Here is a 140,540-nt window from a genome sequence, read left to right as displayed (position 1 = left end):
GGAGCAGAGATTTCTTAACACTCCATCGTTACCGTTATATGCAGGGTTCTTAGGTAGTACATGGAGCAGTGTGTTTGGGGAATTTTAGAACTATTTTTTGCCTTTCTGTTATGTCTGCTTAAGGATGAAAGACAAATCTGTCAGCTATTAAGAAAGTAGAGCCAAAGTTCAGATATGGTGGTGGTGGTACCGCGTGGGGATTGAGTGCATGGCTGCACTCATGCGGCATAAGCGCTCTACCACTGACCTACATCCTCAGCTGTGATGGTTGTTGTTGTTGTTTTGTTTTTATTTATATGTTTGAGGTTAGTATATTTTGTCAAGAGACACTCACTGAATTATTAAGTTTTATTTCTACAGCCTGTCACCACTTTTTTTAAGGAGGTGCTCCATCATTGTACAGTTTAAGTATCCCTATTATCCAAAGGCAAATGCACTAGCACTGCAAAATCTGAGGCGGTTTTAATGCTGCTATGATGTGACAAGTAGAAATGTCCATGCCTGACATCACATAATAAGTCACACATACCACATAGGTGCATTAAAAATAGTGCATACAATAATCATGAGGCGATCTATATTAGGTGTATGTGAGATACAAATGAATTTCATATTCAAATTTGGCTTCCAACTAGAAGATTTCTCATCCTTCATATGCAGATTTGCCAAACTGAAAAAATAAAAATAAAAAGCACTGCAGAAAAGCTGCACTAAACATGTGGTATGGGATTAGCATCTAAGCAGGGATAGTGTGATGCCAGTACTCGGAACAGCCTCTCAAGTTTAGGTCCTCACTACATGCACAGACTCTTCAGACGTGTGTCCTCTATGCTGCTCTGGCTTTCAGAGTGTTGACAGCCCAGGGCTGAGCCTAAGCATGAGAAGTGAGGAAGGCCCCACTCTAAGAGGGGAAAATGGCACAGCATCTTCTCCATGCACATAGCAGTCTCACAGGGGACAAAGGCCCAGGTGGTGAGTGTCAGCAGCTGAGGAGATCCTCTAGCCAGGGTCAGGGGAAGGCCAGTGTCCCTTGTCAGGTAGAGGAATAAGGTGCATAGAACACAGCACAGAAAGTTGTTCTGTGCACCTCCAGGAAACCCAGCCCACAAGGTGGTGTCTACTCTGCACCCATTGCACGGGATTAGAACCAGCTGTTCTCCAGGCCCTGAGGTGCCTCCTATGGAGTCTGCCTTGGGCAGCCTGAGTCGCGGGCTTTGTGCAGACCCCTCACTTAAGTGAATGGACGGCTGCTGAGAAGGGGGTGAGAGAACACTGGCACGGCGTTGCTGGGCAGAGGAAAACTGGGGAGAGCTGGGGAACGTGGGGTCCACAGGCATTCTTCTCTCACAGACAAATCCTGCTTCAACACGTTCTTCAACTTCGAGGATATGCAGGAGATCACCCAGCACTTTGCTGTCTGTCACGTGGATGCCCCAGGCCAACAGGAAGGGGCACCCTCCTTCCCAACAGGGTAAGTAAGGCCCCAGGGGAGATCTCTGGGAGACATGAGGCCTGCGAACGGATGGGTGGGCTGTAGGGGGCTATCTGGTGTGTCTCCCTCCCACTTGATGGTGTCACCGCTACAGGTGGTGTTGCTTGCCTGTCTTTCTGCCCTGGGTCTCAGAAGCTTGTGTGGAAATCTGTTCAGGCTCCTGTGTTGTCACATACCCAGGAAAGCCTCCTCATGGCCAGGGTCTGTGTGCCTCTACTCACAAGGCAGAACGTGTCTGGAACACCCACTTCTGTCCCCTGTTTTACATTTGTCACTTCTGTGTCTCTTCCTGAATTGCCAGATACATAGCTCATCCCAGCCTCCCTTGAACTTGCCCTGGGAGTGCCTTCCCATCTGAGCTCCCTCCTAGGGATGGGTTTGGACCCCTGGAGAGCCATTTATTCTGAAGGTCACCTTGACAGGCAAGGGCACCACCTGACTGGCCTTGGCACTCATCATCCTAAACCTGCTGTGCATGTCAGAGTCGCAGGCTATCAAGTGTCCCCTGGACAGGGTGCCATGAGAGCTTTGGGGGAGAAAAGAGCCCTTCACCTTCCTGCTGCGTTTGCCAGCAACTTCTGTAGAAGAAGCATTCCAGACAAGGGAGAGTCTGCACCTGCACAGGACCCAGGCTCTGGCCGACTCTGCTTAAATGCTCTGCATTTGTCAGTGCATGTGATCCACACAGCCCTATGGGATTCTGAGTCTGTGCAAATTCGTAGCAGAGCCGGACTCAGCCCTAGAAGTCTTGTTACAGAATCTTAGTTGACTTTATCCAAGCTGTTGGTGTCTCAAATACAAGTTGTCATTTGTCCAGGTGACAGCCATCAAGATTGCTTTCTAATTTGTCCACAAATGGTGTGAGAACACTCTATTCCTTATGATGCCCAGCAGAAACAGACTGACTCCCTGCTGGTTGTGACAAAACATGGAAGGTTATTACATATATACACACACACACACACACACACACACACACACACACACACACACACACACACACACACACACACACACACACACACACACACACACACACACACACACACACACACACACACACACACACCATCAATCTCATTTTAAAATATCCTGTCCCAAGCCGGGCGGTGGTGGCCCATGCCTATAATCCCAGCACTCGAGAGGCAGAGGCAGGTGGATCGCTGTGAGTTTGAGGCCAGCCTGGTCTACAAAGTGAATCCAGAACAGTCAAGGTTACACAGAGAAACCGTGTCTCGAAAAACCAAACCAAACAAACAAACAAACAAACAAACGTGTCCCTCTCTGATTCTGTCATCTCCGTGACTCTCCCCTTGCCCTTTCTCCTTTGGGTCAGCTCTGGGCTTGCCTGGCCATTTTATAGCATATGATAAGCCAGTTCATATCATAAGTAAGCAGTTCATAAAATAAATGTATTCTCTTCAGCCTCAGTGAAATCAGCGAGCATTTACTCTGAGGTACCCAAGTTCTGTAATGGAGCATAGGCCCAGGAAGGCGGTGTTTCCTGTTAGTTAACTCTCTAAGTATGATTGGCACACTGCAAGCTGCTTCCTGAGTTGACTCTTGCTGCTGGGCGTCCCTGAGCTCAGAAGTGGAAGGGAAGGGCTGGGAAGTAACACACAGAGACCATGTAAGCAGTTCATTTCCTGTAGCTTCCTCTGGTACCAGGAGTGTGGCCCCTTGGGTTTCTTCCTCACATGGCAGCCATGGAGGACTGTGGAGGATGCCACAGTTGTCTTTAGGCACCATATCACATCCTTTGAGCCTTCCGGACTGGTCAAGGTCTCCTAGGGCCCGGGAACTGTGGGTGCTTCTAACTCAGGATGTGTCCTTCTGGGTTTCAGGTATCAGTACCCCACCATGGATGAGCTAGCTGAAATGCTGCCTCCTGTTCTTACACACTTAAGGTGAGTAGATTGTATAGTCTTACAATTTGTTCCCCCTGATTGCTGCAAAGAAACCCAGGCTTTCACTCCAGATAAATGGATTTTCTTCCATTGAGATCTGTGTTCATCTCTATCACTTTATTGGTTTGGTTTTTTTGTTTTTTTTTGGTTTTTTTTAACTCTATTTTCTTTATATCCCCTAAACATAGTGATGCACAAAGCAGAAGAGTCACTGTGTTCATGTGCTTAGTGGGGAGATGGTTGTAATTGACAATTACAACAAAATGCTTAAAACAAGGTGGGCTGGGGGTGTATCTCAACATTAGAACAAGTGTTTAACAAGCATTGTGCAAGATTGATTCTTAGCATTAAGAAACATTAGCACAGCCAGGCAGTGATGGCGCACGCCTTTAATCCCAGCACTTGAGAGGCAGAGGCAGGCAGATCACTATGAGTTCGAGGCCAGCCTGGTCTACAAAGCGGGTCCAAGACAGCCAAGGCTACACAGAGAAACCCTGTCTCGAAAAATCAAAAAAGAAAAGAAAAGAAACTTTAGTACAAAGAAGTCTGCAGATATTAAGATAAATAAAAGAGCATTTACCTATCAAAAGGAAAGAAAAGAAACATTAGTACAAAGAAGTCTGCGGATATTGAGATAAATAAAAAGAGCATTTGCCTATCTATTATGATAGATAGATGAGCCTAGCAGGGAATGTCAAGTAGGTGCTGCTTGGTAGGGCAGAGAGCCAGGGCAGAAGGAAAGACTGATTATAAGGTCAAGTGGAAGAAAGGCATGTTGTAAAATCTGAGAAACAGACAAGATTCCATAGGTCAGATAAAAAGGTAGCAGTGTCTTTATTGGCATAAAGGAAAGACATTGAAATATTTTAATCCTGAACTGATGCATAGACTTTTAAAATGATTACTCTAAGTATATAAATTATAAGTTAATAAAACTATTTAACTTAAAAAAAAAAAAAGGGATTGCTCTTGTCATCTATAGAGGAGTAACAGTGAAGCACAGGGACACAAGTCAAACAGCCATGGTCGGTCAGGGAAAAATGGGCATAGCTTGGTACCTGATTCTCGTAAGAGGTGGATTAAAATGCATTGTAAGGGCTAAAGACAGGGCTCAGCAGCTGAGCTTCTGCTCCTGCAGAGAACCTGAGTTTGCCTCCCAGCACCTGCTAAGGCATGCCTATAGCTCCAGCCCCAGGGGGTCCAGTGCACTCTTTTGGAGTCCACCAGTTTGCACTCACCCTGTATATACCCAAATAAAGTCATCTTTAAAAATAAGGGTTTGTTTTAAAAAGTTAAAAAATATTTTTAAAAAAGTAAAGTGGGTAGTAATGAAAATATATATGGATAGATTTGACAAGATTAGCTGATGAATTTTGAGGTAGTAGTAAAAATTAATTCCATGTATATGTATATGTGTGTATTGTGTGTGCATGTATGTGTATATGTGTTTGCATATATGTACACACACCCTTTTATTTTCCTTGTGAGAGTCTCTCTTGTAGCCCTGGCTGTCCTGGAACTCAATATGTAGACCCGGCTGGGGTCACAGAGATTTGCCTGCCTCTGCCTCCCAAGTGCTGAGTTTAAAGGTGTGCATCACCACACCCGTGGCATATTTCACTGAACTATAAAAGCAAATTTGAAAGTAGGTGATGCTATTCTTGTTAACATATATAAGACAGTGAAGTTTGAGAAGTGAAAGAAGTTTCGTCAAGCAGCTCTGTTTGACCCTGGATATGTACCCAGCTTATAGTTTTCCCAGCCGCAGTTGTCTCTATCAAATGTCTGTCTATCCTGTTCACAGTGTGAAGAGCATCATTGGTATTGGAGTCGGAGCAGGAGCCTACATCCTCAGCCGATTTGCAGTAAGTACAGGAAGGATTAGTCTCAGGTCCCCCAGGCATTGTGTAGGTCCCAGCTGGGGGCTGTGTTGAGTGACCAGTGCTGCTCTGGGCTTGTGTTAGTTCTCAAGTGCCAGCGGCTCCAGGCGCATGCGTGTGGAGGTTGCACTGTGTGTGTAGAGGACCTGAAAATTCTCAAGCAGGACAGAACACCCTAATGAGACCCAGATGCGGCTTCTGGGGAGATGGTTAAAGCCATAGAGAGAGCTTGAATAGAACTTGAAATGACATCTTAAAGTAACAACGCAGTGGACTGCAGTTTCCTGCCAAGCCCTCCGGAAGGACTCCTGTTAAGAAATTCCTCCTGGGTGACAGGAAAGTGTTTTCTGGGGTGGCATTGCCTACTATTCAGATGGCTTCAGGAAAAGACTTTGAAGAGCCCATGTCATGCCAAAGCAGCCCATGTGACCCGAGTAGCCCTCATGCCAAGTGATTTAGCACACTTGCCCCAAAGCAAGTCTCTATGAGTTGAACAAGTGCAGCATGCTCCCCTCTGCTGCAGCAAACAAAATCCTGTCTTGCTCAAGCCCCCGGCCAAGGGAAGACGCCTTGATCTCATTTTGAGAGACTGGTTTCCAGGTGCCGGGTCAGGTCCAAGAGATATTGTCTGTACGTGCCCCTCTGATAGCACCTCTCTGCCGTCTTCCTTTCAGACATGAGGCATTGAGGCCTAGAGAGACCTGTGGCCATGCCCACTGCTTTAGGGTGGGGAATGGGAGTCTCACACAGCTCTCTGTGTCTCTCTCAGCTCAATCATCCAGAGATGGTAGAAGGTCTTGTGCTCATTAATGTCGACCCGTGTGCTAAAGGCTGGATTGACTGGGCAGCATCAAAAGTAAGTAATGGTGGTGTCCATCTGTTCATTTCCTGGTCCCTTAGAAACTTACCTTTTTATACAGTTTAAGGGCAAAATGAGATGTTTTGTTGTGTTGTGAACTGAATGTGCTATGCAAATATTCCTAACATTCCTTCATCTGCAGCCCCTCACAGAGGGTTTTAAGTGTGCAACTTATAAGTATTCACACATGTCCTCACCACTGAGCCAGTACATGGAATATTTACAGATCTTTCCCTGACTCACGCTCCTTGCCAGATAATACCTTACTCTGAACTTCTGTTGCCAACAGACAGGTCTCATCTGCTCTGAAGCTTCATATAATTGGTATTGTTTACTGTATTCTTCTGTGTCTAGCTTCTTCCCTTGTCATTGCAGCAACAACAAACAATTTGCTGCCATCCTGTTTGTTTCTTCCTTACAGTGTAGAAACTGAGCCAGACCTTTTCACAGGCTAGGCGAGTGACGTCACTCCCTTTTTTGGAATATTCTTGTAAAGTTCCTTTTAAAATCTTCTGCCCCTCAGGTAGAGGTTTTCCGTTCAACATAAAAAATTTTTGCATGTCAGTCCCTTGCTAGCTTCTTGTATGTGAAATGTCTTGTCTTAGCTCGGCATGCATTTTTAGTCTCTTACTAGGTAAAATGAATGAATGAACTGTTACCTCTAGTAAACTCAGAAATAGCTCTTCCCTACTGTTCCAATAGTCACATGGATTATTCATGTTTACCATATGAGAAATGAAGGAATTGGTCTTTAAAATATGTGTCAGGAGATAGAAAGCAAATAAATATGCCAATAACTAAGAAATATAAAAATCTCCATGCTAAACGAGAGTAAAAGAGACCATGGAAAACACGTCACGCTCCGTCAGCATGAGGCTCCCCCATGCCAAAACACGTCACACCCCGTCAACATGAGACTCCCCATGCTAAAACACGGCTCACACCCCGTCAGCATGAGGCTCCCCATGCTAAAACACGGCTCACACCCCGTCAGCATGAGGCTCCCCATGCTAAAACACAGCTCACACCCCGCCAGCATGAGACTCCCCCATGCTAAAACACGGATCCCTGTTTCCAGGCTGCAATGACGGCAGTCCCTTTTCTTATTGAAGTGCAACTGCTTTTTTTATGGCTTGATATGGATCTATGGGAGTTGATAAATGTCTTCCCTAAAAGAAAAAGAAGTTAAGCTTTCATTTCCTGCTCAACGATGACTAATGTAATAATTCCGTTTTAAATACTTTTCTAATTGCCATAAATGCCTTTGTAATTTGCAACCGAAAGGAATTTCTCCAGAGTATTATGACCTCATTTATCACACGTATCAGGAATTTTTATTGATACTCTCAAACCCATGATATCTGGTAATTCAGTATCCATAGTATAGTGATGTAGATTTAAGTGGAGGGTTAGTAATGATATTTAATTATTTTCTAATATTTTTAACAACCAGTTTTTTGGTTTTTTGAGACAGGGTTTCTCTGTCCTGGCTGTCCTGGACTCGCTTTGTAGACCAGGCTGGCCTCGAACTCACAGATAGCCACTTGCCTCTGCCTCCCGGGTGCTGGGATTACAGGCATGCACCACCACACCCAGCCCCACAGCCACTGTTCTTTTGTTTGTTTGTTTTGGTTTTTTGAGAGAGGGTTTATCTATGTAGCCTTGGCTGTCTTGGACTCACTTTGTAGACCAGGCTGGCCTCGAACTCACAGAGAGCCACCTGCCTCTGCCTTCCAAGTGCTGGGATTAAAGGCGTGCGCCACCACCACCCAGCTCAGCCACTGTTCTTAAATGGTTTGTTTTTATGTCTAAGCTGCTCTTCTCAGGAAAACCAAGCCAATTAATACACTATTTAAAGTCACATAGCTAGAAACTCACCAAGCCAGGGTGTTTGTGAAAACGTGAGACAAAAAGATAGACACCGCCTGCATACCAATTACAGAGGGTAACGAAAACTTGACGCTAAGAATAGAATAGTATATGATCAAAAAGTTAACTTATTTAGGCCAGATGTGAGATATGGGGATAAGAGTTTGAGGCCAGACTGACAATGAAAAACCTATCCAGGCCAGGCGTGTGGTATTTGCCTTTAATCCCAGCACTCAAGAGGCAGAAGTGGCTAGATTGCTAAGAGTTCAAGGTGAGCCTGGTCTACAAAGTATCAAGCCAAGGCTACACAGAGGAACTCTGTCTCAAAAAAACAAGAAAATAGGCGGGGGTGGGGGGGAACCTATCCAGGTTTAATCTCAGAGTGCCAAGATTAAGCCTTTAATCTGGAAGCAGACAGGCTAGCCTGGTCTACTTATGAAAGTCCAGGTAAATGAGATCCTGTGTTTATTTTCTACCTACTGGCAGGCCAGGTTCTGAACAGTCAGTCCCTCCCTGCGTTTATTTACATTTTGGGGAATATTGCCTTCCCTAGCTTTGGGTGGAGTGTCCTAACGATGCTGTTGCCAGGCTCTGTGGAATTCTCCCACAGGCTGACTTATGTAACATGTCTGTCTAGTGTGTGGCTATAGTGACCCCCCCCCCCACTGGGATGTGTGACAAGCCGATGGCATTCATAGAGCACTCTGGGTCTCCGAGCGTTGTGACTGGTGTTTGCACTGCGTTCTGAACTCATGAAGTGAGCTGGGTAATAACCTCCCTCTTCCGTTTGTAGCCTGTGCTCACTGACAGCCACGGGGTGGTTTCAGGCCGTCTTTCTCCCTTAACATTTCACCCATGTCCGTGTCCCTCCCTTACCTCCTCCTCTGCACCCCACCCCCATCTCTGGAGCTCATCCCTGATCCAAGTCCTCAGCAGGACTTCCACCCAGAGCCCAGGAAGAAAGCTGACAGGGGATGGCGAGATCGTTTGAGCTGGGAGTTTTTCTGAAAATAGACCGTCTCCAGATTTACAGACTGCTGCATGTATTAGACTGTGAGGTGCATTATGTTGAAATGGGAAGGATTGGGAGGAAAATGTTCAGTGTGAGAACATTCCGTAAATAGAGCTAGTCCTCCCACTCCCTGATATAAAGATGGCTACAACGAGAAGGAGTTTTATTTTTTGTCTCTTGGACGTCTTGGGCAGGGTTGTAAATGGATCTGTACCTGCCATCAACCCAGTGTAAATGTGGACAAAGGAGCAGGAAGGAAGCTGCGGCCTGCCGCGAGACCCAGGTTGTACAATTCAAATGACTACCTGGTGTATTTCTTTCCTGGCACTTTCCTTCTCCCTCTTCATCCCTTTTCTCCCCCCCCCCCCTTTTTTTCCCTTGAGATAGGGTATCTGGAGGTGACTCAGGTTAATTTCCAAGTCCTGGGCTGGTTTCTGAATGTGTGAGACTGTAGGCTTAAGCACAAAATACCCTGCTACTATACCCCTCTTTCAAAACATGCTGTGTTACCATAGAATAGAAATTTAGCCTTTTTCAGACTTATGTTTCTTTGAAACTACTGTGTTATACAAATAAATGACACTAAGTTTAGGGTCTTGTTTGCTTGTTTTGAAAAAATGGTCTCGCAGGAGTCTGAGAGATGGCTCAGCGGCTAAGATCATCCCTTCCAGAGGGCCTGAGTACAGTTTCCAGCAACCACATGGTGGCCCACAACCATCTATTATAGGGTTTGATGCCTTCTCCTGGCATGCAATTGTACATGCACACAGAATACTCATACATAAAACACATAAATATAATGTTTTAAATAGTCTTTATGCTGACTGATAGGTAACTTGCTGTGTATCTCAGGGGCTTTCCTCGAACTCATGGTCCTCCTACTTCAGCCTCCCTAATCTAGTAACTGGAATTACAGTTGCTTGCCGCCCTGCCTTGTGGTTTCTTTGTTTGTTTATTGAGAGATAATGTATGTACAGTAATGTACACCTTCCTTTAGTGGACAGCCTTGTGACAGTCTGGAAATGCTCACATATGCTCACTCTTAACACAGTTTTTATCTTTTAGCTCTCAGGCTTGACGACCAACATTGTGGACATAATTTTGGCTCATCACTTTGGCCAGGTAAGCACCTGTGCAACCAGAAGAGCTGGGTTCATTGCCTTGTATACAAAGCCTTACTGTGCTTAAGGAAAGAAAAGGGTGCCTTGCAATGTCCTGGATCCTGGCAGATAACGTGTCCTGTGCAGTCCGAAGGACATGTGGCCCTGTAAAGGCCAGGCCTGCGGGAGAGCCTTCTCTCGGCTTCATGGCTCTTGGCTCTTGGAGAGCGAGAGAAAACAGCATCTCCCCCACCTGTCCCCTGTGAGCAGAATGCCATCTGTGAATGTTTGACAACACCAGTGCCTCACCAGACATCTTTAGAGCCACTGGGAGGCTCAGGAAAGGCTTACAAAAATAGAAACTCAGAAAGAGAAAGCAAAGAACGCTGGCATGTTATTGTGAAAGGAGCTTAGAGATGGTCTTATTCAACCCCCTGGAGCTGATGGACACTGAGATCTCCAGCAGGAGTGACTGGTGTCCTGTGGATAATTGTGAGTGATGGAGACACTGAGCAATGAGGTCCAGAGCTGGGAGGTGGCTGGAGTGTGGAGGGGCAAAGGCCGGTCCGTCAGCGTACTTTTTTTTTATGTTTGTTTGTTTGTTTTTCGAGGCAGGGTTTCTCTGTGTAGTCTTGGCTGTCCTGGACTCACTTTGTAGACCAGACTGGCCTCGATCTCAGAGATCCACCTGCCTCTGCCTCCCGAGTGCTGGGATTAAGAGTGTGGCGTTAAAGACGTGCACCACCACGCCTGGCTCTTATTTCCTGTTTCTTACAGGCGATCACTTTAGGTCTTCTGATTCCTCTGCCTCTTGCCTTTGAGACAGTATCCATGCCCAGGCTTGGCCTCAAGCTTGGGTCCTCTTCCTTCAGCTTTCCAAGTGCTGGCCTTTTAATCCAGCTCTTTGTGGGTGGGTGGCCTTCACAGAGGAGACATAGCTCACATACACTGTCATACCTACACTGTAAGTGCACATCTCTGATCTTTGTCCTGTGGATTCTCATGTAGCTACCATATATATTTTTGTATAGAATATCTCTATACAGAAAGAACAAAAAGGACCTGGCTTTTTGCTTTATACAACTGTCTATGGGATATGCCGTTCCATTTACCAGTTGGAGCCCTCGATTGACAGTATGGAACTGAATGATGATGAGGCCGCCAGTGCTGTGGATGTTAAAAAGATGCTCACCGTTGAGGACACTGGTGTCTTAGTAACTCGTGCACTCCATCCCAAGTTCCCTCATGAGCAGAAAGGCCTTTGTCACTAAAAACACAAACCAAATAAATGGACTTATTCTGCAGCTCAGCTTACTGGTGTTTTCTTTCACATGTTCTAGGAGGAGCTGCAGGCTAATTTGGACCTCATTCAAACCTACAGACTGCACATCGCTCAAGATATCAACCAAGAAAACCTCCAGCTCTTCCTGGGTTCCTATAATGGGTACAGTTGATTCGCATCCGTCCAGTTAACTGTGCAGTCCAGCTCTAAAACCTGCTTGACTTCTAAGGAAGCAGAGGGGAGAAATAATATACCGCCATTGTTGTATAATGGGATTGCCTCTAATGTCTAACTGTCCTAGGATAGAAGGGCTATAGAAAGATTTGAAAGACGTAGACTGTAAGGTCTAAAAACAGTTGTACTTTCTAGGTTGTCTTAAGGAAAAAAAAAAAGAAACCCAAGTTACATAAATTTTTTAAAAAAGCAAGTAATGTTGGGGTCCAGAGAGAAGCAAGCACATGTAGAAAGACACAGGAGAGAGTACTGGGGCTTGGCTTTCATACTGTTTGCTGATGGCCTATCAGAGAACAGGCAGAGTAATATGTGGGTGTAAGTCAACTCTTTTCTCCTTGATTAATTAAAAAAAATTTCAAATTCAAAAATTTACAGTGGGAGCTCTCCCTGTCAGAGGGTGTGCTGAGGAGGGCACTGGTTCTTACCCTAGGAATAGTTTCCCGAAGAAGGAATGTGGTGGGAAAGGCTGCATGAGTCAGCTCTAAGTTTGCAGAGTTATATAGCCAGGAGGTGCAGAGCCAAGTTTGGAATCTGGTCTGGAGAGCTTTCCTAATTTTAATTGAAACAAAAAAGATGAAAGTCCTGTGCACACCAGGTGGTGGTGGCGCACACCTTTAATCCTGGCACTCAGGAGGCAAAGGCAGGTTGATCCCTGTGAGTTTGAGGCCAGCCTGGTCTACAATGTGAGCCCAAGACAGCCAAGGGTACACAGAGAAACCCTATCTTGAAAAAAGAAATTAAAAAAAAAAAAGTCCTATACACAGTTATTATAAGTAAAACTCTCTTCCCATGTAAAAGGATGCCATTCCCTCCTCCTCAGGGCTCACCCCTGCAGACCACCTTCTCCTCAGGGCTCACCCCTGTAGACCACTCTGAAAGCTCAAGTCAGCCTTGAGGCTCTCACCAGTGCTGCTGGTTGAGTTGTAAAGCTCTCCCCATTTAGGATCCCACAAAATCCCTGTAGCATGCAGGGCACCATGGGCACGTCTGCTCAGGACGACAGCTCAGGACCCTCCCATCCTCAGCTGTGAAGAAAGGACAGTGTTCCTAGACCCTCGTGCTCTGGATTACATGTCCAGGAGACACATGAAGGGCCATGAGTTTGCTGCAAATGATGCTGATTCTGCTTTGCTTGTCTAGACGCAGAGACCTGGAGATTGAAAGACCTATCCTGGGCCAAAATGATAACAGATTGAAAACGTTAAAGTAAGTGCCTCAGTCTCCCCACTGATTGCTGATTACAGCCTGTCACGGCTGATCCTGTGCAGCGGTGTTTGTGCCTCCTTGCTGACTGACACCTCTTCTACCTGCTCCCAGGTGCTCTACTTTACTGGTGGTGGGCGACAATTCACCTGCTGTGGAGGCTGTGGTAAGTGCGCCCTGGTGTGAGGAGGCTGGGATGGCAGTGTAGTCGACTGTGTAAAGCAGGCATCCTGCTGACGGGATGGAAACACGGCCACACCAGGCCATGCTGTGCCTAATTGCACCTATCAGGTTTTCCTGTTATGCATTTAGAAAATCAGTTCCTCAGCAGTCACCAGGCCTCATGGGATTGATGAATGTGGTCCTTGATGGCTCTGTACCACTGTCCACTCTGTGGCAATTACTGTCAGATTTTTTTGCTCTCAGTTTTCCACCTAGGGGAAATTACCACTACAGATCCAGCAGGTAGGAAGACTGCCGAGGGCCTGTAATTCTTCCCTTGTATTGATTTAAATAGCATGTTCACTTTTTTTTTTTTTTTTTTTTTTTTAAGGTATAGCTTAGCATCGCTTCTTGGCCTTTTGGCTAAGACAAGTGTAAAGGTATAGTTTAGCTAAATAAATAAGGTCTTTTCATCTTATTTCCACATGCCTGTTTAGAGAGGTGGGGCTACAGCTGAAACACAGACTAGACACTCTTCAAATCAGTTAGACCCGACTCTTGCGGGAGCCCCTATGCCTCTGGTGTAGGCACTTGAGAGAGAGCCCACACGAGCTTTTCAGGACTGACACCTGGTTTGGTCACCAATTCAGCATCGTTTTGAGCGCCTCCCACTCAGTGCTGAGCAGTAACAGCTGGTATCTCTATTCGGGGACTTAGACAATGCAAAGACTGGTCAGAGAGCAGTGACTGAGGCTGGGATGTAGCTCAGCGCAGAACATCAGCATGTGCAAGGCCCTGAAAAGCACACACACTTAAACATGGAGACATCAAACACTATGTGAAAGAAATACAAAGTTGTGAAGAAAAGAAAGCATGGCTTATTATGCTAAATCCAGATATAGAAACTGGTTTCTTAGAAAATATTTACAGCTTTCTACTATATTCTGAGCACTGTGACTAACCATTAGATATCCATTTTAAAATTCTACCCATTAAAAAAGTAATAGTAATAATAATTCTACCCATGGAACCCCAGATGCTCTGGAAATCCTACTCGGCTTTAAAGCTTTTGAAGTTACTCCATTTTCCCTTGTGTTATGTATAGTAAGCACACACGCTCCTGGCTTCCAAGCTCTTGCCACAGGCTTATGTGTATATTCTTAGAAAACGTGATAAGGGAAAGCTATTTGATTAAGTGAACCAGAAAATATCGTCCTTCTAGAGCTCAGAGATAACCTTCCCAGACCATTTTCTTTGAGGACACACTCATGGATAGAATGGAGACGTGCCATCCATCCTTCCTAGTTTTGATGACCATCACAGTGGAACAGTCACAGAATTCAGCTTCGTACAGGAGAGCCAGAGATCTTGAGGCAGAGGAGTGAGGGGTTGGAGAGCAGCAGCCCTCCACTCCAGGCAGGAGGGGCTGAGCAGGGAGGTGGAGACAGTGCTCAGGCCCAGCAGATGAAGGAAATCCCACCAGGCCAGGACCACAGTCCTGTTCATCCCTCAGAGAAGGGAGGTCCCTGCCCGTTTGTCATGTGGTCTTTTGACTCAGGATGCTATTCATTAAAGACTGAAAACATCAGAAAAGGAAATGGCAGAGTTTTAGATAAACGCTGAGCCATCAGACAAAGCGTGCATCACACATGACAGTTAATTTCTCTGGCTTAGAAGATCACTAGCACGGTCATTCTAGCAATTTATAAAATTGTTTTCTTTTTCAGGTTGAATGTAATTCTCGCCTTGACCCTATAAATACGACTTTGCTAAAGGTGACGTGCTTTCTCTCAGAGCCTACCATTTGTGATAAGTGAGATGCGTTTCAGCTCTGTGTTTTAAGTTTCACTGTGATTCTCTTCTCTCCACTCATGGTGCTTGTGTTCCTGCTGTCTCTGTCTCTCTCTGTCTGCCTCACCCCCCACCCCCCCCACCCCCGTCTCTGCCCTCATGAATAAGAAAAATATATATATATTAGTTACGTTTATATACTTATTGATGGGGAATAACAGATGCCAAGGCAAACGTGGAGGTTAGGACAAGTTACAGAAGTCAGTTCTCTCCTGTCGTGTGGGTCTCAGGGACCGTACACAGGTCATCAGGCTTGGCTGCAAGCACGTTATCCTCTGAGCCATCTCACCAGCCCCAAGAATATTGTTTTCTGAATAAGTCATGTTTTGCCCACTGAAAAAGAAATACGTAGTGAAATATTAGTGTCTTTTTTCTATATGTTTTTAGATCATAATATCAGAAGACCTGGAGGCTTGGCCATGGTGGTGCATGCCTTTAATCCTAGCACTCAGGAGGCACAAATGGATCTCTAGTTAGTTTGAGGCTAGCCTGGGCTATATAGAGAGACCGTGTTTTTAAAAAAAAAAAAAGGTTAGGATGGTGGCCAACTCATAGAAGGCAAGGCAAGAGGATGGCTATAAGTTTGAAGCCAGCCTGTGCTACAGAGTGAGTTCCAGGCCATCTTGCACTACAAAACAAACAGGCAAATAAAGATTAGAATATATTGATAGGCCTATATCTGTTTTCCTCCATTTATGTCAATATTTTCCTGTTCCATTAAAAATTAAATGAACATAAAAAAATTACAAGAAATAAAGTAATACTGATAATGCTTTGTATCTTGAATCTTTGTTTTGTTTTGTTTTGTTTCTCGAGACAGGGTTCCTCAGTGTAACAGCTCTGGCTGTCCTGGAATTCACTTTGTAGACCAGGCTGTCCTTAAACTCACAGAGATCTGCCAGCCTCTGCCTCTCAAGTGCTGGCATTAAAGGTGTACATCACCATGTCTAGCCCCTATTGTATTTTGAAGGAAGCCTGCAAGAGTATCTTAGCGATAAGGATGAACTTTTTCTCTTACACTTGTTATAAGTTTAAGTTATAAGATTATCAAGATTCACCTTCTTGAAGTGTCCCCCAGACAGAAACTCCCACTGAGCTTGTCCAAACAGGACCTTGTTTGGGGACCTGGCCCACTGCTCTGTCTCCATCCTCATGACTCCTGCCCTTTTCTCACTCAAGTGTTTGTAAAAGAAAAGCCCTCTTACAGCAGCATGTAGCTCTCAGCACACACACAGGCTTAGTGCTCTGAGGCTGCCAAACTCCCCATGCTCTCAACTGCGGACGGCCCATGGGCTTCTCTAGAATGTGGATTAAAAATCATGGTTTCAGGCCAGGCGTGGTGGCGCACGCCTTTAATCCTGGCACTTCAGAGGCAGAGGCAGGTGGTTCACTGTGAGTTCGAGGCCAGCCTGGTCTACAAAGCGAGTCCAAGACAGCCAAGGCTACACAGAGAAACCCTGTCTGAAAAAAAAAAATCATTGTTTCAATTTTGACTTTTACAAAATATGGTGTTGCATGCCTCAAGAAACCAGACTTTGGAATGTGTGTGTGTGTGCATGCGCGCGCACATGATGGATGTGAGCCTCCTGAGAGGATGCTGGGAGTCAAACTCAGATCCTCTGGAAGAGTAGCAAGTGCTCTTAACCAGTGAGCCATCTCTCCAGATCCCATATGCATAACCCCCTATATAGTCAAGGGTTGCAACTCACTATGTAACCTGGACTGGCCTTGCCCCAGATGTCCAAGGATTCCATTAAAGGTGTGTACAGCAATACTTCTAACCAGTTTTAACATCTAAACTTTGCAAAAATCCCACCCATACTGTAGTTTGGTCTATTTTATATTTGTCAGATTAAATGGTTGTTTCTCATGTTTTCCTCTTTCTTCTTCCTCCTCTTTTTTTTTTTTTTTTTTTTTTTTTTTAAGACAGGGTCTGTCTGTTAGCCTTGGTGGTCCTGGACTCGCTTTGCAGACCAGGCTGGCCTCAAACTCACAGCAATCCGCCTGCCTCTGTCTCCAGAAATTGTTCCTTCTTAACCTCAAATTCTTATGCCGTCTATGGCATTTCCCTGTCTTAAATAATGGCTCCTATTTAAATAAGGTTTAATTCTAGTGATGAAACAAGGAATTCATATACCTTTAAATAATATTTTATGACTTTATGTGTATGAGTGTTTTACCTGTATATATGGATGTGTGTATGTATATATATGTATGTATGTATTGTGTACATATATGTGAGTGTGTATGTATACCTGTTACAAACCTAACAGGGGACTCCAGTGCACACTAGCAGAGCTCTAAGACTGCCCAATGAAAACCCTTCAAAGGGGAAGAGCGGCACCACCAGACCCCGCTCGGGCAGGTGAGGAGGGCTGGACAGGTCTGCCCTCCTGGCAGCATCACACCCCCTTGTCACAGAGTAAGGACAATAAAGAGATGGAGGGGATTAGAGTGCAGACATGGTGCCCAGCACTCAGGGGCTGAAGTGGAGGACTGTGCAACATAGGAGAGCCTGTTTCTGACCACTAAGTAGGGAAAAGGGGCTCACCAAAGCATGGAGCACTGAGGCACAGGACTGTGAAAAGAAGCTTGTTCGGCTTGCAGGCAGAGCAGGGTGAAAGGTGTAGCTGGCAACACTGTCAGCCCAGCGAGAGGCCTGAAAGCTGGCCTAGCTTCCTGTGGATGAGCAGCTCTGAATGTCACTCTCAGGCTTTTGTCTAAGGGAATTGCCAGCAGCAAGACTGCACAGAGTGTGCTGAAGCAGCACAGAGGTGGATGCAGTTAAGCACTAAGGAGCCACAATCATCCCTGACCTCTTTGAAAGAACTTGGGATGCTGAGAGCACTCCCCTCCGTGGACGTCCTGCTGACTTAGTGTTCTTCCTCTTCCAGATGGCAGACTGTGGAGGACTGCCCCAAGTAGTTCAGGTAAGAAAGTGTTCATAGTAGTAATCACACATGCGCGCACGTGCACACACACACACACAAACTCTCATTACTTTAACCTCTCTACCTATGCAAAACTTAATGCCTTCTTTGTTTGTCCCCCCAGCCTGGGAAGCTCACCGAGGCCTTCAAGTACTTTTTGCAGGGAATGGGCTACAGTGAGTAGTATATATTTTCTATTTAGCAGAAGTTTATGGGTTAGAAGATAAGTTTAACATCTGGGAGACCACAATTCTCAGGACACAGCCCATCTGTAGTCAGCCTGTAAGTAGAAAACAATAGAGAGTATGGAGCGGGCATTCGTCTGTGCATGTGTTAAGTTAGGCTGACAGCTAGCATATGTCCTCAGACTAAGAGGTGGATTGTTTGTTTGTTTGTTTGTTTGTTTGTTTGTTTGTTTGTTAAGACAGGGTTTCTCTGTGTAGCCTTGGCTGTCCTGAAATTTACTCTGTAGACAAGGCTGGCCTCAAACTCAGAGATCTACCTCCCTCTGCCTCTCAAGTGCTGGGATTAAAGGTGTGTGTCACCACACTTGTCTCTAGGAAATGATTTCATAGCTCAGGCTCAAGAGTGTTCAGTGTGCTTCCTAGGGCAACCACGACTGAACTGTCAGAGTCTGACTTCAGGCCCACATCATGTTCTTTTTGGTTTTTTGAGACAGTTTCTCTGTGTTGCCTTGGCTGTCCTGGACTCCCTCTATAGACCAGGCTGACCTCGAACTCACAGAGATCCACTTGCCTCTGCCTCCCTGAGTATGGGGATTACAGGCATGCGCCACCTCGCCAGTTCCAGGCCCACATCTTAGGCACCAAAGCTTTGGCTGCCTTAGTCAGGAATGAGAGTATATGGTATACCTGAGCCCAGCAGGTTATAGCTCAAGGCCCACAGAAGCAAAGTAGAAACCCCAGGAGAAAGGGACAGTGTCCTTAGTGAAATCTGTTCTGCCACAAGATGAGCTGGCAGTGTTTAGGGCACATGTTATGCACTGCTGCTGGGCTCTTATCTCTCAGACCCCTGAGCTTTCTCATTTGTCATGGAAACTCACACTTGCTTCTCTCAGGGGCAGATATAAATAGATAAACACCTTTAACCCCAGTACAGAACTCTTCACCTAGCAGGCAGTTTTTCCATCTTTGGTGTCCATTGGAGAACGACCATTGGTGAGCTGCCTGGGAGGTTGGGCCCTGGGTTCAGAACTGCGCCTGCCAGGAAGACCATGTGTGTCTTGTCTAGAGTGGCTGTGTTGTCCGTCTGTAGCTGCTACCAACCGAGCCCACACACACCGCCCTGTGGCTCAGCAGGGGCAGAAGTCCTCTCCCTGCCCATTCTCATCCTCTCCCAAGAAAATGTCTGCTCGTGCAGCAGCTTCTAAACCAGGCTAGGGTGGCTCTATAGAATGAGGGTGGAATAGCTTCTTTTGTCTGTTTAGACACATGTCATTAAAGCATCTCATGCTCCTCTCTGGGACCTTGAAAGAAACTTCATCCCTGGCTGAATATCCTGCCAGCATCTTCTAGGCAGCCAAGTTGTCACTTAGCCCTTGTGGGTCACTAACCTGCCTTTTCCTGTGTCCATCCTGCTTCCAGTCCCGTATGTGCAGCTCAGTCACCTCACCAGCGAGTCAGGTACCTTCCTGTGCTGGCCCTGCCCGCCTCCCAACCATGCTCTTCCTGCTGCATTGGCTGCCTGCAGCATGTCCGCGGTTTCCTGTACAGTGAGAGCCCGATAGAACAGGGCTCGGTGTGTTCTAAGAGTTCACCCTACAGGTCAGACCTGGTCCCTACACAAAAAGAGGGTTCCACTGAGCTACCCAGGCCTCCTCTCACCCCAGCCAGGCTGGTAGCAGCTAAAGCTCGGCAGGGAGGGCCCCTCTTCCACCACCACCTGGTTGCTAATCCTTGCAGTGAGCCCTAGACAGGAATAAAAAAGGGCCTGCAGACTTGACTCTGGGTGTCCAGAGACCACCACAGATAGCATATGTTTTGACCCCAGTGAGGAAAGGACATTAGGGACAGTGAATGATGACCCAGAATAATAGGCAGTGAGTTATCTCAGGAAAGGCCCTATGCAGGCCATGCTGAAGCTAAAAGGATCTTAGAGCCAAAGTAGGAACAGCAGCAAAAAGGAGTCTACATTAAATAGCCCCAGAGTCTGTGCTCTCTCAACCCCTGACCCCAACAACCTGTGTAGAGATCAGCTCCAAAACATCTTCCCTCCCCTCTCCCCATCCGTGTCTCCTCCCCAGAGGGCAACGGTAGCCTGTGGACATGGATGGTAGTCTTGTTGTATCGGGCTTGCACTGTGTTTGTGAAATACCTTCCTACTTGTGTGGTTTGTCGTTCTTTCTTGGTTTAGTCTTGCATGCGCGGCAGGTTTTGGTGACCAGTATGTGTTCCCAAAGCCACCTTCCTAACCCTGTGTGAATGGCGTGGGCACAGCTAAGAGGCTTCATTCCGCCCTCAGGGTTTCCCGTTGTACTCTGAAATAGAATCGGGGAGACTCAGATGCAGAGGAGCAAGGCAGCCTTGCATACAGTCCCTCACCTAGAGCAAGTAGTGCCACATGGGGGTACCTCTTATGTCATCCTGGGCTGGGAGAGGGGAAGTCTTTGCTGCAACTTGCAGATTATTTGAGGTTCACCAAGCTCCTCCTCTCACTTCTTGTTCTCTGTTACAGTACCGTCTGCCAGCATGACCCGCCTCGCCCGGTCACGAACCCACTCCACCTCAAGTAGCATTGGCTCTGGAGAAAGTCCTTTTAGCAGGTCTGTGACCAGCAATCAGTCAGATGGAACTCAAGAATCCTGTGAGTCCCCTGATGTCCTGGACAGACACCAGACCATGGAGGTGTCTTGCTAAGCAGATTCTCCTCCCTTGGACCATGCAAGTCCCTCCTCCTTGAAATGACCACTCCATAATAGAACATTTCATCCTGTCAGCTGGCCTCCACTTTCACTCATGCATGGCCATAGTACCTTTCTCTAAGTAGCCTGGATTTACCATTCTCTCTACACACCCTTTTTGTATGTACCAAGAACCACACCCATGCCATTACTGTAACATTCCAACTTCTTGATCCGATCTGATCTCCATATCTTCTCTTGCCAGCCTTCCCCTGTGCTCCCTCAAATATGTATCTGAGGAGATTCTTTGATTCCCAACTCCATGTGTGTGCGAGCACGCGTGTCTGTGTCTGTGTGCATAGTTCTGTGATTTTAGACATGCTTTCTTGTAGCGCTTCTGCAAAAGGGACTTGTTTGCATCCTCGGTGGCATTTTTAAGGGAAATACGCAGAGCAGATATCTGGGTGGCCACAAGATTGGGTTTTGGTTCCACTTGGACAACAGTATTTGCAGAGTGATTTCAGGAGAGGGCACATCTGAGGAATGTGGGAGACTCTGCGGGCCACTGATCGGCTGAGACCAGTAGAAGGGCTACCTGTTACACAGATAGGCAGGCAGGGTGGCAGTCACCTCCCCCATCCAAGTGGATTCACTTATGTTGCCCTGTGAGTCAGAGGGAGGGGTCTGAAGCGCATGGATGGTGTCTGCTGCACTGTGGAGTTTTCTTGAAATTGTCCTAAGCTCTAGAGTAGCCAAGGAAGATGGAAACAAAGCACTGGGCTCACTCTGCAGAGCGAAAATGCTGCCCCTGTAGCATCTGATAGCTTAGCAGACACCCACGCATCTGCAGGAAGTGCCTCCCAGGTCTGGGTGGAGAGTGCTTCTCCACCCCTCAGTCCCAGAAAAGGGGACAGTGTTATTTTAAAATGCCATCAGTGGCTAGGGTCTTAGTGAGGAGAAGGATGAACCATTAACAAGCCGTCATGATAGATAAGTGTAGCCTAGGTGTCAGCAGACATAAGGAAGCCAAGTCGCATGGAAGTGGAACCCATTTCTGGAAACCTCTTAAGAGTGCAAGATCTATTTATAGGAGGGAAGGGGACAATCTCAGGGCAGCCCTGTCCAGGCAGAAATACTTTTGCCCCTCTGTCTGTTGTCCATAAGGGGGTCATACCAGCCAGGGAGACCCTCTGGGAGGAAGCTGCCGCACAGCAAGGACTCCTCTCTCAGAAGTATCCAGATGTGAGCCTAGCCAGGGTCATGAGGTTCCAAGTCTGAGGAAGAGGATTTCACACACTCCTTGCTTTCTGCTAAGATAAGAAAGTGTCACTCTGCCAGAGTGTGACTTTTTACAGATTAAATAAAGCTGTATATGTCTCATTGTTACCTGGCTGCTGGTCTTATTTCTCAAAAGCAACTCTCCAAGGCTTGGTGTGGGAATGGGTTTATTTTACTGGTCTGGACTGTGCATTTTCTTATATGTGATTACTTACCCCATTCGGTAAGAGGGAGGAATGGACATTTCAGAATAAATAATGTGAGCCAGGTGTGGCGGCGCACACCTGTAAATCCCAGCACTCGGGAGGCAGAGGCAGGTGGATCACCGTGAGTTCAAGGGCAGCCTGGTCTACAAAGTGAGTCCAGGACAGCCAAGGCCACACAGAGAAACCCTGTCTCAAAAAAACAAAAACAAAGAACAAAAACAGAGAAACTGTGTCTTGAAAGATTAAAAGAATAAATACTGTTTGAGGTCTCACAAGCCAGTAAGAGCAAACCATGCTGAACTCCCATCTACCTGACGTGTCCTGTTCCCCTCTAGACTCACAAGAGGCCTGACAGTGCTGTTAGACTGCTGTAATTATGCCCTTGAAGAATAGTTTTAGGAAGCCGCTGTCTTGTATAAGGTAGAAAGACTCTGAGACTGGGAGCAGGCTTTGCTTATACCAGGAATGACGGATTCAGGAGGAGAGCTGGTGGCTCTAACATGGTCTGCTATCCCCATCTGACTGCCTCCAAGAGACTGGCGCTCTTCTATCCACGTGCCCTTATAGACCCACTGCTCCCTTCTGGACTCCCTACTTGCCATATAGACTATTGGCCTTGGACCAGTCTTCCAACATGATTGAAGAAGAAAACTGGATTATCCTCCAAAGACACTGTCAGCCGCTGCACCTGCAGTTGCACCTGCAGGGTGGGATTCTCAGTTTGAAGAGGGGTGGAGCTAGGAACAGATGTGAGTGGGCCCTTTGGGTTCATTCCAAGCTCTAAAAGAAAAACCCTACCCAGATCTAGCCAGTGGACAGAACATTCTCCACAGTTGAGTGGAGAGTGGGGTCTGACTTTCACACGAACTCTGGTGCCTCATATTTGACCATGTCCCCTGGAGGGGGAGACCTGGTGGCTCTCAGAGGAAGGATAGCAGGCTACCAAGAAGCCTGTGAGCATATACAGGGGGAGGAAATCCCCCTCAGGAACAGTCATAGGGGAGGGGAGTAAGGGGAAAATGGGAGGGAGGGAAGAATGGGAGGATACAAGGGATGAAATAACCATTGAGATGTAACAAGAATAAATTAATTAAAAAATTTTAAAAATAGAAAGAAAAATAGAAAAAAGAGTCTCAAAGGATAAGATGGCCATCCTGGCCCTGCAGTGTCTAACCGCTGCCCAAGCAGCAGGAAGTCATCCTCTGCATGAGATCCTTGCATCCTCTAGACAAGGTCATTGCAATGAAAATGGGATTAGAGAGAAGCACAGCCCCCTGGGCACTGTGCAGTTTCTCTGCCTTTCACCAACACTCTGCCCACCTGCTCGCCGGGACACCAGGCAGTGCCTAAGCACATAGTATGTGGCTCAGACATATGCCATATCATCTGCTCTCTTCTGCGAATGTGGCCAGCACCTGCTTGTCATCGGCCTCACTGCCACTGCCTGGGCCTCATCTTCCCCTGTAGGTACCAGACCAGGAAGAGGAAGTTGCAGAGCCCCGGAGAGGTGCCCAGCAAAGAGCAGGTCCACTCTGGCCCAGGCGTCCTGAAAGTCTTCCTGAAGTAAAGCAAGGGAGTTCCTGACCTCCAGTCCTCCCTTCAGCCCTGTGGAGTGAGCCCTAGGATCCTTCATCACAGGACACAATCCAAGCTGCATGCTTTGCCTTGCACAGCTGGTCTGAGTGAGTCCCCCATGCGACCCGTGCAGGCATAAAGCCGAGCATTTAGCCTGAACTTCACACTCATGGTAGCTGACGTGGAAGAACTGCCCTGGCAATGAGCAGATCCCAGCCCTCAGGAGGCAGCAGAACCGCTGCCCTCACCCCAGCTTCCCAACCCCCAAAGTCTCAGCGCCGATCCTGGAGCACCAGCCTGCTTGGTGTTCCTGAACTGTGTGCTGTGGACACTGAGCTCCTGCACAGAGGCAGCGGGACAGCCGCTGTGTCTCCAGATGATGGCAGGAGGCTGGCATAGAGGAGTGGGCATCCCTGCAGGGCTGGGGCTCTACTCAGTGCGGACTATTCCAGAAAATGATGTCATCCCTTGGCAGTGATGGACGACACCCTCATTCAGGCAGGGTGTGGCCCTACCCTAGGGCAAAGAACATGCTGTGTCCTCATGGTGTTCTGTGAGCTGCCCCTTCCAACTGCAAACTGTTGGCAGTGCCTTGGCAGCTGAATGGAACCGAATGGGTGAAAGCATCTGAAAAGAATGAGAGAACCCACCTCCCACCCCACTGAAACACTTAACATTGCGTTGGGAAATGATTAGCCAAGACACTGCCGATAAATGCCTAGGGCCTTTCTTGAGCCTCACTGAACAGGAACATGCGATTGTGGGTACTAACTGATCAAACACTCAAAGTAGAAATCATGGTAGTCACATGTTTCACTCAAAATCAGAAGTTTGGAGACAGCCTAGGGAACATAATCCCGGTTAGTATTACTTTTAAAAAGAAAATCCCAGCACTCAGGGAGGCAGAGGCGAGCAGATCTTTCTGAGCTCGAGGCCAGCCTGGTCTACCAAGTGAGTCCAGGCCAGCCAAGGCTACACAGAGAAACCCTGTCTTCAAAACAAACAAAAGAATATTTGAAAATTTCTAAGAAATGAGTATGTGCCAGGTGGTGGTGGTGCACGCCTTTAATCCCAGCACTTGGGAGTCAGAGGCAGGTGGATCGCTGTGAGTTCAATCAAGGTCAGCCTGGTTTACAAAGCGAGTTCGTGACAGCTAGGACTACACAGAGAAACCCTGTCTTGAAAAACGAAAACAAACAGAAATTAGTATGTAATTAAAACTTGAAGGAACCCAGCAAAACAAGTGAAAAAAGGACATTCAAGACCAGGAAGGAAGTCTGGCCCCAGGCCTGGCTTTCCAGGGCATTATCTACCAGACCCAAATGTCAGGTGTGGTTCTCCTCACTTCTCAGATGAGAAAAAGAGGCACCAAGAAGGGAAGTGACCAGTCAGTCACTCAGAGCCCTGCAAGCCACACAGACTGACGCGGACTCCCAGCAATCTTACCCTGTGCCCTGGCACTGCTGTGTTCCGCATCCTTCTGTTTTGGGCCCCCATCCCAAGCCCTCCTGTTTCCTCTGGCCCATCCCTAACCCTAGCCATGGGCCTTGGCATCCAGCAAAGAGCTCAGTGTCTTCCAACTATCCCTGCCACCAACGAGCAGACTGTGAGCCCAGGGCTGAGGAATGGTTCTTCAGGCCACAGGAATTCAAAGGAGGATCAGCAAAGGCTGAAGATTCCTAGGGAGTTTCCTGAGGCAGGGTGGGGCCCAGACAGACCCAAAGGGAATGGGAAAAGCAGGCCAAGCCAGGGGAAGGGGTACTAATAAAGGCTCCAATGCTCCTACATACAGGTAGCAGAGACCAATGGTCTTTAGAATGGAGCAAGGCCGCAGCCTAGGAAAGTTGCTGCAGAACAAACCACGTACAGCTTTCTGGCAGTCTCAGCCTGTGAAGAAAGAGCTAGGGCCTGAACCTGACAGGAGGGGCTCACTCCCAGTATGGGTCAAGTGTCTGGATCCTAGCTGGGATCCATGGGCTGCGTCCCCACAGCAGCAGCCTTTTCCGGTTCCTTGCTTCTGAGGGACTTACTACAGAATGATGGGATGAATGCCCAGTGGAGGAAAAGAACCCTGCCGAGCCTCAGCTCCAGTTCGTCTGGTCCAGGTCAGCGATCTGTCTCCACACAAGCAGGTAGGTCATGTCTGTGGGGTCATGGGGCCGTTCCCAGGCATCCTGAGATCTTACCATCTCTGAGACTTAGGCCAGCAATCCTAACACAGCATCAAGTTTCAGTAAGAGGCTACAAATGCCCTTTCCAGTAAGGCAGGCAAAGGCTCCTGGTTTCCGTTGGCCTTGCAGTAGTGGTAAGAACATCTAAGAAGCAGACACAAGGGAAATGTGAGGGGCTAAGGAAGGCACTCAGTGGTGGAGCGCCTGGTTAGCACAAAGGAAGCCATGGGTTCCATCTCCAGCCCACACACAAAAAACACTTCTTTCCTCTAAGCGGGACAGGACATGTACATTGTTGCAGGAAGTTCTTCACCACAGTTTGCTGCTGTGAACCACCTGACGTGGATGCTGAGAACCAAACGACCCTCTGCAGGAGCACTGAGGGCTCTTGGCCTCTTCAGGCGCTTGTTTCAGGCTGGCCTGGAACTTGCTATTACAAACTTGCTTTGCACACTCACAGTCCCACTGCATCAGACCCCCTAATGTTGGGACCATGGGTGTGTACTAGCACTTGTGTGAGTTTAGGTTCTCTTGGTTAAAAAATATATACAAAACACATATTACTATTTATTTTCATTAATTTTATTAATATGCAATTATTGTCCAAAACAATGGAGTTCATATTTGTGATAAGTACTTGGATCATATTCATTTTCCACTACACTTTCTTATCCCTCTTCACCTCTCCCAACCTTCTTCCTCCTGAAGAATTTTTTTCTACTTTCATGTCAGAGAGAGAGAGAGAAGCACACACAGGCGCGCGCACACACACACACACACACACACACACACACACACACACACACACGCACGCGCGCGCGGCTTTGTGTAACCTGTGTTTCACAAATGAGAGGAAACATAGAACATCTCGGTCTGGCTTATTTTACTAAAGACAATGATCTATAACTGAGTACAGTTTCCTGAAACTGATGGCATTCATTATGAACAAACAAAACTCCATTACATGAACACGATACTTTGTCTTTCTCCATCCATTTGTTCACGGACACCGAGGCTGATTCTAAAGCTGGAGTTTCATGAAAGTGCTAAAATAAATACAGATGTGCAGGCTTGCTGTGGTTTGTTGACTTGAGCATCTTCAGCTATAAATGAAGGGGCAGAAGAATGATTTTCTAAGATATCCCAGAGGAAAAGCCACAGCACTTAAGATAATTGCATAAACAAATTATCCTAGAAATTTTAAAATATTTTATGTCAAAACTGACTCTGGGCTTAGGTCTAGCTCTTCTTCTCTTAAATGGCCCATACGTGCTTGCTTTTTTTTTTTTTTTTAAATCACTTTGTTGTAAAGAATTTGTAAATAAAAATAACACACAGATTAATTAGCCACTCAAACAAGCACTTGCCTAGACTCAAAGCCTGTATATTTCAGTGAATTTCTATATCATTAGAACAGCCACTCAGAACCCATAGAGCTTCACTTTGGATTTTATGCTTTCAATATCTATCAATTATATTTTATGCATGTACACACACACACACACACACACACACACACACACACACACACGGGAAAAATCCATGAAAGCATTAAAACTTAAAAAAAAAAAGAGCTTTCTTTCATAACTTGTACCCATTACCTGACTCCGCACCTATATATAACACCTTTTCCTGCTGTTCTGTCTACATGGTATCTTATCCCACACACCTGTATGCAATAGCCTAGGATCTGCATAGAACAAGCAATTTTTTTTCTACAATTAGGGACCTCAATATTGTATAAATATCTTCCGAAATCATATCTTGATTTAGAGTTTAAATAAGATATTAGGGTTCTCCAGAGAAACAGGGACAGTCATGTGTGCGTGTGGCTTTGTGTGGGTGTGGATGTGTAAAGGCTGACTATAAGGTGGTGACGCTGCAAAGTGGGACTGGGGAGAAGGATGAAGAGCTGGGGAGAGTTGGCACCCCAGTCCTGGGCCCCAGGGCACTATGGAGCTTAATGATGTGTGGGTTTGAATAAGTAACGGTCCCCATAGGCTCACATACTTGAACTCTCGGTTCCCAGCTGGGGAGGCTGTGGGACCTCTAGGAGGTGGAAGGTAGCTAGAAGAAGCACATCACTGGGAGCAGACTTTGGAGGCTTGTTAGCCTCAATTCACTCCCTCAGCTTCATGTGTGGGGTTGAAGATGTGATCTCTCAGCCTCTTATACCTGCTACGATGCCTCCCCTGCCACTGTGGACTCACCCTTTGGAATGACGAACAATAATAATTTTTTCCCTAAGTTGCTTTTTGCTCAGGATGTTTTATCACAGCAGCAAAATTAACTTATGCAGGGTAGTTGGGTCACGTGCACACCCAGGAAGCACTTTGTCCAGAGACAGTGCAGAGCACTTTGTGGGGTTAGTTATTCACTCCTTCTCTCCTCATTGTCAACTAAGTCTATGTGAAGACTGAAAAAAGAAAAAAGACATTGTAGGTTGACATTGCAAAGAAGTCTTCAGATCGAGGGTGGCTTATGAGAAGACTGGGAGCTGTGGCTTGCTGAGAAGCAGAAACAGGAATCCAAATGTGTTGACAGAACCAGGCTGGAAAGAGTGAGAGGAGAAAGTGGGGAGTTAATGCCAACTGCGAGAAAACACGTGATCTACTAATAGCTCATTAGTGGATTGTTTACTGTGAGATGGAACACAGCTGCGAAAGTGAAAACTATACTTCTACAAAGGGTGCGGCAGTGGGGTATTGTACCAAAGTCCTCGGAGTGGGGCTGGTGAAGGCCCACCCATCCCTGAGGAATTATAGAAAGTTAATGGTCACTGATGAAGAAACATCCTCCCCACCCCACCCCCACCCCAGTGTGGCACAGGCAGGTGTACTGATAAGGTGCTCATGGTCCTGTAAATAACTCATGTTCCTAAAAGCAACAACATGAGGCCGGGAGTGGTGGCGCACGCCTTTAATCCCAGCACTTGGGAGGCAGAGGCAGGCGGGTCGCTGTGAGTCCAAGGCCAGCCTGGTCTACAAAGCGAGTACAGGACAGCCAGGGCTAACACAGAGAGACGTTGTCTCGAAAAACAAAAAAAACAAAAAACAAAAAAAGCAACAACATGAAACGTATCAGGACACACACACAATTCCTACGTAACAACAGAAGACTCTAGCCTGGTAATTAGAAACAATAACATTTCATATTAGCAATAATGTTGCTAGAATGGAGCAGAAACAGTGACAGCATGAAGTGATCATATTTTAACTGGTAGCAGAAGTAAAGGACCAGTGACACTGTGACAACTCATCTAGCTAGAAGCAGAGGACATGAGGAGACCAAAGTTGGTGATTATCTAGCCGGTTGCACCCTAGCTCAGATTGTTAACAGGCTCTCTGACCAAGGTGCCATCTTTGGCTGATAGGACGGTGGTCAGGATAGATAGAGATGCCAGTGACTTCTGTGAGCGTAGGCTGCTTCATAACCCCAGGGTAGCGGGATGTGTTCATAAAGTATACAGCCTCAGAGATAGACCCCAGAGCCTGTGAGAAGCCACCTGGGGCCCCGCCTTCTGAGCACAGGCTGCCATTGTGGGTCACATTCTAGAATGCTGGTGTGGCAGTCCCTAGGGAAAGAGCCAGTAAGACAGATGAGGGTTGGTGATGGCGGCTCACTCCCTGTAATGATCTGACCGTAAAATCAGCTCCGCAGCCGGGGTCTCTCTGCACCTCTTCCACACATGGAGTCTCGTTCAAGCTGCCTGTGTACTAGTTTACAGCAGATATGTGTACAAGTCCCCGTGGAGGTGAGTGCCTCCCTGCCCTTCATGGTGTTGCTCTTAGGCAGTTCACAGTCACACAAACCCTGAGGTGCTGACAACACAAAGCAGTGGGCCAAAACAGGGCAGCACTCATTTGCCTCGAAATGCCATGACGTAATTCTGTGGCTGGATGAAACTCCATTTTGCGTACTTATCACATCTCCTTCATCGTGGTAACAGCAGCATGGCGGGGGGGGGGGGGGGATGAAATCTTAAGGTAATTTTGTTTACATTTCCCTGATATCTTAGAAGGTGTTTCCTTATTTTATTTTTATGTGTTAGCATAGTGTGTATGATGTGGAGAGGAGGATGGGGTGCATGTGGAGGTAAGAAGACGGTTTTGTGGGCGCTTTCTCCCTTTTCCTGGGGACGACCATACGTTGAGCAGCAAGTACTTTACCTGCTGAGCTGCCTCACCAGCCACGGGTTTCTTTTCACATCTGTGCAATTCGCATGCTCCTTTATTGGCTTTTTTTTTTTTTTAAGATTTATTTATTTATTTATTTATTTATTTATTTATTTATTTATTTTGTATGGATACAGTGTTCTACCTACATGTACACCTGCACACCAGAAGAGGGCACCAAATCTCATTATAGATGGTTGTGAGCCACCATGTGGTTGCTGGGAATTGAACTCAGGACCTTTGGAAGAGCAGTCAGTGCTCTTAACCGCTGAGCCATCTCTCCAGCCCCCTTTATTGGCTTTTTGACGTTTATACAAAACACTAACTTTGATTTTGTTTGTTTGCTTGCTTGCTTGCTTGTTTTTCGAGACAGGGATTCTCTGTGTAGCCTTGGCTGTCCTGGACTTGCTTTGTAGACCAGGCTGGCCTCCAAGTCACCCAGAGCCACCTGCCTCTGCCTCCCGAGTGCTGGGATTAAAGATGTGCGCCACCACCTTTGACGTTGATGTTTTAAACGTTATTATTTGTACATTTATCTACTTCCTTGTGAGGGCTAGCCTATAGGCTATGGTGCGCTGGGGAGACACAACCTGGTCAGTCTTCTCCTTCCATTCTGTGGGTTCTGGGAACGAACTCAGGTCATCAGGCTTGGTAGCAAGTGCCTCTACCCACTGACCCACCTTGATCTCCTCCCCAGTTTAGTTTTTGGGGTTCAGTGTGTGTGTGTGTGTGTGTGTGTGTCTGTGTCTCTGTCTCTCTCTCTCTTCTCTCTCTCTCTCTCTCTCTCTCTCTCTCTCTCTCTCTCTCTCTCTCTGTGTGTGTGTGTGTGTGTGTGTGTGTGTGTTTAAGATGGTATTTCTCTATAGCCCTGGCCATCCTGGAATTCACTCTGTAGGCCAGGCTGGCCTCCAATGCAGAGATTTATTCACATGCCTCTGCCTCCTGAGTGGTGAGATGAAAGGCATGCACCACCACCGCCACCCCTGGCGGTTTTCTTGGGGGTCTTTATGTTTTTACTCCCAAGTGTATAGTGATCAAAGGTTTCCTCAAGCCCTGCACACTGTCTGTTGGCCTTCTTGTTGTTTTCTTTGCTGTCTAGAGCTTTTCCCATGACGCAGTCTAGTTAATCAGTTTTTTTATTACTCCTTGGGCTGTGAGAGCCCTTTTTAGAAAGTTTTTGCCTAGAACCTTATCTTGAAGTGTTTTCCCTATCATTTTCAAACTTTCTAATCTCACGTTAAGGCCTTTGATCCATTTTGAACTGATTTTTGCAAAGAATGAGAGATTTTTCTACCTGTGGATATCCAGTTTCCCCAGCAGTTTGTTCAAAGATACTCTTTTCTCCAATATTTGAGGTATCTTTGTCAAAGTCAGGTGGCTGAAGTTGCTTGTGTCTATTTTTTTTTTTATGTATTTATTTTTTTGTTGTTCTTTTGAGACAGTGTTCCTTTGTGTGGCCCTGGCTGTCCTAGAACTCACTCTGTAGACCAGGCTGCCTTCGAACTCAGATATCTGCCAGCCTCTGCCTCCCAAGTGCTTTGATTAAAAGTCCGCACCACCATTGCCCAGCTGTGTGTGTTTATTTCTGGGTTCTGTTTTAGTGCATTGATCTACATGTCTGTTTTTGTGCCAATACCATGCTGTTTTCTATGGTTCTATAGTATAATTTTATCTGGAACACTTTATCAGACATGAAAATAGCTACACTGACTTGCTCGGCTTCCTTGCGCTTGGGACATCAACATGGAGCCTTTCCCTCTGTTTCTGTCTTTAGTGAGGTGTGTTTGTCACAGATATTTGAATACAATTAGCTTTTTTTATTTTTTATTTTTTGCATTAGGGTGATTTACCCTTAGGGTTGTAATTGATGGGTTTGTTTGCTGGTTGCTAGTTTGCTTGTTGTTTTGTCCGATGGTTTAATACAATAATACAATGTTTTGTTTTGTTTTGATACCATGTGTTCTTTATTCCTCATCTATACTAGGAGTCATACCTGAGGGGTTCTTCCTCAGTTCTCGTTGGTTCAAGTATTTCTCCTATGAGATGAATCCTTTCTGTGCGCTGTGATTGAAACCTTTCTTCTGGGTCCTGTTCCTTTAAGTGACTCTGAAGTCTATCTCAGCTCCTTCTCACCCATGAACGTCCACATCTTGTCTCTTGGTCATGCACAATTTTCTGAATGTTGTGGTCATATCTTTTTTTTTTTAAAGATTTATTTATTATGTATACAGTGCATATCAGATCACATTATAGATGGTTGTGAGCCACCATGTGGTTGCTGGGAATTGAACTCAGGGCCTCTGGAGGAGCAGTCAGTGCTCCTAACCACTGAGCCACCTCTCCAGCCCCCTGGTCATATCTTTTTATAATTAAAATATTACACATGGGTATGTGTGTGCACATGTGCCATAGTGCTTATGTGTTGGTCAGAAAACCGCTTGTGGTGTTTACCTGTTTAGGGTGACCTTTACTTGTTTAAGGTGACCTTTACTTGTTCAGGGTGACCTTTATGAAGGAGAGATTAAACCTGGTTTTGTTATGATCCTAAGTGTGGGATGGGGAACGGTCTTGTGAGAGAACAGGTGATGTTAATCCACTAGAAGACAGACCACCTTGTGTGGGAGCTTGATTGTTGCCAGCTGACAAGATCCCGTGAACAGACTCTGGGAGGAGCTATATAAATGAGCCCAGAACTGGAGGCGGGGCTTTTTGGAGACTTGGGATAGTTTTTGACTGTTCATCGCTCCATTTCGAAACGCTCCTAAAGAGAACCGCTCAAGGGAAAGCTTCAGGGCTCCGGCTCCTGCTGAGGTTCCGGGTTCTGCTTGCTCCAGTTTCCAGCAGAAGAAATCCTGCTGACTATACCAGGAGAATCATTCCTCAGAACTGATATCCTTACGGTTTCATTATTGTAGTCTTTAATCTTCTTTTCCTATTGTTTAGGTTAGTCGGGTTATAAGTGAGGTGCTCGCAGTTGATAAGTTCATAATTAAATATATTAAGAAAATTAAGCCTACACCTTTACTTGTTTAGGGTGACCTTCACTTGACTCATGGAACTTTTTATTTTATTTTTTGCATATGTATGTATGTGATGTGTGTGAGTGACAATGCAAATTCATATCTGTGTGTGTGTGCACATGAACAAAATAAGGAAATCATTGCAAAGTCAACCTTTGCACTTCTCTTTGTATTTCATCTTTATGCTTATTTGTGTACTCTTTGGGGTGAATTTTTTGTTGTTTTTGGTTTTTTTCGAGACAAGCGTTTCTCTGTGTAGCCTTGGCTGTCCTAGACTCACTTTGTAGACCAGGCGGGCCTCGAACTCACAATGATCCACCTGCCTCTGCCTCCCGAGTACTGGGATTAAAGGCATTTGCCGCCACTACGGGCCCCTGCTTGAAATCTTTTTTGTTTGTTTGTTTGTTTTTGATTTTCAAGACAGGGTTTCTCTGTATTAGCCATGGCTGTCCTGAACTCACTTTGTAGACCAGGACTGGAACTCACAGCAATCCGCCTGCCTAAGCCTCCTGAGTGCTGGGAGTAAAGGTGTGTGCCACCACGCCCTGCTGGAACTGACCTCTTTCATGTTGCCTTCTCACGCATGTCTGTTCAAGCTGCACGCCTTTTGGATGTCTACTTCTTTTACTTTGGGATCTTCTCTTAGTAGGCAACCTTCTCTTGAGGGCTCAATCTTCAGTGCTATTCAGAGACAATAATAATAATAATAATAATAATAATAATAATAATAATAATAATAATAATAATAATAATAATAATAATAATAATAAATAATAAATAATAATAATAACAACAACAACAACAATAATAGCAACAGCACCAAACAAAACTGGATATGGAAATGCACTTTTAAATGGTTGAAGCCAATTGCTACCCCACCAATAACCATTGAGCAGAAAAGAGCAAACCATGGAATTCTACCGTAGTATGGAATGAGCCATGAAGTTAAAAACCAGTTGGGATAAAGGTAAAAACGAGTCCATAAGTGAAATAAAGGAAACCGGCAAGGAAGGGCCAATGAGGAAGAAGCTGGACCAAACAGAAGAGGAGAAGAAATGAGCCGAGCATGACCGCTCAGGAGGCCTTATACTCCCAGCATCCCGGGGACCAAGGCGGGAGGATCTTCCTACTTTAGATGGTTGCAGGGCCTGTCAGAAACAGAGAAAGGGAGGAAAGAGGAAAGAAAGAGAGTGGGGAGAGACAGAGACAGTGGGAGGAGAGGTGAAGGGGTGAGAGAGATGGATGCTAGAGGCATAAACAGAGAATAAGAGATTTTAAAACTCTGATTGTACAATACAGAAAAATGTGGACCAGCAACGTTGCTCAACCTGAGCCAGGACAGCCAGGGCTACACATTGGACCCTGTGTTGAAAAACCAAAATAATAATAGTAATAACAATAACAATCATAAAAGTTATACTAAAAGTGAAGACCAAGAAAAAGAGACATGAGAGACAGAAAGAGTCTGGAGTACCACCAGGTGGTGGGGGCGCACACCTTTAATCCTAACACTTGAGAGGCAGAGGCAGGCAGATCGCAGTGGGTTCCAGGCCACCCTGGTCTACAAAACGAGTCCAGAATAAGCAAGGCTACACAGAGAAACCCTGTCTTGAAAAAAAACAGAAAAAAAAAAAAAAAAAAAGAGTCTGGAGTACCTTCTGTGTCCATGAATGTCACAGCCTGTGGTGGGGTGACCTTTTGACTTGCCTACCATCCCCAGTAGTGCTAAGCCAGACCAATCAAGGGCCTGATGTCTGGCAGATGCCCCATCCCAGGGGGCTTCCTTTCTGTGCATACCAGGAGCCCCGATGGTCACACGTCAACCTGCGGGCTGGGCCAGGTAGATTCTCACCACAGATGTGCCCCCTCTCCCTCCTCCCTCAGCCTGCGGGCCATGGGCTGGCCAGTGTCTAAGCAAAGGGGCCTCTTCTGAGTATATATTGGAGAATAGGTTCCAAGCAGATCTGTGCTGGAAGGCCTGTCACAGTGCCCCCATATCTCTCCCACCAGGGAGACAGCTGTGCAGAGCAAATGCTGTCTTGAACTTGAGCTTTGAAATTCCCAGCATGCAGCCAAGTGTGGTGGCACACGCCTTTAATCCCAGCACTCGGGAGGCAGAGGCAGGCGGATCACTGTGAGTTCGAGGCCAGCCTGGTCTACAAAGGAAGTCCAGGACAGCCAAGGCTACAGAGAGAAACCCTATCTCGAAAAACCAAAAAATTAAAAAAAAATTTTAAAAAAAAAGAAGAAGAAGAAGAAATTCTCAGCATGTACACATTGAGCCATAGGCAAGTGGTTTCGGACAGTGTGTCACCTGCTGGCCCCAGGCAAGGGCCTCTGAGTTTCACTGGTTATCTGTTATCATAATGATGGGATCTGGTCCTCTCCACAGAGGCGGAGCCACTGCTACTGTGCCCTGAACTGCCCAAGCTTCATGCCCACCTCAACTTATCATATGCACCAGTGTAGCCTGAGTCTGGTCACATGGCTGTCTCATATCCAGAAACGATGGCAGGGTGCCCCCAGATTTGTGATTGCTCCCTGTTTTTAGGTTCCCAGAATGGTTCTGTCTTAAGCAACAACCCATTTCTCAAGATAGTGCTTTGGTGTAGTTCTCTGAGGAGTGTGTGTGTGTGTGTGTGTGTGTGTGTGTGTGTGTGTGTGTGTGTGTGTGTGTGTGTGTGTGTGTGTGTGTGTGTGTGTGTGTGTGTGTGTGTGTGTGTGTGTGTGTGTGTGTGTGTGTGTATGACAAAATGAATTTCTTAGTGTTGGCCTATCCCAAAGGAGTAGTAGTCACTATAGCATCAAACTCCCCACTTTTTTTTTTTGAAAAAGAATTTTTTAAATTTCATGTGTATAAGGGCTTTTTTTGTTGTTGTTTGGTTTTGGTTTTGGTTTTTTGAGACAGGGTTTTCTCTGTGTAACCTTGGCTGTCCTGGACTCACTTTGTAGACCAGGCTGGCCTCGAACTCACAGCGATCTGCCTGCCTCTGCCTCCCGAGTGCTGGGATTAGAGTTGTGCACCACCGCGCCCGGCCCTGCGTATAAGGGCTTTTCCTGTATGTGTGTATACTACGTGTATGCCTGATGCCCAGGGAGCACAGAATAGCGTGTCAGATCTTCTGGTACTGGAACACAAATAGCTGTGAGCCTCCAGATGGGTGCTGGGAACCGAACCAGGGTCCTCGTCAAGAACCACAAGTGCTCTTAACCACTGAGCCATCTCTCTAGCTCCCAGCCCTACTGGATTTAAGCCATGTGAAAACTGCAGGCTTGTCCTATAGTTAAACTGCCGGTCTCTCTTCACCAGGGACGGTTAGCTTACTGTTTGGTCTCTATTTTCTCCCCACACCGTACACTACTCACACAAGGAGATAGAGCCCTTGCTGTATTCTGTGTCCTTTCTGCCTGTCTGTGCCTCTCAACTGTTCCATCAGCTGGGCATGGTGGCACACGCCTTTAATCCCGGCACTCAGGAGGCAGAGGCAGGAGGATCACTGTGAGTTTGAGGCCATCGCTCTCCATGCTGCAGGCATCCCCCAGCACTACCAATTGCAAGCCTCGCTGCCTTTACTCAGTTCCCTGAGAGGAGCTCTACTCTGACTGCTTCTCAGTTTAATTTTGCTTTGGTTCGTGTCCTATGGGACATAGAGGACAAACTGCCCAGCACACTTTAACCCGTGAGTCACCCAGGATGCCTCAGGGCCTAAGAGCACCCATGCCGAGGACCAGGAGTTACAGTGGTGGCCTGCTCGGTGCAAAGCTACCGAGGTCACTCCTGTTTCAGGAGAAGCACCAAGTCACAGGCGTGATCTCTCAGTCTCCAACACAGTTCCTAGGGGAGGACGCCTCATGTCACATGACCAGAGGCCTTCCTGCTTCTAGGAAGCCATGGCCCAAAGGCTTCATTCTACAAACATGGCAGCCAAGTGCCACTGCTGTAAGACACATGCAACAAAGGAGAGAGATTCTGGGCAGATGCACCTTTTGGTGTCTACTTGGTAGGTTTTGGATGGGGTACGGGGCTCAAAATGATACTGCGGGTTAAGAGACGGTCTGTGGTTAAGATTCACTGCTCATGAAGACCAAGGTTTGGTGCCCAGCACCCATGTGGCAGCTCACAACTTCCGGTAACTTCAAAGCCAGGCCTTCGGGTGCCGTCTTCTGGCCTTCAGGGGCATCAGGCACACATATAAAGCACATGCAACATTAAGGAATTCACAAAATCACATAAAATAAATAAATCCTTATGTCTTTAATTGCAGCAACCGCTTAGGAGGCAGAGGCAGATGGATTTCTGTGAGTCCCAAGCTGGCCTGGTCTAGGCCTACCAGAGATGCCTAGTGAGACCCTAAGAAGCACACTGAGACAGATTACTGATAAACAGACAATTTATTAGAAGAAGTATTGATGTCGTGGACAGACCGACAGACAACAGTATAGTGGGGTCTCTGGAGCAGGAAATGGAAGTCTGAGGTTGCCTTATGTTTGTTGGTTGGGGTTGGGGGGGTGTTGTAGCAAGAACCTCCAGCTTGGCTCTCTGGTTGCCAGGCAGGAAGCGTGTCAGCGGCACAGAACAAGATGTGTGTGGTGCCAGTGTCCGCTTTGAGATTAACTCACTTCTCAGGTGAGAAATCCTGACACTGGGATGTCCGCTAGTTAAGGGTTCACAGATGATGTCCTGTTGTAGTAGCCGCCAGCATCTGTGAGAGGAGGAAGGATGCTGCGGCAGCTGGAGTCCAATGATATTTTCTCAAAGAAGTTTTCTGCAGCTAGGCATGCGTCCACAGCTTTGATGCCTCTGACTTTTTCCCCGGAAAGACCTTCAAGTCTCTGTTTCCTTAACTGTACCCTCAAGTCTTTCCTAGCTCCTTATCCAACTCCATGATCTTCCCACAGCCAATGGCACATTTATTCTCAACAGATATTTTCTGGACTCATAAGTGAGCTTTTAAGATGAAAAGCGAGTTTTTTCCCTATGTGTTTGTTTATTGTCTATCTAGATAAAGAATTAGAAAGTAGGAATGCTCTATATTACAGCACCTCTCTGGCGGGCTTCCAGTTCACGAAGCCTTTTAAGGCCTCACGTTATCTTGTTACAGGAACGTGACGTAGAAACACTCCATGGTATAGTCCACGTCACCATCAGGGGCTCACTGAAGGGAAACCAACCGATCATCCTGACATACCATGACATCGGGCTTAACCGTATGTGTTTGATTTTGCACCTTCCCTTTTTAAAAGAAAATATTTATTTTTATTCTATGTGTCTGAGTGTGTGTATGTGTCACGACATGCATGCAGCACTTGTGGAGGCCAGAAGAGGGCGTTAGATTCCCCAGAACTGGAGTTACAGGTGATTGTGAGACACCATGTGAGTGCTGGAACTGAACCCAGGTCTTCTGCAAGAGTGATTAGTGAGTGCTCTTCACCACTGAGCCATCTCTCCAGCCCCAGCAGTACCCTTTGAGCATGCATAATCTTTGTCTTAAAGAAAACAACAATAACATTCTGTTTTGTTTTGTTTTTGTTTTTGTTTTTTCGAGACAGGGTTTCTCTGGATAGCCTTGGCTGTCCTGGACTCGCTTTGTAGACCAGGCTGGCCTCGAACTCACAGGGATCCCCCTGCCTCTGCCTCCCATGTGCTGGGATTAAAGGTGTGCGCCACTATGCCGGGCTTAACAATAGCATTCTAATAACACACACTTCCATCCTCTGTCTTGATACCTTCTTTTTATTAATGGCAGGTTAACATTTCTAGGGTATGAGTTAGGGTCAAGAATGTTGGGGGAAGCTGGGCGTGGTGGCACATGCCTTTAATCCCAGTACTCAGGAGGCAGAGGCAGGCTAATCTCTGTGAGTTTGGGGCCAGTCCAGTCTACAGAATGAGTTCCAGGACAGCCAAGGCTACACAAAGAAACCCTGTCTCAAAAAAACAAAAAGTTGGGGGAATTAGAATTATATTTTACATATGTGTCTTGTTGCAAAAGGATAGATTATTTAATAAACTGATTAAGAAATTAGAACTGAGGTATAATTTTTTTTTTTTTTTTTTTTTTTTTAGACAGGGTCTTTCTACAAAGCCATGGCTGGCCTGGAGCTCAATATGTAGACCAAGCTGGCCTTGAACTTAAGAAGATCTGCCATGCCTCTGCCTCCCTAGTGCTGGAATTCAGGTGTGCACCATGATGTCCAACCTTGAAGTCTTTTTTTTTTTTTTTAGCTTATTTTTCTTTTATATGCATTGTGTTTTTCCTGCATGTCTATAAGTCTGGCGAGGGTGTTAAATCCGCCAGAGCTGGAATTACAGACAGTTGTGAGCTGCCGTGTGGGTGCTGGGAATTGAACCCAGGTCTTCTGGAGGAGCAGCCAGTGCTCTTAACCACTAAACCATCTCTCCATCCCTGATGCTTATGGTTTATCCATGTCTCAGGTTAGAAAATGCAGAGTTAAAGGATTTGAACTCAGTAGAAAAAGTATTCTTCCAACAGACTTTTCTACCTGGTGTAATTCAGCATGTAAAATGCTATAAACCTGGTGCTGAGTGCTGACAGAAAACACCCAAGTCTACCAAGATCCAGCAACACTGCAATTGCTCTAGTGTGTATTTGTAGTCAGGGTCAACCCTGCATTACAAAATCATAGCACTTTAAAAATTACTTCAGGTGGCCAGGCGGTGGTGGCACATGCCTTTAATCCCAGCACATGGCAGAGGCAGGTGGATCACTGTGAGCTCGAGGCCAGCCTGGTCTACAGTGTGAGTCTAGGGTAGCCAAGGCCACACAGAGAAACCTTGTCTCAAGAAAAAAAAAAAATTACTTCAGGCTATGTGCGTTAGGTATATGCAAACTAAGTCTACTTTGCTTCCTTATGTGTCTACAAATATCTCCAGTTCTGAAGCCCATACCAAATCTGCTACGAAGCATTTCAGAAGTGGCCATTCAATAAGCAGTATAGAATTAGGCTCTAGCCATGGGCACAGCCTCTTCAAATGTATGTCTTTCGTGTTACTCTGGCTTCCAGGCGTGGCATGTGTTGAGCTGACAGCCCGAGGCTGAGCCTAAGCATGAGAAGTGAGAAAGGCCCCACTCTAAGAGGGGAAAATGGCACAGCATCTTCTCCATGCACATAGCAGTCTCACAGGGGACAAAGGCCCAGGTGGTGAGTGTCAGCAGCTGAGGAGATCCTCTAGCCAGGGTCAGGGGAAGGCCAGTGTCCCCTGTCAGGTAGAGGAATAAGGTGCATAGAACACAGCATTGTGGGTAGAAAGTTGTTCTGTGCACCTCCAGGAAACCCAGCAGACACCCACAAGGTGGTGTCTACTCTGCACCCATTGCACGGGATTAGAACCAGCTGTTCTCCAGGCCCTGAAGTGCCTCCTATGGAGTCTGCCTTGGGCAGCCTGAGTCACGGGCTTTGTGCAGACCCCTCACTTAAGTGAATGGACGGCTGCTGAGAAGGGGGTGAGAGAACACTGGCACGGCGTTGCTGGGCAGAGGAAAACTGGGGAGAGCTGGGGAACATGGGGTCCACAGGCATTCTTCTCTCACAGACAAATCCTGCTTCAACACGTTCTTCAACTTCGAGGATATGCAGGAGATCACCCAGCACTTTGCTGTCTGTCACGTGGATGCCCCAGGCCAACAGGAAGGGGCACCCTCCTTCCCAACAGGGTAAGTAAGGCCCCAGGGGAGATCTCTGGGAGACATGAGGCCTGCGAAAGGATGGGTGGGCTGTAGGGGGCTATCTGGTGTGTCTCCCTCCCACTTGATGGTGTCACCGCTACAGGTGGTGTTGCTTGCCTGTCTTTCTGCCCTGGGTCTCAGAAGCTTGTGTGGAAATCTGTTCAGGCTCCTGTGTTGTCACATACCCAGGAAAGCCTCCTCATGGCCAGGGCCTGTGTGCCTCTACTCACAAGGCAGAACGTGTCTGGAACACCCACTTCTGTCCCCTGTTTTACATTTGTCACTTCTGTGTCTCTTCCTGAATTGCCAGATACATAGCTCATCCCAGCCTCCCTTGAACTTGCCCTGGGAGTGCCTTCCCATCTGAGCTCCCTCCTAGGGATGGGTTTGGACCCCTGGAGAGCCATTTATTCTGAAAGTCACTTTGACAGGCAAGGGCACCACCTGACTGGCCTTGGCACTCGTCATCCTAAACCTGCTGTGCATGTCAGAGTCACAGGCTATCAAGTGTCCCCTGGACAGGGTGCCATGAGAGCTTTGGGGGAGAAAAGAGCCCTTCACCTTCCTGCTGCGTTTGCCAGCAACTTCTGTAGAGGGAGCATTCCAGACAAGGGAGAGTCTGCACCTGCACAGGACCCAGGCTCTGGCAGACTCTGCTTAAATGCTCTGCGTTTGTCAGCGCACGTGATCCACACAGCCCTATGGGATTCTGAGTCTGTGCAGATTCGTAGCAGAGCCGGACTCAGCCCTAGAAGTCTTGTTACAGAATCTTAGTTGACTTTATCCAAGCTGTTGTGTGTCTCAAATACAAGTTGTCATTTGTCCAGGTGACAGCCATCAAGATTGCTTTCTAATTTGTGCACAAATGGTGTGAGAACACTCTATTCCTTATGATGCCCAGCAGAAACAGACTGACTCCCTGCTGGTTGTGACAAAACATGGAAGGTTATTACATACACACACACACACACACACACACACACACACACACACACACACCATCAATCTCATTTTAAAATATCCTGTCCCTCTCTGATTCTGTCATCTCTGTGACTCTCCCCTTGCCCTTTCTCCTCTGGGTCAGCTCTGGGCTTGCCTGGCCATTTTATAGCATATGATAAGCCAGTTCATATCATAAGTAAGCAGTTCATAAAATAAATGTATTCTCTTCAGCCTCAGTGAAATCAGCGAGCATTTACTCTGAGGTACCCAAGTTCTGTAGTGGAGCATAGGCCCAGGAAGGCGGTGTTTCCTGTTAGTTAACTCTCTAAGTATGATTGGCACACTGCAAGCTGCTTCCTGAGTTGACTCTTGCTGCTGGGCGTCCCTGAGCTCAGAAGTGGAAGGGAAGGGCTGGGAAGTAACACACAGAGGCCATGTAAGCAGTTCATTTCCTGTAGCTTCCTCTGGTACCAGGAGTGTGGCCCCTTGGGTTTCTTCCTCACATGGCAGCCATGGAGGACTGTGGAGGATGCCACAGTTGTCTTTAGGCACCATATCACATCCTTTGAGCCTTCCGGACTGGTCAAGGTCTCCTAGGGCCCGGGAACTGTGGGTGCTTCTAACTCAGGATGTGTCCTTCTGGGTTTCAGGTATCAGTACCCCACCATGGATGAGCTAGCCAAAATGCTGCTTTGTATTCTTACACACCTAAGGTGAGTGTCTTCTGCGGCCTTCCTTTCCGGCTCCCCTCATTGTCGCCAACCTACGCCAGGCTTTCACTCCTGACCAGCAGATACTCTCCCACCGAGACGCACAGCCATCCTTGTCACTTTATTCTTCTGTTTTAACTCTTCCTTTTGCGTATGTGCCAAGAAACGTAGCTAATGAGCAGAACAGAAGAGTCGCTCTGCTTATCGACCTTAGCACCGCAGCTGCTTGATACATAGCACAGTGAAATGCTGGGACAGAACAGGGTGGGGTGTCGCTCAGTGATAGAATGCATGTGCTCTGAGCTAGGTCTTAGCACCTCAACACAAAGACATCATGGGGTTTCCAGGTGTGATGGCACATGCCTGCAGTCCCAGCACTCAGGAGGCAGAGGCAGGCGGTGAGTTCAAGGCCAACTTGGTCCTGAAATAGAGTCTAGGACATCCAAGGCTACACGGAGAAACTCTGTCTAGAAAAACCAAAGAAAAAAAGAAAAGTGAAAGAAAGAAGGAAAGAAAGAGAAAGAAAGAAAGAAAGAAAAAGGAAGAGCGAAAGACATCAAGGGGTGGGCTAAAGTGGGGGTAACCAATGGCTATATTAACAGGTAGATTTGGCAGAATTTGCTGATGGATTTAGAGGTAGTGGGACAATGAAGATGAATTCTAGATTTCAGGCATGTTTCATTTAACCAGAAAAACAAATTTTTTTGTTTGGGTTTTGTTTTTCTTTTTTTCTTTTTGTTTTTTTGTTTGTTTGTTTTTGCTTTTGTTTTTCAAGTCAAAGTTTTTCTGTGTAGCTTTGACTGTCCTGGACTCACTTTGTAGACCAGGTTGGCCTCTAACTCACAGCAATCCACCTGTGTCTCTGCCTCCAGAGTGCTGGGATTAAAGGTATGTGCCACCATGCCAGGCAGCTAGAAAAGCACATTTTAAAGGAAGTAGTTTGCTTGCTGGGATATATAGCTCAGTGGTAGAGTTCTTGACCAGTGTCTATGCAGGCCTAGGGTCAATCCTTAATAGGAAGGATTGTGGGGGGTGGGGGAGAAGAAAAGAGAGGGAGGGGAAGAAGTGGGGGTGGGGCAGATGGTGTTTTGTCAATAAGGAGGGCCCTGAAGCTTGAGAGTAAACGAAGCTGGCCAAGTTCTCATGGCTCCTAAGTGTCACCGCTTGGCTACGCAGCCATTTTGTATTTGTTCTACTGTGCCACGCTGCCACAGAGTAAGACCCTGTCCATTGTCCGTCTGCCTTGTTCAGTGTGAAGAGCATCATTGGTGTTGGAGTCGGAGCAGGAGCCTACATCCTCAGCCGATTTGCAGTAAGTACAGGAAGGATTAGTCTTAGGTCCCCCAGGCACTGTGCGGGTCCCAGCTGGGGGCTGTGTTGAGTGACCAGTGCTGCTCTGGGCTTGTGTTGGTTCTCAAGTGCCAGCGGCTCCAGGCACATGCGTGTGGAGGTTGCACTGTGTGTGTAGAGGACCTGAAAATCCTCAAGCAGGACAGAACACCCTAATGAGACCCAGATGCGGCTTCTGGGGAGATGGTTAAAGCCATAGAGAGAGCTTGAGAAGAACTTAAATGATGCCTTAAAGTAACAATGCAGTGGACTGCAGTTTCCTGCCAAGCCCTCCGGAAGGACTCCTGTTGAGAAATTCCTCCTGGGTGACAGGAAAGTGTTTTCTGGGGTGGCATTGCCTATTATTCAGATGGCTTCAGGAAGAGACTTTGAGGAGCCCATGTCATGCCAAAGCAGCCCATGTGACCCGAGTAGCCCTCATGCCAAGTGATTTAGCACACTTGCCCCAAAGCAAGTCTCTATGAGTTGAACAAGAGCAGCATGCTCCCCTCTGCTGCAGCAACCAAAATCCTGTCTTGCTCAAGCCCCTGGCCAAGGGAAGACGCCTTGATCTCATTTTGAGAGACTGGTTTCCAGGTGCTGGGTCAGGTCTAAGAGATATTGTCTGTACGTGCCCCTCTGATAGCACCTCTCTGCCGTCTTCCTTTCAGACATGAGGCATTGAGGCCTAGAGAGACCTGTGGCCATGCCCACTGCTTTAGGGTGGGGAATGGGAGTCTCACACAGCTCTCTGTGTCTCTCTCAGCTCAATCATCCAGAGATGGTAGAAGGTCTTGTGCTCATTAATATCAACCCATGTGCTAAAGGCTGGATTGACTGGGCAGCATCAAAAGTAAGTACCAAATGGTGGTGTCCATCAGTTCATTTCCTGGTCGTCCTCTTCCTCCTCCTCCCTCCTCCTTTTCCTTGTCCCTTTGCTCCCCCTCTTCTTCCTCTTCCTCCTCCTTCCTGGTGGTGGTACTAGAGATTAAAGCCATGGTCTCATACACATTGGGGCATCATGTGATCCCCGAATTTACAATCCCAGCTCTCCCTTTACTGTTTACCTTGAGACAAGAGCTCACCAAATTGGTCAGCCTGGCCATGAACTTGTGACACTTCAGCCTCCCAAGAAGTTTGGTTTTCGGGCCCATGCCTCTAAACCAGACTTCTCTTGTTCCTTCATGAAAAATAGCTTGGCTTTTTTTTTTTTGAGGGGGGGGGTACAATTTTATTTATTTTTATTTTGTGTGTGGGTGTTTTGCCTGCATGTACGTCTGCGCACCGTGAGTGTACAGTTCCCACGGAGGCCAACACAGGGTGTTGGGTCCCCTGGTACTAGAGTTACAGGCAGGCATGAGCCGCTATGTGTGTGCTGGGAACTGAACCTCGGTGCTCTGAAGAAGAGCCTCGTAATTGCTGCGCCATCTTTCCAGCCTCAGCCTGTTCCCGTCACCGTGCACCTCTTCTTGAAAAGTGTTCCACAAAGAAATCCTTTGCTAGATACATGTGTGTCTTTGGTTTGTGTCCCTGGGACCAAATTACTCAAGAGAACAACAGGAAGCAAGACTTATTTCAATTCAGGGTCCAGACATTTGAGTTAGTGTGGCAGAGAGGGGGTTGGCAGAATGGAACAATTAAACCTCTGGACACATAAGAAAAGGCAGAACCGAAAGGAAACAGAATAAGACACAGTCCTTAGGTGTGCTCCCCTCCCCCACCCTACTCCCTACTCCACCCCCGTGGCCTAGTTTCTCTCTATATATATATATTGTATTACCTTCCAATAATACCAGGGCATTATGACGTCAAGGAGCTAATCCACTTTCCAGGTCAGAACCCTCAGGATCCAGGTGTTTGGGGAAGTCCATCAGAGATGCACTGAAAGATGTGTCTTACCGAAGGCTCTGCCTTTTCACTGTTTGTAGTTTTGTGTGTACATATTTCTATTGGAAGGGACTCTTTGTTGTTTGGCTGGTTGGTTTTGGTAGTTTCAGACAGGCTTTTACTCTGTAGCCCAGGCTAACACCAAGCTTGCGGCAGCATCCTCCTGCCTCAGCCTCCCAAGGCTGGACTGTGGCGAGTCTTCCTACCCAGTTGCTTGTTGCTTTGTTCTGTTTTGAGATAGTGTGTTATGTATCCAAGGCTGACTGTTGCAACTGAGGATGCCTTCAGGCTTTGATTTTCCTGCCTTCAGTTCCCAAATTCTGGCATTATAGGCCTGTACTATCATGCCCTCACCCTATAAAAGAACTGGTGTATATGCATAGGTTGGGGAGTCAGTGTTACCTCCCACCTTGCTAAAGCAGCCTCTCTTGTTTCTGTAGCTGTACAGCTTACTCGAGGCCATCTGGCTTTTTATAGGGATCCCCGGGTCGTCAGGATTAACTCAGGTCATTGGGCGTAAGCAGCTAAACACTGTGACCCGCTGAGCCAGCTCCTGGCACAAATGCTGGGCAGATGATCTTGAGGTTGCGCGTCCGTGTAAGTGTGGGTGCGTGTGTGCCGCAGTGCACCTGTAGAGGTCACAAAACAACTTACACAGTCAGTCTCTTTCCTTCCAGCAGGTGGGTTCCAGGGTTTGAACTTAGGTCCCTGGGCTTGGCAGCATGTGTCCTTGCTTGAGCCATCTCTCATTTCTCCCATCCTTAGTATTTGTGTTGGGCCTCGTTGCAAGGCCCTGGCTCACCTGGAACTGTGATGCAGAGCAGTGTGGCCTTGACATTGCAGCAGTCCGACCTCTGCCTCCAGGCTGCTAGGATCACAGGCACCTGCACCACTCTTGGCTTCCTGGGCCTTCCTTAGTACAGTCTGCCTGGCAAACAAAATTAACTCTTGCAATATGTACACTTCTTCAGGATAGCCAAAGAAATGCAGAGAAACCCCGGTGTCAAAATGAATAAAATAAAATTGTAAAATGTTGCACCTCAGATATCTTGTCTGTGGATTGCAGTTTCCCTTTCCTGATGAGTAAAACGAATGAATGAATGGATGAATGAATGAATGACTTTTTTATTTTTTGAGATAGGGTCTCTCTGTGTAGCCTTGCCTGTCCTGGACTCGCTTTGTAAAACAGGCTGGCCTTGAACTCACAGTGATCCACCTGCCTCTGCCTCCCAAATGCTGGAATTAAAGGCGCGCACCACCATCGCCAAGCAAATCACTATTTTTAATAAGATTGTTGATGTTTGTTATCTGGGAAAAGAAGAAATTTAATTAACCTTTAAGATATGTCAAAGGAGGGCTGGAGAGATGGCTCAGAGGTTAAGAACACTGCCTGTTCTTCCAAAGGTCCTGAGTTCAGTTCCCAGCAACCACATGATGGCTCACAACCATCTACAATGAAATCTACTGCCCTCTTCTGGCCTGCAGGTGTTACATGCAGACAGACCACCGTATACTAAATAAATATATCTTAAAAAAAAAAAAAAAAAAAAGATATGTCAAAGGAGAGGAAACTGAGAGAACATGTTACTGACTTTATTAATATAAGCACTTCCTGAGCTTAAATAGTTAAATAAATAAATAAATAAAAAGGCAGGTAGGGCCAAGGAGATGGCTCAGTAGGTAAAGGCACTTACTCCAAGGCTGATGGCCTGGGTTCAATGCCCAGGACTCACATGGTGGAGAAAAAGAACCAGCTCTCACAAGTTGTCCTCTGACCTCCGTGTGCACACTGTGGCACATGCTCACACGAGTACACAATAAAAATAAGTAATCTTAAAGCTGGGTGCTAGAGAGATGCTTCAGCCGTTAAGTGTGCTTGCTGCTCTTGCTGAGGATTTTTCTGATCCCCAGTGTGCGTGCGCGCGCGCACACACACACACACACACACACACACACACACGGGGAGGCTCCAAATCACCTGAAACTCTAGTTCCAGGGGATTTGATGCCCTTCTTCTGGACTCTGAGGACACTTCCATTCATGTGCTCATTCCCACACAACACACAGATAGATATATACATAATTTAAAAATAACAAAAATAAGGCTTCAGAGGTTAGAAAGAGGGCTCAGTGGTTAAGAGCACTTTCATAGCTTTTATAGAGGACCCAGTTTCAGTCCCAAGCACCCACATGGCAGCTCTCAACTGCCAAGGGATCTGACACTTTCCTTCTGACTTCTGTGGGCACCAGGCATGCACGTGTAGTACATATGTACACACGTAAGCAAAACACCCATACAGATAAAATAATAAGTCTAAAGATTCTCAAATAAATCTTTTAAAAAATAGAGATTTAGAAGGATAAAAATAAGGCCAGGAGTGCGCCACCACGCACTCGGGAGGTAGAGGCAGGCGGATCAATGTGAGTTCAAGGCCAGCCTGGTCTACAAAGTGAGTCCAGGACAGTCAAGGCTATACAGAGAAACTTTGTCTTGGGGGATGGGGGTGGGGAGGAGATAAAAATAGGGAGATAAGGGAACTGCATTGTGCTATCTATTCTGTCATTTGCATGGATCTCACCTATGCTGAAAATGCTCCCTTGTTTTTAGTTAAAAAGAAGCAGTTTTGAGACATCTTCTTGCTAAAGCATAGGTATTATTTTAATCTATCCTGTGTGTGTGTTCATGTGGAGGCCCACAGTTGGTGTTGGTAACCTTAAGTACTGTGCCATCTCGACAGTCCTGACAATTTTTTAAAGATTTATTTATTTATTTATTATGTATACAGTGCTCTGCCTGCATGTACACCTGCAGGCCAAAAGAGGGCGCCAGATCACATTATAGATGGTTGTGAGTCACCATGTGGTTACTGGGAATTGAACTCAGGACCTCTGGAAGAGCTATCAGTGTGCTTACCCACTGAGCCACCTCTCCAGACCATGACAATAATTTTTCTTTCATTACTTCTCTCTCTCTCTCTCTCTCTCTCTCTCTCTCTCTCTCTCTCTCTCTCTCTCTCTCTCTCTCTCTCTCTCTCTCTCTCTCTCTCTCTGTGTGTGTGTGTGTGTGTGCGCGTGCGCACGCACACATGTCAAATGAGGCCCGTAGCCATCAGGAAACTACCCTGTGGATTGACTTCCTACCCACCAGGTTGGACCTGGGATCCTCAGGCTTTGCAGCACGTGCATTTACTGGCTGAGCCACCTCAGCAGCCCCAAGAATTTTATTAGTAGAAAGTTTGATACTTATATATTGTTTACTGAATTCAAGACACTGATTTTAAATGCCGCACATGTATCTAACCTTATTGTTCTCAGGACAGCTCAGAGAAGTGGCACGTGTTAGCCATAGAGCTTTGCCCTTTGTGTAAGCTAGGAGGACCAAGACTGAATATAGTCATCAAAGCATTGGCTGTCAGTGAAATAGATGGGGAAATCTAAAGTACCAGTAACAGAGTAACAAAATGTTTACACAACGGCAAAATATATGATAAAAAATGTTACTTGCCAGGCAGTGATGGCACACATCTTTAATCCCAGCACTTGGGAGGCAGAGGCAGGTGGATCGCTGTGAGTTCAAGGCCAACCTGGTCTACAAAGTGAGTCCAGGATAGCCAGGGAAACACTGTCTCCAAACCAAAAAACCAGAGAGAGAGAGAGAGAGAGAGAGAGAGAGAGAGAGAGAGAGAGAGAAAGAAGAAGAAGAAGAAGAAGAAGAAGAAGAAGAAGAAGAAGAGGAGGAGGAGGATGGGGAGGAGGAGGAGGAGGAGGATGGGGAGGAGGAGGAGGAGGAGGAGGAGAGAGTAGCAGGCCAGCCTGGGCTGTATAATTAGACCGTATTCCAAATTAAAAATAATTGTTATTTGGCTATTAAAACTGAAAAACTAGCCGGGCATGTTGGTGCACGCCTTTAATCCCAGCACTCGGGAGGCAGAGGCAGGAGGATCTCTGTGAGTTCAAGGCCAGCCTGGTCTACAGAGCGAGTCCAGGACAGCCAAGATTGCACAGAAAGACTGTCTCGAAAAACCAAAAAAAATAAAATAAGTAAAAAAAAAAAAAAACTGAAAAACTACTCACATTATGTCAAAATTAATTACAAACAATAGCTTTTTCCATGGTTTCTCCTTTCCTAGATTTCTATAGTAAGCATATATACTTTTGTAATTATTTTTTAAGTGTTCTGCCTACCGGCAGGCCAGATTCTGAACAGTTTGTCCCTCTCTGCATTTATTTACCTTTAATGGCGGGCTGCTGCTCTGAAGAGGTGCAGGGTGGGGTCTCTGGGGCTGGATGCAGATGTCCTTCCGGTTTGCTTCATCTCTTGGGTCTCCAGAGCTAATCAGGATCAAAAGAAGAAAAAGGAGCCGGACATGGTGGTGCATGCCTTTAATCCCAGCACTCGGGAGGCAGAGGCAGGCGGATCCCTGTGAGTTCGAGGCCAGCCTGGTCTACAAAGTGAGTCCAGGACAGCCAAGGCTACACAGAGAGACTCCGTCTTGAAACAACCAAAAAAAAAAAAAAAAAAAAAAAAAAAAGAAGAAGAAGAAGAAAGAAAGAGGAAAGGGAGCCCAGGTTTTCTTCTCTAGGGACTGGCTGTGCTGCGGCCAAGGAGGGAAACTTAAACTGACCACAATTTTCCTATGGCTGACGCTGTGAAAGTGGCTTCTAGCTAGAGACTGCACAGGGGTCATAAAAGGAGGGTCTTGGACCTGTAGATAGGTCTGTGTGTGTGGAGATCTCCAGTAAGCCAATGTAAACTTAGGCTCATTAGCTGTGGAAGGCTGATGGCCCTGAGTCTGCTAACTTATTTGCAAATCTACAGAGAAATAAGAGAGAGATAGAAAATAAACCACTCTCCCACACATACATTCAAGAGAAAAGGTGGATGAAGTTAGGCATCTTAACTCCAACTGAAGTTAAGCTTCCCAATTTTAATGCCGTTTATTGTTGGTCACCGTATTTATACTTCTGAGAAAAAGGAATTACCTCATAGTCTAAAAAGGGCAGTTAATCACAAAAACAGATGAATTCTAAAATACAACAGGTTATGTTTTAAAGCTAAACATTTCTTATCTAGGTATCTGTTACATAAGTTCCCAGTGTGACAAAAGATTGATAAGGCCTAAAGGTTAACAGGGTCTGAAACTCACAAGAATATACAGCGTATCAATTAGGAAGGACCTAACTGTCCACTGTCCAGCTATCTCTTAGTTCATAATGAGTTCAGGACAATAATTTTATCTGTCTTTCATTCTAAGACACAGAGTAAATTTAAGATGACTACATATGAGGCCACAACATGACAAGGTATAAGGAATTAGAACAGTTTATAGACATTAAGGTTTGTACTTAGCTTAGACATTTCTAGGTAGTCCCATTACATCTTGGGTTCATGGACAGTTTAAAGCAGCTGGCTTATATTTATGGTGAAATACCAGGATTCTTGGTGCCATCTGGAGTGGAGGCTTATCTGAAGCCACAAATCTGCTACAAGGCTATCCTGAGTGAGGCACCTAGAGGTCCACAAAGGTATTTATTGCACCCATAAACTCTCTAAAATTGTTTTAGGAAATCTAAAACAATTTAACTTTTAAAACTATTTGAATCAAATCAGGAATTCCATAATCAGGGATTAATTCATCTGAATGACAAACAGTATCCTCAAACAAGATCCTGTAGGAAGTTTGCTCAATCAGAGCTGGTCAACACCCAGAAAGTAACAGTTCATAACAATGTCAGTTTTTTCTTTTTGGTTATTTGAGACAGGGTTTCTCTGTATAACCTTGGATGTCCTGGACTCGCTTTGTAGACCAGGCTGGCCTTAGACTCACAGAGATCCACCTGCCTCTGCCTCCCTGGGTGCTGGGATTAATGGCATGCACCACTATGCCCAGCTCTAATGCCAGGTTTTAGAGAGATGGAGCAATGCACAATTAACAAGGTAGTCAGAGGTTGGAAGCAATTCTGGGTGTATCACGGTACAGACCTTGCAAAATACCAGATCCCTTCCACAGATCTCTCTTGCCTACTGAACTTCCCCAAATCAATGGCTCCTGACAGCATGTCAGAGGCTGGAAGCAGTTCTCGGGGTGCATCATGGTACAAGACCTTGGAACTACCAGATCACCTCCCAGACAGCCCACATGCCTAGTGAGCTCCTTTAACAGGATGGCTCTTGACAATTTACATTTTGGGGAATATTGCCTTCCCTAGCTTTGGGTGGAGTGTCCTAACGATGCTGTTGCCAGCCTCTGTGGAATTCTCCCACAGGCTGACTTATGTAACATGTCTGTCTAGTGTGTGGCTATAGTGACCCCCCCCCCACTGGGATGTGTGACAAGCCGATGGCATTCATAGAGCACTCTGGGTCTCCGAGCGTTGTGACTGGTGTTTGCACTGCGTTCTGAACTCATGAAGTGAGCTGGGTAATAACCTCCCTCTTCCGTTTGTAGCCTGTGCTCACTGACAGCCACGGGGTGGTTTCAGGCCGTCTTTCTCCTTTAACATTTCACCCATGTCCGTGTCCCTCCCTCACCTCCTCCTATGCACCCCACCCCCATCTCTGGAGCTCACCCCTGATCCAAGTCCTCAGCAGGACTTCCACCCAGAGCCCAGGAAGAAAGCTGACAGGGGATGGCGAGATCGTTTGAGCTGGGAGTTTTTCTGAAAATAGACCGTCTCCAGATTTACAGACTGCTGCATGTATTAGACTGTGAGGTGCATTATGTTGAAATGGGAAGGATTGGGAGGAAAATGTTCACAGTGTGAGAACATTCCGTAAATAGAGCTAGTCCTCCCACGCCCTGATATAAAGATGGCTACAACGAGAAGGAGTTTTATTTTTTGTCTCTTGGACGTCTTGGGCAGGGTTGTAAATGGATCTGTACCTGCCATAAACCCAGTGTAAATGTGGACAAAGGGGCAGGAAGGAAGCTGCGGCCTGCCGCGAGCCCCACATCTTATATTTTCAAAGCAATGGCCACCATTCCTTCAAGCCCCATTTCAAAGCAAGCTCTGTTCATACTGTGGAAAAAAATACTTAGTTTTTCCTTATATTTTTGCTTTTTTCACATTTCTTTGAAATTATACTTATTTGTGCTTTTTTATTTGTTTCTGAAAGATATTATGTGTAAAGTTCATCTTCCTTTTTCTTTTTTATACTTTTTTTTTTTTTTTTGGTTTTCAAGACAAGGTTTCAGTATGTTATCATTGCTGTCCTGGACTCCCTTTGTAGACCAGGCTGGCCTCGAACTCACAGCGATCTGCCTGCCTCTGCCTCCTGTGTGCCGGAATTAAAGGCGTACGCCACCACGCCGGGCTCATCTTCCTTTAAAAAAAAAAATATTTTTTATTAACTTATTCATATTGCATCTCAATTGTTATCCCATCCCTTGTATCCTCCCATTCTTCCCTCCCTCCCATTTTCCCCTTACTCCCCTCCCCTATGACTGTGTATGAGGGAGGCCTCCTTTAGTGGACAGCCTTGTGACAGTCTGGAAATGCTCACATATGCTCACTCTTAACACAGTTTTTATCTTTTAGCTCTCAGGCTTGACGACCAACATTGTGGACATAATTTTGGCTCATCACTTTGGCCAGGTAAGCACCTGTGCAACCAGAAGAGCTGGGTTCATTGCCTTGTATACAAAGCCTTACTGTGCTTAAGGAAAGAAAAGGGTGCCTTGCAATGTCCTGGATCCTGGCAGATAACGTGTCCTGTGCAGTCCGAAGGACATGTGGCCCTGTAAAGGCCAGGCCTGCGGGAGAGCTTTCTCTCAGCTTCATGGCTCTTGGCTCTTGGAGAGCGAGAGAAAACAGCATCTCCCCCACCTGTCCCCTGTGAGCAGAATGCCATCTGTGAATGTTTGACAACACCAGTGCCCTCACCAGACATCTTTAGAGCCACTGGGAGGCTCAGGAAAGGCTTACAAAAATAGAAACTCAGAAAGAGAAAGCAAAGAACGCTGGCATGTTATTGTGAAAGGAGCTTAGAGATGGTCTTATTCAACCCCCTGGAGCTGATGGACACTGAGATCTCCAGCAGGAGTGACTGGTGTCCTGTGGATAATTGTGAGTGATGGAAACACTGAGCAATGAGGTCCAGAGCTGGGAGGTGGCTGGAGTGTGGAGGGGCAAAGGCCGGTCTGTCAGCATACTTAATTCTAAATACGCCTAAAGGAAAAATGGAAGGTTGGGACAGATTAAGCTGCTACCACCTACTGGCTATGTATGTGCTAAGTAGCTTGAAAGCTGCTTTAGGCAGCTGGAGCGATGGCTTAGCACTGGCTGCTCTGCCTCAAATCCAGACCTTCAAGTCCCAGCCCCATGTGACTGTAGCCTCCAGTCCTAGGGGATCTGACACCCTCTTCTGGCCTCTGTGGGCACTGAGAGCATGTGGTGCACAGACAGACATGCAGGCAAAAAAAAAAAAAAAAAAAAAAAAAAAAAAAAAAAAAAATCCACACATAAATAACATTTTAAAAAGGTTTATTATTTTTATGTGCACCGATGTTTTGCCTGCATGTATGTCTGTGTGAGGGTGCCAGATCTCCTGTGCCTGGACTTACAGTCAGGTGTGGGCTGCCATGTGGGTGCTGGGAATTGAACCCTGGTCCTCTGGAAGAGCAGCACTGCTCTTAACCACCGAACCATCTCTCCAGCTGCCAAAATAAGAATTTCTATAAAATTAAAAGAAAGAAAGAAAGAAAAACAGCATGGTGGCGCAGGCGCAGACCTTTGATCATAGCACTCGGGAGACAGAGGCAGGAGGATCACTGCGAGTTCTAGGATGCAGAGCCTGCTCTACAAATTGAGTTCCAGGACAGCCAGGGCTACATAGACACCCTATCTTTTCGTTTTTTAAATATTTTATTTAAGTTTTTTTTAAATTTATGTGTGTTAGTGTGAGGGTGTCAGATCTTGGAGTTACAGACAGTTGTGAGCCGCCATGTGGTTGCTGGGAATTGAACCCAGGTCCTTTGGAAGAGCAGGCAGTGCTCTTAACCACTGGGCCATCTCTCCAGCCCTAGACACCCTATCTTAAAAGAACAAAAGAAACAAAAAACTGTTGCTTCGAATATCCAAACGTGGTTATTCTTCTCAAGTTTGGGGGCCTAATCATACAATAGGAAAATTGAGGACCAGATTTAATGTTATCCCTACTGTAAATGGAGTTGGTGATTATTTTTAATTTGAGCTTTAGTTTTCTGAGAGTTTCATGCATGACATGCATTCACATTGTTTCCATGCCTTGATCTCCCTGGAGTTGATGTGTGAATCCAGGGTCAACAACTCCAAATCTTCTGTGTGTGTGTATGTGTGTGTGCGCGCGCACGCGTGTGTGCATGCATGCGTGTGAGTGTGATATTATGTATATGTCTTTCTATATGTATGTGGGTGCCTGTGTACGTGTGTGCACATATGTATGAAGGTCAGAGGTAAACATGAGGGTGGTCTTTCTAAATAAGTCGACTTCCCACTGGCTGATTTTCAGCTGTGGGCATTATCTAAATGTCACTAGAGCTCCTGGCCAAAATGCTTGGCTCTAGGTCTGAGCACTTAGTTGCACATATCAAGAAAAAAAAAACAAAAACATGTGTATAGGAAATATAGATTCTCATACAGAAAAATTAGTTTGTTTTTAGTTTTGACCAAAACCAGGCAGAGAGAAATCCCCAGTCTGTGTCCACCTTGCCACAGAGCCGTCAGGACAAAAAAGATGTGAAAGGAGCCAGAAGTGTGCCAGTGTGGATTTCCCTGTGTGCTTGTCACTGGAACTAGGGGTAGCCTTCTCCTGGTGCACAGGTATTGGGGTAGCTCTTTTCATTTCCAGCATGACAGAAAATCCTAATTCCTAGAGCTCCATTAAAATTCTCCCTTTCATGCCAGGCGGTCGTGGCGCACGCCTTTAATCCCAGCACTTGGAAGACAGAGGCAGGTGGATCTCTATGAATTCAAGGCCAGCCTGGTCTACAAAGTGAGTTCCAGAACAGCCAAGGCTACACAGAAAAACCATGTCTTGAGGGGGGGGGGGGATGCCCTTTCTTTCTTTCTTTCCTTTTTTGTTTGTTTGTTTGGTTGGTTGGTTTTTTTTCGAGACAGGGTTTCTCTGTGTAGCCTTGGCTGTCCTGGACTCACTTTATAGACTAGGCTGGCCTCAAACTCACAGAGATCCTCCTGTCTCTGCCTCCTGAATGCTGGGATTAAAGGCGTGCGCCACCACACCCCTGGCATGCTTCATTCTTGATGGATTCACAACACTGTGCCGTTGGGTTGGTCATCTATCACTAGATAGGCACAGATTGTATCAGGGCACTTAAAGCAGGTACATTTTATTTATTTATTTATTAAGATTTATTTATTATGTATACAGTGCACATTAAATCACATTATAGATGGTTGTGAGCCACCATGTGGTTGCTGGGAGTTGAGCTCAGGACCTCTGGAAGAGCAGTCAGTGCTCTCAACCACTGAGCCATCTCTCTAGCCACCAGCAGGTATATTTTAAAAAATAAAAAATAAAGAGGAGGAGAAGCGGGGGAGGGAGGGAGGAGAGGGGGAGGGGGGGAGGGAGAGAAATGCATACCTACACTGAAGACTGGAGTGCTGGCAGAATTTGGGCAGGGGTCAGGGTTGGAGGGACCTAACATGCATAAGAACACCTGATCTTTCCTCTCCACTGCTTGTTTCCACGAGACATTTAGATCACAGTTTCTGCCTTGTCTCTGAACAAAGAATTTCTTTGACATCATCAGCAATGCTCCTGTGCTTTGCCCTATCACAGCTGGGAAAAGTGCCCCCATCTCACTTTAGGAAGGGAGACATTGTAAAAAAAAACAAAACAAAAGAATAAAACCCCGCTCCTGGAGAGTTAGCTCAGCAGTTAAAAGCACTTGCTGCTCTTCAGCTGGGCATGGTGGCACACGCCTTTAATCCCAGCACTCGGGAGGCAGAGGCAGGCGGATTGCTGTGAGTTCGAGGCCAGCCTGGTCTACAAAGTGAGTCCAGGACAGCCAAGTCTAACACAGAGAAACCCTGTCTCAAAAAACCAAAAAAAAAAAAAAAAAAAAAAAAAAAAAGTAGTCCTGATAAGGAAGAAGACTCTCCCAGGCCTAGGCCTAAAGGGAAGTGAAAAAGTATCTTAGCAACATGTAGCGAAGAGTACAATTTATGTGTGTGTGTGTGTTTTTAAAAAGATCCATGTGTATTGGCAGAGAGAGGGGAATTACTATAATTCAGTTTTGCCTTAAATATTTACATTAGTGACTAGGTCTTTGTTTGCCCTTTATATACCAAAAATACCAATAATTGGCTCTGGCGGCATGGAGACAGGAGAAAGGGGATGAAAGCCATATGTTAGGGCCAGGCCAGGCCAGGCTTTCCTGGGACGTGGCTGCAGATGGCTGACCTTGGCTTGAGCTTGAGGGAGACAGTTGTGATCACAGTGGGGGCCAGGCAGCCACTGAACAAAGGCAGCAGCAAGCCCTTGGTCTTCTGGGATGAGCTGAACGTTGGCAGTTTCCTGCTTGTGATGGGCACTGTTTCAAAAGATGGCTTCCGTACTTGTGGCCATCCTATTCTCTCTTTCTTTCTTTCTTTCTTTCTTTCTTTCTTTCTTTCTTTCTTTCTTTCTTTCTTTTTTTTAAGATTTATTTATTTATTAGGTATACAATGTCCTGCCTGCCTGCCTGCCAGAAGAGGACACCAGATCTCGTTATAGATAGTTATCAGACACCATGTGGTTACTGGGAATTGAACTCAGGACCTCTGGAAGAGCAGCCAGTGCTGTTGACCTCTGAGCCATCTCTCCAGCCCTGGCTATCCTATTCTTAATGCTTTCAGCCAGTGACTCACCCCAGGAGCTGCTGAGTCTCTCCTGCTGCTGCTATGGCTTTGGGGGGGGGGGTTGTTTTGTTTTGTTTTGTTTGTTTGTTTTCTTTTTCAGTTTTTTTTTGAGACAGGATCTCTCTGTGTAGCCTTGGCTGTCCTAGACTCACTTTGTAGACCAGGCTGGCCTTGAGCTTACAGAGATCCTCCTGCCTCTGCTTCCCGAGTGCTGGGATTAAAGGTGTGCGCCACCAACACCGCCCAGCTCTGCTATAACGGTCTTGCACCAACATCCTGGCCTCGTAGTTCGCTTGGGCTGGCTTGAAGGACTTGAGCCATGATAGACACTGAAGGAGCTCATGTACAGGGCAGAAGAAGCACACAGGGCCCAAGGTCTCATTTCTGTGAAGCATTTCCCAGATGACCTGCATGGCGATGTGCAGAGCTGAGGGGAAGCTGACTCAAATATCCGAACAGCAAAGGAGCCAGGCCCAGCTCCAGGCCGCTGGTCCTGTCTTCATTTGCCCATCAGGTGGTTCCAGGCTCGAATGAAGGGTCAGCGTTTTTCAGTGAAAGCAGCCTTCAAACTTCTGCTGTTGCCTAGGCAACTGTTATCATAACCCATACATCAGAGGTACCCTCTACAGCCCAGCGAGTGGGAGCGACGAAGCATTGCCAAGCTGTGTGGCTTCCAAAGTCAGTGATATCTAAATCAACTGAGGATCAGTGAGCTGCGGGGCAGGGGGTTGCTAACTTAGCTTTTCTTTAGTGGTAACTCCCTGTTGTCTTTGAGTTTGTTTCTGTGGCTTCTCAGACTCCACCAGTTTGAAGCTCCATCCAGCAGAGGGCTATATCCAGGGCTGCAAACCCCCTGGCCTGTGTTAAAACCTGGCGTTCAGTGACAATGCTGTTGGAAACGTTAATGGGTCATAGGTGATGAACTCAGAGATATTTCTCTCTTGCCCCTTACAGCAATCTCTATCTGTCTCAAAGTATCATTTATTCCTTTTTTTTTTTTTTTTTAAATCTCAAAATCTGCTGCTCAAGTTCCTCTCCAGGGCTAGTCACTTCACTCTAATTACTGTTATTTGTTCTGTTGTCTATCATATTATTCACTTGTCTATCCGTGCATGTGTGTGTGTGTGTGCATGCGTGCATGTGTGTGCATGGGTGCGCACACGTGTGTCTGCTGGTGTTCCTTAGGAGCTGTCCTGTAGTTGAGTCACAGTCTCTCACTGGGGCCTATTCCTGGCTAGTTAGGTGAGGCAAGCTGGCCAGGAGCCCCAGGGAGCCCCCTGTCTTCGCCCTCAGGTCTGGGATTCCAGGGGCGCCCCCTCACAGCTCCTCCCGTTTGCACAGCAGGTACCTACTGACCGAGCTCACCCCCTCAACTCCACTACTCATTTCTCTCATTTTTCAAGACAGGGTCTCTCTGTGTAGCCTTGGCTGTCCTGGACTCGCTTTGTAGACCAGGCTGGCCTTGAACTCACAGGGATCTACTTGCCTCTGCCTCCTGAGTGCTGGGATTAAAGGTGTGCGCCACCACAGCTGGCCTCATTGTAATGTCTTTAGGTTGAGGTTGTGTCCCAGCCAGGTTCCTGGAAGTACCTGTGTCAGTGCCTTCTGATTCGGGAAGCTGTCCTCGGTTTCTCTCTTCCTGGCCCCCTTCACCCCTGAACTAGAGGATGACAACATGCTTTTTCCTTATCTGTTTATCTGCAAGGCTTTGGGTGATCACTGTTTTAGCTTTGTTATCTTTTCAACTATTGATGATATACCTTTCCCTCTGGTGAAAAAAAAAAAAAAAAAAAAAAAAAATCCATGCCAGGCGTGGGGCATGGTGGCGCACGCCTTTAATCCCAGCACTTGAGAAGTAGAGGCAAGTGTATCGACCTGAGTTCGAGGCCAGCCTAGTCTACAAAAGGAGTCCAGGACAGCTAAGGCTACACAGAGAAACCCTGTCTCAAAACCCAAAAAAAAAAAAAAAATCCATTTAATATTCCCAGTAAGCTTAAAATTTCTTACTGCTCTGGCCTGTGTGTGTGTGTGTGTGTGTGTGTTTGTGTTTGAGTGTGTGTGAGTATGTGTATGAGTGTGTGTGTGTGTTTGAGTGTGTGTGTGTTTGAGTGTGTGTGTGTGTGTGTGTGTTTGAGTGTGTGTGTGTTTGAGTGTGTGTGTGTGTGTTTGAGTGTGTGTGTGTGTTTGAGTGTGTGTGTGTGTTTGAGTGTGTGTGTGTGTGTTTGAGTGTGTGTGTGTTTGAGTGTGTGTGTTTGAGTGTGTGTGTGTGTTTGAGTGTGTGTGTGTGTGTTTGAGTGTGTGTGTGTGTGTGTTTGAGTGTGTGTGTGCGCTCTTAGGCTATTCTCTATAGCTTCGAGTATGTCTTCTGCTTATTCTAGGAAGAGTTGAGGACCAACCTGGAACTGATTCAAAGTTACAGACTACAAATTGCCCAAGATATCAACCAAGGAAACCTAGAGCTCTTCCTGCGTTCTTACGATAGGTACAGTGCTTCCTACTCCTCCAAAGAGACGATGGACATCTGTAAGAGGAAGTGGGCAGGAGCTGACCCTGTGCTGTACGGCAGATTGTACACATAGAAAAACAGAGGAGGAAGACTTGACTTCATAGCTCTGTGCTAGAATCGTCTCAGAAGGCAGAAGTAGCCTGTGGGTGCTGGGATACAAAACAGAGGTTTCTGTGTTCCAGAAGTTACACACATCTTTCTCCGTCGACATGGCGAGGGAGGCATGTTGATTCCTGCCCTGGGAGCAGCTTCTCCAGAGTGAATATGTTGCCTCCTCTTCCCCCTCTGGGAGGATGAAAGGGCTGAGGAAATGGGTCAGCATCACTTTCCCTGGAGTTACCCAGCCAGTAGGGAGCCTGCTCTTCAGGGTGTCCCTATTTTTAGTTGAAATTCTATTAGTAGAATACTTGTCTCGAATGCACAAGATCCAGTGTTTGATCCTAGCACTGAAAATAAAATCCTGCGCTAGATTATTACAAAGAAAGCCTTTCCCAGTCCTCAATCCCAAACAATAAAAGGACGCCATTCCCTCCTCCTCAGGGCTCACCCCTGCAGACCACCTCCTCCTCAGGGCTCACCCCTGCAGACCACCTCCTCCTCAGGGCTCACCCCTGCAGACCACCTCCTCCTCAGGGCTCACCCCTGCAGACCACCTCCTCCTCAGGGCTCACCCCTGCAGACCACCTCCTCCTCAGGGCTCACCCCTGCAGACCACCTCCTCCTCAGGGCTCACCCCTGCAGACCACTCTGAAAGCTCAAGTCAGCCTTGAGGCTCTCACCAGTGCTGCTGGTTGAGTCGTGAAGCTCTCCCCATTTAGGATCCCACAAAATCCCTGTAGCATGCAGGGCGCCATGGACACATCTGCTCAGGACGACAGCGCAGGACCCTCCCATCCTCAGCTGTGAAGAAAGGACAGTGTTCATAGGCCCTCGTGCTCTGGATTACATGTCCAGGAGACACATGAAGGGCCATGACTTTGCTGCAAATGATGCTGATTCTGCTTTGCTTGTCTAGACGCAGAGACCTGAAGATCAAAAGACCCAAACCAGGCCAAAATGATAACAGATTGAAAACGTTAAAGTAAGTGCCTCAGTCTCCCCACTGATTGCTGATTACAGCCTGTCACGGCTGATCCTGTGCAGCGGTGTTTGTGCCTCCTTGCTGACTGACACCTCTTCTACCTGCTCCCAGGTGCTCTACTTTACTGGTGGTGGGCGACAATTCACCTGCTGTGGAGGCTGTGGTAAGTGCGCCCTGGTGTGAGGAGGCTGGGATGGCAGTGTAGTCGACTGTGTAAAGCAGGCACCCTGCTGACGGGATGGGAACACGGCCACACCAGGCCATGCTGTGCCTAAATTGCACCTATCAGGTTTTCCTGTTATGCATTTAGAAAATCAGTTCCTCAGCAGTCACCAGGCCTCATGGGATTGATGAATGTGGTCCTTGATGGCTCTGTGTGTCCCTGTCCACTCTGTGGCAATTAGTGCATTAAAGCACTATGTATTTAGTGTCAGAGTTCTGGCACTCAGCCAGCTTTCAACTGAGGGGAAGTTCCGGCAAATCCAGCAGGCTGGAAGGTGGTCAAGGGCCCATGGCTTTTCTCTGCTTCCTTCTGAAGCGCATTCACATGGGAAAAAATGATGGGTGCTCACTGTAGGAAACAAGGAAGATGCTACAGAGTAGAGGATGGGAAGCTGTGTTCCCATCACCCAAAGGCAAACTTTTTTTTTTTTAATATTTATTTATTACATATACAGTGCTCTGCCTGCATGTACATCTGCAGGCCAGAGGAGGACATAAGATCACATTATAGATGGTTGTGAGCCACCATGTGGTTGCTGGGAATTGAACTCATGACCTCTGGAAGGGCAGTCAGTGCTCTTAACCGCTGAGCCATCTCTCCAGCCCCCCAAAGGCAAACTTTAACATAGCCCTGGTTATACACTAAACAGCAGATTCGGAGGCCGGGTGGTTACTGGTAAAGGCGGAGCCCAAGCACTAGTTTTATACCCTACAACACAAAGCATACTGAATAGCAACTTGTAGTCTCAGCCGAGAATTTGTATCTGGAATTTTTCTTTCTTTCTTTCCTTCTTTGAGACAGGTTTATTCTATGTAGCCCTTGCTATCTTGGAATCTCTCTGTAGACCAGGCTGGGCTTAAACTCAAAGATCCACCTGCCTCTGCCTCCAGAGTACTGGGATTAAAGGTGCACCCACCCCCCAGAGCTCCCTTCCAGCCTTCGAATATTCTCAATTGCGTTTGCTCTCCTGTTTCTAGTAGAACCATTTCCTACAAAACCACTCCTTGGTCTTTACCCTGTCAGAACTGTAGCATCTCTGGTCATGGCAGTACATTTTTCTAACAGATGTAATAATGTACTGTGAAAGTTGGAAGTTTTGCGTCTGTACTGTATATGGCATGAAACTGTGAGTCAGTGGAAACAAAGATTATGAGGGTTTGACTTATTTTGTTAATTACTTATCGTAAGGAAGACTGCCAAGCCTGAGGCTGGAACATTAGCGGAATAACTTCAGAAAGAAGTATGTGGCTCTTCAGAGCCTTGGAACATATGTTAAGAATTGAAATGTCCCTCAACTAGTAAGATCTCAGCTGAGAGAGAGAGAGAGAGAGAGAGAGAGAGAGAGAGAGAGAGAGAGAGAGAGAGAGAGAGAGTCACAGAGGAGTTCAGCTTCGTACAGGAGAGCCAGAGACCTTGAGACAGAAGAGTCAGGGGTTGGGGAGCAGCAGCCCTCCACTCCAGGCAGGAGGGGCTGAGCAAGGAGGTGGAGACGGTGCTCAGGCCCAGTAGATAGGCCAGGCGTGCTGGGAAGGCATGGAGGAGACCCAGCAGGACAGGGCCACAGTCCTGGTCACCTCTCAGAGAAAAGAGGTACCTTGCCCAGATGTCCTATGGCCATTAGGAAGAGTCTTTAGATTCAGCGGGCGCGCGCGCGGGCGCGTGCGTGTGCGTGTGTGTGTGTGTGTGTGTGTGTAGATAGATATGCTTTATTTACTCTGTGTATGTGCATGAGTGTACAAGTGCATGCACGTGTGGCAAGCAAAGAACAACATGCAAGAATTGTTTCTCTAGCCGGGCGTGGTGGCGCAAGCCTTTAATCCCAGCACTCGGGAGACAGAGGCAGGCGGATCGCTATGAGTTCGAGGCCAGCCTGGTCTACAACGTGAGTCCAGGATGGCCAAGGCTACACGGAGAAACCCTGTCTCAAAAAACCAAAAAAAAAAAAAAAAGAATTGGTTCTCTGCTTCCATCATCAGACACGGCGCATCAGGCTTGGCAGCAAGCGCCTTTACTGCTGAGCAAGCTTGCCAGCTCATTTCCAGATGTGAAGATGTGTTCTGGGGTGTCAGACAGGACAGGAGTCACCCGAGACCCCACAGTTTATGTCGGTACTCTGGGTTGGCCCCCGGTAAGCTGGGCTGCCGATCCTGTAAGATCATTCTGATGCCAAGCTACAGATTATTTCCTAACAGTTAATGATTTTTTTTTCTCCTTTTTTTAAGGTTGAATGTAATTCTCGCCTCAACCCTGTAAATACAACTTTACTGAAGGTGATGTGTCTTCTGTCACTGCCAACTACTGTAAGGGAGTTGACATGATTTCAAACTAGGGTGTTTGCAGGAAAGCTTCTCCTTATAATTCTGTCACTTACTCAAAAAGAAACAAAACTTCCTGAGTATATTCTCCTCATGGTAGTTACTTTTATATTGCTGCGACAAAATACCGTGACTAAGGCAACTTATAACAGAAGGCATTTACTTGGGCTTACACCAGAGGTTAAGTTCATCATGGTGGAGCAAAGGCATGGCCAGAGGAACAGCTGAGAGCTCACATCCTGATCCATAAATAGGGTGCAGAGAGCACACTGGGAATTGTAGTCTTTTGAAACTTCAGCTGGATGGTGGTAGCACATGCCTTTGATTCCAGTACTTAGGAGGCGGAGGCAGAGGCAGGTGGATCTCTGAGTTTGAGGCCAGCCTGGTCTACAGAGTGAGTTCCAGGACAGCCAGGGCTACAAGAGAAACCTGCTGTGAAACATCCACCCTCCCCCCCAAAAAAGGTATTTCTAGCTCTATATTTGTTTCCTTTCCATTCATGACACAAACACTTGCCTGGGTCATCAAAAACTGCATAGGCCAGATGTGGAAGGGCACATCTGTAACACTGCACTTGAGAATTGGACACAGCATCTCTACTTGGAAGCCAGCTTTGGCTACACAGGGATCCCAACTCTGTTTTAAAAAAATGACAGCTGAGCTAGGCGTGGTGGCACACACCTTTACTCCCAGCATATGGGAGGCAGAGGCAGGTGGATCTCTGTGAGTTCGAGGCCAGCCTGGTCTACAGAGTGAGTTCCAGGACAGCCTTGGCTACACGCAGAGAAACCCTGTTTGTGGGGGGGATGTCCATGGTTCTTTTAAAAGAGAAGATACATTTTAAAATTTTAATAATTCAATGTTATTGAGAGAATTAAAATAGGATGAAATGTTTTTACAGTCTTAATCTTGCTGTATTGGTAAGAAATTTCTAGAAATCCTCTGATAATTAGGATAGGTGCACTCTAAGCAGGTGGGCAAGGTCTCACGCACCCCAGAATGGACACATATGGCTGTGACACTGAAGATGATCTTAAACTGCTTTTTTGTTTTGTTTTTCAAGTTAGGGTTTCTCTTTTTTAGCCCTGGCTGTCTTGGAACTCAATCTGTAGACCAGGCTGGCCTTGAACTCAGAGATCCTCCTACCTCTGCCTCCCAAATTCTGGGATTCAAAGGCGTGCGCCACCGCCATCAGGCCGGCTCTTAAACTTCTAATCCTCTTGCTTCCTTCTGCCCGATGCTTGGATTACAGGCGTGTGCCACTGCGTGCAATTTATGCAGTGCAAGAGATTGAGCCCTAGGTTTTGTGAATGCCAGGCAAGCATCCCACCAATTCCACATGCCAGACAGGGTCTCTTTACATTGCCCTGGCCAGCCCAGAACTCACTCTGTAGACCAGCGGGCCTCACACTGAGAGATCCACCTGCCCCAGCCTCCTGAGTGCTGGGATTAAAGACATGTGCCACCATGGCTAGCCTACAAATAGGAACTCTTTTTTCTTTTTATTTCATATTACATGAGGTTTATTAAATGAGCATGGGGAGAGAAGGAAAAGGGGGGAGGGGTGCCGCAGAGAGAGAGACAGACAGACAGAGGGAGAGAGAGAGAGAGGGAGAGAGAGAGAGAAAGAGAGGAGAGAGGAGAGAGAGGGGAGAGAGAATAAGAGGGTAAGAGCAGACAGGAACTCTTAACCTAGATTTCTGTGCTAGTATGAAATCCCCTACCACTCTTTTCCTCTTCCAGGGACAGTACTCAGAGGCACTGGGAATGGCTCAGCATTTGAAATACCATTGTAGGCTTTGCTACAATCTAGCCTCTAACAAAACCAGGCTGTCTTACACCCCTTACAATACGGTTGTTTACTTTTATGCCAAGATTGTTGGAAAAGCAGCACCAAAATCCACACAGGCAGACATAGGCTGTAAGACCTAAAGTCCTCATGAGACTGTCTAAAACAAATGCCAGCAGGGCCTAGAGTGCTCCTGTGTGTGCTATGGCCGAGACAGGGCTAAGCATGATTCCTTACTCAGGAGCAGAAAATTGTTGTGAAACTGTTGAAGGCATAAGCACAGAGTCAGAAAGTAAAGTGAATATGGAGCTTTTTTTTTTTAAGTAATGAAAGTCAAGGCCCAGTCTGGGAGAAAAACAAACAACCAAACAAACAATCAAACAAAACAAGAAGATTCTCCTCAGTGGCTGAGCAGTCTGCACATACCTTTAATCCCAGCACTCAGAAGGCAGAGGCAGAAAGTGTCTGTGAGTTCAAGACCAGCCAGAGCCAGGGTTATATAGTGAAACCTCTTCAGTAAAAAGTCCCCTTTCAATGTCCCCTACAGAAGCTTCCACTGAGCATTGTCCAAACAGGACTGTCTGCTTATGTGTTTGGGGACCTGGCCCGCTGCTCTGTCTCCACCCGCATGGCTCCTGCCTTCTTCCCTCTCTCTCAAGTGTGTGTAAAAGAAAAGCCCTCTTACAGCAGCATGTAGCTGTCAGCACACACACAGGCTTAGTGCTCTGAGGCTGCCAAACTCCCTGTGCTCTGGACTCTGCATGGTCCCTGAGCTTCTCTAGAATGTGGGTTAAAAGTCTGTGGCTTCACATTGGCTTTTCACTGCGGGCTTGAGTCAATACTGCAAACCGCACGACAGAACTCTATGGCAGCCATAGATGCTGTTATTTTTAGGGTCCCATTCTCATCCGCGGCCACAGAGCACAGCGGGCAGGTCCTGGGGCACATAAAGGATGTTGAGTTAGTCCATGGCCGTCGTGAAATGAATAGTGTCTCCTTGCCCAGTGAGATAGCTCAGCAGGCACAGACACTTGCTATATAAGCTTGGCTGTCATTAAAACAAAGCCTGTAGCCTGGTGGTGCACTTGGAAGGCGGGGGCAGGTGGATCTCTGTGAGTTCGAGGCCAGCCTGGTCTACAAAATGAGTCCAGGACAGCCAGGACTACATTGGGAAACCCAATGGTTTGGTCTCAAGAAACCAAAACCAAACAAACAGACAAACAAACAAAAACAAAGCCTGGCCTAGTCAAGAATATTATATATTAGTGAGAATAAGTATTTATATTTGTCCTTGAAATGTAAGGAGGTTTCTTGCTAACGTCACGGTGTGTGGGGGGCGGGGGGGGGGGGGGGATATGTATTCCTATGTGTGTGTACAAACATGCTTGGAGGTGCACATGCAAATGTATGTGGGCCAGAGGCCAACACTAGGTGTTTTCCTTGGCTGTTCTCTACTTCATTTTGTTTGTTTTGAGACAGGGTCACACTGTGTAGCCTTAGCTATGAGCCTTACTACATAGACCAGGCTGGTCTGAAATGTGAACATAGAGATCCACCTGCCTCTGCCCAGCACTGTGATTAAAAGTGTGGGATACTATTCCTGCCTCCCCACCTTATATTTTGAAATAGGGCCTTTCTCTTTTTAATACCTATTTTGTTTTGTGTTGCTTTGTTGGTTGGTTTAGTTGGTTTTTCGAGAGAGGGTCTCTCTGTGTTAGCCTTGGCTGTCCTGGACTAGCTTTGTAGACCAGGCTGGCCTCGAACTCACAGCGATCTGCCTGCCTGTGCCTCCGGAGTGCTGGGATTAAAGGCTAGCGCCACCACACTCGGCTAATACCTAATTTGAATGTATGTATGTACATATTCAGGCATGTATGTATGTGTGAGAGTTAATTATGTAAACCATGTACAGGCAGGAGCCTCTCAACATCAGAAGAGGCATCAGATCCCCTGACACTGGAGTTGGATATTTTGAGACACCACGGGGGTGCTAGGAAGTGCTCACTGACTCAGCTCTCCAGCCCTGAGACTGGGCCTCTTATCGACTCAGCTAGGCTGACAAGCTAGTGGATCCAGAGCCATGCCTCTCTCTGCCTCTTGTTTCCAAGCCTGGGGTGACAGACAAGCACCACTGGGTGCTGCTGGGGATCTGAACTCTAGTCATTGTCTTTGCAGAACTGGCACTGAATCAACCACACACACAGCCCCAGCCTCCAACCCCTAGGCTCTTTGTGGCATTCTGTATCTTAAATAATAGTTCCCCTTTAGGTGAAATTTTAATTCTAGCAGTGAAACCATGGGATTCATAGCCCTTTAGAGGCAAATCAAAGCAGGGCATCGTGGTGCATATCTTTAATGGCAGCACTCAGGAGGCAGAGGCAGGAGAAGGATCTCTGTGAGTTGGGGTTTTGTTGTTGTTGTTTGCTTGTTTTTTGTTTTTTGAGACAGGGTTTCTCTGGCTGTCCTGGACTCACTTTGTAGACCAGGCTGGCCTCGAACTCATAATGATCCGCCTGCCTCTGCCTCCTGAGTGCTGGGATTAAAGGCGTGCGCCACCACGCCCAGCTTGCTCTCTGTGAGTTTTAAGCCTACCTGGTCTACACAGAGTGTTCTACAACTGCCAGGACAGTATAGAGAGATCTTAAAATGTGTGTGTGTGTGTGTGTGTGTGTGTGTGTGTGTGTATGTGTGTGTGTGTGTAATATTGTCAAGTCACCCAGTAGCCCCTGTGAAAGGGGGATGCTGAGAGCACTCCCCTCCGTGGACGTCCTGCTGACTTAGGGTTCTTCCTCTTCCAGATGGCAGACTGTGGAGGACTGCCCCAAGTAGTTCAGGTAAGAAAGTGTTCATAACTGGGCACAGTGGTGCACACCTGTAACTCCAGCACTCCAGGAGGCAGAGGCAGGTAGATCTCTGTGAGTTCGAGGCCAGCCTGATGAAAGAGGGAGAGTCCAGGACAGGCAAGCCTACACAAAGAAAGCCAGTCTGAAAAAACAACAGCAACAAAACAAAACAGAAAGTGGTCATAGTAATCACACAAGCATGCACATATATACACACACACATTACTACCTCTCTACCTACACATAAATTAATGCCTTCTGTTTTTAATTTTTTGATCATTTTATTTTTTTGAGACTCTTACTTATGCATGCATGCCCAGCCAAGAACTCACTATGCAGACCAGGCTGCTCTCAAAGTCACAGACACTTGCCTCAGTTTCCTGTGTGCTGGGATTAGAGGCGTGTTGTGTCCACCCACACTGACTGGTGCCTTCTTGTTTTGTGCCCACCCCCTACCCCCCAGCCCGCGAAGCTCACTGAGGCCTTCAAGTACTTTTTACAGGGAATGGGCTACAGTGAGTACTGTGTGCTTTCTATTTCTGGCATCTGAGAGTCCGCAGTTCACAGAATATAACTAATCTGGTGGAAACCAAACAGGCTGTACAACACTCATCTGTGCATGTACAAGATGGGCGGACAGTCGCCAGCACTTTGCCAGGCAGCCCTTGGGAATAGTCTTGTTGTATCGGGCTTGCACTGTGTTTGGGAAATACCTTCCTACTTGTGTGGTTTATCGTTCTTTCTTGGTTTAGTCTTCCATGCGCGGCAGGTTTTGGTGACCAGTATGTGTTCCCAAAGCCACCTTCCTAACCCTGTGTGAATGGCGTGGGCACAGCTAAGAGGCTTCATTCCGCCCTCAGGGTTTCCCGTTGTACTCTGAAATAGAATCGGGGAGACTCAGATGCAGAGGAGCAAGGCAGCCTTGCATACAGTCCCTCACCTAGAGCAAGTAGTGCCCTGTGGGGGTACCTCTTATGTCATCCTGGGCTGGGAGAGGGGAAGTCTTTGCTGTGACCTGCAGATTATCTGAGGTTCACCAAGCTTCTCCTCTCACCTCTTGTTCTCTGTTACAGTACCGTCTGCCAGCATGACCCGCCTCGCCCGGTCACGAACCCACTCAGCCCCCAGCCACATCGGAAGTGAAAAAATTTATTTCAGCCAGCCTGTGACCAGCAGTCAGCTGGATGGGGCTCAGGAAGGCCCCGAGGCCCCTGATCTCCAGACTGTGGAGGTGTCCTGCTAAGCAGATGGGCCTTCCCTGAAGTGTGCAAGCCCCTCCTTCAGATGACCAGTCCATAATAGAGCATTCATTCCATCAGCTGGCCTCCACTTTCTTTCACTCCTGCATGGCTACAGCATCTCTCTCTAGTAGCCTGGATTTACCATTCTCCTCACACCACACACCCCTTTTTGTGTGTGCCAAGAACCACACCCGGGCCAGTACTGTAACAGCTCAATGTTTTTTAAAATTATTTTCACATTTACTTTTTTTTTTTTTTTTTTTTTTTTTTTTTTTTTGAAACAGGGTTTCTTTGTGTAGCCTTGGCTGCCCTGGACTCGCTTTGTAGACCAGGCTGGCCTTGAACTCACAGAAATCCGCCTGCCTCTGCCTCCCAAGTGCTGGGATTAAAGGCGTGTGCCACCATGCCCAGCCACATTTACTTCTTTAGCGTGTATAAGTGTGTGCCCGTGGGTGGAGGTAGGAGGACAGCATACATGAGTTGGGTTTCTTCTTCTAGTCCTGGGTGGAACTCGGGTGGTCAGGTGTGGCAGCAGTTGACTTTATCCACTGAGCCTCCTCACAGGTCCCATAATCCTCCAACATCTAATTATGGTCTGATGTGCTCCCTCAAATATGAGATTCTTTGGCTGAGCACAGTGGCGCACGCCTTTAATCCCAGTACTCGGGAGGTAGAGGCAAGTAGATAGATTGATGTGAGTTCAAGGCCAGCCTGGTCTACAACAGGAGTCCAGGACAGCCAAGGCTACACAGAGAAACCCTGTCTCGAAAAACCAAAAAAATATATGAGATTATTTGATTCTTATTCCATGTGTGTGTGAGCACACGTGTCTGTGTCTGTGTGCATAGTTCTGTGATTTTACACGTGTTTTCGTGTAGTGCTTCTGCAAAGGGACTTGTTTGCATTCTTAATGGCATTTTTTCTGACTTATTTCACTTTATTTTTCTTGTATAAAAACCCGTATGTTGTAGCCACAGCTCGAGCCTGGGTCCTCTAAACAGAGACTCTGGTGTGGGTTTTCACAAGATGATCAGTGAATTCCTGATAAGGAGACTTAGTGAACACAGTTTCTTTCCAGAAGTCAGGTGTCAGATAGCTGTAGGCTTTGGAGATGGCATCAAAGGTGGCCTTGGCAAAGTAGCTCGGGTTGGCAGTGGGGCCCCTGGCTGATGTGTAGCAGTCATCAATACCAGCCATCATCAGTAGTTTCTTGGGCACAGGAGCAAAGAGGATACCAGTGCCTCTGTCCTCAGTGGCATTTTTAAGGGAAATACGCAGAGCAGATATCTGGGTGGCCACAAGATTGGGTCTTGGTTCCACTTGGACAACAGTATTTGCAGAGTGATTTCAGGAGAGGGCACGTCTGAGGAATGTGGGAGACTGTGTGGGCCACTGATCGGCTGAGACCAGTAGAAGGGCTACCTGTTACACAGATAGGCAGGCAGGGTGGCAGTCACCTCCCCCGCCCAAGTGGATTCACTTATGTTGCTCTGTGAGTCAGAGGGAGGGGTCTGAAGCCAATGGATGGTGTCTGCTGCACTGTGGCGTTTTCTTGAAATTGTCCTAAGCTCTAGATTAGCCAAGGAAGATGGAAACAAAGCACTGGGCTCACTCTGCAGAGCGAAAATGCTGCCCCTGTAGCATCTGATAGCTTAGCAGACACCCACGCATCTGCAGGAAGTGCCTCCCAGGTCTGGGTGGAGAGTGCTTCTCCACCCCTCAGTCCCAGAAAAGGGGACAGCGTGTTTCTAACCTCCACATGTGTGTTGTGCGATGTACACTCCCACATGTACACAGGCAGAGACATAGAAAGGAAAAAAAAAAAAAAAAAGACCTCCTTGACCCACTACAGGTGACACTGTGGAACTGGGTCTCTGCGACCTTCACTGAGTCTGATGGGCATCCGACGTGTCCGGAGGCAGGGCTTGAAGGGTGCCTCCGCACCAACTTCCTCCAGCAACATTAAACAAACACAATAACCTTCCTCCAGAAAACGTGCTTCCACTGCATGCCTTTCTTCCCTGAACGCTGAGTGGGCATGGTGCTGAAGATCCACTGGGCCTCCTCAGGAGCAGGGGAACCCTGAGAGTCCCCAGAAAAGGCTGTGTTAGAGCACTGTGGGGCCCTGGCTTAAAGAATGGCCACTATATATAGTCGGGAGGTGGCGCACGCCTGTAACCCCAGCACTGGGGAGGCGAGGCAGACAGGCAGATCTCTGTGAATTCAAGGCCAGCCTGGTCTACAAAGTGAGTCCAGGACAGCCAAGGCTACACAGAGAAACCCTGTCTCAAAAAACAAAGAAAAATAAAAATAAAAAAGGCCACTAAGGAGGGGACAGTAGGCAGTGGCAGGTGTGCTCATTGTTAGTAGGCGCAGTCAAGGTCATTGTCAGTTCTGGATAGGACACCTGTGAGTTTCAAGCATCAGACTCCCCTGAAATGCTGTGTAATGTGAACAGGGAGCCCTCCCAGGGCCTTTCTGACTTCCTGAATCTGAGACAAGCCTGCACACCTAATGACCTCCCAGCTGATGCCGGCCGTGACTGCTGGAATCACACTTTGAGGACAGGATAGAGTTACTTTCAGGCACTTTGGATTGAACTCACGGTCTAGAACGTGGCAAGCACACGTCTCCTACTAAACTATACCTCGGCCCCAAATCTGAACTTTCAAAATGGAGTTCCCACACCAACAGCATGGGCATTACCCATGAACTTGTTAGAAATCTTTTTATTTTTTATTATTTTTTTTACATATTTACTAATGTGCTTGAGAGGAAGTCAAAAAGCAGCTTTCTTACGGAATTGGGTGCGTGCGTTCACGGTGGTATGGGCGTAGACAGAAGGCAGCTTTCAGTAGCCAGGTCTCTCCTTCCACCACTGGGTCCTGAGGATTGAACTGGGGTCTTCAGGCTTGGTGGCAAGCATTTTTATCCACTAAGCCATCCCACTGGCCCAGAAATGGGCCCCACTTCGGAGTCTATAACTGAGAAAGACCCAGGTGATTCCTATGCCTAATGCCTTCTGAATGTTTGGACTCAGAACTGCTAAGATTGAGCGCTGTGCTGATTACTCTGGCCAGGCCTGCGTGGGAACACCTGCGTGGGAACACCTGCTTGGGAACACCTGTGCATCCCTCCCCATTCTTTATTCCTTGGACAAGATGGAGCCAAAGAGGCAAGCAGGACCTCCAGCACAAGGCTCAGGAGGAGAGCAGCTGCTCCCTAGAAACAGGAAAGGGGCGAGGTGGTGCCTCCATGGTCTACGATGCAGTCAGAGGAAACAGAGGCGGGGGGGGGGGGGCGGCTGTGGGGCTGTGAGAACCACAGAGTGTGCGGGGGGGGGGGGCGGCTGTGGGGCTGTGAGAACCACAGAGTGTGCAGCTGGGAGCTGTGTCTACAAGGGGCTCAGCTCCCTAGGCCTCACCCTCTGGCCCTGCTGTGCTGGGCAGGAACGCCCAAGAAGCAAGGGGTTCCTGTACCAGTTTCGTGGAGACTACTGTCCACGGACAACTAAGCTTAATCATCTCAACCTACTCTGACTGCCCTCTGGTGATCCTCCAGGCTGAGAGCGAAGGTGTTAGTGCGGGAGACGCCGACAAACTGTCAGGCCGGTGTGCGCATCCGCTGACTACCCTCACCCAACTTCTGATGGCAAACCCGTAAGTATGCTTGCTTTCTTTTCTGGTGGCCTCGGGACAAAGAATGGTCCTCTCTGAGACTGCGGGGTGAGCTTTGTAGGTAGGCTCTGGGAGGATGGCTGGTAGCTAGATGGACAAGGAGATCTCTAGGATGCCACAGACACACAGTAGGCTCTGGTCCCTCCGACTGCCTCCAGGAGACTTGCAGTTTTTTTTCAAGATCTCATGTTTCTGCTGGTCTCTTCTGTGCGGCCCACTTTTCTGGGGGACTCTTATTCGCTGAAAGACCGTCACCTGCAGCATCTCAGTTGCTCTCACAGGGTGAGATTCTTAGTTTGAAAAGGAGTGAGCCTGGGGCTAAAGAACCCTTGAGCCCCCGAGCTCTGTTCCCAGATACAAAGCCAACCACACAAAATCACAAAAGAGAAAATAGCCATCCTGGCCCTGCAGTGTCTAACCGCTGCCCAAGCAGCAGGAAGTCATCCTCTGCATGAGATCCTTGCATCCTCTAGACAAGGTCATTGCAATGAAAATGGGATTAGAGAGAAGCACAGCCCCCTGGGCACTGTGCAGTTTCTCTGCCTTTCACCAACACTCTGCCCACCTGCTCGCCGGGACACCAGGCAGTGCCTAAGCACATAGTATGTGGCTCAGACGTATGCCACATCATCTGCTCTCTTCTGCGAATGTGGCCAGCACCTGCTTGTCATCGGCCTCACTGCCACTGCCTGGGCCTCATCTTCCCCAGTAGGTACCAGACCAGGAAGAGGAAGTTGCAGAGCCCCAGAGAGGTGCCCAGCAAAGAGCAGGTCCACTCTGGCCCAGGGATCCTGAAGTAAAGCAAGGGAGTTCCTGACCTCCAGTCCTCCCTTCAGCCCTGTGGAGTGGGCCCTAGGGTCCTTCATCACAGGACACAATCCAAGCTGCATGCTTTGCCTTGCACAGCTGCTCTGAGTGAGTCCCCCATGCAACCTGTGTAGGCATAAAGCCGAGCATTTAGCCTGAACTTCACACTCATGGCAGCTGACGTGGAAGAACTGCCCTGGCAATGAGCAGATCCCAGCCCTAAGGAGGCAGCAGAACCGCTGCCCTCACCCCGGCTTCCCAACCCCCAAAGTCTCAGCGCCAATCCTGGAGCACCAGCCTGCTTGGTGTTCCTGAACTGTGTGCTGTGGACACTGAGCTCCTGCACAGAGGCAGCGGGACAGCCGCTGTGTCTCCAGATGATGGCAGGAGGCTGGCATAGAGGAGTGGGCGTCCCTGCGGGGCTGGGGCTCTACTCAGTGCGGACTATTCCAGAAAATGATGTCATCCCTTGGCATTGATGGACGACACCCTCATTCAGGCAGGGTGTGGCCCTACCCTAGGGCAAAGAACATGCTGTGTCCTCATGGTGTTCTGTGAGCTGCCCCTTCCAACTGCAAACTGTTGGCAGTGCCTTGGCAGCTGAATGGAACCGAATGGGTGAAACTACATCTTGTCACTGAAAGCAATGAGATCATCTGAAAAGAATGAGAGAACCCACCTCCCACCCCACCGAAACACTTAACATTGTGTTGGATAATCAGCATTTCTCTAGAAACCAAGGATTTGCTTAGACTGAGGACTAGGCACTGCAAAACACCATGGTCACTTTGATTCACTCTGCTGACATGTGTTGAGTGCCTTTGGTGGCCTCACTGAGTGCTTGAGGATAGGACACAGAACTGTAGAGTCATGGCAGGGAATGGCTCCAACTGATCCTGATGGCTGTCAGATGACTATGAAGCAGGGTCACTTGAGCCCAGGAGTTTGGGGGCATCCGAGGGAACATAGTCCTCAGTTCATAGTCTCATAAAAGCAGAAAACAGGGCCTTTAATCCCAGCACTCGGGAGGCAGAGACAGGCAGATCTCTGTGAGTTTGAGGCAAGCCTAGTCTACAGCGTGAGTCCAGGACAGCCAAGGCTACACAGAGAGAACGTGTCTTGAAAAACAAACAAGCCAGCCAATTAGTCTGCTTATCTCAACGTGTTTACGCAGAAATTAGAAAAGGTTGGCAACAGTAATGCCATGTTATGAGCCTTAAGGACAGCTGTAGTCTAAGGTCCCTGAAAATGGCTACAGTATTGAAAAGAAGAAAAAAAGAAAAAAAAAAAAGAAAAACAAACAAACAAACAAAGAAAGCAGAAGACAGGAAAGATGGCTCAGCTGTTCAGAGCACTGGCTACTCTTCCAGAGGACCTGGGTTCAATTCCCTACACCTGTCTATAACTCCAGTCTGAGAGACTCTTGACACCCTCACCTAGACATACATGCAGGCAAAATACCAATGCACATACAATAAAAATAAATTATTAAACAAATAAAAACTAAAAGCAAACAACAAAAAGAAGTCTCTAAGGAACACGACAGAATAAGTGAAAAGGGAAGCATTCCTAGAGGAATTTCTCACAAAGGACGTTCAAGACCAGGAAGGAAGTCTGGCCCCAGGCCTGGCTTTCCAGGGCATTATCTACCAGACCCAAATGTCAGGTGTGGTTCTCCTCACTTCTCAGATGAGAAAAAGAGGCACTAAGAAGGGAAGTGACCAGTCAGTCACTCAGAGCCCTGCAAGTCACACAGACTGACGTGGACTCCCAGCAATCTTACTCTGTGCTCTGGCACTGCTAACTGTGGTCAGCATCCTTCTGTTTTGGGCCCCCATCCTAAGCCCTCCTGTTTCCTCTAGCCCATCCCTAACCCTAGCCATGGGCCTTGGCATCCAGCAAAGAGCTCAGTGTCTTCCGACTATCCCTGCCACCAACGAGCAGACTGTGAGCCCAGGGCTGAGGAATGGTTCCTCAGGCCACAGGAATTCAAAGGAGGATCAGCAAAGGCTGAAGATTCCTAGGGAGCTTCCTGAGACAGGGTGGGGCCCAGACAGACCCAAAGGGAATGGAAAAGGCAGGCCAAGCCACCGGAGGGGACACAAGAAAAGGCCCAGAATACTCGAATAGAACAAAGGCCACTGCCTAGAAAGAATGGGATACAGGAAAAAAAATCACCTCCACCTTGCCCGCAGTCTCAGCTTGGATTTCCTGTCAGTCAGTACAATAGAGTGATGCCTTGCAAGGCCCTGAGAGAGCGGCTATTGAGACTGTTTCTTTTCGTGGTGTCTTTTTCTTGGCCCTGATGGATCAGGTCACATGTCTGTGACAGCCAAGTAGCTGGGTCCGAGCTGGGATCACAGGCTCTGTCCACACAGCAGCACCCTTTCCAGGTTTCTCTCAGGCGTGTGCTTCTGAGACTCCGCTGAGGAATGATGGGAAGTTTGCCCAGCAGAGGGAAGAGCCTGCCCAGCCCAAGCTCCAACTCCAGTTCGTCTGGCCCAGGCCAGGGACCTGTGTCCACACAAGCAGGTAGGTTGTGTCTGTGGGGCCACCAGGCCCTTTCCAGGACCTCACTGCCTCTGGGTCCCGGGCTGACAACCCCAACACAACCCTCAGCTTCAACAAAAGCCCTATGTGTACCCTTCCCAGTGAGCCAGACAGGCTCCCAGCATCTGTCGAGTCTGCAGTAGAGGTAAGAACATTATTGGGGTTTTTTGTTTTTGTTTTGTTTTGGGTTTTTTTTTTTTTTTTTTTTTTTTTTTGGTTTTTTGAGACAGGGTTTCTCTGTGTAGCCTTGGTTGTCCTGGACTCACTTTGTAGACCAGGCTGGCCTCGAACTCACAGCGATCCGCCTGCCTCTGCCTCCCGAGTGCTGGGATTAAAGGCGTGTGCCACCACCGCCCGGCGAGATAAGAACATTAAATGTGAGGCGCTGGGAGTGGAACTCAGTGTTTGATGGGTACTTGATGGGTAGCACACGGGAGCCTGTGGGGTCCACCTGAGGACACGTTCAAAAATGTGCTTAAAGTTGGGCATCAAGCTACAGCAAGCAGTAATACAAACCTATGCTTCTTTCACTTAGAAGGCAAGGAGAATAGTGGGTTTATGTCTAGCGTGGGTTACATGCTGGAAGAGCCTTTCTTTAATTTTATAACGGGGGTGGGGGGTTGGATTGTCTTGCTTGAAAACTATCTCCACGGAAATAGCCAGGAAGGTTTGACCAGACACTATTGAAACGTGTGTGGAGCCATGGTGGTCCAGAGAATTAACCACCACAGATATTGCGATTATCCAAACCCATCGGCACTGTTAGGAGGGACATGAGGAGTAGTAACTAACTACACCAGAGCCAAGACGTCTGGCAGAAACTGTTGGTCCTCAACCCCCAGACCCCTCAAAGTGATGGGTTTCTTTTCCTGTTCTCCACGCAAGTCTCTTATCTCCCTAGTACCAGACTCTGTGGGGCCAGGACACCCTGAACGCCTTTGGAGCCCTTGGAGGCCCTTTATCTGCAGTAAGAGACTTGGAGACCAAGCCACTCACAACCCTCTTTTCACTGAGTTAGGTGCAGGGGGCAGGCTGCCACATCATCCTGGTGCTTCTGAGGGTGGCGACCACCCCTGGCAGCTGTGCCTGCAGGGGGTCTTTTCTCCCTTCCACCCGGTCTCAAGGAAAGAAGGGCATCTCTCAGGGGAGCTGCCTTGTCCCAAGAGGAGTAGGAGTTTTGACTAGCTCGGTCTAGAAGCCATTTGTGCCCCAGGCCTGCCTCCATCTTAAACTTACTGAGGCTCTGCCGGGTGCCAAGAGAGCACAGTGGACAAGCTAGGCCCGGTCTCACTGAGTGACGGTTGTGTTAGGTTTGGTGGTAGTGTGGCAGGGATGAGAGTGTGTGGAGGGGCAGGTCAGAACAGCCTTACGGAAGAAGACATGCGAAGTTGGTCCACTGGGCCAGTGCGAGGCTCATCTGCTAGGCATGCAAGGCCACAGGTTTTAGGAGTGCAAGAATCCTTACCAGGCTTCATTGGAGACCCTGAGGTCTGAGAAACTTCCTGCTGTGGGGTTTCAGCTAACCTTTTAAGAGGAAAAATGTGGGAGCCAGTTCTTTCCACCTGCAGCAGAGAGCCCTTCACCCCATCTACCTCCTGGATCCTTGTCTGTCTGTCTGTTCTCCCTCCCCCACTCCTGGGTCTCAGCTTCCTCTTGAGAGAGCATCCCAGAGTCCTGTGGGACCTTGGTACTTTGGGAGCTCCGTGTAGACAAAGAACCCTTTCTGTTGACCTTGCCTGCTTTTCCTGGCATCCTGTATCCATGTGCTAGCAAGTCTTGCCTTTGGGGGATCCTTACTGAGAAAGGAGAAGAAGAAGGAAAGAGAGGAGAGGTGGGGAGGGTAACTTATAACGACACTTGCTGGCCCTTCCGCCTTAGGGAAGGAGATTGCTAGACTGGGTGGGCTGGCTGGCTGCTGTTTGCTCCCTGATGGTCAGGCCAACCTCCAGATTCGACTTCGTGTCCACTAAGTGACTGGTGACTTAGTTTCATTCTGGTTCCACGACCCATGCCGATCCCTCCTCCATTGGAACCCTCACCTCCCAGGAAGCTGGGGCCCTTCCTGAGAGGTGCCACTGTCAACCAGCCCCTCATGCCCCCTCCTCCCTCACCTGGGCCTGTGAACAGGGTCCTGTGGAATTGGAATTGGATTGTTATGCCCTTCTCCTTGCTGAGACCTGCATCAGGGTCTTGAGACCTTTCTGCAAAGCGGAGATAACCAGACACACCGGTGTCAGGGCCCAGTAAGAAGTAAAATTATGGAGGAAGCTCCCAGTAGGGCCTGATGTGTAGGGTACAGTCAGGGTTAGCAGGACTCTTAGCCACATGCTCCCGTGGGGCACTTGCCCTGGTCAGGCCTGCAATAGCAGCTTCTGGTGGCACTTCCGAGGGATGGCACGGGCCTTCACTCACTGCCCCGGATATAGGCCGTTGGGAATCCACCCTGCGTCTGTGCACAGTGCTCTAGAGTTACAGAGCCTCTTTACATGGCCATCTCTCCAGGGGCCTGACAGAGGAGCAACAAGGAAACCAGCATCAGATATATGGGAACGAACCTCACCCTGCAAAGGGAGGTTACCCTCCGCTTGCAGCCTGTTTTCTGTCTCCTGACAGCACATGGCAGTGCTGGTGCTCATAGACCTCAGGCCTGGGGCCCCAGGCTGAGCTGTTAGCCTTCCTGAGCTCCTCCCCTGCCCTCAGAGCTGCTGTGTGGTCCCACCACTAGACTTCAAAGGCCCATCTCAGATCCATGTTGATAAGGGCTTCTAGCGGCGGTGGGTTTTTTGTTTTGCTTTGCCAGGGTGCTAGGGAGAGGACCCAAGCTATGTACATTTGAGGCAAGTGTTGCTTTATTACACAGCACCCCTTGCCCCTGGGCATCCCCAGCTATAGATTTCCTTCATCAAACTCTGTCTAAGACATCCAGGGAGGCATGTCAGGATCCTGGTCCTCAAGCCACATAACCTGAAGGCCTTCATGGGAACCCTCCAGAGCTATCTGGGCTCTCCCAGGCCCTGTAGAGCCTGCCAGAAGGATTTTAGACTCTGGGGCTGCCCTGTTGTGCGTGCCTGTGGGAGGGGTAAATGAGGGGAGCCAGGCCAAGGCAGGGATCAACCAGAGCTCACATCTTGAGAAAAGACTGACCTAGTGGGTGTGTCTATCCCTCTATCTAGAGAGAAACAAAGCTGCAGCTGTGGCCCTGGGCAGTTTCCCAGCAGGTGAGCAGGCCGGACTATCTCTGAGACTTGGGGAGCCACTGAGCATCCTCTCTGAGTAAGTCTCCAACACTGGGCCCCTGAGTTCACACTGTGGGAGAAGGGGCCCTTCCACAGCCAGCAGGGAGGCACAGGGCCACTCTTGGAGGGCTCCCATGTGACCACATCCTGGGTGGTTTTCTGGCAGCCTGACACACCCACAGGGTCAGGCCTCAGAACAGGCCCACCTGCCAGGCCCTCACCTAAGGAGGAGCCTGGTGTAGGGAATTCTGGGAAATGACTAGAACAGGTGCTGTAAGTCTGGAGAGGGTTCTTGCCAACTCCAAATGAAGCTGGTGCCCACTGTGATCTCTGCACAGGGATGGAGACTGGTGGACAGTCCTGTCCGAAGTGTCTGGCCGAGAGTACCACATCCCCAGTGTCCACGTGGCTAAAGTCTCCCACGGGTGAGTACCTGGCCCAGGCCTACATTGGAGACCTTCCTACACTCTTCCCACAGTGTTCACTTTACACAGAGCCACAAACTGAACAGAGCCTGGGCCCTGCCTTCCGAAGGAGCAGACAAGTGTCATGTCTTGTTCAGCTTGGCCCATGAGACCCAGGAGCAGAGAAGGCCCCATAGAAGAGGTGTTGTGGTGTGAGGCTTTGAGCCAGGATTAAGTGTAGAGGCCACTGAAGGGGACACAGAGGACACAGGCAGTCTCTAACATCATCCTAAAGTGGATCACAAAGGTGGGTGGATCCACAGTGGAGCTGGAGGCGTGGGCAGTGTTAGGACTGAGGCTGGTAGCAGCCTCTGCTGTCAGCTTTGCCGCACCCAGGATACTTGGGAACCAAGTTTCTAGGCAAAGAACAACTGGGGCTGCCTTCATACAGCTGCTCCCCAAAGTCTCTGGAACAGGCCCCCCCAAGAGCAAAGCCAGAGGGGACCTCTGAACTGCTGAGATACGCTCTGCACAGGACAGAGAGCGTCTAGGCCCAGAGGGCAGGGGAGGGAAGATCTCAAGGTCATACAGAGAGCGGTGTGGAAGGAGTCTCTTTAAAAAGAAAAAAAAGAGGGGGCTGGAGAGATGGCTCAGTGGTTAAGAGCGCCATCTGTTCTTCCAGAGGTCCTGAGTTCAATTCCCAGCAATCACATGGTGGCTCACAACCATCTATACTGAGACCTGATGCCCTCTTCTGGCTTGCAAATGTTCATGCAGACAGAACACTATATACATAATAATAAATAAAATCTTTTTAAAAAAAGCGTTATTTATTTATTATTTATGTAGTATTCTGCCTACATGCATGCCTGCACACCAGAAGAGGGCACTAGATCTCTAGATGGTTGTGAGCCACCATGTGGTTGCTGGAAATTGAACTCAGGACCTTTGGAAAAGCAGGCCATGCTCTTTACCTCTGAGCCATTGCTCCAGGCCCAGGAAGGAGTTTCTTAAAACCCACAAGCCTACCCTGTCCCTCTCTGCTCCTCCAGGTGGCTGTATGAGGGCCTGAGCCGGGAGAAAGCTGAGGAACTACTCTTGTTGCCTGGGAACCCGGGAGGGGCCTTCCTCATCAGAGAGAGCCAAACCAGGAGAGGTGGGTAAACTCAGCAGCGCCCCACCCCCCACCCCAACTCTCCAGAGCAGGCTCAGGATAGGAGACCAAGGAGGACAGACTGTTGCCATTCCAGTAAGCAGAGGTTGCTTGAGTCCAGCCAGGAAAAGGCCCTGAGGTGGAGCCAGGCGATGAGGGCAAAGGAAAGACAATTACCCTGGAGCGATCAAGGGGAGACTTCATGGAGTGGGTTCCTAGGCTTGGAGCTGAGCCCCATTGCTTCCATGAGGACCCTGTGACAATAGAGCAGACCAGAATCCAAGCTTAATCTATATATTTTGGCAACGGGGATTTCCTCTGACTGGCGGTGGTGAGCCCTCCATCCCGAGACAGCACATGATACGATCCCTTGGCAGATGTTCATCACGAGCCGCAGGGTAGTAGTGCGGAGTTTGCTAGGGATGGCCTAAGGGAGGAGACACTGGGAGTGCAGGCCGATCTGCTGTGTGTGCCCTAACTGAACTTACTGAGCTGGGCTGCAGGGGCCTTGTGCTCAGCCTCCGCTCTGCGCGCACTTCCCCCAGGGGCTTTCTGGAGTATCTTTTTCCAGCCTCTCCTGCTCATTTCCAAGAACTATCAACCCCTGCACTCTCACACACACCCATTGGCTGGCTGCAGGTGGTGGTGGGGCAGCTGGCCCCAGTGCAGCAGCCACAAACAGGAAGCCTCCGTGGTGGTGGTGGTGGTGGTGGGGACAGGGACTGGAGCCCTGCATACCTACCAACTGTGAGCTAGAAGAGCCACAGGAAGTGCTCAGTGCTCAGCCACCCACCCCACCCTAGCCCTGGTCTGGTGCAGCCCGAAGGGTCTAGTGACCACCCCTTGTGCCACGTTCATCCTGCCCTCTTGATTAAGAAGGAGCATATTCACTCGGGAGGCAGAGGCAGGCGGATTGCTCTGAGTTCGAGGCCAGTCTGGTCTACAAAGTGAGTCCAGGACAGCCAAGACTACACAGAAAGACCCTGTCTCAGAAAACCAAAAAAAAAAAAAAGAAGCATATTCAAGGGGAATTCGTGCACTGGGGAAAGAAAAGGCAAGAGAGCGTCCCTAAAGATCTTCAAGAACCTGGGAGGATCCACAGTCAGGCCGGGACCCAGTGAGGGTCGATCATAAGGCAACTCCCATGAGAAACAGAAGACCCTGAGTTACAGCACTCGGGAGCCAGAGCCCAGGGGATCAAGGTTCAAAGTCGCTTCCAGCTACATAGAGATTTCAAGGCATACTCACTGTTCTGCAGGAGACCCAGTCTCAATAGAGAAAGCTGGGAGTACTGGTAATTCCTGCCCTCAGGAGAGGCAGGAGGATCACCCAGGAATTCAAGACCAACCTGGGCCAGTAGTGAGTTCAGTAGTGAGTTCCAGGCTTAGCTGGAGGTACAGAGTAAGGCCCTTAACTATAAAATAATGAAAGGCAGAGGGGGCTGGGAGATGCCTCAGTCCAGAAAGCGTTTGCTTTGCAAGCGTGTGGACCTGACTTCAAGCCCCAGCACCCATGTAAAAAGGCATGGCATGTGGCGTATGCTTATAATCTTGGCATTGGGGAGGCAGGACTGGAGGATGCATGGGGTTCGCTAGCTTGTACAAAAACTTCCCGTGATGACCTTTTAGAATGGTTGTCTCCCAGGCACTGACTGCAACCTTCCCTTAGGGCTTCCTTTCCACAGCACGGCTTAGGCTAGAGGACATACCTACCTAGCTCGGGCAAAGAGATCACTTTAGTTCATCCCTCATAGACCTGAGTGGGGCGCGGGGAGGGGTGTCTCTATCCAGGGATGTAACAGAGTTGCCAGCAGGACCGCTGCACGCACAGCGGGCTGACTGAGGCTGAGGCAGGGGCTGAACACACTCCCCTCACACTGCTGGGCTGGGGAGCTAGCTCACCTGGGGACCTAACTCTTAGCCGTCCATTGGAATCACCTGGGAGATGCTGATACCTTGGACGCCTCCACTCCAAGCTTGAGCTGGTCAGGGATGATGTGTTGTGGGATCTGGAATCTGAAAAAGTGCTCCTAGGTGATGCTCCGCAGTGGACAAGGCAGGTTTGCAGTAAGTAGAGCATCTTAGAAGCCCCAGTGTGTGCTGGAGTCAGGAGTATTGGGGGCTCGGACCTGATTCAGACACTTTAAATAGGTATGTCCTAGATAGCTGTGTGAATGTTTGTGGGCCAAAAAAATAAAACTGACACTAAGTTCTAAAGTCCTGAGTGATGTCATGGGGTTTCTCCGTGTATCCTTGGCCCTTTGTAAACCAAGTTGGCTGTGAACTCACAGAGATCCACCTGCCTCTGCCTCCTGAGTGCTGGGATGAAAGGTGTGCACCACGATGCCTGGTGGCTCTCAGGAGTCATTGGGACGCTCTGGACCGTGCGACAGGGGCAGCTCTTGCCGTCACAGACCCACTGGGGACAGGGGCCCGAAATCTGCCTCCCTCTCTGGGTGGTTCTCTGTTCTCTCAGAGTGACAGATGAGAAGCCAGGCCGAATACAGATGAGTGGTGAGAGACAGACCTTTACTTACACCCTGTGCGTTTTGTCACATATGTCACGGTAACCGCTGACTGGCCGACACCAGGATCAGCTCTTCTATTCTCTTTCTGCGGTATTCTTTATTTTGAGGCAGCGTCTCACTAATTTGTTCAGGCTGTTGTTGAATTCATTCTGCGGCTCAGCTAGGCCCTGTGATCCTCCTGCCTCCACCTAAGTAGCTAGTGTCACAGGGTTCAGCCTAGACCCGAGGCCAGTGCAGCTCTGAGGCTGGGATCCCAGAGGAGTGGAACTATGTGTTTAAACCAAGGAAGAAAGCCTGCAGGCCTGAGCTCTCAAGAGAACCCTACCAGCCACCCCACCCCACCCCCTCCATCACCTCAGAGTCCCTCTAGCTTACTTGGTCATGATCTCAGCCTGGGGAGAGCCAGGCTTGAGTTGGCCCCAAAGTACTGCTTTATGAAGGAGTCCTAAACCTGCACAGGCCACAGAACTGCTCCAGAGAGCTGTGCCGGGATTAAGGACGGGTTCCAACAAGCATCCTTCCTCCACTCTCTGTTGCCCCCTTTGTGTTGGATGCAGTAAGGGAGGTCAATGAGAAAGAGGTGGCTTCTCCATCCAGGGGCTAAGCTCTGGCCTCATGGCCATGACTCATGGGCAGCTGTTCAATGTTTTCTACAAGAAGTGCAAGGGCAGTGAGTCTTTAGGTAGCTCACTGTAACCTCAGCCGTGGGAGGGAGAGGCGTAGAGATCACAGTTCAAGGCCAGCTTCAGCTATGCAATGAGCCTCTGTCAATAACCAAGCACTAGGACACTCAAATGCAAGGTATAAAACAAAAAGCAGAATCCCAGCCACAGCCTCAGTGGCAGAGTGGACAGCGAGCAAATGAGTAAGGAAGTGTCCACCTCCTTAAGAACACAGGAAAGCGGAAAGCGGAGTTGAAGGTGTGTCTGTGGGGTCAGTGCGCATATGCCTTGAGGAAAGACCTCTCAGCCTACAGCCAGTGGTCCAAGGAGAGGGCAGATTCTGGAAAGCCTTTCAAAAGTGAGTACTTTGATTATAAATTGACAGGGAGGCCAGGCATGGTGGCACATGCCTTTAACCTCGCACCTGGAGGCAGAGGCAGGTGGAGTTCGAGGCCAGCCTGGTCTACAGAGTTCCAGGACAGTCAGGACTACACAGAGAAAGTGTGTCTCAAACAAACAAAACAAGTAATAAATGTGACAGGAAGGGCTCCAAAGGGGAGTGACCTACTGCTGTAGGTGACAAGTTGGAAGTGGGAAACCACTTGGGAAGCAGTTGCATGCTTTGTCTGGTTGAGATGTGGCCTGATTCCAGGTGTTCTCTAAACATAGCCAGTAAGGATTTCTGACAGGTTAACTTTGTTGTAGATAATAAAGGCACAGACACCCGCTGTATTTAGAATAGCCTCCTTTTACCTGGGACTGGGCAGGTATTAACCCTTTAAACTATCCTCATCACTTCCCAGCCTCCACCCCAGGCCAGCTGCTTTAAGCATTCCTAGCTGGGCTACTTCTCATTCACGATCCAAGTACTTATGTTGTCCATCTGGGCTGCTCCCCCCATCCAAGCTGATCTGGCCAAGGGCTCCTCTCCATGATAACATCATGGCAGCCCTGCTTCCTCCTCCTTCTCTGTACCTCTCTCTCACCCAAGATCCTTCTCTCTTGGAAGCCTGAGAACTTTGGCCATACCTCCTCGCTCTGCCCTGGCCAGGTGTGTAGGCATTTATTCAACCAATCAGGAATAACTTGAAGGCAAGGATTACAAACATCATTTTGGGGTGAGTGTCTGCTCATTAAAGGCAGCAAGGAGACCTGGTGCGGGGGTGGAGGGGGTAGGGGGAAATTAGCAATCAAATACAAAACACCAGTCCAGGTTGGTACATACTTTTCTATGGCTGTGGCAAAATAATAGGACTCAAAGGGGAAAAGGTTTCTCTTGGTTCATGGTTTCTGAGGTTTCTGCCAACAGTCACCTGGGCCAGTTGCCTTTTAGGTCTTTGGCAAGATATTTTGCCTCATGGTAGAAGAATGTGATGGAGAAAAGATGCTTGTGGCAGCCAGGAAACAGAAAAGCTTGCTGGGAGAAGCCCAAATCATCATGACCCTACCACTTCCCAAAAGTCTCTATCACGGCTGCACTGGAGTCATGCCTCCACTCCAGGGCCTTTGGGAAGGCACTGTGGATCCAGATCAAGCCAGTATGGGAGGAAGCAGTCAATGACTCCAGAGTTTGGGGCTTAGTGATGGAGGCATGAAAGCTGTCTGTGAAGGCAGGAAGATGGCAGAATAAATCAGAACCATCCTTCTTTAGGAGGACAGTGTGTGTCGTGCAGGTGAGAGAACGTTCTGCATAGGCTGTCTTAAGTGTTCTGTTGCTGTGAAGAGACACCATGACCATGGCAACTCTTACAAGGAAAACATTTCCACGGGGCTGGCTTACAAGTTCAGAGATTTAGTTCCTTAACATTATGGCTGTGAAGCATGGTGGTGTGCAGCCAGTCATGTTGCTGGAGAGGCAGCTCAGAGATCCACATCTGGATCGGCAGAGAGCTGGGAGAGTGAGATACTGGGCCTAGCGTAAGGATCTGAGCATAAGGACCAAAGCCTACCCCAGTGACACACTTCCTTTAATAAGGACACACCTACTCCAACAAGGTCATGCCTCTCCCTCATGACCAAGCATTCAAATATATGAGACTATGGAGGCCATTCATAGTCAAACCACCAGAAAGGGAACAGCAGGGACACAGGGTAGAGTTCAGATAGACCAGGATAATCATTAACCCTCAGTGTGCCTTTACTCTCAGCACTCAGGTGGATCTCTGAGTTCAAGGCCAGCCTGGCCTACAAAGTGAGTCCAGGACAGGCAAGGCTACACAGAGAAAGCCCTTCTGTCACCTTAGTCTTTATCCATACAGCCAATACTTAATGCTTACACCTCACCCTTTCTGAGGACCATAGAATCGTATCTATTACAACCAATAGTTTTTGTTCTGCCTTAAACCCCAACATCCCCATGAAAGCTGGGCTGTAGCTATTTTTTCCTTTTCAACCTAGGCAGGGCTGACCTCATACCCAGCCCTGACCTTTCCTCTCCAGGCTGCTATTCGCTGTCCATCCGACTCAGCCGCCCTGCATCTTGGGACCGGATCAGACACTACAGGATACAGCGTCTTGACAACGGCTGGCTGTACATCTCACCACGCCTCACCTTCCCCTCACTCCACGCCCTGGTGGAACATTACTCTGGTATGGCTTTTTTTTGGCTTCCACCATAAACTGGCCGATGGGCGCAGGGGGCAGCCAGTTGGGCCCTTTAGATGCTTGACCTGCTGGGGTGATGTAGACAGAAGAGGCCCTTCTGCTGTCTATCCTTATGCCACCCCTGTGCTGAGCTGTGGGTGGGAGCTGTCTCCATCCCAAGCTGACCAAGAACTACAGGTCCATTGTGAGCTTGGCCAGTGTCAATGGCAATGGTGGCTCCAAATCAAATGCCCTGCAGCTGAGTTTCTCCACAGGAACCAGACTGCCACCCAAGTCTTTATCCATAGAGCCAGTATGTAATGCTTACACCTCACTCATCTGGGGTGCAATGCAATCCTTAGCAATTCTGGTGCCTGTCCTGTAACCAAGTTGTCAAGGAGACAAAACGGGAAACGTTGCCAGGCGGTGGTGCACGGCTTTAATCCTGCACTAGGAAGGAAGACACAGGCAGATCAGAGTTTGAGGCTAGCCTGGTCTATAGAGTGGGGACAGCCAGGGTTACACAGAGAAACCCTGTCTTGAGGGGAAAAAAGCAGAGAGGGGCACTGGGAGATTCTACGAGATGGTTCTACACAGTAATCTGACAGAGTCAGGCTGACCACTCCTTACTTCTTTTATTCAGTTTTACACTGAACTAAGTATCAGGTAACTTTGCCCCAGATGAACTTTACCACACCTTAGTCTTTATGAGCCCAACAGCTTGAGACTTCACCTCCTATTACTTTCTGGTGACCATACCCTCAACGTGCCAAGCACAGAAAACTGTCAGGGCAGGTATCATATCATGGGTTTGGATCTCCTCCACAGAGCTGGCAGATGACATCTGCTGTGTCCTCAGGGAGCCCTGTGTCCTCCAGAAGCCTGGCCCACTACCTGGCAAAGATACACCTCTACCTGTGACTGCGCCGACGTCATCACTAAATTGGAAAGCGCTGGATAGGTAAGGAGTCCCAAAACCATGAAGGCAGAATAAAACATGGACTCACCACCCAGACGGGCCTACCGCAGCAAGCAATACCATCTAAGCCAGGCGTGGTGGCACAGGCCTATAATCCCAGCACTTGAGGCAGAGGCAGGTGGATCGATGAGTTCAAGGCCAGCCTGGACTATAAAGTGAGTCCAGAACAGCCAAGGCTACACAGAGAAACCCTGTCTTTAAAAAAAAAAAAAAAAAAAAAAAAAAAGATACCTTCTAGAGTCCATCCCAGGCTGGACCAGGCAGTGTCAGGGAAAAGGGAGGCGCAGCCCTCAGGGCAGCCAGGGTGAGAAGACGGTTAGAGCAGATGGATGAACAGAGTCCCCATAGGGAGGTAAAGATGGAGTTAGATCAGTTAACAGATGAGAAGCCCATGATGGGAGGTGGTGGCGCACACCTTTAATGCCAGCACTCAATAGACAGAGGCAGGGGGATCTGTGAGTTCCAGGCCAGCCTGGTCTACAGAACGAGGCCAGGACAGGCAGGGCTACACAGAGAAACCCTGTCTTAAAAAACAAAGACGAGAAGCCTGAGGTTGTCAGCAGGAGTGGCACGTACTGTTCTAAGGGGAAGTGAATCCTTTACCCGCTTTCCCCCATCCACAGCAGCATCCTCTTTTTGGAAACACCTGCCAGTGGGGAGGCATCTCTCCTCAGTGAGGGGCTCCGAGAATCCCTCAGTTCCTACATCAGCCTGACTGAAGAGAACTCCTTGGATGATGTCTAGTCCAAAACAGAAAGCAAAGGGAACCAAGGCCATGGCACCTAGAACTCCAACTGGCTGACCCTGGCAAAGCACCCCAGAGGCGAGGCTGTGACTTCGGAGAGTGCTGGGGTGTGGGGCACAGGAACGTTCTGGGCCCCACCTGGACCTTCTGCTTCTTTCTCTCTGGATTCAGATAAGTAATTTATCTCATCCCAAGGCCTCATCCCCGCCTACAACGTCTAGTCCATGTGCAGCAGTTCAAAGCAGGGCTAGTTAGGCCTCTACAGAGCAAGTTACTTCTGAGGTCTAGTAAGTTGGTTCCAGCATGACTTTAACCAGCCCTACTAAAAGGCAGAGAAATCACCACTAGCATGAAATAGAGAAAAATGTATTAGGAAAATTCACAAGTCTCATTCAAAAGTGCAAACACATCTCAGATGGATGTGAGGATGGCTCAGAAAGCAGAGCACTTGATGGCTTGCCACAGCAGACCCTACCTAACTGCCAAGCAGGCCAAGATGAACACTCCAGATCTTCCTTTTAGGCCCTTCTCTCATATTTTACTTCATTTAGTGTTCATCCAAACACAGACAGGTCCTCCTCATACCCCATCTTGCCATCTGGTGGTCAAACACAAAATGACACCATTTTCACCTCTCATCTAGACCTATCTAGGTGCTGGGACAGGACATCAGGAAGTAGACCCTCTCCAAAATGCCAAAGCCAAGGCAACAGCCTTCACCAACTACTTCAGCCCCTCCTTTCCCTGACAGGGAGGGAGGGAAGGAAAGAGAGGGGGGAGGGAAGAGAGGGAAGGAGAGAAAGAGAGAGAGGTGGGGAGAGAGGGAAGGGGGGAAAAGGAGAGGGAGGCGGAGAAGAAGGGAGAGAGGGAGAGAGAAGAGGAGAGGGAGGGAGAGAGAGAAAGAGCAGAGGTGGGGAGAGAGGGAGGCGGGGAGGAAGTGAGAAAGAAAGAGAGAGGGAGAGAGAGAGGAGAGTAGAGGGAGGAAGAACAAGAGAGAGGTGGGGAGGCGGGGAGGGAGGGAGAGAAAGGGGGGAGAGAGGGAGAGAGCGCACTTGGCTGAAGTGGCTATGAAAGCAGAGAGGAAACAGGAAGGGGGCGGGGGGTGGGCTACTAGGTTCTGAGGGTACAGGTGGGTAGGTAAGCAAGGCTTTAGCTTAGCAGGCATGCCAACACACTTTCAGTTAAAGACTTGTTTATTCAAGTATCTGAAAACATCCTACAATGGAAACTGTTATTAGATGGCTGCTCACACTGTACTATGGACCACGCACATGGTGTTTTCAGAAGACTTGAGATGCCACTGATAGTTTAAAAACTGTACACCTGATGGAGAACCAAGGAAGACGATTTAATGTTTCATCCGGATCCAGAGGCGCATCAGATTAAACAGCAGCTCCACTTGGCAAACAGCTGTTACATGATGGTATCCAAGAAAAAGTGGTTGATGATGGACAAATTCAGAAATGCTTCCCCAAAGGTGGATGGTTCTTTAAAAAGTTTCACAACCCTTGCAGAAAACACCGATGCCCAACACGCTGATTCTAAGTTCAGGAGATGTGGGTCTTCTTGGTTCCACAGGCCAGTAGTGCCCCGATAAGCATGTACCTGTGATGTGATAAAAGGGTCCTCTGGATTGCACAGAAGAGGTGGAACAAATGCCATCAGTCATAGTGGATGGCAGTGTAAAAGATGATCCAAATGACCTAGGGGGACACAAGCAGTGTTCATGTTGTCACCTGGCTCAACACTGTGCCCCCAACTATGAAAATGACAGTGCATAATTTGAGGTCTTTAGGATATCCATAAAGGACAATAATTACCATTAATCCCAAAACATCTCTCCAAAGAAAAGGTCTGTTCCCACGGTCACTTATTTCCCATCTCTCTCCCCCCCTTCAGCCACTGGCAGCCACTAACCTACTGTGGCCCTGTGCATTCTGGACATTTTACTAGGTGGAACCATGTAGCCTTTTATGTCTAGATTCTTTCTGTTGTTGTTGAGACAGGGTTTCTCTGTGTAGCCTGGACTCACTTTGTAGACCAGGCTGGCCTGGAACTCAGAGATCCCTCTGCCTCTGCCTCTGCTTCCCAAGTGGTGAGATTACAGGCGAGCGCCTCAATACTCGGAGCCTTTTATGTCTAGTTTCTTTCACTTAGCACGCTTTCAGAGTTCATCTATAATGCAGCACCACAGACAATAACATTTACTGTATGGATATAAAACATTTTATTCTTTGGATAAGCCGTGTGAACGGTTCACCTTTTCCTATTAGGAACAATGTGTGTGTTATATACACACCTACATCTTTGGCTTTCTTCCTTTTGGGGACACGGTCTCTATGTAGTCCAGTCTGAACTCAAATTTATAACCCACCTGCTGGCATACAACTGTGAGTGATCACACCCAGATCCATAAATATGTATTAAAACACTTCCCAGTTTCTAATATGCAGTTGACAGCAGGCCCTAGATTTATACGATTACTGCACCCTAGACCACATCCTTGAAGGCCCTGCTTGAGGTCACTAAAAAGAACAGCAGCCCAAGCACAGAGCATAAGTAAGCTGGTGTGCTGAGTGACTGATGTCTCATGAACAGAAGCTGTTGTAAAACCACCATGTACACATACCATGAACAAGGCAAATGATGTCACAAACCCTTCTTTAGTGAGCTCCCAGGTGCCACCATATTCTTCCTCATCGATTTGTAGGTAGTTGCTGAAGTAGAGATACAGGACTCCTGCATTGATGAGGCAGAATCTGGAGTGAGGGGAGACAAGCACCAAACACAAACTGTAAACTTCGAAGCTGCCAGCTCTCCCAGCCCTGTCAGAGCAGGCGCATGTGTGTCCCTGTCTCTGCAACCGCTCTGCCCAGGCAGGGGATGACCTGGAAAAGCTCCAGGCTTAGGAAGACAGATCAATGTGTTTATTTCTTCATTGTGAGAGTTTGTGAGTCTAGGGGGTCAAGGGAAGCACAGGGACACACACTTGGATAGTCATTGCGGTGGGAGTGAACAGAACAATACATAGAAATGTTTAGGTCTTCAGTGAGCTACCCACCCAACTTAAGATGGAAGGGACAACTGCAGGAAATAAAATAATCAACGCACGGAGCAGAGGTCCCAATGTCAGAGCACCTGTCTAACACACGCAGGCTTTGAGCTCCAGCCCTAGCACTGCCCTACTTCACCAATCTTTTTATTTTGGGTTTTTGAGATAGGGTCTCACAGCGTGGGGTGGCCCACGGCTTTAATCCCAGCACTCAGGGAGGCTGAGGCAGGAGGATCTCTGCGAGTTTGACACCAGCCTGGTCTACAAAGCAAGTCCAGGACAGCCAAGGCTACACACAGAAACCCTGTCTAGGAAACAAACAAACAAACAAAAAACAATAAAAAGGAGCTGGAGAGAGGGCTCAGCAGTTAAGAGCCCTGGCTGTTTTCAGAGGTCCTAAGTTCATTTCCCAGAGCCCATGGTTTGATCTTTTCTAATGTGCAGAGAGACATATAGACAAAACAGCTATATATACAAATCTTTTTTTTTTTTTTTTTTTTAATGCGGGTGATGGTGGCACAGGCCTTTAATCCCAGAGGCAGGTAGATCTCTGTGAGTTCTAGGCTAGCCTAGTCTACAAAGTGAGTTCCAGGATAGCCTGGGCTGTTACACAGAGAAACCCTGTCTTGGAAGAGGGGGAAAAAATTAAAAACAAACAAACCAACCAAATTAGCATACAGTGACAATAAGCTGACATGGAGAAGCGCCATGGAATCAGTAAGTGGGGTGACAAAAGGAAATAGGCACTTCCTTTCAGAAGCAATGCCTGATGCAGACAGAAGCCTTAGAAATAAAGGCGTTTAAGTCTATGTTGAGTGAGGTTAGAGAAGGGCCGCATGCTGACTACGCTTCAAGGTTTAGTTAGTTTCACTCTATTGTATAAATGAGGAAGAGTTTCAGCATGTAAAATCAGCATTTGAGGCAGAACCAAATTAAGGGTTCATGGTCATTCTGTTATTTGGGAGGACTGAGTCCAAGGACAGCCTGAATAATACAGTGAGACCCTGTCCCAGTAAACAACAACAAAAAGGCCAGTTAGGGGCTGGGGAGATGGCTCAGAAGCTAAGAGCACTGATACAAAGGTCCTGAGTTCAATTCCCAGCAACCACATGGTGGCTCACAGCCATCTGTAATGAGATCTGGTGCCCTCTTCTGGCCTGCAGGTGCACATGCAGATGGAGCACTGTATATATAATAAATAAATCGTAAAAAAAAAAAAAGGGCCAGTGAGAGTGAGTGCCCCCTTCATACACACAAAGTGCATGCAGGTTAACACACACAGAGAAATGAGAACAGAGTTAAAAGTTAAGCATGAACTGAGCACACAGTGGCGTGTGCTGGGCTGAGCCACACTGACGGCCACAGACTGAAACAGAGCAAGGTGGGAACAGACAGAGGGCAGCTAAGCAGGTACTGGAGAGAGGGAAATTCACCAGAAACGAGCACCAGGAAGTCAAAGCAAAGGGAGTTGGGGACAGGAAAATAACAAAATCAGAGATCTTGGCCTTTCCAACAGGAGGGAAAGTGCCAACCTAAAGGGAGTTAGGTTTGTCCAGAATGAGACACTGCCTGTGCTGACAGTGTGGGACTGAATCCCCGAAACAGTCAACTCTGTTAGTGGCACCACACACTAGGCCAGTCAGTCCAGAGCGCATTCAGTTCTCTCAGCCACATCTTACCACTTTTTACAAATCTAATCACACAGCAATAGCAGTGAACTGACGCATGGAATGCCTGATGAACTGAAGTCTCCATTCAGCAGTTTACTCACAGCACCCCTGTCAATCACTCTCTTGTCCCCATTTCACTGATGAGGAAACTGATTTCAGGTTAAGCCCAAGATTATATAGCTGCAAAGTAGCAGACTTAGAACTTGAACGCAGAGTTTTCTATGGGGCTTTCAAAGGCTGTATGCATACACCAGGAAGAGCAAGGAACTACTCTGGCTACTTCCCAGACTGGATGATTCCAGGGAAATCCTTGTAGAATCCTACAGAAGGGCCAGGCATGGTGTTATATGCCGTTAGTCCCAGTCCTAGGGAGGAAAAAGCAGGTGATCTCTATGAATTCAAGATCAGCCTGGCCTACAAAGTGAGTTCCAGGCTAGTCAGAGTTACAAAGTTAAGGCTCCATCTCAAAAAAGGAAACCATTACAAAATTTCACAAAAGGGCCTCAGTGAGCAAAGCAGCCAACCCTGTAGGATCTACAAAGGAAAAGAGGAGAACCAACACCCTAAGTTGCTCTGATTACCACACATGTGCCATGAAAAGTGTAATAAAACAAACAAACAACTTTTTAATGTTTAAGGGCTGTGGAGAGAGCTCAGTGGAGAAGAACACTGACTGGTTCTACAAACACAAGGACCTAAGTTCAAATCTTACCACCTACATAAAAGCCCTGTCACGGCAACATATGCCTGCTATCCTAGTATTGGGGGCTGTAGATAAGCAGACCCCAGAGCTCGCTGGCAAGCCAGCCTTAGTGGTGAGCTCCTGGTTCAGTGGCAGACCCTGTCTCAAGGCAACACTGCACAGAGCAATAGAAGAGGATGCCTGGCATCCTGTTCTGACCTTTGTATGCACACACACTGCACACTCATATGGATACACCAAAGGGGAAAAATAGTCTTTTAAGATCTGATAGGTGTGGGGGCTCTGGACTAGCACCATCTGTGCCCCACACTGGTGGACTTCAAAGATAAGAACTACTCTGGTCTTTAGGACAAGCTCTTCTTTCTCTAGCGCTATTCTCTGCCTCCCTTTTTCTTAGCTCAAATGAGGTCATCACCATTGTATCTTCACACTCTGTTACACCTAGGAAGAGCTATATGAACCCTCTGTCCAACATCTCATCACCCCCAACCAGTTGTAGGCATCCACTCTGTTAAGGACCATGTACAGCATGAACTCTTAATGGTTTGCTTATATAATGCTTTGCTCAGTAGAAAAACAAACATAGAAAATTTTTTTGGTTAGGAGGCAGCACAGAATAGCAGCTCCCTCATACTCAGTTTTTGAGTGGTTTCATCATCTACCACCAATTATGAACAAATGAGAAATTCCAGCCGGGCGTGGTGGTGCACACCTGTAATCCTAGCACTCTGGAGGCAGAGGTGGGTGATCTCTATTAGTTCTAGGCCAGCCTGGTCTACAGAGTTCCAGGACAGCCAGGGGCTAATGTTACACAGAGAAACTCTTGTCTTGAAAAACGAGAGAGAGAGAGAGAGAGAGAGAGAGAGAGAGAGAGAGAGAGAAAGAGAAAGAGAGAAACTCCAGAAATAAACATGTGCTGTGTACATAAAATGCATAATTTTCAGCTGCCGGCCGTTCCAGGCAGTGTGTGAGATCGAGTGCTGCCCTGCTTCACTGCGCCATCCTCCACTCATGCTGTGCGCAGTCAACGGCAGTGGCTTGGTTATCAGACCTGTGACAGTATTAGTGCTTGTGCTCAAACAATCCTGGCTTTACTTAGTAACAGCCCAAAATTATAGAATAGTGATGCTAACACTCTAGCTATACCAGAAAAGCCATGAAGTTCAAGTATCTAACATTATCACTAGCAGAGGTAGTATAAAACAATTAGGTATTTTGAGACAGAGAAAGGAGCCATGCAATTTTATTACAGTGTACTGTATTGTTACAGTTTGTCTGTTTGGCTCTTAGAGACAGGGCTGCTGCAGGATATTTGATCCCACTGTGAATCCCAAGACTGTGAGCTGAAAACAAAACAAAACAAAAAAACAAGAACCCTGTTTTTTTGTTGTGGTATGGCTCAGCCCTAACTCACTTTTAATCCAAGAGGTTTCTGTAAACAAAATGAAAGAAAGTCAACCATGGGTCAAGAGGAAGAGCAAGTCAAAAAGGGAGTAAACGTAAGTAAACAGAAAGGAGGGACTTGAGCTGAGGGCATTTAAGACAGCATGAGAATGAGAAAGGGCCTTTTTCTTCAGGGACTTAAGCTGAGTAGGAAGGTCAGCTGGGTGCTCTCTCTGCTTCTCTGAGCTAGCACGCTTTCACTCCCGCACTTGGCTCCTGAGCATTCATTGGAAAAATCAAATGTTTGGAATTTTATGTTTAAAACAACACAAGGTTTCTTTGTGTAACAGCCCTGGAACTCAAAGATCCATCTGCCTCTGCCTCCCAAGTGCTGGGATTAAAGGTGTGCCACCATGCTCTGTCAGTTACTTTATTTATCTTTCATGATGCTTTTTTTTTTTTTTGGAGATAGGGTTTCTCTGTGTAACAGCCCTGGCTGTCCTGGAACTCTTTGTAGATCAGGCTGGCCTCGAACTCACAGAGATCCACCTGCTTCTGCCTTTGGAGTGCTCGGATTACAGGTGTGCGCCACCATGCCTGGCTAATTTGTAATTTTTAAAATGGTTTTTTGAGAGCCATCATGAACAACACAGTGACAATCCGGACAAGGAAGTTCATGGAAGTTCATGCCGTCTGCTTCAGAGGAAACAGATGGTCATCGATGTCCTTCACCCTGGGAAGGCAACAGTACCAAAGACAGAAATTCGGGAAAAGCTGGCCAAAATGTACAAAACCACACCAGATGTCATCTTTGTATTTGGATCTAGAACCCACTTTGGCGGTGGGAAGACGACGGGCTTTGGCATGATCTATGATTCTCTAGATTACGCAAAGAAGAATGAGCCTAAGCACAGACTCGCGAGACATGGCCTTTATGAGAAGAAAAAGACCTCCCGGAAACAGCGAAAGGAACGCAAGAACAGAATGAAGAAGGTCAGGGGGACTGCAAAGGCCAACGTTGGTGCTGGCAAAAAGCCAAAGGACTAGATCTGCGGTGACTTGATTAGCTGTGATGTGCACATTTTTAAGAGGACAAATAAACTAAAAAGCTTTAAAAAAAAAAATGGTTTTTTGAGACAGTCTTATTTCATATCCTTGGCTGACTGGCCAGGAACTCACTATGTAGCCCAGCTCGTCTCAGCCACATGGAAAGCCTCCTGCCTCAGCCTCCCAAGGACAGAGATTCCAGGCATGCACCATCATCAGTCCCAGCTCCTCAGTTATAACTTAAATTTCATCTGATATGCAACTGGCTGTGGGTTTTGGAATAGACCCGTCAACAGGACAGACTACTATGTATTTCCTCTGGGTTACTACTGTCCAAGAAATTATACAACTCAAATTCTGGATACACTCACTTCTCTCTAAAGAATAGAGACCACCAGCATACCTCAGACAACCTGCATGGCTTTCTATGGAGGGTGAGACCAGGAGTACTCACTTGTACTCCCTGTGTGGAAAGAGAAGAGGCAAGCCTCCTAACTTGCACACGTGCTAACTCACAGTTCCTACCTAAGGAGTTTCCCATTGCCTCTTAAATGCAGTTTCATGGGCACAGACTTGTTTTCAGTAACTCCATAAACTGAACCATGAGCAGGTACCAGGGATGCTGCCATTGGCCAGAAGTGAAGTAAATGTGCAAGGCCAAGTGTCCTACTTGGGGTGGGGATGGGACTTTTAAACTGAAAACAACTCCTGCCAAAGCCAATAGCTGTTACATCAAGCAAAAAACAAAGAATTGAAAAATGGTCATCAACTACAAAGCTCCTCCACTTCCCAAATGTCCACAGGGAGCAGGCCAGGCCACAGATAAGCATGCGGTTGCCAACAAGTAACAGGATAACCGCTTGCAAGAAGGCACATTAGACCCACGGGGAACAGACTGGCCTAGCCTTCAGGACAGCAGTCTGATATGAGATGCTCCCCGGCCTTGCACCAGCCCAGGAACGCTAATGCTGACTTCCTTGCTTTAGTAATCAGATGCACACAGTGCCAGTCACAAAAGGAAAGCAGGGCCTCTAGCTGAAGAGAAAGCAAGAGCCAACCAAGCATGCTGACGCTTGCCTGTAAGCACCAGAAGTACTCAAGAAGCGGAGGCAGGAGGATCAGGAGTTCAGGGTGCTGAGCTACACAATATCCTGTTTCTTTTTTTTAAATAAAATACAGAAATGAGGATCCTGAACATAGTGGTTCGCTTGTAATCCCAGCGTGTATTAGGCTGAGGCAGGGGAACTACTGCAAGTTCTAAGCTCCAGAGTAAGAGCCTGTCTCAGACACACCAAACCGCAAGACTGTGATTCCTAAGACTTACCCTGCTATTCCCAAGAAGCCTCGTAAGGGCAAAACACCCCAAATGACACCCAAGACCACAGCGATGATCTGTCGGAACCAGTAGATCACATCTAAAAATTCATCCTACAGGAAAGACACAATGTATGCATTATTATTTGGAATGGCTGCCACAGGACAGCTACAGGTGCAGAAACAAAAGCTCATTAACTGTTTCCCTTTTCCCCCTCAAGGCAATCTTCCTTGGTAGCCCTGGTTGGCCTGGAACCTGCTATGTGATCCAGGCCTCGGCTCTGGAGTGCTGAATTAAAGGTGTGTACCACTATAACCAGCTCAGGAAGTTTCCCATTGCCTCTTAAATGCAGTTTCATGGGCACAGACTTGCTTTCAGTAACTCCATAAACTGAAGCATGAGCAGGGACCAGGGATGTTGCTACTGACCAGGAGTGAGGTAAATGTGCAAGGCCAAGCCTCCTACTTGGGGTAGGGGGTGGGGCCTTTTAAATGTAGGGACCTGAAAACAACTCTTAGAATTATTCATTTTATTTTGTATGTATGTTTTGCCTAAATGTATGCATGTGCACCACCCATCTGCCTACTGACCATGGATGTTAAGCGGGGGCTTTAGATCCCCTGGAACTGAATTTACTCATCACTGTGACTCGTCAGGTGATACTGGGAATCAAGTCCAGGTCCCCTGCAAAAGCACATCGTTCTCTAAACTGCCGAGCCCTCTCACCGGCCTCCATATGTGGTTACTTATTATTATTATTATTTTTGTTTGTTTGGCTGGTAGGTTTTTTTTGAGACAGGGTTTCTATGTGCAGCCTTAGCTGTCCTGGACTTGCTTTGTAGACCAGGCTGGCTTTGAACGCAGATCCTCCTGCCTCTGCCACCCAAGTGCTGGGATTAAAGGCGAGCACCACCATGCCCGGCTTCGTTTTGGAACTTACTCTGTGGAGAGGCTGGTCTCCAACTCAGAGATCCCCACCTCTGCCTCCCCCGTGTTGGGATTAAAAGGTGCATCACCACCACCACCTGGCTCCATAAGTGGTTCTTCTAGCATTTCTTCTGCTAAAGTGTGGTGGAAAACAATATATTTAGACACTACGTGATCACTTCCAGAACCTGTACTCCACTATATTTTAGAGAAATCATTACTTCTTTAAAAGAAGCTACATGAATGAAACTGTACTGATGATATTGTGAGCACCGTGCTCCGGGCCACAGATAACCCTTAGCTGACCAGGTAAGTGCCAGACATTCCCCAGGGAGAAAAACTATTAAGTTCCTGTACAGTGACTTTTCAGAAAGCCACCGAGAAGGCAAGTATTGTGCTGGAGAAGTGCTTTAGGCATGTGCCAGCAGATCAAAGTTTCACCCAACAAAGAACACTTCCGTTTGTGAATTGCCCTGGACTCCAGACACCAGTCCTAGGACCAGGGAAGGGGAAAAAAAAATGACACAGCAGATCACAAAGACACTACAGGTTTTGCAAGAGCTGGGCAGGGCCGGGGGCAGGGCCAAGGGCACCTTCAGCACGTACTTCCCCATGCCCACCCCCATGTCGGAACGGAAGGAAGGGAAACCCGATTTCAGCAGGCCAAACAACGAAGGAGTCAGTCCAAAATAGAACATTCTTTTCAAACCATCTGGAATGCATGGTGACAGTCCTCCAAGATCACAGAGTGGAGCAAAGGTGCTTGGGAAGCGTCCGCGCTCAGATCCTCTGAGGGTGACCACACTTCTTAGCCATGTCTAGCCGATTTCTTCCAAACTCACACCACCCTCCTAAGATGGTTTCAGACTCGACCCTCGAATCTTCAACTCACCCGGGCATCTCTCTCTCTCTCTCTCTTTTTTTTTAATCTCATCGAGCAAGGGCCGCACCACCCCCCTCCCAATGTGCACTTCGTGGATTCCGCACCCGGCACGCGCGCAGTCTTTAGAAGTGCTAAGTACTCCGGACCCCGCGGAGCAAACGCCGGAGGACCACAGGAGCTCCGCCCGCTCTCGCCGCTTCCGCGTACCCAGGCAGCTTCCCCTTCCATCATGCGGGGGGCCAGGCCCGCACCGGTCCCCCGGCCCCCCCGACTCCCCGCTCCCAGCGCCGCGCCCGGCCGGCCGGGAAGTAGACCCGGGCCCCGTCCTCCCGAGCCCGCACCCTCGCCAGCCCTTCCGCACCTTGTCGTCCCAGGCCGCGTCGCTCCGCAGCACCTTGCTCCACACGGACACCTTGAGGGCCCCGTTGGCCAGCTGCGGCTGAGGCGGCTCCTCCTTCCGCCGCCCGCCGCTCATCCTCCCGTCGCGCCGCCCGAGCCGGGCCTGGGGCGCGCGGGCCGAGCCAAAGGGAGTCGGGGTCTCGGGTGGCGGGTCTCGGCGCGCGGGGCGGCAGCGACTGTCTCGGTAAAGCGGCACGCCGAGGATCGCCCCGTCGCTCAGCCAAGCTGCCGGCTCGCTAGCTCCACCGAGCAGGCGCCGCGGAGAGAGGGGCGGGGTCTTCTACGACGTGCGCACGCAGCCAATCAGCGGGGACGTAGCAGTCAGCCCCAAAATCTCGGCGACGCCTCAGTGCAAGCGTCCTCCGATGGGCGGAAGTGACGGAGAGCTTCCGTCAGACGCTAGGTAAGGTGAGCGAGAAGGGACAAATACGGCCCCGCGGTACCCTGTGCACAAGGAGGCGCTATGGAGACCGAGGAACTGCTGCTGGGAGGAAAAGTTTGATGTGGTCAAGGCCCTGTGAGCCGCGGCTCCTCGTCCTCTAGAGCAACCAGTAGAAGCGGCCTCACAACCTGCTCGCCTACAGACCTTGGACGGTCCCCGGGAGCCCCAGGCTGGCCCGCTCGTGTCACCTTCTGCGCATTCTCTCCCAAACCTACACGCTATTCACGACTTTGTTCACGAAGTTAATGTATCCACCGTCAATGACTATGGAAAAAGTAAAAGTTCCCTCGCCTGGCGATGATCCAAGCCTTCAGGAGGATGGTGAGTCCCAGGCCACGTCAACCTGGGCTACATAGCAGGCCGTGTCGCAAAAGGAAAAAAAAAAAAAAAAATCTGTGAAATTCAACGTCTCATCTTGCCCAGCGTTTTCTTCCAACGAAGGCGAGGCTAAGATCCCAAGAGGAAAAAAAAAAAATCTCTTTTCTAAGGACAAGGCAAGTAGGAACCGACGGGGAACTCGGCCAGGGGTGGCAGGAATATCTGTTGCGCCCTCACTGTGTGTTGTTAGCACTCCACAGAGTATGTTCTGGACGTCCAGAGCAGCTGTGCCCCTACGGTTCCTGTCTACATTGCAAAAGCTGTGCCGCGGTGACCTGGGTGGCCGGGCACACAAAGTGAGAGATGCTTTCCTCCTCCAGATGGTGCCGTTCACTATGCGCAGTGCTAGGCCGACAGATCAACGAACTTCACTTTTGTGCAGTTTATAGAGGCAAAGTAATTTGCCCGGAGTCACCTGTGTCTATTTGACTCTAAATCTATGTTCTGTTCTTTTAAAATAACTACTGCATGGGATAGGGGCTTTGCCTGTCTTGTATGTCTGTGTACCACTTTGTGTGTCTGGTGCCCAAAAGAGGGCGATGTAGCCTGGTGGTGGTGGCGCACGCCTTTAATCCCAGCACTCAGGAGGCAGAGGCAGGTGGATCACTGTGAGTTCGAGGCTAGCCTGGCCTACAAAGTGAGTCCTCCTGAGTGCTGGGATTAAAGGCATGTGCCACCATGCCCGGTTTGCAGCCAGAATTCTTAAACACTTTGCCACCTCTCCAATCCCGTGTGTATGTGTGTGTGTGTGTGTGTGTGTGTGTGTGTGTGTGTGTGTGTGAGAGAGAGAGAGGGGGAGGGTAGGATCTCACTATGTAGCCCTTGGCCAGCCTGGAATGTTCTATATAGACTAGGCTAGACCAGGACACTGAGATTATAAACATGGTTTGCCATAACCAGCCTGTGTGTACATGTAAGTTCATTTTGCCAAGTGTGCTGGTCCACACCTTTACTTCCATCACTCAGACCAAAGAAGCCAGTGGATCTGAGTTCAAGGCTAGCCTGGTCTACACAGTGAGTTCCAAGACAGCCAGGACTACATAGTGAGACCCTGGCTAATATCCCTGTGTTAATGTGTGCACATGTGTGCAGATGTGCCCATGTGGGTTATTGAGTTGATTAATCATGTTTGGAGTTATCCCAACATTTGGAAGATGTAGTCAGGAAGATCAGTAGTTCAAGAGCAGCCTAGGCTACAGAGTGACATTCAGTCTTTTTTTAAGGTAGCACAAGCCTTTAATCCCAGTACTTGAGAGACAAAGGCAAGTGGATCTCTGTGTGATCGAGACTAACCTGGTCTATATAATATGTTCAGGACAGCTATGGCTATATAAAGAAAAGAGACCCTGAGTGGTGGTATCACACACCTTTAACCCCAGCCCTCGCCCTGGGGAGGCAGAGGCAGGCGGATATCTGTGAGTTCAAGGCCAGCCTGGTCTACAGTGTGAGTCTGGAACAGCCAAGGCTTCACAGATAGACCCTGTCTCTAACCCTTACCCCGACCACACTGCAAAAAAAAAAAAAAAAAAAAAAAGAGCTCTCTCCTACTTAGGGTGGTCTACAGTAACATTTAAACTGGGCGGTTTAAGCACACGCCTTTAATCCCAGCACTTGGGAAGCAGAGGCAGGTGGATCCCTGTGAGTTTGAGGCCAGCCTGGTCTACAAAGCGAGTCCAGGACAGCCAAGGCTATACAAACACTCTGTCTCAGGTGAAAAAAATCTAAAAAAAAAAAAAAAAAGCTAGAACCTCATTTTTGTATCTGTCAACATTTACCTGTAGTTGGGTCTTCACTGCAGGTCCAACAGTCTACTAACAAGGTTTTCCAGATTTTCCTAGTTCTGCCCCACCCCCCCCCCCCCCCCCCCTTTTTTTTTTTAAGATTTGAGACAGGATTTCACTGTGCAGCTCTGGCTGGCCTGGAACTCACTATGTAGGCCAGACTGGACTCCAATACACAGAGATCTACCGGTCTCTTGCCTTTGTCTGTCTCTGACTCCAAGTCCTGGGACCGAAGGTGTGCTTTTCATGCCTGGCTCCCAGCACCTTTCTCGGTACAAGACCACCTTCCCCATGCATTCCTGGTTGGCCTCGTTAGCCTCCTCCTTTAGCCTGCCCCCAAGCGAAGGGCTCCTAGGCCTGCAGCAGCAGCAGCACATCACACTGTGGTTTTGATGGACATTGTCCTAGTGCTCAAGGATGCTGAGCATTGTCCCATGTATACACTGACCTCTTGTGTCTTTGGACTAGTTTTTCATTATGGATATCTAGATAACTAGAAAAACTAGCTGTGTAGGTTTTCATAATGGATATGAACACTCATATGCAATTTTTTTCATCCTTAACTATTCTGTAGGTTATGTTTATTTAGTAAAAAGCTTTTCTTTGGTTTTGAGACAAGGTTCTGCTGTGTAGACCAAGTTAACCTTGGACTTGCCTGGATCCTCCTGCCTCTTAGCTTCTGGGATCACATGCTTGTGCTATCCTATAGGTCAAACAGCTAATACAGGTCAAAATATTTTGAGACACAGAAAGGCACCTCCCTATGTTGCCCAGTTTAGTCCCAAACTTCTAGGCCCAAATGACCCTCCTGCTCCAGTGTCTCAGGTAGCTGGGAGTACAAATGATTTCAAAGTTAATGAAGTCTAGCTATTCCAATGTTCCTTCAGCTGCCTGTATCTGCAGTGTCCCATCCAAGAAAGTATTGCCAAGTCTTCAGTTTCATGAGGATTTCTTCTGTTTTTTTCCCCTAGAGTTTTACAGGCTAGCCTACTACACAGGTAATCCTTATGCCTAAACTCCCTGGTGCAGGGGCTGTAGATAGGAACCTCCAGCCCAGGCCTTTTCTCTTTTTGGTGTTAATGAAATCCAGGGTATCGCCCCAGCTCTGCACACCCTCTAACCCTGAGGTACAGTTTGACAATCTGCTTTGAGTTAATTTCCGCGTGTGTGTGAAAGCTCTGATTCCATTCTTTTGCATGTAGTTGTGCGGTTCAGTTTTCTAGCACCGTTTGTTGAAACATTGTCTAGATCCTAGCTCTCTCCCAAAGACTTTTCCACACTGGCCTCAGACCTTTATTGAGAATAATCTGACCATCCTCATGTATGCGAGGACTTGTTTTAGGGTTCTCCATTCTCATTTATGGGTCAACATGTCTGTTTCCATGCCAGTGCCACTATTGTAGCTTTGTGGTTTTTTGAAGAGGATTTCATACTGGTATATAATGTACCTTGGTCATTTTCACTGTCTCTATGTACCCTCCCTAATCCCCAAAAGTCCCCTTCCGACTTTCATAATTCATTTTTGCAAAAGATTTGTTTATTTTTGCTTTTGGTGTGTATGTGTATTTGCCTGCATGAATGTATCTGCAGCACATTTGTGCTTGGTGCCAACGGAAGCCAGGTCGTTGATTCTGTAAAAACCGTGAGTGGAGTTGATTGCGAGCAGCATGTGGGAGCAGCCTGTAAGCTTTTTGTTTTTGTTTTTGTTTTAAATGACAGGATCTTACTTTGCAGCCTTGGCTAGCTTGGAACTCAGAGGTCTGCCTGTCTCTGCCTCCTAAGTGCTGGTCTAAAGTCAGTTTAAAAACCTGAACAATTTTTAATTACTTTATGTTTATTCGGGTACGTATGTCAGAGCGTGCATAAGACCAGAGGATAGCTCATGGGTGCTCTCTCCTTGCATCAGGTGGAATCAGACAAGTTTTCACCTTCACCCACTGAACCACCTTGAAGGCTCTCTGCGGGGTTTCCTAGGTATCCAATCACATCATCTCTGAATACATATTAAGGGTTTTTGTTGTTGCTTTTAGTGAGGCAGGGACTTAAGTAGCCCGTTTGGCCTTGAACTTGATGTGTAGCCAAGGATGATCTATTGCTGATCCTCCTGCCATTACATTCTAAATGTTAGGATCATAGGCGCTCACCATCCTACCTGATCAGTCTTGTGCAGTGAGCGGGCGCGAAGCCAGGGCTTCCTGCAGCTGCAGCCATGTCCCCAGCCTATTTACTTACTTACTTGTTTGTTGAGACAAAGTTTCATGCAGTCCAGGCTGACTTCAAACTCACTGTAGCTGAGGATAGCCTTGAACTCTTGATCTTTCTGCCTGCAAATACCCAGGACAAGCATTATAGAATCGCACCGCCATACCCAACCCCAAACTCCTGCAAACTGCTTTTCTTTCTTTCTTTTTTTGGTTTTTCGAGACAGGGTTTCTCCGTGTAGCCTTGGCTGTCCTGGATTCACTTTGTAGACCGGGCTGGCCTCGAACTCACAGCGATCCGCCTGCCTCTGCCTCCCAAGTGCTGGGATTAAAGGCGTGCGCCACCACTGCCCAGCTGCAAACTGCTTTTACAAGAGGGAAAAAACTCACCAACTCTGTGTGCTATACATTGTGAAGTTCAATCTTAACTCTTAGATTTATCAATTTATTTTTTCACAGGTGTTACGGAAGGCTTTGAAGGTTTACGTTCGGAAGGATCTGGGATCCTGCCATGTAGCTCCAGGTGACCAGCAAGTGAGAAGTAAGATGTGCTTCTGGTTTTCTCTGAGCTGGCAGCCTGGCTAAGCCCTGGCCTAGAAGGCTAACTTGTGACTAACGTGTGAGACTGGCTGGTTCCCTTTCTGCGTTCCCTCAAGGCTTTCTTATCCTAGGAAGCGGAGACTCTGGCTGAATCCCAGGGCATCCATCTGGTTAAAATAAACATCTTGGGTGGTCTAAGATGGAAAAGAACTCGATGAAGTCAGGTTTGGAGGTGGGAGACAGATTTGGAAGTAGGGCACAATTTGTCTTTGTGAGGTGTGGGAGTTCTAGCATGTCAAACATGGTCTCAGCCATTAGGAGTGTTTCCTTCCCACTGGACGCCTGTGTCCCTGACAGCAGGGCTGGAGAGGAAGGTCGGCTTGCTGGATGGCAGGGCCTGACATACGTGTGGAAAGCCACTGCCCATGTTATACAGTGGATGAGGACAGGGAAGTATGCTGGTGCTCCTGTGTAGTACATATAGTTCTGGATTTGGCTCAGGCTATATGATGTGGGGCCTGGATGGGAGGGTAGTAATTAAAGTGAAGATCCCAGGAAAGGTGACCTTCAGGGCATTCTAGACGGTTGAGGGCTGAGAAGTCACAAGGTTCAGGGAAGTTTTGTTTTGTTTTTGTTTTTTGTTTTTTGAGACAGGGTTTCTCTGTGTAGCCTTGGCTGTCCTGGACTCACTTTGTAGACCAGGCTGGCCTCAAACTCACAGAGATACCTGGCTGAACTTTTTTTTTTTTATTGTTATATTTATTGGTGATCAGCCTGCATGTATATCTGTGTGAGAGTATTAGATTCCCTAGAACTGGAGTTACAGGCAGTTGCCAACTGATATGTGGATGCTGGTAATTGAACTTTCGTCCTCTTGAGTTTGAGGCCAGCCTGGTCTACAAAGCGAGTTCAGGACCGTCAAGGCTACACAGAGGAAACCCTGTCTCAAAAAAACCAAAACCAAACCCCCTAAAAACCGTGTTTGTGTAACATATGAGGCACAACACACATGAGAACAAAGGATCATCTGTAGGAGTCAGTTCTCTTTGTTAATCACACAGGTCCGTGGAATTGAACTCAAGTCTTCAGGCTTTGCAGCAAGCGTCTGTACACAACTAGCCAACTCAGGCTGGGCCCTGAGGTTTTGCTTCCTGTGACTCTGGGGTTAGAGGGCTGAGCCGCAGCGCCCACCTGGGCGGTTGATCACTCCAGACTGAGCGGGGCTGCGGATCGAGCCGGGCCTCACGGACACCAGGCAAGTACTCGCATACCTCACATTTTCATCGCTGTGGCGCTCATCATCCGTGAGAAATAAAGGAAAAGAGGTTTATGTTAGCACGTAGCAGCAGGGAAGGGACGAGACAGCTGGAAAAGGACAGGCCATGGCATTTAGTCTGCTAGGACATGCCCACCCAGTGACTTATTAGTCCCCTCCTCGCAGCTTTTACTCCCCCATGCCACTAAATTATAAACCCACCATTGACTACTCAGCTATAGCCCTCATGATATGAAAGAAAATATATTTTAAGAAGCCCCAAAGCCCCTTGGGTTTGCAGTAGTCTTTAACTGAAGGGTCCTCAAGGGACACTGTAGATCTATACTACAACAGAGCATTACCTTTCAGATGCCACAGCAGCCGGCTATGTTATCCAGGCTAGCCTTGGAGTCACTATCTTCCTGCCTCAATTCCTAGAGTACCAGAACTGTATTATGCCCAGCAAAACTAAATCTCTTTTGAGGTTCACCTATTCCTGTTAAGTCCTGGGCCTAACTGTCCAGCTTGGGGAATACTAACAGACTCTGGATGAATGATGAGGTACAGGATCAGTTCAAGGCCAGACTAAGTTCCTACAGGAGACACTATCACAAAAAACCAAAAACCAAACCAAGGCTGGGGAGATGGCCCAGCAGTTAGGAGCACTTACTGCTCTTGTCCAGGACTGAAGTCTGGTCTCCAGCAGGCAACTGGTGGCTCCGCACCATCTGTAATGCCTGTAGCTACACTTCTAGGGCGTCTCTCTTCTTCACTTCTGGTGGCACAGAAGCAAAACACAAAGAAAAACCAACCAGCCAGCCTGGCGACTCAGCAGTGGAGGTGCTCAGCCCACACTGATGTTAAGGACACTGGATGCTTGTTCGTGGTAAACCACTCAGCACTGCTTTACCTGGGTCCTGGACATCTCTCCATGACCTGGAAGCAAGACTTAAAGCCCTAACTCCATACTTACTCTGGCTGAGCTCAGGCAGATACTGACCGCCTCACTCAGCCGCTTTATCCAGGGTGTGTGCGTGTAATGACGCGATGAGCGCTGCACAGGCCCAGGCACACAGCAGCTGCTTACACTGTGGCTGGTTTTGTACTTTAGGCCACAGCTATCATTCTGATGCGGCAAATCTACCCACAGCTAGTGGAAACAAGTGGGAATTCACAGGCTGAGCCAACAGGGAAGTGGGGTCATCTTCCCGTCAGCTGTGGCTGAAGCAGATCTGGTCAGATACAGCTCGTACACCTGCTTTCCTCACCCAGGGGAACCGCTGCCTCCCAAGTCCATTCTCACTTAGCAGCAGTGATCAGCAGACTGCCAGGCTTACGTGCAGCGCATTCCTGTATAGTGCTGAGTAGGACTGCAACAGACCAGGAAGGATTGCACCAAACCTAGGCGGCTAGAGGGAGAGTGGCAGAGGTAAGGTGGACTAAAAATGCAGTGACTGGTGCATGCCTTTAATCCCAGCACTCAGGAGGCCGAGGCAGGAACATCTCTGTGAGTTCAAGGCCAGCCTGGTCTACAAAGGGAGTCCAGGACAGCCAAGGCTACACAGAGAAGCCCTGTCTCAAAAAACAAAAACCCTTTAGCAACTGCTTTGTCTCTAAAGCACAGTGGGTCCAATCAAGAATTCAGTTTCATTTTAAAAATAAACAAAACCAAAACAACTTTATTTGACAAAAGACAAAAACCCAGTTATTTACAGTAGTTTTTTTTCCTCAAATATTGTTCAATGGGACAACCGTGCTTCTCCAGATTTATCTTACTAGCAACGTAAGCCGAAACTCCTCTAACCCTCAGATGCCCCGTTTTACTCCAGGAGGGGGAATGCCAGAATATGTCAGCAGCATGGCTTCCTCCCTCCTCCTCTCCTCAGTGCACTGCAGGGACTCAGTCCTCATCCCACATGGCCCCTTGCTGTAGGCATCCTACAGCAATCGTGGGGTCTCAAGGGCAGTTGGGGCACAAGTGGGCAAATTCAACACAGCTGCCCTGTTTATCCATGCCCAGCAGTGCCTCAGGGGGATGAGGCTATGGGACCCCCTCAAGGACAGGAAGAAGCCAGTGGAGGGCAGGAGAAAGAGCCTGAAAGCAGTCCCCTACAGAGAGCAAAGCTCTCATTCCCAAGGGATGGGGTGAAGCCACTCAGGAGAGGTAGGAAAACCTGGTGAGTGTCAGGGGCTCCCTAAGAAAGGCCTCTGGGGCGGGCACTCCACGTCAGTCAACACCCAGGAGCCCCTTCTGTGTTACCACCTGGTGAACTTCAGGGCTCCTCACATCTTCTGGTTATTCAGAACACAAAATATTTTGGTTAATAAAACCCTAGGATTAGTGTTTCTTAGGATATACAAAGATGGGGTATACTGCTGCCAAAAACTAACAAAACAGCAAAGTAAAAAAGGGGGGGGGAGGAGAGATTAACACCTAGTGTGATCTGTTTCCCCGGGAAACTTAAGGCAGGCCCTTGCAGTTCCCACCTGAAGGGAGGTGGAACAGACATGCTCGGGCTCCTAGACTTGGGCCGGTCTGTGGCCCCACTAGCAGCCCCTTTCCTCCAGGAAGGCTCCAGCTACCTCTGTGAACAAGGGGCAGGTCTAATGGACCTCCTGACCAGCACATGGCTTGCTTTTCCCCAAGGGGGAGACGCTGGCGCTTGATGTTACGGCCAAGCTCCCAAATAAGTCTGAAACAAGCTACAAGGGGTGCGTGCGTGCATGTGCGTGCCTAAAACAGAAAAACAAAAAACAGCTTCAGTCTAGCTTAACCACCCTAAAATAAAGAAAAAAAAAAACCCCACCCCAAAACCAAAACAGACAAAAACTGTCTCTGGTTTTATCATCCATCTCCGCTGCGTCTAAATGCTGTCTGGTTTGGTGAGACATCGCTGTGGCTTTATAATCCCCTTCGATGTTTGGTGCCAATAATCCAATACCTGTGGGTATCTTCTTTCTTTTGGAATAGGGTAAACCAAGACTCAGGCACCACAGCCATACTTGAGCATTACTGCAGAGACTGTTGGTCCCCCATACAATCATCCCAGCACAGTGGGGCAGGTTACCCCATTGGTCAAGCTCCACCACTAAGGTGCTCTCTCCCAGGCTACCTACCGCCGTAACATAAACCACAGCAAAAGGAAAACAAACAATTTAGCATTAATCTAAACATTCAGTTGGAGTCGGTTCTGTGCCATCTGCCAGGCATTTTCCTTTGTCCTTTGAGTAAGTTGGAATGTGCACACCTGGCTTAGGGGCAGCTTAGACCCAGCTCAAGTCTGAAGTCGGCAGGTTTCCTGAGCCTGCCTAGGAGAGCAGGCTGGAGTGCAGGTGTCCCAGGGCTCTCTGGAGAAGCGGCAGCAGACCACGCCTGGCTCTGGTGCCTTTGTCTCCTCAGAGAGGAGGCTTGAAGGAATGGCAGTCAACAGAGCACAAGCCCTGTAACAGTGCAGCGCAGCGTCGCCGGCTGCTGTCCTTCTGCTGAGGACCTCTGGGTGGACAGAGATGATCCTGACGCTTGGCAGTGATCCGCAGATAACCCTCTGTGTGAAAGGGAAGTGAACCAGGAACCTGGGACAGCTGGCTCGAACCTCAAGCCGCCTGGTTGCAGGTGCCTACTTGGCATTTTCTGAGACCAGAGGGAGGGGAGTGTGTAGCAATGGGGGCGCTGGATCCTGCTGCTTCTGAAGCTCCATCTCAGCTGCCCTCTGCAGCGCCACCTCCACCAGCAACTGGAAGCTGCTGAAGTCTTCCTTGTCCTGCTCTGGCGGTGTGGGTGGCGGCGTATTAAACAGTCCACCCGTGGGGCTTCCTGCCTCAGCTCTAGTCAGCAGGGTGAGTGTGCTGCCAGGGGTCACCAGGCCCTTGGGGGATTCCAGCTCCACCTGCGGGAAGGGGGCTGCTGGCTTCTCACCTTGGCCTGAGTGGAGCGGCATGGAGCACACGGACAAGGAAAGCATGTTGGTGGGGGCCGGAACAGACACAGCCAGCAGGGAGGGGCTGCTGCCCCTGGGGAGAGGCACATCTGAGGCCTTACCCCCACGACGGGAGATGGTGAACTGATTAGGGTCTTTGCCATCCTTCCGAAGCATGTCGGGGAGAAGGCGACGCCGGGCGTTGATGAACCAGTTACATATCTAGGGCGAGTGTCAAAAGAGTCATCAGTTAACTCCATTCAAAAGAGCTACAAAGCGCTCACACGGTTCCAGACACCAAGACACTGCAGCAAACATCACAGACACAGGCCGAAGCAGATGTATCTCCATGAGTTCAAGGGCAGCTTGGTCTAAGTAACAGTTCCAAGAAAGCTAGCGCTAAATAGTGAGACCATATCTCGAAAGTGGCAACTGAGTGCCTATGAAAACTGCTGAAGGCAGGCACGTGTGGGTAGGCTCGGTGAGGTTATTAGAGGTCACCTCTTAGGGTGAAGATTTCTTTCTACTATGGACAAAGACAGCCATAGGCGTTACTGTAGCTCTATGTAGTTCTAGGTGTCCTGAAACTCACCATACAGACCAGGCTGGCCTCGAACTGACAGAGAGAGATCTGTCTGCCTTTCCCTCCTAAGTGATAGGGTTAAAAGTGGGCACCACCACCTTCCAGCTTAAATTTTATTGTTAAATCACTGTGTGTGTGCACTTGCACACAAATACACGCAAGTGTATGCAGGTGTGTACTGTGTTGCCTGTAGGTTAGAGGATAACGTGGGCACGCGTTCTCATTTCATTTGTGGGTCCTGGAGATTGAACTCAGGGCGTCAAGCTTTGTGGCAAGTAGCAACTCTTCCCATTAGACCATTTCACTGACCCTCAGGTTATCTTACCACCCCCAAAGGACGGTTTTTGTTTTGTTTTGTTTTGTTTTGTTTTCTTCAAACAGGATTTGTAGCTCTGGCTGTCCTAGACTTGCTTCGTAGACTAGGCTGGCCTTGAACTCACAAGAGATCCACCAGCCTCTGCCTCGTGAGCGCTGGGATTAAAGGCGTGTACCACCATACTCAGCCCATAGGAGGGTTTTAAGCAAAGGAGTGCCTGCTTATACAGAGAATAGGCTAGAAACAGGGAGATGGGATGAGAGTTCAGATTACATTAAGGGAGGTGACAGGAGGAAAGTGTTCCATCTGTTTAGGGTGGTACTTGCCAGGCTAGGCGTGGGTGGTGGGTGTAGCAAGAATGGTGCAGAGTGACTTACTCCTAGGCCAGTAGGGCAGTGATAGACCATAGAGATGCACACAGAGATACCAAAGGGGCCATCAGGGAGAGGAAATATTGTTTCCAAGCAATGCAAGGCCATGATGTCTGACATCCCTCATGGTATGCTGTGACACACTGCAAAACTCAAAGTCCCTGCAGGCTGGACAGCAGATCTAACACCCAGCCCCCGCCCCATGTGTCCATGTACTTATTCTTGCAGTGCTGAGGGCTGCACCTGCAGCCTTGTTCAGATAGGCAAGTGTTGTGTCACTGAGCTGACCCTGCTGTAATACTCTGAAAAGTGCAATGGCTGATGACCCCAGACAGGAAGTGGCTGTTTCCTACTAGCACCCGTCTCAGTCCAGATTTTGGAGCCGGAGCACTATAGCCCCCAACCCACACCTCTCTCCCCTATTCATTCAAAACAACACAACAACAACAACAACAAGACACAAGCTGGCCTTTAACCCCAGCATTCACTAAGTGGCGGCTGCTGGAGACTCAAAGCCTGCGCCTTGGCCCGCCACTAGGCAAGAGAGCACTCCAGGAACAAGGGAGTGTCCTGTGTAGAAGGCATGGAGTTCTTTGGAGTTGGGGGTTTTGCTTGTGGTTTGTTGTTTTCCAAGATAGGGTTTCTCTGTGTAGCCCCAGCTGTCTTAGAACTCACTTTGTAGACCAGGCTGGCTTTAAACTCAGAGATGTGCAGCCTTTGCCTTCTTCTGTGAAATGGGCTGGGCAGGGAGAACAGATTGATAGGACCCAGATAGAGCCAGTTTTCTCCACATCTGTCTCAAGACCCACGGCCTGCTGTGCTCCCTGAAACAGTGGAGTTAGAGCCACACTCCTTTCCCTACTCTCTTTCAGGGCTTTTTCTTTTCTTTTGGTTTTTCTTTTCTTTCTTTCTTTCTTTTTTCTTCTTCTTCTTCTTCTTTTTTTTTTTTTTTTTTGAGACAGGGTTTTTCTGTGTAGCCTTGGCTGTCCTAGACTCGCTTTGTAGACCAGGCTGGCCTCCAACTCACAGCAATCCCCCTGCCTCTGCCTCCCAAGTGCTGGAATTAAAGGTATGTGCCACCATGCTCAGCTTTCTTTTGGTTTTCAAGACAGGGTTTCTCTGTGTAGTCCTGACTATCATGGACTCACTTTGTAGACCAGGCTGGCCTTAAACTCACAGAAATCCGCCGGCCTCTGCCTCCCAAGTGCTGGGATTAAAGGCGTGCGCCATAGTCCAGCCTCTTTCAGGGCTTTGAAAAAAAAAGACCTATTATATATACAGTGTTCTGCCTGCTTGTACACCTGCAGGCCAGAAGAAGGCATCAGATCACATTATAGATGGTTGGGAGCCACCAGGACCTCTGGAGGAGCAGTCAGAGCTCTTAACCTCTGGGCCATCTCTCCAGCCCCTTTCAGGGCTTCTCACTCGCGTCATTGTTTCCCTTGCCCACTCTGTGTCAGGCCATGAATGGTGCGTGCTGAGGCTACCTTTTACCCGCTATGGCCCTGCTGAGGTGCTGACATCTGTCCGCTGTGCAATGGCAGGAAACGCACAGGGGAATGACCACCAGTCCAGACCCAGAAACAGGAAAAAGGAACAGTACATAAACCTAGAGATCCTCTCTAACTGCTTCCTGTTGGCCATGAAGCAGCTTTCCCCTGTCCAGCACACTGCTTCACAGCTCGCCCAGAAACAGAGAGCAGGCGATAACCATGACCAGGCCCCTGCCACCATGAGCGGCACACACAAACCCTTTCTTAATTAAAATAAGCATCAGAAACCAGAGACAGAGCCAATGGGTCTGAAAGGGTGGTAACGGCCAGGCCAGCCACACAGCACTGAGACGGGAGCAAACACTAACGGGCTGGTAAGCTAATGAAGCCAGGTATGAATCACACACCTGTAGTTCCAGCCCTGGGAGGCTGAGGTGGGAAGATCAGTTCAAGTCTGAGGCCCACTCAGGCTGCTTAGCGAGAACCTCCCTCAGACAGACAAAAGGACCAAGGTTGTATGTTGTCTGTGTGGTCCTTGCTACCTAGGAACCTAGGCAGAGAAAGCAACACAGTAAAACCCTAGGTCCAACAACAAAAACAACACACACGCATACGCGTGCGCACATACACAGGAACTGGCAGACACTGACTGGTGCTCCAGTTGGGTCCTTGAGAAAGGAAGGGCTGAACTACTGGCCCGTTGGGAGAAGCAAACAGCTAAGCACTTCATGGAAATCGTTAACTCTGTACACAAGCCTGGGAGGTGGTAGGCACTGTCTCCAGAGCCTTACGGGAGTGGGGTGGGGTGGGGTGTAGGGGTACAGAGATGAAGAAACATGCCTAAAGTCACACTGCCTTGGGGTGCACAGCTGGTTTCACAACCTGATCTCTTGGTTAGAGGGCTCACTCTTCCACAGGGACAGTAAAGTAATCCTAATAATCTTAGGAGTGTCACTCAAACACAGACCTGTTAGGTTTCAGACGAGGGACAAGTGGAGTGGCTGACATGCTATTTAACATGTTCTCCCAGACTCCATGTTTTCCCAGCACCCCTCAGTCCCTACCTGATAACAGGGTATGGCTGGCATACCTCGCCCTTTCCTGTGAACTTCCCAGCCCAGAGCCTGGGCTTCCCTTCCCCCAGAGGTTCCAGACATTCTGGCCTCCCTCTCTCGGCATTTCTCTCTCCCTTCGTGCACACACTCTCTCTCTCTCTGGCTCCCACTCTCTCTGTCTGCACGGTGATTTCCCTGGCCAAGTTCCTTGAGACTGATGAACCTGCCCCCCAAACCCTGCTTTTATATTTCTACTTCAGTGGGAATTTGGCTTATTTTGTTGGTGGAGAAAACCTACTTTAAAAAAAATCTCAGCTCTAAGGCTGGGTGTGGTGGTATCCCAGCACCCAGGAAGCAGAGGCAGGTGGATCGCTGTGAGTTTGAGGCCAGCCTGGTCTACAAAGCGAGTCCAGGACAGCCGAGGCTGCACAGAGAAACTCTAAAACCAAACCAACCAACCAACCAACCAATGAAACCCCCTCAGCTCCTCGTCGCCGCACTCATTTAATCTTCACCAGGAGATGACCCCCACTGTTGAGGAGGTGGCTGCCACTAGGAGCTCAGGTTTGACGGCTGCCAGAAGGGAGTCGGCCTGAGACCCTTTCTCCACAGCGCGCAGCACCCGCCCACCTGCTTCCTGTTTCCCTCAGTCATGGGGAACAGGGGCCATGCACCTCTCCTACCTCTGGCTGTGAGGTGGTGGCAGCAAGGGACAGGTAACATTTCACTGACTTTTCTAGCCAACTTGGGAGGGAGGACTGTAGCTGTGGAGAAAGCAAGGCTTCCTGGGCACCAAGCCCAGGACAGACTCCACATGCACCCCGTTCCAGGACTCCAGTGTGGTGGACTCCTGCTTTGACTTCTTACCCCATGGGACAGCACATGTAAGGGGGACGAGGTGGCGGTAACCCCTCCTTTTATGCTCTGGTTGTCAGGCAAGCACTCTACAAAGTGAAGCACACCCTCAGCTCTTTATCACAGATCCCGCCCCAGTACTAGGGGTTGGACCCAGGGCCACTCACACACTAGATAAATGCCCTATCTCTACTCTTTGGAGGATTTTTGTTTTGTTTTTTTTTTGAGAAAGGGTCTCTGTGTAGCCTTGGCTGTCCTGGACTCTCTTTGTAGACGAGGCTGGCCTCAGACTCACAGCGATTTGCCTGCCTCTGCCTCCCAAGTACTGGGATTAAAGGTGTGTGCCATCACGCCCGCTAAGAACAGGCAGTCCTGTAAACAGGAAACCAGATTTTTAAAAAATCTGTTGAAATGGCCACTCTTACTCTGCTTGATGGATTTTTGGGCAGGCAAGATGAGGTGGGGCTTAGGAGACATTTTTTGTTGTTCAGCTAATTGAATGATTTATTTATTTATTTATAGATAGGGTCTCATATTTCACTATGTAGCTCTAGCTGGCCTGGAACTTAAGAAAGATCTATCTGCCTCCAATTCCTGAGAGCTAGGATTAAAGGTATGTACCACCATGCCAGGTGTATTTTGGTTTTCTTTTGCAGCAGAGTCTCTATAGCTCAGGCTGACCTGAACTCGTGGTAATCCTCCTGTAGGTCATAGATGTGAGCAGCCTACGCCATCTGGCAATGCACACATGCTTTTAAACAAGGGCCCCAGAGAGCTGTTCTTCAGACTCTGAGCAGCCATTTATCCCCTGGTGAAACCTGTTCTCCTGAGCGCCTTTTATTTAAGTAACAATGCCACACAGAAGGGCCTTGGGGGACAGGCGACATGTCGTTGCTTGTTGAAGCCCCAGCTTGGAGAGGACAGGATGTAAATATAGTGACTGGCTGCACTGGGGACAGGCCACTCGTCCCACCTAGCCGCTTCAGACTCCTTTCTTACCGCAGGGCCTTACCAGAGAAACGGCTAGGCAGGCAGTGGGCTCAGGAACTGTCAGGAAGGGACTTAGAGGATCAGATTTGACTGACTTCATCACAGGACAGAGCCCTCCCAGAGCAGCCCAGGTGGAGGCTAGGCTAAGAACATGGACTCAGAACCCTTCAGGCAGTCCTGTAAACAGGAAGCCAGATGAATCCAATCAGTATCTTGGGCTTTCAATGTCTCAAAGACCAGTGAAAATCTTCCACAAGAGTTTTTGTTGTTGTTGTTTGTTTTCTCTTTATTCTCTCAATTACCTTGCTCCAGGCAAACCCCAGCAAACCATTTACTTACATGACTCATTGACTTGCTAATGACATGGCTCCAGGGCAAGTTAAAAGAGACAATCAAAAGAGACGCTCTAGGGAGAAAAAAACCAGCTTGGCACAAACGTAGATACCTGGTGAGGCCATGGTGAGTTCATTTTAATGCTCTGGCTTCGGGGCAGTAGCGTGGCTCTGTGGTAGAGCTAGGAAACCTCATTAAGAGCAAAGGAAAATTTGAAAGTAAACACAAAGATGTGTGACTAAGGGGGTGCTGCATTTTCTACTTGAACACTTTGGACACTGGCTCATTTTCTGGATTGCAGTTAACTACTTAGCCCTTTCCTGTCAGATACTGAGTAAAAAACACCCAGAATGGAGCCGTAACAAAGGAAACTAAGGTCCCTGGCTCCCCACAGCCTCAGAACTGTGCCAGCTAAAGATCCTATTGCAGGGCAGGGCCCAGCACAGACGCCCTGGTTCTGTGGACGCAGCCGACTCCTTTAGGAACTGGGGTTCCTGGTCAGAGTAAGGATGTGGCACACAGCAATAACGTGGTCAGGGGTGAGAAGTACTCATAAGCAGGCAAGTGACGTCCAAGGATCTTGGAGTGACAGGTGACCTGTCAGTAGTGACAGGGAAAAACATGGGAGCAAGAAGCTGCATTCCTCAGAGGCAGGCGGACCACTGTGAGTTCGAGGCCAGCCTGGTCTACAAAGCGAGTCCAGGACAGCCAATGCTACACAGAGAGACCTTGTCTCGAAAACCACCCCCCCTCACCCCCCCCACTCCCCGCCAAGAAAAGGAAGAAGTTGCATTCCTGCTAGCCGTGGTGGTACAGGACTTTAATCCAAGCACTCAGGAGGCAGAGGCAGGTAGACCTCTGGGAGTTTGCGGCGAGAGGCCAGTCTGACTCATATAGTTTTCCAGGACTGTCAAGGCTACATAGATCCTGTCTCAAAACAAACAAACAAACAAACAAAACAAAAAACCCAACCAATCAACCAAAGACAACAAAAACCCCAAACAAACAAAACCAAAAACCACAACAAGTAAGGGTTGTATTCCACCTGTGGTGGGGTGTACCGTTAGGCCCAACACTGGGAGGCAGAGGCAGCTAGATCTCTTATGAGACAAGGCCAGCCAGGGCTAAATAGCAAGACCTTGTCTCAAGAAACCAAACACATGAATTCCACAGCACGTAAGGAAAATGTATACAGGGGCTGGAGATCTAAAGGGTAGGGCTGGGAGGAGCTGTCAGTTTCTGCTCAGGCCCTTTAAGAGAGGCCTGCCGTGGAGGCTACTGTTGGGTTGTTGAGGATGGGTCTCCTTTCCAGGTGCCAGATGGTCTCCACTGGGATCCAGTGGCTGAACCCTGCTCTATACTTGGATGCTGCAAGTGGAGCTGTGGTCCTGGGGCCCTCACTGGTCTCCACAAGGATGCTTTGACTTTCTCTTTCCACTCTGATCTGTACAAGAGGTGTATCATGTCCAACTACACACCCAGAGCAGGTGGCCAAATACACTGGCCCCTTTAGCGAAGTTCAGCAAAATTTCATTGCTTTTATATTTACTTACTTTGGAAAACTGGTTTTTATGGCTATATGTGAGAGCAAAAGTAAGTGCTTTTAAACTCAGTTTTGTTTGTACTACACACTTGTGACATGGTAATAGAAATTATTACAGTTAATATCTGAAAGGGAGGCAGCGCCACAGAACAGCTCTTTTATGCAGTGCTGGGGAACCCTGCTCCTTTGTGTGCTAGGCCAGCCCCTTACCACTCAGCCCTACTCCCCAAATTTAAGAAAAGGGTCAGAACATTTCTCAGCTTTGAGAAATAGTGTGCCATACAGGACAGGTGTGAGGTGCCACGGGGATGTACTGCAGTGGCTCAGAACAGGCTGCATGCAGGTCAAGAGTGTTTGCAAGACACAAGTGCTTCATCAGGATGAACAAATGAAGGCCAGCACTGAGCCTGGATGCTTGAAACCAAGGGCCAGTCCCAGGGAGAACTGAAAAGGAAGCTGGAGTGCTCTGAAGCCTGACTCCATCTGAAGACAGTGGGGTGGGTCCCTGGAATGCCTGTGTGATATGACTGACAGATAAAGGCTGGGGCAGGGGGACCAGCAAGGCTGGCTATCCAGGCAGTTCTGGTCTCAAGCTCTGAGGCCTTTTGTGCTTCTGGAGCCTCTAAGTTCAAAGATGCCTTTCATGGAGGTCCAGGTTCTGGGTTATCTCGCTGTTGCACCTGTCCCGGTCGTCACCAGTCTGTACATCCCACCCCCAGACTACATGTTCCTTGGAGGTATTCTGGAAGCAGGAGCTGCACCCAGAGGAAACACCAGGAAGTAAATGTGAAATGTTCCACGTTACAGAACATGCTGGCTGTGAGCTCCTGGAGGGTAAGCAGAGGAGCAGAAGCCAAGCACCCCAAATGGTGCTTGGATTCTTGAGAATGCTCCAAGCTTCTTCCCTTGTCTCAGAGGCGGCGGCAGCTTGGCTAAGGTCCGGAGTCCTCTCGTGAAAAAGGATGCCAATCAGGCCCTGTAACCGGAATCTAGACCGTGCCTCAAGACAGACTTGGGTTAACCTCTGCCTCCACTAGGTCATGGGGGCTTAATGGCTGACTACTTACCATGTGCTTTCACAGAAGGAGGAACAGAGCTGGGAAGCCTGGGAAGAAGCAGGATCAGGCGAGGTGAGGGAAGCAAGGGGCCAGCGTGTGGGTTGGAGAAATGGAGGAGACAAAGGGGAGGAGCCTACTGGCTCCTGAGAGGAGCAACGAGGCCAGCCAGCCAGGGGCAAGCTCTGGGCTGGGTTGAGGGCCTTCTGCATGAACTCCTAGGGGGGTAACAGCCAAACTAAGGCCAGAGCAGTAGCGGGTCAGCATTATGGAAACCGCAAGCCCTTCTGCCAGTCGGCAGGACAACTGAAAAGGGACATGACTTCAAGTACAAGCATCAAGTGTGCCTCTGTATGTGGTTCACAAAAGGCTCCTCCCTATCCCTCTCTCCCTTTTAAAGATAAGGTTTCTCTGTGTAGCCTTGGGTGTCCTGGGCTGGATCTATAGACCAGGCTGGCCTCCAACTCACAGAGATCCACCTGCCTCTGCCTCCCTGAGGGCTGGGACTAAAAGCGTGCACACCACCATGCCTGGCTAAAAGGTCCTTTTATATCCAGGTTCAAAATGTGTTCCTCCTGACGGTTCTACCAGGCTCAGGAGAGGACTGTATGACCATCCTCCTCTTTTGAGTGCTGGGAGCATAGGCATGTAGCAACCGCTCTACTGCTAGCTCCATTTTTAAAAGGTCTTCTCTTTTACATTAAGAAACAAAAAAACAGCTGGGCATAGCGGTGCACGCCTTTAATCCCAGCAGTTGGGAGGCAGAGGCAGGTGGATATAAGTTCGAGGCCAGCCTGGTCTACAAAGTGAGTCCAGGACAGCCAAGGCTATAAAGAGAAACTTTGAAAACCAAACCAAAACAAAAGAAAACAAAAAAGAAGAAGAAAGAAACTAAAAAACAAACGAACGTGTGTACCTGCAGAGGCAAGAAGCCCTTGGATCTGCTGGAGCTAGGGTTACAGACGGTTCTGAGCAGCCTGGTGTGGGTGCAGAGAATCAAACACGGATCCCACAGGAAGAGCAGAAGTGCGTTCAATCCCTGGGTCATCTCTTCAGACCCTTTTTTAACCACACCGTAGAACTCAGCTGCCCTGCAACCCGTGTCCTGTTCCAATAGAGCTGCAGGCCACGCCCCCAAAACCTCAGCTACCCTGCCTTCTCACCTTCAAGGTCACCAATGAGGACACAAGACACCAATAACTCCCAGTCCCTTCCCAAGTGCCAAAGCCTTGAGTGCAGCTGCCATCACCTCACTTGACTGTCCTCCCTTAGAGCCAGGAGCGGCAGAGGTTTGATGATAGGCCAAGGCCACAAAGAATCAGGGACGACAGAGGGGGAGACCGGAGCCTGGTGCCCTCTTACCTGCAGCACCGAGAGGTTGGTCTGTCCCGAGAGGCTCAGCTTCTCCTGCTCCGAGGGGTAGGCGTTGTAGCGGTGCAGGTACAGCCAGTCTCGGAGGATCTTTACCGACTCCTTGGGCAGGTTCCCCCTGCGCTTCCTCTTGCCGGCCAATGACAGGAGGCCTTCATCCTCGCCCAGGTCGCTGTCCGACATGGTGCCTATGGACTAGGCTGGACCTCTGGGGAGCCTGGGGCAGGTGACAAAGGGGATGGGAATAACATTACCACCTTTCCCGTCCCCCCTTCCTTAGTCTTCTGGTGACTTCACCATCACAAACCAGAGCCATGGTTTCGAATCTTGGACAGTACTGTATGGCCTGTGCAAGCTAGATTGATGAATCCTACATGCCACCAATTCATGGGACAGAGAGAGGACTGCTGAAACATGGGTGGCACTTAAAAAACAAACAAACAAACAAACAGGACTAGAAATAATTACATACCCCAGGCAGATCCTCCCGCCTCAATGCCCAGCTCGAATTCTACTTTCCAGGCTATCCTGGAAACATCTCTTTCCTCATCTGACTCCCACGAACGCTCTTGCAAAGGTGAAACTTGCAACCTCACTACTATCTAGCTACCCAAGAGAAACACACACCTGGTCCCCTGCAGAAGCCTGTGCACCAATGTTCCCAGCAGCAGCCAAAGGGCGGAAACCATCAAGAGACCTTTCTTCAACACATGGCTGAACAATCTGGTCACAAAGTGGAGTACAGTTGGGCTGGAGAGACAGCTCAGTGGTTAGGAGCACTGGCTGCTCTCTTCCAAAGGACCTGGTTCAGTTCCCAGCACCCACATGGCAGCTCACAACCATCTGTAACTCCAGTTCCAGGGGTTCCAATGACTTCTGGTGACGCCCTATGGGCATCCATATGGTGTTTGTATATACATGTAGGCAAAACATTCATATGTATAAAACAAAGTAAATTTTTAAAAAAGATTATTTATTTAGTGTATATGAGTGCTCTGTACACCTGAAAGCCAGAAGAGGGCATCAGATCACATTATAGATGGTTGTGAGCCACCATGTATGTGGTTGCTGGGAATTGAACTCAGGACCTCTGGAAGAGCAGACGGTGCTCTTAACTGCTGAGCCATCTCTCCAGCCCCAAAGTAAATTTTTAAAAAGACAGGGCACATCTCTGATGCTTGCTACAACATGGATGAACCTTGAGTGCATGCTAAATGAAAAGAGGTTGGTCATAAAACACCATTATTCTGTGTTTCCGTAACAGAATGTCCACAGCTGGCGGCTCTAGACAGCACAGCAGCAGTTAATTAGCGTAGGGAGGTTAGAAGGACATTAGCCTTTGTTTTACTTTAAAACTTTATACTTATCTGTTCTTTGCTCAAAGTAACCCTTCTATTATCGTCTTGTTCTTTCCCCTCCCAAGATTTAAAATTTTTTATTTCATGTATATAGATGTTCTGCCTAATGTGTACCACGCATGCAGTGTCCTGGGAGGCCAGAAGAGGGAGGCAGATCCTCTGGAACTGGAGTTACAGATGGTGTGGGCTGTAAGTCTGTGCTGGGAACAGAACCGTGGCTCTCTGCAAGAACAAGCGCTCTTAGACCTCAGAGCCATTTTCGCCAGCCCCGCCGCTGGAGAGATCGCTCTGCTCTTAAGAGCATTTGCTGCTTTTTATAGAAGACCTGGGTTGCATTCCCCACACGCACATGGAGGAATACAACCACTTATAATAAAAATCCAGTTCCAGGGGACCAGATGCCCTCTCCTGACCTCTGAAGTATACACACATTAAAACAAAAAACAAACAAAAAACAGAAAACAGTGTGAGAGAGAGAGAGAGAGAGAGAGAGAGAGAGAGAGAATTTCCATCTCTTAAGACATCACATGCCTTTAATGTCTCATGCCTTTAATTCCAGCACTTGGGAGGCAGAGGCAGGTGGATCTCTGTGAGTTTGAGGCCAGCCCAGTCTACAAAGTGAGTCCAGGACAGCCAAGGATACACAGAGAGAAACCCTGTCTCAAAAAACAAAACAAAACAAAAAGATCCATTATAAGGTAGGATCTGGTATGGGATAGCTTTCCTTCAGAGGCCCAGAGGCAGGTCTGGGAACTGCTCACCACGACCCTGCAGACAGCCACTATGTAGCGCAGGGAGCAGTGAGTCACTGCTACCGTCCTTTCTCAGACCTCCTTCCTTAGTCCGGCCTCTGACCTGGTCCCAGGCTCAATCTCAGAATCCAGACCAATGAAGCGTGGCTCTGGTCCCTGCTTTAACTCCCACAGGGCTGTGTGGCGCTAGCTCTGAGTTTGAAGCCCGCCTCCTTCCCTAGTCAATGAAGGAAGGTTTCTGCTTAGATAACTCCTATCAGCTGCTTCCCCAACAGACAAAGTTCCTGTTCACAAAAGCACAAGCAATTTACATTTTAAAAGCACAAGTTCTAGGCCAAGGCAAGGCTCCTCCCTTCTCTGCCTTTTAACAGCTCCCCAGCAGGCCTAGCCAACAGACTCTGGCGTCTCCCAGGGTTTCTTTCCTCGACTTGGGCCTGAGCCCAGATCTCTGGGGCTGGCTAAGCCAGACTTTCGAGGGAAGGGTCTACCTTCAGCCAGGCCACCTGGAGGTGAAATCGGCACTGCTCCGAGGTACTATTTCCTCGGAACGGGAATCACAAATGGGGTGCTTTCTAAGGGCAGACATTTCAGCCATCAGGCCAGCTGGGACACCAGGCCAGGGAGGCAGCCCTGGCAGCCATGGTGAGAAGTTTACTGAAGGTTATCTTTACAAATTCCACTCTGGCTGCCAGCCAGAACCCGGTCTTCAGGGTTCCCGGTGTGGGGCCAGAGCAGGACTCCAGCGGGAACTTTTTCCACCTCTGGATCTTGCACCCCTGGCCTGTCTGCAGGCTTCTCACACACGCATCCCCACGGTATCCGCCACGAAAGTTGAACAGAGCTCAGAAAACCGACCCGACTACCGCTCACATCCCCATCTTCCCCGAGTTGTACGAACCCACACGGCCTTACACCCCATACCTAGGACCAACGACTACAACGACCCATGAGACTAGCCTAACTCCTGCACCCGCCCACCCACGAACTCTAAGTGACCTGCCCACCCACGTTCTCTCCGACCGAGGAGCACTCACGTCATCACACCGGCCATCCATCAGCTTGTACACTAACTGGGTTCTCGGCGGCACCCCTTGGACACTGCACCCCATGCAATCTCCTACACACTCCCACCACACCATCTGCAGCCACTCCCACAGGAACTTTCTGACAACTCTCCCAGCTCTAGATACTCTCCCCCCCCCCTCCCCGGCCGCACACTGAGGCTGGAGTTCCCAGCAGTTCACACAAAGCGCGCAGCCTCCCCCGCGGCCCAGACGCAGCGGAGCACATGGCTCATTAGGCGCCGACGAATCCTTCGGCACTCGGCACCCTCACCCCCCAGTTCCCCACCGGAGTCACTGTGCGTGCAACAGTTCCACTGCCCGCCCGCCACCCGGAGGCGGGGGGTGGGTGGAACTCTGCAAGATAGAAAACTCACGTGTCCATTCTGGGACAGGAAAAAGTTTAGCTCCCAACCCCTTCCCCGACACTACGTGCAAGCTGACTCTTGGGGCGCGGGGCCGCTGGAGCGTGCGCGCTCGGCTTTGTGCTCCGAACTCGGCCCGGAGGGGGAGGGGAAGAGGGGGCTGGGCTCCAACCTCCGCGCCGCCCCCCCCCCACCCCTGCGCCCGGACTCCATGTTGGCCGCCCCCTTGCTTCAGGGACGCGCGCAGCCCCCGCAAGACGCTCGGCTGCCCCTCGCCTGGCCCCGAGGTCCCGGGCGCGCACAAACTTTCTCCGCGTCGCCAGCCCCACGCGCTCCACAGCCTTGGCCCGCCCCGGAGTGACAGATGCCTCGGAGACAGACTTTCCTTTGTTCCAAAGGAAAGGGGAACTCGCGCGGGCTCCCAAGCCCTCCCCGTCGGGGCCCCGCCCGCGGCCCCCACCTCCAGCTGTCACTCGGCGGCCCCCGGTCCCGCTCGGCCGCCGTGCGTTGGGCGGGGGGGGGGGCGCAGCCGGCGGTTAGCAACGTGCACTTTTGAAACCAAACAAACCCGCTCCCCGCGCGCTCACCCCGCTGCGGGGCACCGGCCACCCTCTCCCAGGCTGGGATCTTTGGGAGCCGACCTCCCCAACAAGGGACCCCCCCCCGGACGGCTCCCCCTTTCATCCCGCGCCAGCGCTCTGCGGTCGGGGCTCACACACACACACAAACACCCGGGCTCACACACCCACTGTCGCACGCGCCGGGACGACGCCCCCTCCCCCGCCTCACCGCCCCAAGAAACTTTCCAAGTTGTCCGCGCGCCTCCACCCGCATCTCCAGCCCTCCGGCGCCCCGCACTCACCTTTCCCGGAGGCTTTCAGGCCCACGCGGCCTCGGTGAGGTGCTGGACGACCCGTCCGGGGCGGGGGACGCCGGGGGAGCGCGCCGCGTACCTGCCGGGTCTGACACCCGCCTGACAGCTCGCGGCTGGAAAGCACCTCGCGACCTGACGTCAGATCCCCTCTCCTCCCATCGCGCCCGCCGCACCCTCCCCCACTGCCCCGAGGCAGAAACAAACTTTGTGCGGAGCGTGGCCAGCTACGCCCACCCTCGGGGGCGGGCCCGCGGAGCCGGGGGGCTTCGCCCCGCCCACGCGCCGGAGGGGGCGGGCCCGCGACTCCTCCTTCCTGCGCCCACCCACCTTAGGAATGCCACATGGCCTGGGCCGGGGGCGGAGCGGTGGGGCTTGGGCTCCCGGAGTCAGCTCGAGGGCAGGAAGTGGCCCGCTCCTCCTTTCGCAGAGCGTTTCCGGAGCGCCTACTGTGTGCGCCTCGCCAGGGGGTAGGGGCGCCACTGGGGCACAAAGGGTGTGCCAGTCCCCGGACCTTTGTAAGTTCGTCTCCTCTCCTGGGTGCTTGCCCCGTGTGGTGATGGGGAAACTGAGGCCCAGTAGGTCCGGAGACTTAATTCCCAGGTGCTAAGGGACCTGTGGCTTTGGTTGAGGACAGGGCCACTTTGGCCTGGCGCAGAGGGTCAGCCAGGGGTGAGTATAGGCTTCGTCCCAGGAGCTTGGGTGAGGCGGGCAGCGCGCCGCTCTGCGGAGGGGTTTGCTGCTATTCGCTGGGTCCTGACTCTTTCACATCTCCCTGTGTCCTTTGGTCCAGGTGTCTCTGATGATAGAGCCCGTGCCTTTCCGTTGGTGGCCCGCCCCAGATGCAGATGGAGGTCCAGGATTGTGTCTTTTTTCCCCTCAGCTTTTCCTTGTCTTTAAGTTCCCTGCCCCGCTGTCTTGTCTCTCTCTGGTTCTCTGCATTAGTAGCACAGAGGCCATTTCTGGGTTTATGATCTGAGGCTCTCGTGCTAGTACCAACAGCACTGCAACAGTCTTCTCTTTTTCCTTTTTTATTTGGTTTGGTTTTTCGGAGACGGGGTTTCTCTGCGTAGCCTTGGCTGTCCTGGACTCGCTTTGTAGACCAGGTTGGCCTTGAACTCATAGTGATCTGCCAGCCTCTGCCTCCCCAGTGCTGGGATTACAGGCATGCGCCACCACACCCTGCTTATTTTTTTGTTTTTCTCTTTTAATGCTATCATCATTATTTTACTGTCGAGCTTGGGTCATACTTAAGAGTGGTACACCAGCTTTAGTTATCCTGAAGTGACAGAGGCTGTAGTTGTCGTTGCTACATCAGGCTCAACTTTTTTTGTTTTTCATTGCACTTTAGTCAAAAACAAACAAACAAACAAACAAAAAACCGAAACTGGGAACAAAAGTTAAGTTTTCCTCTCCAGAAAGCCCTAAGCCAGTCAGGATGCTGATTAAATGCCTCTTAGGGTGTACCTGGGTTTCCTGGAAGCTCATCTTGCCAGAAAATGCTTTAAACCAAGACAGCCATGCTAGTTCCATCTAAAATACCACCAGTGCCTAGTACCCTCCCTTTTACCGAGGGGAAACCAAGGCCCAGGGAGGTGGTCACAAGCGATTTCTTAGCCAAGTCCTCATCCGTCAGTAGACCTCTAGGAGATGAGAGGGCCTGGGTAAGAAAGGTAGGAACCTCCCAGGCCTTGACCCCTGAGGTGTGCAAGAATTCGGGACCTCCATGTAGTTGAGACCCAGTCAGAAGATAGGGGGGCAGCCAGGCGAGCCTGGAACTGCGAAACAGTGCTAGGCGTGCTATAGGCAGTGAGCCACGTCTTCTCTTTGGGGCAGGCACAAACCCGCAGAGCTCTTGGCACATCCCACCAGCCGCAGTCGGCTAGGCCAGTGTCCCCAGGGCTGCTCAGATGTGTCCTGTCCCCTTGGCCTGCAGCAGAGGCAAGTGTGTGCTGGCTGACAAGTCTGGAGTCTCCCTAACCCTCTCCTGGAAGGATATAAGGTTGAGGTGACGGGGCCTAGCTCTGTGTCAGGGTTTCACATAAACATTCCCTAGCCTAAATATGCCATGAATTTGACAGTTGCCAGGTCAGTCTCCGCTGTAAATACAGTTTAAGATGTGTGCATCTTTACACGAGGCATTTCCACTCCTGGGTTAATTTGTTTAAGTAGCTGCACAACGGAGCTAAAGCTTGTGTCTGATTACTCTTCACAGCGCTGTTCTGGAAAATCGGGACATGGAGGTGCCCTTTCCGGGGATCTGGGTGGTTATTGGCAACAATGGAACAATACAATGGCGGAAATCCGAGTGAGCGCTCCAAGCCAGAGCGGGCCGCCGTGAGTTTATTTTGAGCTGTAGTGTTGTGCTTAGGAGCAGCTTTGGCTAGACTTGTTGATAATTTTCACAAGAAAACTTTTTCCAGCTGGGGGTGTTTGGTGTGTGACAAAGTCTCTCTGTTTACCCAGGCTGGTCTCAATCTCCTGAGCGCAAGGATATTCCTGTTTCATATTCCCAATTAGCCCTACATACAGGAGTCAAAACGCCTGGTGGTACACTGTTGCTGTTTTCTCTCCAGCTTTTTAAAAATGAGATTTGGAGGTTTTGTATGTCTCAATTGGACTCCTCGGGCTGAACTTCAGCTTCCTGAGTGCTTGGATCACATGTGTGCCCTGCCATACCTGGCACACGCCTTCTTCTCGAGCAAGTGTGACCGTGAAACCCAGGATTAGGTATACAGAGCGTGGATGCAGACATCTATTACTGTGGAAAGAAACCCTCCCTCCTTTTCCCCCACAAATGAAAGAAACTGCGCAGGGCCTGTTGGCGCACACCTTTAATCCCAGCACTTGGAAGCAGAGGCAGGTGGGTCTCTGTGAGCTTAAGGCCACTCTTGTCTACAGAGTGAGTTCCTGGCCAGCCAAAGCTACATTGTGAGACCTTATCTCAAAAGAGGAAAAAAATAAAAAAGGCCGCATGTAGGGGTGTGGTATAGCTCTCGCCTTGAAAGCACAAAGCCCTAGGCTCAGTACTCCATGAAACAAAAACAACCAAAAAAAAAAAAAAAAGGAAACCATTGACGTGGAGGTTTCCTTGACAGCATGTCAGTAATCCCAGCACTCCAGAGGTAAAGGCAGGAAAATCATGAGTTCAAGGTCAGCCTTAGCTATAGAGCAGCAGTTCTCACCTTCCTAACGCTGTGACCCTTTAATGCAGTTTCTCATGTTGTGCTGACCCCCAACCATAAAACTGTTTTCATTCCTACTTCATAACTGTGTTTGCTACTGTTTTGAGTCTTTTGGTTTTTGGAGACAGGGTTTCTTTGTGTATGTAGCCTTGGCTGTCCTAGACTCACTTTGTAGACCAGGCTGGCCTCGAACTCACAGTGATCCGCCTGCCTCTGCCTCCCAAGTGCTGGGATTAAAGGCGCATGCGCCACCTCGAAGGCCCTGTTTTGAGTCTTAATGGAAATGTGTGGTATGGAGCACATCTGAAATGCGAGCCCCCAAAGGCATCTCCACCCAAGGGCTTGAGAACTGCTGGGTAAGTGGTGAGACCCTGTCTCAGATCAAAAGAAGACAACAAAACAAAGCCAAATAGAAGAACTGTGTTCTTCTTCCCTGGAAGGAGAGATCCCTTCCGATGAGTTAGGGGTCCTGACCTCTGCAGTAGAGGGAAAGTGGCTGCTGGTTCCTTAATTCTGTTCCCAGCCCCTTAGCTGAGACCTGCAGGTCTGAGAAGCTTGCCCACGAGGCTCTGCTTTCTCCTTGCTGGTTTCTAGGGTGCTTGGTGGTCACAGAGGTGCAAGTGAGTGTTAGAGGAATCCTATTGGAAAGGAAGAGAGCAGCTGGCTGCTGTTCTTGTCACGGCAGCGGCGGCAGCGGCCGGGCTGAAGGCGGGAGACAGACAATCCCCTCCTGTGAAAAGGTACTGGGCAGCAGGATCCTCTTAGAGTTTGGAAGAGCTTAGAGGCAGCTGGTCAGGTGGATGGAGGAGGAGCCACGGCAGGCCAGCCCTCAGGATTGAGATTTGTGGCACATGAGAGATTCTTGTCTTCGCCTCCTATTAATTTCCACCTAGCTGCTTAAAAGCTGCACTGCCCTCTTGGTCAGCTGCATGTGGCTTAGCTTTCATTTAGTTACTGAGTCATCAGTTATTTGCCTAACTTCTCTGCCTCTGCCACTGTGGTGGTGCTGGGGGAGAGCCCAGGGACCCCTGCATGCCAGCAAGTTTGCCCATCAAGCCACATGAAAGCCCGTTTTTGTTTTTGTTTTTTAGTTATTTATTTATCATATATACACAGTGTTTTACCTGTATATACACCAGAAGAGGGCACCAGATCTTATTACAGATGGTTGTGAACCACCATGTGGTTACTGGGAATTGAACTCAGGACCTTTAGAAGAGCAGGCAGTGCTCTCAACCTCTGAGCCATCTCTCCAGCCCCATGAAAGCCTGTTTATTAAAAAACTATTTTATTTTATTTTTTTTTTCATTTACTTAGTATGTGTGGATGCATGCATGTAGGTGCATGAGGCGGACAGAAAGGAATCAGCAGGACTCTGGAAATTGAACTCAAGCTGTCAAGCTCACTAACCCATCTTGTCAGGCCCATATTTAATTTTTTCTTTCTTTTCTTTTTTTGGTTTTTCAAGACAGGGTTTCTCTGTGTAGCCTATGGCTGTCCTGGACTCACTTTGTAGACTAGGCTAGCCTCCAACTCACAGCAGTCTGCCTGCCTCTGCCTCCTAAAGGCTGGGATTAAAGGCATGGGCCACCAGGTCTGGTTTATCTTTTTTTTTTTTTTTTTTAAAGACAGAATTTCACCTATATAGTTCTAGCTGGGCCTGGAACTTGACATCTAGACTAATCCGGCCTCTAACACACAGGGATCCGTCTGCCTCTGCCCCTCCCAAGTGCTGGGATTAAAGGTGTGAGCCACTATGCCTAGTCCCTGCTTAACTTTTAAAAGACTGCCTTGTCAGACTGGGGAGCCCATTGATTGGGCTACCCCAAGAATTCAGGCAGCAGTTCCATGTGGCAGGAACCATGTGGCTCTGGAAGTTGGCATGGCAACGGGTCATCCTTTTGTGAATTTGCCAAACCGTTTGAACCTCAGGTTTTTTTCTTCTGTGGAGACAGCAGGCTTTGGTGAGTCAAAGCTACCTACAGCTGTCAAAGCCTTTTGTGAGTAGCCTGTGCTCACAGGACAGCAGGTCTGAATTACACAGTGTGTCAATTTCACCTCTGGTGCCAAGTGTCAGACTATAACCACCAGATTGTTCATCTGTTTAAAGAGCTCTCAGCACTCGGGAGGCAGAGGCAGGCCGATATGTGTGAACTCAACTGGCCAGGACTACATAATAAAACCCTGTCTCCAAAAATAAGAAAGTTATGAGGGCTGGAGAGATGGCTCAGAGGTTAAGAGCACACTGACTGTTCTTCCAGAGGTCCTGAGTTCAATTCCCAGCAACCACATGGTGGCTCACAGCCATCTATAATCTGATCTGATTCATTCTTATAGCCTGTAAATGTACATGCAGGCAGCACTGTATACATAATAATTAATAAATCTTAAAAAAAAAAAAAAAGGTTACGATGTTGAAAGGTGTCAGTGGATAAAGGCATTCGCTTCCAAAGCTGGTGACCCACTCAGTACCAGGAGAGGACCAACTCTCACACATTGTCCTCTGACCTCCATGTGCGCGCGCGTGTACATGGACACACACACAAACCTGTGCATGGTAATCCTACAGGTCACTCACTTCCTTGGCATTCTGCCATTTAAGGCTTATGTGTCTTTGAAAGTAAGTGTGTGTGTGTGCATGCGCACATGCTCAGTAACCCACAACTTAGGCAACATTTGGGGTTTTATTTAACCTGCAGGAAGGGCGTATTACTAAAAGTATTCTGGAAAGACTTAGCGTCAGCTACCCCTTCGTCTGCTTAGACTTTGTAAAAGGATTTTCTTTCTTTGCAGACATTTTGCCTCAAAGGCATAGTTCAGTGAATTTGTATCACTGCATGTTAACTTGGAAGTATTGCAGGGGTGTGGTGAGACCTGGGTAGGGATGCTGCAGTCTGTCTCCTTCGTGTCCTCTGGCTCCCAGACACAGAGTAAGCACTATAGTGGAGTGGTGTGCATTTCATTTAGGAATAAAAACAGTTTTTCTAGTCAGGGTATAGCTCTGTGGGAGAGTACTTGCCTTCCATGTGGAACATGTGGAAGGTTCTAGTTCTGTTCTCAGCTTTGAAGGGGACCTAGGGGCTGTCGAGATGGATCAAAGAGCAGAAGTACCTGCTGCTGCTGCCACCCACGTGGTGGAGGCAGAGAACTGACGCTGGCAAGTTTCTTCTGACCGCCCTAAGTGGAAGCCCTCACCACACAGTGGGGAGCGAATACCTCCTCAATAACTAAGTAAACGTTAAAGATGCGATTAAGAGGATTTAGAGAGGGCTCAGTGGTTAAGAGGAATGTCTCCTCTTCCAGAGGAGCCGGGTTCAACTCCTAGTGCCTAGTTCTAGGAGATCTTGGCCTCTGTGGGCAGTGCTTGCACATGGTACACAGACATACATGCAAACAGAACACCCATACACACAAGCTAACTAAGTAAATCGTAAAAGAAGAGGATTTAGAGAAAACAATTTTATTTATTTTGGGACAGGGACTCACTATGTAGCTCTGGCTGTTTGGGACACATTGTGTAGTTCAGGCTGGCCTCGAACTCACAGAGATCCACCTACCTTTTTTTGTTTGTTTGTTTTTCGAGACAGGGTTTTCTCTGTGTAGCCTTGGCCATCCTGGACTCACTTTGTAGACCAGGCTGGCCTCGAACTCACAGCGATTCCCTGCCTCTGCCTCCCGAGTGCTGGGATTAAAGGTACCACCTCGCCCGGCAAGATCCACCTAACTTATTTATTATGTATACAGTGTTCTGCCTGCATGTACACCTGCAGACCAGAAGAGGGCACCAGATCTCATTGTGGATGGCTGTGAGCCATCATGTGAGTGTTAGGAACTGAACTCAGGACCTCTGGAAGAGCAGCCAGTGCTCTTAACCTCTGAGCCATCTCTCCAGCCCCCAAGTTTAGAAATTTTCATCGAAACTATTTCAGACCATTATCTTGTTCTGCTGTGAATTCTCTCCCCATGTTCCTTTCTGCCCGGTCGCTTTTAGCCCTGGTCATTTTTGCTAATGTAGCCAAAGGTTGAGTTATAGAAGAAAAATGACTTTTTTTATTATTTAAAAATGATCTCGCCTGGAGTGGTGGCACAACTTTAATTCCAGCACTCGGGAGGTACAGGTTACAGGGTCTCTGAGTTTGAAGCCAGAACACAGGACACATGCTGACCTGTTTCAGGATAGCCAGGCTTATACAGAGAAACCTTGTCTCAAAATAAAAACAAACAAACAAAGGTTCTGGGATGGACCTGGTGTGGCTGTGTGTGCCTTAAATCCCAGCACGTGGGAGGCATAAACAGCCGGATTGCTGTGAGTTCCAGGACAGCCAGGGCTATTACACAAAGAAACCCAATCTTGGAAAAAAAAAAAAAAAAAAAAGAGGTTCTCGGATCAGATGTCATGTGACTTTGCCTTGGATTTGCAGCATAGGTGCAGCTGGCTGCCTGTCTTCACCTCCCAAGGGCTAGGATTACAGGCAGCGACAATGATTTATTGTATTTTTATTTTATGCATATGGTTATATTGCCTGAATGTATGTTTGTGTATCATTTGCATGCAGTGCCCATGGAGACCAGGAGAGGGTGTCAGATTATCTGGAAGTGGAATTAAGACTGGATTATATGAGCCGCCATGTGGGTTCTTGGCATCCTGAATTCTCTGTGTTAACTATGGAAAAATCCCTCCAGCCCTAGGACTTAAGTCTAACACAATAATTGACTAAAATGCAAAAGTTTTCCTCTCTCAAGAACATAGTTATAACACATGAAATTACAAACAGTAGAAGAAAGATTTATCTTCATTTTCTCCATACAATATGATATTATAAAACCATCATTATTCGCTGTGAGTTCAAGGCCAGCCTGGTCTACAAAGTGAGTCCAGGATGGCCAAGGCTACACAGAGAAACCCTGTCTCAAAAAACCAAAAAAAAAAAAAAAACATTATAAGAAGTTTGGTAAGCCCAGGTGGTGGTGCACACCTGTAACCCCAGCACTCGGGGAGGCAGAGGCAGGAGGAAATCTGTGAGTTTCAGGCCAGCCTGGTTGCAAAGTGAGTCCAAGATAGCCAAGGCTACACCGAGAAAACCTGTCTGGAAACCCTCCCCCCCAAGTGGGGGGGAAAAAGTTGGTTAAAAGTGTGTTCAGTTGCAGGGCTGAGAGATTTTTTTTTTTTTAAGATTTATTTATTATGTATATAATGTTCTGCCTGTATATACTCCTGCACACCAGAGGAGGGCACTAGAGCTCATTATAGATGGTTGTGAGCCATCATGTGGTTGCTAGGAATTGAACTCAGGACCTTTGGAAGAGCAGCCAGTGCTCTTAAACTCTGAACCATCTCTCCAGCCCTTAAGATTATTTTACTTGTTGTTTTTCCAGCTTTTTTTCTCACTGTGTGGACCTGAATGACCTGAACCTCTATGTAGGTTAGGCTGGCCTAGAATTTAAGGCATTCCTCCTGCCTCTGCCTCTCAAGTGCTGGGAGATACTGTAGCTATTCAGTGTGCTATCCCTGACCTCAGTCTGTAGTTGGGGATGACCTTGAATTGCTGGTTACTGCCATGCCTGGCTTTATTTATGAGGTACTGGAGATTGAGTGCAGGGCTTTGCCTATTCTTGACTCAGCTACAATCCCAGGCCTAGCTGTTGTGAATTTTGAGACAGGGTCTTACTAAGTCGCTCAGGCTGGCTTGGCATTCACTCTGTATCCCAGGGAGTCTTCTTTCTGAATGTTGTAAACTTCTATTTCTTCTTGATATATTGACCTATCATCAGTGTCTCTAAATATTGGGGAAAGATGGTATTTAAACAGACTGGGAGTTAGTGCCTTGGGGAGCTGTGCTAAAGCTGCATGCTGTGACCTTTGGATTGTCTACCACTGAGAGAGGACCAAGGAAGTTCTGACAGGAACTATTCAGAGGAATGTATTCTTTTCAGCCTGCTAGGGATGGGGGTGGGGGTGAGAAGGGGGCTAGAGAAGTGAGTTTGTAACAAGAGCTTGTGGGTTTTTTGAGGTTTTTTGTTGTTGTTTTGTTTTTGATGTTTTGTTTAGTTTCGGGGTTTTTTTGTTGTTGTTGTTCTTGGTTTTTGTTTTGTTTTTTGTTTTTTTTTTTTTTTTTGTTTTGTTTTTTGTTTTTGCTATATAAGCTGGGCTTGCTTAAATAAAATTGAGCCTTGATTGGGACTTGTCTTGGCTCTGTTCTTCGTGTCTCTGTCCCCTCAATCCCCACTCCCTCTTTCAGAGACCCTGTTTGACTTGCCCTGCGAGATGGGACATGCGGCGCCCAAACAGGGACTGGGAAAAAAGGGATTAAGTGACGGACACTGTTTTGGAGAGTGCTCTTGAAGTAAAAATGGAAGTGTTTCACCAAAGTTGCCTGCTTTGCAGAGAAATGGTAAGGTGAGCAGCGAAAACATGGGACAGAGTAGTAGTTAAGATTTATTCAGACAAAAAAAAAAAAGATTTATTCAGACAGACATTAGAATGTATGCTTAAAACCCAAGGAGTAATGGTAAAAAACGAACAATTGGTGAAGTTTTTAGATTTTTGTCAATGAAGTGTGTTCATGGTTTCTTGAGGAAGTAACAGTTAATTTAGAGATGTGGGATAAAGTTGGTGAAAGATTGCAGGGTCACTATATTACAAATGGACCCGAAGAGACACATGCCATGGCTTTTTGACTTTGGCCTTTGATCGGGTATTCTTAAACCCTGACATGAAAGTGACACAATAAGAGTGTCCAGGCCCGCACTCGGGAGGCAAAGGCAGGCGGATCGCTGTGAGTTTGAGGCCAGCCTGGTCTACAAAGCGAGTCCAGGACAGCCAAGGCTACACAGAGAAACCCTATCTTGAAAACTAAAAAAGAAAAGAAAAGAATTAGCTCTTAGAATTTTCTTTTAAGCCGGGTGTGGTGGCGCTCGCCTTTAATCCCAGCACTCGGGAGGCAGAGGCAGGCAGATCGCTGTGAGTTCGAGGCCAGCCTGGTCTACAAAATGAGTCCAGGATGGCCAAGGCTACACAGAGAAACCCTATCTCGAAAAAAACAAAAAAACAACAACAAAAAAAAGAATGTCCGGGCCCGCTGGACAATCAACTGAGACCCACGGACCCCTAGGGAGAGAATGGGGGACAAGAGACGCAAAGAACGGACAGCAAGTCAAAAAGATCTGATCAAGCTGACAAAACTTTATTTTCTCAGGCTGCTTATAAGCACAAGGCGGGATGTTGGGTGGGGGCAGAGGGGGAGCTACGGTGAGAGCGAGGTCAGCCCCCTGCTGCTGCATACCGCACAATGTTCCCCTCATGGTCAGGTGGCGCTGCGCTGGCAGTTTCCTAGAAGTTTGGGACAGCGAGACCAGACACTAACTTAGGTGAAGCAGATCATTATCTGGTTATTGAGAAACCTAAAGACACTGGAGAGTTTTCTGAGAAGTCACCGAAAGGGAGGGGGCGGGAGAGGTTTTGTCAAGCAGAACACAGAAGGTCCAAATGGTCATATTTGCTGAAAGCACTCCCATCATAAGAGATCTAATATCCCAAGCTGAAGAGGTCTTGGGAGAACTGAGGGAATCCTGAACTAATAATGAAGAAAAAGAGAAAAAAGAAAAGAGGTTGCTTGCTATCATGAGCCTGACTGGCAGCCACTGCCTATGGTGCCTCCAGCTTTTTCTGTGGCTCAGCAGGACCCTAATGAAGAACTTTGAAGTCAGGTTCAAACCCTGGAAGAAAGGGTTAGCTTAGCTAAACAGATAGACTGACAGACAGACAATTAGAGAAAGAATAAAAAGTTGTGATGATGGTGAGAAAAATCCTTGGGGACAAAAAGGAAAGGCTTCCAGTTTCATACGAAACACTCCTCAGGGTGTGTCTCCGTTAGAGACTGCCATATGGAGAGCTAGAGATACAGGACAGTAGATGGATGGTGAAGTCGCTTTTCCGGTTGTGGAGACATTAGGTCCTCAGGGCAACCGAGTCAGGCGGTACGCCCCTATAGAATGGAAACAAATCAGAGAATTAAAGACTGCTTGTGCTCAGTATGGACCCACTGCTCCATTTACTGCAGCAATGGCTGATGCACTCGTGGATACTAATCTCACTCCTGCTGATTAGAAAACCTTTAGTAAACCATGTTTAAGCAAAGAAGATTGATTATCTGTTGTGGACAGAAGACTTGATGGATGCTGTAAAAAGGATTGCAGAACCTAATGCTCAACCAGGGAATCCTCGATGGAATTTTAACAGGTTAGCAGGAGAAGGGCCATTTGAGGGTAACGGTAATCTGTTACAACTAAACGTATCTCTTTGGCCTAGGAAGCCAGTAACTGACACAAAGACAGTGAAATGTGATTCAAAGCTGCAAACAACCACACTTTTTGGGGGGCAATCTGTAATCCCCAACAAGGTAAGGTTCTATTTATTTCATCAAAAATCTGTTCTAATACACTGGCATCAGAATCAGGCAATAAGATATCATCCATATAATTGTAAATTATGGATTGAGGAAATTTCTTGTGAATTATCTCCGATGACTGTTGTACAAAATATTGACACAAGGCAGAACTGTTTAATATTCCTTGTGGCAAAACTTTCCAATGATATCTCTTTATTGGGTAGGTTCTATTGAAAGTAGGTACTGAGAAGGCAAATCTCTATCATGTTCGTGTAAGGAAATTATGAAAAAGCCGTCTTTTAGATCAATCACTATAATAAGCCATTCCTTAGGTAATAAGGAAGGCAGTGGGATTCTGGATTGTAAATTTCCCATTGGCTGAATAATTTTATTAATTGCTCTGAGATCTGTTAACATCCTCCATTTTCCAGGTTTCTTTTTGATGACAAAGACAGAAGAATTCCAACGACTGTTGCACTCTTCTATATGTTGAGCTCCAGTTGTTCTTGGACTAGCTTTTTTTAGTGCCTGTAATTTTTTATTAGTCATAGACCATTGTTCAAACCAAATAGGTTGGGTCAGACAACCACTTTAGTGGCAAGGCTGTAGGTGTTTTATCAGCAGTGGTTTCCTAATGTAATTCAGAAGAGTCAGCCCCTGTTATATCTTGTTTATGGACAACCTGGAAAGACTGTAACTGTCTTTGATAACCCCTTTTTATACTTTTAATTTTTTTTTTTTTAATCAGGAGTATCACCTGTTTTCTGACTTGTTTCTGAAATTGGAGGGATGTTAACCTGGGTTTTCCATTGTTGTAACAGCTCTCTTCCCCATAAGTTTATGGCTATGTCAGCCATGTATGGCCTTAGTTTTCCTGTTTGACCTTCTGGCCCTGTACATTTAAACCATCTGACACTTTGTCTTATTTGAGATAATGTTCCAATCCCTAGGAACTGTGTAGATACCTTTTGAAGTGACCAAGTTGGATGCCAGGAATCTCGGGGAAATTATAGTGACATCTGCGCCAGTATCTAGTAATTCCTCGCTCTCAATGTCATCTAATTGTAATTTTAATTTTGATCTCTTATCATTAATGGTAGTTTGCCAAAATATTTGTTTTTTAGTATCTTCGGTACATTTTATCTCTAAGAGCAGTTTTATGATCTCTTATCATTAATTGTAGTTTGCCAAAATATTTGTTTTTCAGTATCTTCGGTACATTTTATCTCTAAGAGCAGTTTTATCTCCATTAAATGGGTTTTCTAAGTCTTCAGTAGCACTGTTTGTTTTGTTAGACCTTGAATTTTCTTGCTACCTTTAAAATAATCCCTTTTTGGTGAACAGGAAACAAATGACTCATGTTTTTGGGGGGGGGCTTGAGCTTAGCCCCTTAGTCAGTTTTTCAAAATTAGGGAATTGCCTTGGGTATCCTTGGATGACCTACATTCATGAGCCGTGTGACCATTCCTTCTACATCTTTTACATTTTATAGGAAATATTTTCCCTGAATTATTACCATTGTAGGATAATTTATCTTTAGGAGTGGTTTGTTCGTTATGATTTGAATTTTTACAGTTACAGCAGTGAGCATTTTGTGTTTTGATGTCTCCTGTAGATTTTTGTCCATTTATAACTGAATGACGAGTATTTACTTCTAAGTCTGAAGTCATTTTAATCCATACATGAAGAGGTGCAGTTCTTGCCCTCAATAGTCTAATAGCTTCTTTGCATTCCGCATTAGCATTTTTTAAAAGCTAGAGATGAAAGTAGAATTTCCCTAGCATTTGGGTCTGCTGTGGTTCTATTCAGAGCTTTAGTTATTCTCTGTAAAAAGTCAGTGAAAGATTCATATGAACCCTTGGGTTATTTTTGTAAATAATTCCGTTTGTCCCTGTTGCTCAACCTTGTCCCAAGAATTCATGGCTATTGTTTGGCATTGTTCTGAGACAGCCTCACCAAAGGCGACCTTTACTGTTAATTCAGAATATGGTCTTTCACCTAACAACTGATCCCTGACAATATCAACGCCTCTAGTCCTACTGCGCTGCTCCATAAGCGCGGCCTCATCTTTCCACCATGCCAGCCATTGTAATTGGGGACCCGGCTCTAAGATGGCAGTCATCAAATCTCTCCAGTCTTTTGGAATTATGTGATTCCATGTGGCCCAATTATTAATTATCTGTTTGACATACAGTGAGTGTAAACCATAACTCCTTATTGCCTCCTTAAACCTTCTTAATTCTTGTGCCTCTATAGGTTGCCATCCAAAACCCTGATAGCCTTGTGGATTTTCCACATCTTTTGGTAGTTCCCTTATGATGTCTGGGTAAATCATTTTTGTTTTTTTAAGAAATATTGACTATCTTGTAGTCTTGTTACAAAGTTGTGTTGTATATTCTGGCCTTCTTTCTTCAGTTTCTATCTCAGTATTATTATTATTAGTTATAAGCTTTTCTAGCTTCTCATGTTTGTTCCCAAATTTCATATTTTTCATTTTGCTTTGTCTCTCATACCCTAGTATTTTTCCTCAGTCCAATCTATAAATTTTTGTAATTTTTTCCTCTAAAGCCTTTTCTTTTGAAGAATTATAGAAAGCTAGGATGATTAAAATAAAAATAGCAGTAATAATCAGTAGCATGTTTTCTCACTCTCCGGTTTGTATCACAGCATCATTTAAAAGAGCATTTAAAAAGCCCAAAAACTTTGTATTATTGTGTCCTTCATCTTTAAACCACCAAGTTATAACAAAGTCTCTACTTTATTATTTAGGTTTTCTCTTTGGGAGCTATCCCCCCCCACCACCACCACCAAACTATAACAACATATCCTTTTTCAAGGATGTGGATACACTAAATTCTTTGAGCACCAATTTGTTAACAATTAAATATATGTGTTCAGCCTACGAAGCCAATAATTGACACAAAGAGACTGAAACATAATTCAAAGCTGCAAGCACTACACCCAGCAGAACTAAAATAAACTACTCTAATCCCCATAACCTACATATATCCCAAGTACTTGCCAATCTGGTACTTCTCGGGCCACTTCTCTCAGTCAACTGTCACCTGTCCACTCTGTCAACTTCCAGCTCCTTCCCCTCTCGAGGAAGTCTTGCCTTCCACTTCCTGTCCTTCTGCCCAGCCGATTGGCTAAACATCGCTTTATTGACAGTTGTTATATCCACTCAAGACGATGCTGCACAGTCATCAAATTAATTATCCTCCTGGAGTGTATGCACAAGTCGCTGTGGCTGCTCGAGGAACAGGGAACAAACTGCGCGGTAAAGGAGATCTGAGCATTAGCTTATCCAGTGTTAAAGCAGGGCCCTGATGAGCCATTTTAGGAGTTTGTGGATAGGCTGCTTAAATGTAAATCCTTTTGTGAAACAATTAGCCTTTGAAAATGCCAGTGTTTCTTGTCATGCTGCCGCTAGGCCCTACAGAAGTAAAAATTATTTGACAGGATATATTAAATTGTGTGCTGATATTGGCCCATCCTACAATCAAGGGTTGGCTATGGCTGCAGGTTTACAAGGAATGACAGTACAGTCTATGCTCGCTCACCAAGTGAAAGGATGGCAAGGATATTTTGGGTGTGGTCAGCAAGGTCATTAATTTAAAAATTGTCCACACATCTTTAGAGACAACAATAAAGGGGGTAATGGGGCTGGAGAGCTGACTCAGTGGTTAAGAGCACTGCCTGCTCTTCCGAAGGACCCGGGTTCAATTCCCAGCACCCACATGGCAGCTCACAACTGTCTGTAACTCCAAGATCTGACACCCTCACACCAGTGTACATAGATTAAAGTTAAATAAAATATTTTTAAAAAATAAATAAATAAAGCGGGTAATAAAACTACCCCTGGAGTTTGCTCTCGCTGCAAGTGGGGTAAGCATTGGGTTAATAAGTGCAAATCTCGAAC

The 140,540-nt window shown here is 48.1% G+C and overlaps 5 protein-coding genes, 1 non-coding gene and 1 pseudogene across 9 annotated transcripts in view; 5 read left to right on the top strand and 2 right to left on the bottom strand.

Moving 5' to 3' along the window:
- The window catches only part of LOC127187600 (protein NDRG3), a 62,068-nt gene extending 40,748 nt beyond the window's left edge, over window positions 1–21,320 (top strand). For 2 of the 4 annotated variants that reach the window (XM_051143658.1, XM_051143657.1), the window contains 13 exons: window positions 1,351–1,471; window positions 3,337–3,399; window positions 5,204–5,264; window positions 6,049–6,135; window positions 10,085–10,141; window positions 11,460–11,563; window positions 12,776–12,841; window positions 12,953–13,004; window positions 14,728–14,775; window positions 17,746–17,781; window positions 17,906–17,957; window positions 19,386–19,424; window positions 20,476–21,320. In XM_051143658.1, coding sequence (XP_050999615.1) covers window positions 1,351–1,471; window positions 3,337–3,399; window positions 5,204–5,264; window positions 6,049–6,135; window positions 10,085–10,141; window positions 11,460–11,563; window positions 12,776–12,841; window positions 12,953–13,004; window positions 14,728–14,775; window positions 17,746–17,781; window positions 17,906–17,957; window positions 19,386–19,424; window positions 20,476–20,657 — 968 coding nt within the window. In that variant the 3' untranslated portion in view covers window positions 20,658–21,320. The remainder of the gene's footprint in view (window positions 1–1,350; window positions 1,472–3,336; window positions 3,400–5,203; window positions 5,265–6,048; window positions 6,136–10,084; window positions 10,142–11,459; window positions 11,564–12,775; window positions 12,842–12,952; window positions 13,005–14,727; window positions 14,776–17,745; window positions 17,782–17,905; window positions 17,958–19,385; window positions 19,425–20,475) is intronic. The other 2 variants (XM_051143660.1, XM_051143659.1) reach the window with 1 other exon arrangement.
- A 19,298-nt stretch (window positions 21,321–40,618) lies between these two features.
- Window positions 40,619–69,546, top strand: LOC127188351 (protein NDRG3-like). The gene is made up of 12 exons (XM_051144833.1): window positions 40,619–40,739; window positions 42,344–42,406; window positions 43,655–43,715; window positions 44,499–44,585; window positions 53,159–53,215; window positions 59,839–59,942; window positions 60,982–61,047; window positions 61,159–61,210; window positions 63,493–63,540; window positions 68,173–68,208; window positions 68,681–68,732; window positions 69,291–69,546. Exons 1-12 carry the CDS (start codon window positions 40,657–40,659, stop codon window positions 69,458–69,460), a joined length of 879 nt encoding a protein of 292 aa, XP_051000790.1. The 5' UTR covers window positions 40,619–40,656; the 3' UTR covers window positions 69,461–69,546.
- Window positions 69,547–72,921: 3,375 nt separating this feature from the next.
- Window positions 72,922–89,050, top strand: Sla2 (Src like adaptor 2). The gene is made up of 8 exons (XM_051143656.1): window positions 72,922–73,117; window positions 76,336–76,474; window positions 79,666–79,765; window positions 80,067–80,153; window positions 81,185–81,288; window positions 86,914–87,063; window positions 87,886–88,018; window positions 88,660–89,050. Exons 2-8 carry the CDS (start codon window positions 76,375–76,377, stop codon window positions 88,778–88,780), a joined length of 795 nt encoding a protein of 264 aa, XP_050999613.1. The 5' UTR covers window positions 72,922–73,117; window positions 76,336–76,374; the 3' UTR covers window positions 88,781–89,050.
- On the top strand, window positions 75,075–75,202 carry LOC127188682 (small nucleolar RNA SNORA33). The gene has a single exon (XR_007830541.1). It is a non-coding gene; the product is annotated as a small nucleolar RNA SNORA33 (small nucleolar RNA).
- Window positions 89,051–90,269: 1,219 nt separating the features above from the next.
- Window positions 90,270–100,292, bottom strand: Rab5if (RAB5 interacting factor). Its single transcript, XM_051143655.1, has 4 exons — window positions 100,123–100,292; window positions 97,961–98,064; window positions 91,411–91,540; window positions 90,270–90,484 (listed from the first exon to the last, which is right to left on the bottom strand). The coding sequence occupies exons 1-4, from the start codon at window positions 100,234–100,236 to the stop codon at window positions 90,443–90,445; spliced, it is 390 nt and encodes a 129-aa protein (XP_050999612.1). The 5' UTR covers window positions 100,237–100,292; the 3' UTR covers window positions 90,270–90,442.
- LOC127187597 (40S ribosomal protein S24-like) lies at window positions 96,230–96,695 on the top strand (annotated as a pseudogene).
- A 9,079-nt stretch (window positions 100,293–109,371) lies between the features above and the next one.
- Tgif2 (TGFB induced factor homeobox 2) lies at window positions 109,372–125,181 on the bottom strand. The gene is made up of 3 exons (XM_051143654.1): window positions 125,038–125,181; window positions 120,631–120,856; window positions 109,372–110,896 (listed from the first exon to the last, which is right to left on the bottom strand). The coding sequence occupies exons 2-3, from the start codon at window positions 120,820–120,822 to the stop codon at window positions 110,375–110,377; spliced, it is 714 nt and encodes a 237-aa protein (XP_050999611.1). The 5' UTR covers window positions 120,823–120,856; window positions 125,038–125,181; the 3' UTR covers window positions 109,372–110,374.
- Window positions 125,182–140,540: the final 15,359 nt, after the last annotated feature.

Source organism: Acomys russatus, chromosome 4, assembly GCF_903995435.1.
Source record: "Acomys russatus chromosome 4, mAcoRus1.1, whole genome shotgun sequence".
NCBI lineage: Eukaryota > Metazoa > Chordata > Mammalia > Rodentia > Muridae > Acomys > Acomys russatus.
The sequence above is the reverse complement of the archived record's forward strand: the minus strand, read 5'-3'. Positions and strand labels throughout refer to the sequence as shown.

Coding starts and splice junctions, on each gene's coding strand:
- LOC127188351 (XM_051144833.1), top strand. CDS start 40,657: ATGCAGGAGATCACCCAGCACTTTGCTGTCTGTCACGTGGATGCCCCA. Junction 59,943..60,981: donor TTCCTGCGTTCTTACGATAG/GTACAGTGCTTC, acceptor TTGCTTGTCTAG/ACGCAGAGACCTGAAGATCA. Junction 61,048..61,158: donor AACAGATTGAAAACGTTAAA/GTAAGTGCCTCA, acceptor ACCTGCTCCCAG/GTGCTCTACTTTACTGGTGG.
- Tgif2 (XM_051143654.1), bottom strand. CDS start 120,822: ATGTCGGACAGCGACCTGGGCGAGGATGAAGGCCTCCTGTCATTGGCC. Junction 110,897..120,630: donor CCAACCTCTCGGTGCTGCAG/GTAAGAGGGCAC, acceptor CACTCGCCCTAG/ATATGTAACTGGTTCATCAA.
- Sla2 (XM_051143656.1), top strand. CDS start 76,375: ATGATGGGAAGTTTGCCCAGCAGAGGGAAGAGCCTGCCCAGCCCAAGC. Junction 80,154..81,184: donor GTGGCTAAAGTCTCCCACGG/GTGAGTACCTGG, acceptor CTGCTCCTCCAG/GTGGCTGTATGAGGGCCTGA. Junction 81,289..86,913: donor AGAGAGCCAAACCAGGAGAG/GTGGGTAAACTC, acceptor TTTCCTCTCCAG/GCTGCTATTCGCTGTCCATC.
- Rab5if (XM_051143655.1), bottom strand. CDS start 100,236: ATGAGCGGCGGGCGGCGGAAGGAGGAGCCGCCTCAGCCGCAGCTGGCC. Junction 98,065..100,122: donor ACGCGGCCTGGGACGACAAG/GTGCGGAAGGGC, acceptor TCTTTCCTGTAG/GATGAATTTTTAGATGTGAT. Junction 90,485..91,410: donor CATCATTTGCCTTGTTCATG/GTATGTGTACAT, acceptor GTGTCCCCCTAG/GTCATTTGGATCATCTTTTA.